Source organism: Gobio gobio (assembly GCF_949357685.1).
Source record: "Gobio gobio genome assembly, chromosome: 19".
NCBI lineage: Eukaryota > Metazoa > Chordata > Actinopteri > Cypriniformes > Gobionidae > Gobio > Gobio gobio.
Genome location: NC_137112.1, coordinates 32,858,738 through 32,979,667, shown reverse-complemented (window position 1 = coordinate 32,979,667; position 120,930 = coordinate 32,858,738). Strand labels below are relative to the sequence as shown.

General features: G+C 39.0%; 2 protein-coding genes across 3 annotated transcripts; both read left to right on the top strand.

Annotated features, from left to right (window-relative positions):
* The first annotated feature begins 45,153 nt into the window (after positions 1-45,153).
* On the top strand, positions 45,154-100,896 carry pik3c2b (phosphatidylinositol-4-phosphate 3-kinase, catalytic subunit type 2 beta). Of its 2 annotated transcripts, XR_013818609.1 has the most exons (34): positions 45,154-45,416; positions 50,355-51,206; positions 51,369-51,469; positions 51,583-51,743; positions 56,912-57,032; positions 64,583-64,694; positions 65,249-65,328; positions 65,414-65,477; positions 66,691-66,837; positions 67,165-67,198; positions 69,385-69,580; positions 74,335-74,457; positions 74,921-75,088; positions 76,843-76,954; positions 81,807-81,949; positions 88,189-88,377; positions 88,873-88,966; positions 89,158-89,252; positions 90,381-90,561; positions 91,631-91,738; positions 91,854-91,946; positions 92,048-92,177; positions 92,785-92,921; positions 93,151-93,320; positions 93,695-93,851; positions 94,027-94,136; positions 94,884-95,085; positions 95,173-95,300; positions 95,689-95,806; positions 96,499-96,595; positions 97,593-97,699; positions 97,785-97,913; positions 98,675-99,929; positions 99,987-100,891. XR_013818609.1 is itself a non-coding variant. In XM_079845049.1 (33 exons), the coding sequence occupies exons 2-33, from the start codon at positions 50,442-50,444 to the stop codon at positions 98,864-98,866; spliced, it is 4,764 nt and encodes a 1,587-aa protein (XP_079701175.1). In that variant the 5' UTR covers positions 45,154-45,416; positions 50,355-50,441; the 3' UTR covers positions 98,867-100,896. The 2 variants fall into 2 exon arrangements, 1 of the variants encoding a protein (XP_079701175.1); XM_079845049.1 differs by having other exon boundaries at positions 98,675-100,896.
* A 956-nt stretch (positions 100,897-101,852) lies between these two features.
* ppp1r15b (protein phosphatase 1, regulatory subunit 15B) lies at positions 101,853-108,094 on the top strand. The gene is made up of 2 exons (XM_079844737.1): positions 101,853-104,508; positions 106,717-108,094. The coding sequence occupies exons 1-2, from the start codon at positions 102,745-102,747 to the stop codon at positions 106,906-106,908; spliced, it is 1,956 nt and encodes a 651-aa protein (XP_079700863.1). The 5' UTR covers positions 101,853-102,744; the 3' UTR covers positions 106,909-108,094.
* The last annotated feature ends 12,836 nt before the right edge of the window (positions 108,095-120,930 follow it).

Here is a 120,930-nt window from a genome sequence, read left to right as displayed (position 1 = left end):
AAGTTTACTTTATAAAGTTTTAAATATGCATATTTTTCTTACACAAACGCATCGATTAGCTTCAGAAGGCCTTTATTAACACCACAGAGCCGCGTGGAGCATGTTATTTGATGGGCAGATGCACTTTTTATGGACTTCAAAAACAGAGCAACTATAAATCCAATTCTAATGCTTGGATTAGCCTGGACTTTTGTAATATAACTCCGATTTTATTCGTCTGAAAGAAGAATGTCATATACACCTAGGATGACTTGAGGGTGAGTAAATTATGGGCTAATTTTCATTTTTGGGTGAACTATCCCTTTAACGTTACTGTAGTATGAAGCAGAGCAGGGTAGAGTGTTGTGGGAGCTGAGCAAGGCCGCTGGAGCGATTGTTAATAAGAAGAGCGGAACACACGCCTCGCGAGCAGCGGGACTTTTATTATGCCACAGTCGTCGGCACCACTTCCGCTTTTCTGGTCATGAGTATGAGGTAACGCAGCTCTGTTTATCATATTAGATACATTTGAGTGTGTTGAAAATTATGTTATGACGTTACTCTGTGCGTTCGCTTGCCGGCTGCTATGACACTTGTTGCACACATAGGTTGCACACTGCAGTGAGAGTAAAGCGTTTCTGCAAAATAACACCGGAAACAAGGTAACGCAACGAGGGTAATGCAGATATGACGCAATTGACAGGCGACTTCCACACAAGTTACGGTTCCTTGGTTAAAATAGCAATTTTCTCACGATTTACAAATAGTTGGAAACATTTGGGATATTGTAAGTACTCAACTGAACAAAATATACTGTATAACACTGGCCTAGTGGTTTTTGGATATTTTACTGAAAAAATATGTTACATAGTGCACCTTTAATATGACCAGTTTATCACCTGGGAACATGACAGTATGAACAGCATAAATAGTTTAGTTACTTTATTTAAGGTTTCGTTTTTCAGCTTAATGAAGAAAAAAAATTCACTAAATCACTAAATTTGATCTATATTCTATTCTATCACAAATCAATCACAGATTAAACGGTGTGCTAAACAACATGTACAGCAAATGTACATTCTAATAATAGATCTGCAGTCACTTCCAGAGATTTTAATTCAATGACTAGTTCTGAGGTTAAGAACCCTGTATTCATTTGACGCTGACATTAAAGGCTATGAGCAAAGAAATTCCTGCTGTGTTGCCGTGCCAAAGCATGCGGTCACAGAGGACCCGTCTTTCAATTGCATCAGGTGTAACGCTAATTGCATTGTTTAAATATTTAAACCAGCTTGAGGGACACAAAAGGAGAGGGAAAGGGAGGGACATGGTTAAAAAGAGCAAAAGCGAGAGAGGGGGTGGAAGAAGAGAAAGAGATGACAGGAGAAGAAAGGGCAGAGGAATATGGATGTATTTGCGAAAGATAGAAAGGCTCTTGTTGTTTGTGGAACTCCAGGACAGGACATGAGCAAAACAAAGGAAAGCAACAGTGGAGCATTATGGCTGTTTGAGCAAAGTAAGGCCTCCTTTGTCTGTGTCGGGGGGAAATGAAAGATGGATTGAGACAAACTGGATGTTCCTCTGCTTTTTTTGTTTTTCTCCTTTCCCTGCAATCAACGGGGCGGCTCATTAGAGACTAACGAGAGGTCTGGAGAGCACACTTGGGAAGGGAGAGAGCTGCCAAGTTTATGAGAGAGGCCATGTACAAAAGCTGTCAGTAATGAGCTGAATCGGGTCCATGTGAGTCCCACTGGAGTGAATCCCACTCTGACATGTTCGGTCGTGTAAACCAGCGGCTTTTGAGCACTTGTTTGTGCGTCAAAACACCATACAACAATTTGCATAGCCAGATCAACATAATGGCAATTTTACTGGTATTCTCATTTCTTCTCAGTTCATGATAACATACGCTACCGTTTAAGGTAGGTCAGCTTTCTCTAATGATCACCAAGGCTACATTTTCAGTAACTACAGTAAAAAATAACTGTAATTTGTTCCTGTGATACAAGGATCCTTCAAAAAGCATTCTAATATGCTGATTTGATGCTCAATAAACACCCCCCCCCCCTCCCCCCGTATTCCTAAATGGATGGAAAGTTCAGAAAAAGAAAAGTTTTTTAACTGAAATACAAATCATTTGTAACATTATTCACTTCTTATTTTACTGACCCCACTTTTGAGTAGTGTACAAAGACAGTTCTAGGAATAAATAATAACCAAATATTCATTTTTGGATGAACAATCCTTTAAGAACATCTTTTGTCTTGTTCAAAGACAGCACGCCTAAGTAAGATGCATGCTGCACATTAGCTAATGGCACTTGGCAATGATCCTGTTCTCAGTGGTTGGTCAGGTCAACAAAGTGTTAAAGTCATCTTGATGAAGTAGTATCCAGGTGTATACTGTATGTAGATTCCCACGCCTCCCATCTGCTTATGTGATATATCACTTCCTCAGCCAGTGAGAGGCATTATACATCACAAATGAGCCAGTTTTCCTTACATCAATACCATACAAAACTAATTTGGTACCTTTTATATCTACTAACCCCATTATCTAGAGCGAGATGACTATAGATGTCGCCATTCCGATTTGTACATTTAAAGGGTTAGTTCACCCAAAAATGAAAATTCTGTCATTAATTACTCACCCTCACGTCGTTCGAGACCCGTAAGACCTCCGTTCATATTCGGAACACAAATGAAGATATTTTTGTTGAAAGCTGATGGCTGAGAAAGGCTTCAGATAGGCCTCCATTGGCATTCAGTACACTTATACTCCCAAGACCGATAAAAGGCACTCAAAACATCGTTACAAAGTCCATCTCACCACAGTGACTCTACAATAATCTTACGATGCGACGACAATAGTTTTTGTGCGCAAAAAAAATCAAAATAACACCTTTTTCCAACTTGTTACTGCCTTCCGTGTGTGCCTCCACGACGCATGAGCGAGAATATGACGCAGATCCGGCGTTCGGACAGATGACCCAGAAGTGATTTGTTTACAATCAGAGGAAGACGCGCGTATCTCAGCTGTTGGATTCTACATTGATCGTGCTTTAGGTCTCGGCGTAGTGCTCAAAATGGGGCATTTCATGGATTCCCGAACCCCGGCGCTACGTCATATTCTCGCGCATGCGTCGTGGAGGCACACGCGGAAGGCAATAACAAGCTGGATAAAGGTGTTATTTTGATTTTTTTTTGCGCACAAAAACTATTGTCGTCGCATCGTAAGATTATTGTAGAGTCACTGTGGTGAGATGGACTTTGTAACGACATTTTAAGTGCCTTTTATCGGTCTTGGGAGTATAAGTGTACTGAATGCCAATGGAGGCCTATCTGAAGCCTTTCTCAGCCATCAGCTTTCAACAAAAATATCTTCATTTGTGTTCCGAATATGAACGGAGGTCTTATAGGTCTCGAACGACATAAGGGTGAGTAATTAATGACAGAATTTTCATTTTTGGGTGAACTAACCCTTTAAGGCCTGCTAAACTTATGTATTTAAAGGGACAGTTCAGCCAAAATGAAATATGTCATTATTTACTCACCCTCATGTTGTGCTGAACCAGTACGAATTTATTTAATTTGTGAAATGTTTGATTTATTTATTTGTTTTAATATAAATCAGTGGAGTCCAATGTTGTTTTAGACAGTTGTTTAAAATGTCTGTTGAGTTCCACAGAAGAAAAAGTCATATAGATTTAGAATGACATGAGAGTGAGTAAACACAACAGTATTATTATTTTGGGGTGAACGATCCCTTTAATATTGATACCTAATGCAAACCTAAAAGACCTGTAAGAAGTACAAATATGATGAAATGTGTATCTTAAGTTCTCTCTGATCCTGTTAATGAGGTCTGGGAGCTCTTGGGGGACAGCTGGTCTTTCGTTTATCAGGTCCATACCTCTTCACACACATTCTGTCCTTCTCTGTCCCACCCTCCATTGATCTGAAGACCGCTCTCCACTCAACCTGCTGTGTGCAGAGCCGGTCAGAGGGTCAGATTAATAGCGGTCCTTCAGAACAGCTGCTGCCAAAGGCGAAGCAGATTCGTCTTGCGACTCTTGAGACAGTCCTTCCTTTCTTCCATAATTCAATTCTCTCTCTTCTTACATTTATTTAACAGCCACATAAAGAGCAAAAAAAAATCAAAGAAAGAAAAAAGACTTTTTATGACCCGAGACAACATAAATTTGATTCGGATCAATTATATTGATGTGCTTCCATATATCCTGAAGCTCTTCCTTTAGGCAATTTAAGTGAAAATCTCTCCTTCAGTTCCTGTGTCCTCACCAAAAATCTTTAACACAACAATACATTAGTGATATTTCAGCAAAATTTGGCAAACAATAGTGTAGCAATGTAGGCCTATGAAGCACAGTTCACACAGAAGTCACTTTCAAACCAAGCTGCTTTTGTTGGTCAGTAAATACACATGACCAACCTAACCATTAGCGAAATCTGCATGGGGAACTCTTTCACCCTTGATCGAAATTCGTGAATGTGCAGATTCCTATTAAAATTAATTTAATCCACCAAATGTCACTAAGTAACGGTAATTGTGACCACATTTGAGATCTCATGAACAGGGTTGTGGCATCATCAGTTATGTAACCATTAAATAGTTGAAGGGTCATAGGTTAATCTTATGTCCCTTGTCCAGCCACAGAGCAGATGTCAGGTAGGCCACAGCCCTACACAAACACAATATCTCTAACAGCAGGGTACCTGGCTGTCTGAATTTCCCCAAATAAGCCGCTGGCACAGGGGTTAGATGAAGCAGGAACATGGGCAGACTCTGTAACTCAATAAAGACCCTGAACAGCAGGGCTATTAGAGGTGTAAAATGTCAGAGTGTTTGGATCAGAATGTTCTATGTGATGTAGATGGGTTCTCTGAAGAGCAACTCAACAGATCACAAAGATAGAGAGAGGAAAGAACTAAGGAAGCAGCTGGTCAAGAAAGGATATCTCCTCAATATAAATTATGCTACATCTATATCCACATTTATGAAACAGGTCCTGGATGCTGATTGGCCAATGCAGTATTCCTGTCAGGGTCAAAACTAACAAAGACCCCACCCAAAATATTCTGAATAGTTGATTAATATGAGTTGCCGATGACAGATTCTGAAACTTTTGCATTTAGTCCCCTTCAATATTGAATATGTGGTTACATCACTGGTTCTACATTATTACACTGGTACATTATTTTGTACAAAATAATAGGAAAAGCTGACAATGTGAAACATCTGCTTACCTACAGTAATCACTGTTTATATGCTGTCAGGACCCAAATCAGGCCCGTATGTAAGGGTCTGCTAGCCTGGTCCTACATTTCATTTGTACAGAGAGTCTGGCCACTCTCCATTGACAAGTGTTAACTTCCTTGAAGGCGGGTACTCTGTTGGAAGTTTAAAACTATTGGATCTGCCTTAACCAATGCTAATGTTTGGTCGTGACGTAGCCTATGTCATCTCAAACTAGCGCACAACATCAACGTCATCGTTCTGAGCCACTCCCTCTGTTCGCTGATTGGACCGGTTAAAATTTGACCGGAGAAAACCAGAGAATATACCGCAATCCCAGACGGAGTACTGAAGGAAAATGAAAATTGAGCGGAAGTACGTATGGAGCGGAGCCAGGCTAAGGGTCTGCATGTATAAAAACACAAATATATAGACTGGAATCTGAATCATATCTATTCAAATAAATGACCCATATTTTCACACTTTTAATTTGTCCATCTACATACACAAATTCAAGTCAATTTTTCTCAACTGTATGAGCATCAACCTTTTCTATATGTTTAACTAAGGGTTCACATGACAATGATGTACTAAAAATGGAAAGGTTTTTACTTTTTTCGCGTACAGACGACAGCACTGTCAAAACGATCCCTGTTCACAAGAATCCATAAAAAAGACAAAAAATGCTGTATTATGCATGCTAGGCCATGAAAGTTGGCGATGTCACTTCGTAAAGAAACACAGTGCCTATAGACTGAACATGTAATACGCATGCGCATGACGTCACAGTTTTAACAAATTTGTGCTTTTGTTGTTTACACGGAGATGATAACGGTAACATTAATAAAAAAAATAGCACTTTAAAACCTGATTTCAAAAGCTTGTATTTTTCGGAAGCCAAAACTCCATTGTCGTGTAAATGAACGCATAAAAAGCTTGCGGTTTTTAGTTGAAAACAGTGTCGTGCAAAGGGCCCCCAAAATAAATTCTCATACAATGCGAGCCAACCATTGACTACCATAGTATTTTTCCCCTACTATAGTAGTCAATGGTTGCTCTTCTTCTTTTGTGTTCAGCAGAACAAAAAAAAAAACTCATACAGGTTTGGAACAAAGTGAGGGTGAGTAAATGATGACTGAATTTTCATTTTTGGGTGAACTATCCCTTTAAAGGAACACTCCACTTTTTTTGAAAATAGGCTCATTTTACAAGTCCCCTAGAGTTAAATAGTTGAGTTTTACAGTTTTTGAATCCATTCAGCCAATCTTTGTATCTGGCGGTAGCACTTTTAGTATAGCTTAGCATACATCATTGATTCTAAACAGTCCATTAGCATCTCATTCAAAAAATGACCAAAGACACTTTCAATATTTTTCCTATTTAAAACTTGACTCTTCTACAGTTCTACATCGTGTGCTAAGACAAACTGAAAATGAAAAGTTGCGATTTTCTACACCTATATGGCTAGGAACTACTTTCTCATTCCTGCGTAATAGTCGCGGATCTTCGCGGCCGTACCATGGCTGCAGCGGCGCAATGATTAGTTGGTATTCTGTGAAACATGGTGGTAGTTTACACCTTCGACTTACTATCACAGCCCTTTACAACACACAGAACCATGACTAATCACACAGGTAAATCCACAACACAATTTGTCGGCTGCAAGCCTGAAACTTTCTCTGCAACTACACGAACTTAGTGCCGGTCACATTGAAAGTTACCTAGCTGGGGGCTACTTTCAGGCACTGTAATATCATTGCGCTGCTGCAGCCATGGTACTGCCGCTAAGACTATTACCCAGGAATGAGAAAGTAGTTCCAAGCCATTTAGGTGTAGAAAATCGCAACTTTTAATTTTCAGTTGGTCTTCGCACACGATGTAACTGTAGAAGAGTCATGGTACTGCCGCGAAGATCTGCGACTATTACACAGGAATGAGAAAGTAGTTCCTAGCCATATAGGTGTAGAAAATCGCAACTTTTAATTTTAAGTTGGTCTTTGCACACGATGTAACTGTAGAAGAGTCAAGTTTTAAATAGGAAAAATATTGAAAGTGTCTTTGGTCATTTTTTGAATGAGATGCTAATGGCCTGATCAGAATCAATGATGTATGCTAAGCTATGCTAAAAGTGCTACCGCGGCTGAATGGATTCAAAAACGGTAAAACTCAACTATTTAACTCTAGGGGACTTGTAAAATGAGCCTATTTTCAAAAAAAGTGGAGTGTTCCTTTAAGATGCGTTTTCGTTGAACCGATCACAAGTGGTCAACCAAGATGCATTACCTTTACACCACATCACGAGTTTCAAATGCATCTTCTGTGACCACTTGTGTTCGGATTTTGTGGAGAGCCTCTTCTCTTTTTTCGTCACCCTCAACTACAACGCTTTCACTTTCAGTGCACAAATAAGCTACTATTAAATGACTAACTCGTTTTGTTAGGCGTCTTACGTGAATGAATATGATAGTAGGCCTATAGTAAAAAAAATTGGGGTGTTGTGCCATCTCCCAGAAATTAGTTTTTGCACGTGGGATGTCTGCATATGAACATCAACGACTTCCACACAATTTCTCCTGTCAGGAAAAAAAACACATGCTAAATTTGCAGCATGCAAGTGTGAGATTCCAGATCTGTGTCATCAAGTAAAGCAGTTTGAGAAAAGCACATGCGCATATGCACATGTGACCTATAAAGTAAACTTTTGTGGGCTAGATGCATTGAGAACATATGGCTCAGGATGAAACGCGCCACCGTTCAGGGCTTGAGCGTTTAACTGTGTCAGTTGAAGAGTCAACCCCGGGTTTGACATCCAGTGTGTTAAGCCCTGGGGTCGCGGTTCAGTTTAGTCTCCAGACGTACTTTACATCCAAACTGACAGAAGGCTGAATCAGAGTAAGTGTTAACAAAAAGCCCTTCCTTCCTTGTCGGTCAAACGGCGGCAGCCGCGCACAGGCACGTTGACCCTTCCCCCTTGGTTCTTCAGGAGCCTCTATCAACAGGAGGTGTTGTCATTTCTTCAGTTAATTGCTGGCGGAGTCCTGATCTGCCCTCAAAAAGTCTGGATAAGGGAGGGAAAGCTTTGGTCTCCTGCCAGCGCGCGTGCGTATCCCCCAAACGCACACGCACCCATGTCTAAGAATACAATGGGGCAAAGCAGCTGGACGGCAGAACCACAAGACAGTCCTGCATACGTAATTACAAAGACAAGCCATCTGTGCCATAGAGATCATAACATCTGCTTTAGATCAATAACTTGAACAGATAAGGGAAGTGTTTTTTTAATCCAAAAGATATCCTATATCAATTCAAAGCTTCCTTTCTACAGTATGACACTATGAATTAATACAATAGGCCTTGAAAATGATGTAACCTCCCAGTGGGACCCAATGGACACCTGTTCTGTATGAAAACACTGATCATGACTTGTAACCCTATACAGGTCTCAGAAGGTCTGCTGAGGGTCCTTCAAAAAGACTAAATACATGTGCATGGTTTTATTCAGACTTGAAGCCCCTTGCGAAACAAAATCAGCATCTATAAAGGATCAAGGAAGGACAATACAATTGCAAGGAGGTGTGTCTATAGATACTCTACGGACTCATGGCACTAATTACAGGAAGAAATTAACTTATTGCATTATCCTTCAGACTGAGAACAGAGCAAGAAAGAACAGGTCGATTTATCTAATTTAATCAAAATAAATAAGATAAAGGCTGCATTTATTTGATCATTACTATAATTTCAACTGTTTTCTATTTTCTATTTTATTATTTAAACTGTAAAACTGTGTTGGCAAAGATGAATTTTCAGCATCATTACTCGTCACATGATCCTTCAGAAATCATTCTAATATGCTGATTTTATGCTAAAGAAGTATTTCTTATTATTATCAATGTTGAAAACAGTTGTGCAGCGTAATATTTTTGCGGAAACCTTGATAGATTTTTTTCAGGATTATATGAGGGCTATATATAAAGCTCAAAATAACAGCATTTAATTTGAATAAAAAACATTATTATTGTCTTTACTGTCAAAATTCTTACTGACCCCAGTGGTAGTACACTTTGTATAAGTTTGCACCTTTTTGGAGCATAAACAATAATAATAATAAAAAAAACATTAATATCCATCTATCCATACCGTTTTGAATGGCAACAAAATTATATGGTAACACTTTACATTAAGGTTCCCTTTGTAAAGGGTTTATAAAGGTGATTGTTAATGACTAATAACTCATTTACAAATGCATTATAAATCGTTGATAAGCCATTTTTAACTCATGTTATAAATGCTTAATAAATGTATTTATTCACACTTATTTAACTCAATCCCAGATTCCTGATTCCTGAAGTGAACAGGTTCTCAGGTTTCCACTTTACATTAAGGTTCACTTTCACAGGTTATAAATGTTTGTAACTCATTAATAAATGGTTTGCAAGGGTCCACCCTACATTAAGGCTCACAACTAACTAAAATTGGAATACAAATATTAATTATTAATATCTCATCAAGTTATCCTTGTGCTCTTATGTTGTTGTTAACAAGATGGCGCCGCCGTGCTCGGTCGCCGTTCAGGTCGCTCCGCTAAGACTTTGCTTTTATTTATTATTCTACTCTCTTTTACTCTCTATTTTTTCCAACGGATCATCTGCTTTGATCTGTTACGACAGCAAAACACTTCTGGAAATTGGTTACCGCTACACTGACCTGTTTCAGGACACTTTCTCCAATCTTCCATCTGAGATTCGCCGGGACGCCGAGTTGAACAATGGCCACTCGAGTCGACGGCGAAGATTCAAAAAACACCGCGGGAAACGCGCTGGGATCCGCAACAGACTGAGAAAAAGAGCATTCAGTCCTCCTCTCCCGAGCATTTTGCTCGCAAATGTCCAATCCTTGGAGAATAAGATGGACGATCTTAGAGCCAGGATAAGTTTTCAACGGGACATGAGAGACTGCAACATCTATTGTCTGTCCGAAACATGGCTCACGCCAGCGGTCCCGGATACAGCCGTGACGCCGTCCGAGAACTTCTCTGTTTTTCGGATGGACAGAACAGCCGAGGCCGGGAAATCTAAAGGCGGTGGAGTGTGTTTCATGATAAACAAGAAATGGTGCGATCCTAGGAACATCTCCATTCTTTCGCGATCCTGCTCGCCTCACTTGGAACATTTAACTCTCATGTGCCGGCCTTTCTACCTGCCGAGGGAGTTTTCCTCGGTCATCGCCACTGCCGTTTATATTCCACCACAAGCAGACACGGGGCTGGCTTTATCTGCCCTCCATGATGTGACCAGCGGCTTCATAAACAAACACCCCGACGCTGCTTTCATCGTCGCGGGTGATTTTAACAAAGCAAACCTAAAGAAAGTATTGCCAAACTTTCACCAGCATGTCTCCTGTCCCACACGAGGAGCAAACACACTGGATCATTGCTACTCTCCGTTTAAGAACGCCTACAAAGCTCGTTCACAGCCAGCTTTTGGCAAATCGGACCATGCCGCCATTTTCCTCACACCGGAATATAAACAAAGGCTCGTTCAAGAGCCCCCGGTGAGGAGGGAAGTCAAACGCTGGTCATCCCATTCAGAGATCACGCTACAGGCAGCTCTTGATGACGTCGACTGGGACATGTTCCGCGCGAGTTCTGAAGACGTCAGCGAGTTCACAGAAGTGGCGCTCTGCTTTATTAACACACTGACAGAGCAAGCCACACAAACAATAACTATAACGTCCTTCCCTAATCAGAAACCGTGGGTGGACAGTTCAATTCGCACTGCAGTAAACTCGCGCACCACCGCTTACAATGCCGGTCTCCTAACGGGGGATATGAGGGAGTACAAAGCTTCATGTTACGCCCTCCGGCGCGCCGTTAAAGCCGCAAAACTCCGATATAAAGACCGAGTGGAATCTCATTTCCAACTCAACGACTCCCGGCGGATGTGGCAGGGACTGAGAACCATCTGTGCTTTTGGAACTAAATCCTCTGCAGAGGTGAGAGCTGATCCGTTACTGGTGAACGAGTTAAACTCTTTCTACGCTCGCTTTGATGGTAATCGCGGCAGCGCGACTCCGGCGAGTGACGCGTCAGAGAGAGTCCCTCAGAGCAGCAACGGTCACGTGATCTCTGTCTCGGAGGACGAGGTTCGGAGGGCACTCAAACGTGTGGATGTCAGGAAAGCTGCTGGGCCGGATGGTATTTCAGGTCGTGTTCTGCGGTCCTGTGCTGATCAGCTCGCAGGGCTCTTTACATCCATATTCAACGAGTCCCTTGCTACATCTGTTGTCCCCACCTCCTTCAAACGATCCTCCATCATCCCTGTACCTAAGATCAGTAAACCCTCTTGCCTAAATGACTATCGTCCAGTGGCTCTCACATCTTTAGTCATGAAGGTCTTTGAGAGACTCATTAAAAACAACATTTGCTCCTCCATTCCTGACACTTTGGACCCTCTTCAGTTTGCCTATCGTCCCAATAGATCGACTGAAGATGCCATTTCTCACGTCCTTCACTCCTGCCTCACTCACATCGACAGCAAAAGTGGGAACTATGTCAGGCTGCTATTTATTGACTATAGCTCAGCCTTTAACACCATAGTTCCCATTAAGCTAACACACAAACTCCTGGATCTAGGCCTGAATTCTTCTCTCTGCCTCTGGATTGAAGATTTCCTCACTGGCAGACCCCAGGCGGTGAGAGTAGGCCAGTTCACCTCCACCTCCATCACCCTGAGTGTTGGAGCTCCACAGGGCTGTGTGCTGAGTCCCCTGCTCTACTCTCTCTACACCCATGACTGTTTGTCCACACACAGCTCCACCTCGATCATCAAGTTTGCTGATGATACTGTTGTCCTGGGTCTCATCTCCAACAACAATGAGACGGCATACTTGGACGAAGTGGAGCAACTGACATCATGGTGCCAGGACAACTGTCTCTCTCTGAATGTTAACAAGACCAAAGAACTGATTGTGGACTTCAGGAAGAGACAGCATCGGTCATACTCCCCTCTCATGATCAGCGGGACACCGGTAGAGAGAGTGAGCAGCTTCAAATACCTGGGTGTGAACATCTCCGAGGATCTGACCTGGACTACACACATCCAGACACAGGTGAAAAAAGCCAGGCAAAGACTGTACCACCTGCGCCAGCTGAGGAAATTCAGGGTTTCACCAGCCATCCTGAAAACTTTCTATCGAGGGGCGATAGAAAGTGTCCTGACTCAGTGCATCACAGCGTGGTACGGGAACAGCACCAGTCACGACTGCAAAGCCCTGCAAAGAGTGGTGCGCTTATCCGAGCGCATCTCAGGCTCAGCTCTCCCGTCTCTGCAGGACATCTTCACCAAACGCTGCAGAGGTAGAGCTACTAAAATCATCAGAGACATTAATCACCCTGCAAACTCTCACTTCACCCTGCTGCCATCTGGTAAGCGCTTCCGTAGCCTGATGGCAAAGACTGAAAGACTCAGGAGGAGTTTCTTCCCCCAGGCCATCAGACTCCTGAACTCAGTCACGTGACTCACTTCACCCCCGCACACACATAAACATACAGTCTTTTAACATTAACATCCACATACTGCAATTGCACTGCACTTTACGTCCCTATTGTTACTGCGTAACAACCTGTAATAAACCTTGCACATTATACTTCTTTATATATACATATTATATATTTTATGTTAACCACTTATTTTTAAGTCTACAGTTTATCTCACTTATCATATCCACATATTTTTTTTAATATTTTTATTTTTATCTTATTTCCTATTTTTATCTTTTACTTGATTTATTTATAATTCTACTTATGTTAATACTTTTTATTCTAAATTTATTCTATTTCTATTTAATTTCTTGTAACTGTTATTTGCACTGTCCATGGAGCGGACCTGTTTACATTTCACTGCCAGTTGTATATTGTGTATATAACTGTGTATGTGACAAATAAAACTCTTGAATCTTGAATCTTGAATCTTGTTTTTTTTTCCAAAATAAAGTTTGATCATTTCATCTTTCATCACATTTTTTGTATACACTGCTATGGATAGGCATCATGAGTTTTTTTGTGGAATATCATGGGTAAGACAGTATTTTCTGGTAAAGAACATTTTAAGAAAAGTGGCAGTCATGAGATATTCAAGAGAAAACCACAAACAAAACACCCTTCAGTCTCACTATGATTTTTGCTGCATCATGAAATAAATCAGGAATCTGGTATTGAGTTAAATAAGTGTGAATAAATACATTATTAAGCATTTATAACATGGGAGTTAAAAATGGCTCACTGTTTGGCAGGCATTGCGTTAAAGTCACTCTTTTAATTCATGCTTATCAACGATTTATAATGCATTTGTAAATGTGTTATTAGTCATTAACAAACACCTTTATAAACCCTTTACAAAGGGAACCTTAATGTAAAATGTTACCAATATAAAAATAAAAAATAAACAGAAAAAGTGTGCCATCACGACTGCAGTCTCATCGTCCTCAAAGCCGTGGGAAAAGACAGGGATAACAGTGTCACTGCTTACCATAAGGTTATTTTAGATGCGTCAAATTACAGACACCCCCCTCTGAGAAGCACCTGCAGGCATGGTTATTATTTCTAGGGACAAAACGCTTGTGCCAAACCAAGGTTATCACATCTCAGCTAATTAGATGGAACGAATACGGGAAAAGATACCCATGAATCTTAAAATATTACCATAACAATTTTGAACACACATTTTAGGCTAATTTAGTAATGAATGAAATGAGTTGTGACTATTTGATACAACAAGAAGGTCACTGTGTTTCTGTGAGTATTAGGTGAACTTCTGAATGTGACCTACATGTAGCAGGCAGAGAGAATCCTTGTGTCGGTTTTATTTCATCAGTGCTAGGTGACCAAAAAAAGAAAATTGGACCATTATTCACTGACCCTTGTGTCAATTTAAAAATTATTTTCTTTAAAAAAAGGTGAGTTAATAATGTTTAATGTTGCAAATTGTTAGAATCATAAGCTAATAAATCTATATTGGAGTTAAAGATATTTTACTCTTGAGAATGTGTCATATTCTCATACAGAGACGCATTCAAATTCAGGTACAATGAGCTTGATGCAAAACTGAGATCCCTAAAGACACAATTAATGGAAAATTACTCTCTATTTGACACACATACATTTGAATGTCTTCTGTCAACATAAATCTTTAATGGCATCCCCCGCCCCCATGCTAGCTTGCCCTCGTCTACCACCTTCATCTTCGGTTATTACATCTCAGCAAGCAAGCAACTGAGTTATCGAAACTAATCTTAATTTAATGTTCTCCAATCTGAATTAAACCCTGACATTTGAAGCGGATCCGCAACAATGCATTAGGTTATAAACACAGTCACCTTCTGGGTGACTCACCCAGATGAACGCCAAAAGGCAAAACACTTCTGCGCGTCATGACCTTCAAAACAGCCGTGGTGACACTGACCTTTGGGTTACGGCCCTGGAGAAGGAAAAATAAACTGCATGTCGTAACCTCACCGAGATAAAGAGCAATCTGTGTCATCTGCGAGCAATCACAATGACAAACAGATCGATTCGCATGCCGTAAAAGGAGATGCTAGTCTAATTAACAGCGATGCAAGGAGATGAGGAAGAGTGATACAATGAAGAAGAAACTGAGACTGATGGTTGATGGACATCCCAACATTAATAAACCCTAATTTCCCGACCTTTGCTGAGATTAGCCATTTAGCAATGCTCAGGATAGGACTGTCTGAACACATTAGCCACTAGCCCATGGTGACCCAATTAAAACACCATAAATGAGGAGCTACAGCATGTAACTAGGAGTCTAAACAACTTAAATGACATGACTGAATAGCCCTTATTTGGCCTGAGGTCAATATGACCTGTATTTTGTGGGGCACAGCAGAGCTATCGTTTCCAATGTAGAATGAAAGCTGAAATATTTGAATAATTACCAAGACGTCAATTCTGGACAAATGAATTTGATTCCATTCCTTCAAACAACCATTATTATTGAGTTGCAAAAAAATACAGCTGTTTAAATTATGAATCATACACACACTACGTCTGGTTCGCTATCTTTGTGGGGATTCTCCATAGACGTAATGGTTTTTATATTGTACAAACTGTATATTCTATCCCCTTACACTAACTCTACCCCTAAACATACCCATCACACAAAACTTTCTGCATTTTCAAAAAAAATCATTCGGTATGATTTATAAGCTTGTTTCCTCATGGGGACCTCAATTTAGGTCCCCACACAGAAAAAAAGGGTGTCAAAATTGTACCTTTAGGGGTACAACAGCTTGTCCCTTGGGCAGTACCCTTAAAAGGAATTTTTTTTACCTTTTTTTTTTTTTACAAATAAAAGGTGCACATTAGTACCTTAGAGTACAAATGCATACCTTAAGGTACTACTATGAACCTTTTTGTGGTAAGGGAAAGGCTCCAGAGACAAGCTGTTGTACCCCTAAAGGTACAATTTTCTGTGTGCACGGTGACACGAGTCCCAATGAGTCAGTGTGCATTCAGGTTGAAGTCCACACCGGGATAGAAAAACATGAACACACATACACACAATTACATATTTTAAAATATATTATTCTTGTAATGTCTGGTACTATTTTGACAGCAAATACTGACAATAAGCTAATCATTGTAACCCTAACGGGTCTATGATTTCATTCAGCAAATGTACAAATGAATAATTAAAGACTTGCTGTTTTCATTTAGCTCAGTTCATTCATGTCAATGCACAGTTTATCAAATGTGTATGACAACAAATCCCTGGTTGATTAAAAATTTAAAGCAAAAATAAACTAAAACAGGTTAAAACATGGACATACTCATACTCTTTGTTGCTCCATTCTGGTTCTCAATATCTCATAAGACCCGTAGGCCTATGAATTCAAATTTCCTAAAGTGCTGATTCATTTGAAGATAAGATTTCTCATTCATCATAATCTCATAGCAAATACAGGCTCTGCAGATTTATTGGGCCTTTAGAGGCCAATTTAACAGGAGCTGTTGTCTCAGAGGCAAATATCGCATTTGATACTCCTTTGTGTGGCCTGTGTTCTCTCACTAATTTGTTAGCGGCAAGAGGTACAGATGGGAGCGTGTGCAATTTGGCTGGTCTTTCCCTAAAAACCCCACAGCATACATCTGGCACAGAAAATCGTTCTCTCTCCCATGCATCTGCGCTGTCTGTTCATGTCACGGTGCACTGAGGTGAGGTGAGACGCAAAATTATTTGTACAAACTGAGCATTTAGAACCTCAAACCGGTAAAAGCAAATCAGGAAAGTGTCAGGAAATGAATATGCATTTCTTCTTTTATAAAACAGGATAAGGTTGTATATTTATTTATTGTCTAGCCGCTCATCTAGACTTCATCTTGTTATTTCAGTACCTGACTTGCCGCACACACACTTTTTTCATCTTCCCTATTTGCTGACATCAAAAAAAATCATCTCGCAATGGGGGAACGCTCCCTTGCCGTGCTTTGTCTGTGCTCCTGTCCATCACGTCACATATTTGGTGCACTCCACAAAACACACTTCGGCACAAATCTGGTCGAACCAGAAAAAACTGTCAGTCATATATTGTTTTCTTCTGTTTTTTATCTTACCAATCATTCCCTCCCCTTTTATGTCAATCTGATCCCCCCTCTTTATTTCTCTCTTTCTTGGCCCACTTTTTACTGAACAATGGAGACAATCGGGCGTCCCCTGAGGGCAGAGGAGGGCGAGTTTAAATATCAAAAGCCCACAATGGACACCACGCCAGACTCCAAGGAGCTCCATTCCCTGGCCCCCACTGTCCATCTGCTTATAACGGGAGAAATGAGGGAAGAAGGATAGATAGTGAGAAAGGAGACATAGTGACAGACTTTCGTCTCTCGCGCCTTTCTCGCCTTTTTCTCATTGTTTCGAACAACTCAGTCGTGCTTCTCTCTGTCAGCTGTCAAATGATGCCATTTAGGTCCTTCATACTGTATGTGGAAAAAATGACTTGAATGATGTATAGATGATGCGACTTTTAAAATAGATTAATATGGACAAATTTCTATTTCAGATACAAATTTTAGTTTACATTTAGTTTACGTGTCCCAATTCAGGTCCCCCTATACATCACATGTTACCCTTTTAAAGTAATTAACTATTTAGTAAATCTGAGAAACATTATCATTATGGCATCATCAACTCTACATGTTAAAATACTATTATTTTTATTATTTCATTTTATGTTTTGTTACATTTGTCTTAAAATGGTCAAACATGTTACCATGATGTATAAAAAAAAAATATATGTATTCAAATGTAAAAAAAAATGTATATTAAAAACTGTTGTTAAAAATATATGTATTCAAATATAAAAAATAGATAAACCTTGTAGTTTCACAACCTTTAGAACAAGGCTTGTAAATTGACAACCTGTGCATTATTCATGTTTCCTTTCTGAAGGTACACTATAACCGTTCAATATTTTGAGGGAAGATTTTTTTTTGGGGGGGGGTTTATTTTGCACAGCAAGGGCACATTACATTTATCAAAAGTGACAGTAAATACATTTATTAATGTAACAAAAGATTTCTATTTTAAATAACGTTTTCCACAAAAATATTAAGCAGCATTTAGCATTGTTTTGACAGCATTGATAATATTACTAAAAAATATTCTTGAGCACCAAATCAGGATATTAAAATGACTTTTGAAGGATCATGTGACACTGAAGACTGTACTGGCTACTAAAAAATGTATAACATTTTAAATGCATTCAAATAGAAGAGATATTTTTTAAATTGTAATGATATTTCACAATATTACAGTTTTTACTTTATTGTTGATCAAATAAATGCAGCCTTGGTGAGACTTCCTTCAAAAACTTAGGGTAGTATACTGAAAATATCAATATAAAAATATATTAAAACACATAGGCCTGTCACGATAACTACTTTTTGTTTCGTGAAATATCGTCCCAGAAATAATTGCGATAAGCGATATTTTTGTAATTTTAAGACTATTTTATGCCACTGAATATATAATCCTAATATAACAGCATAATAATGCAAGTAGACCTACACACTTTCAAATGACAACCTTTAAATTCTTTAGATCATGGAAATTAAGGGTAAAAAATATATTATCCTAAATACATTTTTTTTTTTTTTAATTATAAATAGTAAATAAACATTTTCCCTTGTGAAACGGCTTTAACACTCGTCATTCTGCGTTGACAATTATATGTGCAACGGAACAGGGTATTGCGGCTTTGAAATCGAGTCCATTTGGGCTTATTCTTCCAAACTGTCAGTAGTTGTCAGGAAAACACCATAACGCCTCAAATGGCACCTTTTTTTCACCTGTCGATAACCGCTCTGTGTATGAAGGAACTGCCCGAGAACCACTTTCGCCTCAGTCACAGAAAACATACAAGATGAAAGCACAATCGAGTAAAATGTTGGTGACATTCATTATCATGTAAACATAATGGGCGATATATTGCATCACAAAAAATGATTGAGGTCATGTACATATATTGTGCAATATATCGATATATTGACTATTGCGACAGGCCTAAAAACACATGAATTTACTGTAGCTTCAGGTTGTGATGGCACAATGCATTGAACACAAACAAATAATTTGTCTTTTAGAAAGTTTAAAATCCAACAGAAATCCCCTTTTCAAACTGTAAAAGGCAATGGTTCCACTGTGCACCCCCCACCCCTACCCCAAACGATATATGAGGACACAAACAGTCGTCTCTTCTCTCTCTCGAAACCTCCCTCCCCTCAAGCCCCGAGGCTCAGGTTTCCTGACAGGAATGAGTCTTCATTTTTTCACATCATCCTATTCTGTGACTGACTGCATGACACAGATACAGAAAGCACAATCTCACGGTAATTGTAAGGTGGTAGTACAAGGCCGCTGACATAAATGAAGAATCATCTGGAATATCCCTGAGCTATATGTCCCAAGTGACTCAACGTCAGTCTTCTTAACCCATCTGAAACCACACTAATAAGAATACAGAGGCCAATTTGAAGCTCCCAGGCAGTTCTATAGTAGGCTAAATGTGGTTTTCCATTCCTAACAACATCAAGTGCACCTGGAAGTAATAACAAAACCTCACACCTTGACCTCCAATCCCATCGCAATCTATAAAGATGCTTGTTATTGTCCATACTTCTATTCACACTAGAGAACAAGACAAGGCATGTGTCATGTTTTCTTCATTGTTTACAGCGACAGGTGTTTCCACCTGGGTAGGGAAATTCCAGGGCTTTGCTGACTGTCTGTGATCCCAAGGGATTTTCAGATCTAATGAAGATCCCATCACCCACCCATCCTGAAACAAGCTGAAATGTGAAAATGTGTTATATCAGATGACTCCATTGCTAATTTGATCAGAGGGTTATTGATTTTCTAGGCTAATTTAACTGATTGTAATCTGGTAAAGAACGATTTGGCCATATGGCTTTGAATTTGGCATGCAAAGTTTTTTTTTATTTTTTATCAAATACACAATTCAATTCAAATATTGACTTATTTTTCACTCATAGCGGCAGCAATCCTGCTGAAATATTACGTTAAAAGTTATGTGATCTGAGGTTTTGTTGATGACAGCAAAATACTTTAATGCATTGGCTTCTTTAAACATATATTTAAAGTCCCCCTGTAGTCAATAATTGTATCCCTTAAAAACCCTCTGATCACCAAAATCACATATTTAAATTTGTTTTTCCTGTGAAAACATTTTATTCATGCCTTAAAATAGCTTGAATGTAACTCCACACCCTTGCTTCCTTTAGTATACGTGGATTAATGAATATTCAAATTAGCCCGTTTGCCATTTGCCATCTAAGTCTGCCTTCAAAAAATAATTTTCCTTAGAAATGCTTTGAACATCATGGAACATCATTGGAGAAAGGCATATAGTTCTAGCCTAGAAATCTAGACGCACCCTAGCGACAGCAAATATAATTTGCAGCCAGGGCGTCTAGCAACTCTCCGTTGGCTTGTGAGCTGGAAAAACCCAACTCTAGTCAGGCCAATCACATCATGTATAGAGTGGGTGGGCGGGCTTAACATAATGACGGCAGAGTTGTGGCGGTTCCGTGTGTTACTTGTAAACAAAGAAGCTGGAGAACAGCGGTCTTTCGAATCGACTCTGGAAGACTTGGAGTTAAGCTTTTCTTTGAGAAAAGAATAAAGAACGGCACTAAAGTCATTCTTAAAAAAGGAAGATGTGTTCAGAGTTTTGCCGACCGGATACGGCAAAAGTTTAATCTATCAACTAGCTCCGCTTCACCTACTTCGTTGCTCTGGTTGGTTGTAGCGCTATCCTATTGCGTGCAGAGGGAATCTGAAAGACAACCGTTTATCCCGCCCCTCGGATTGAGCCCTGCCAATGGTGTGTTCCCAGACCCAACATCATGATGTGGGTCTGACTTGACAGGCTAATACAGTTCATCATGACATCACAATATACATCATTTACCAGCTATATTGCTAAAAGTAGGGGAGAGCGGGGCACAACCCTAATGCTTTTTGACTTTCTCAGTTTGTGTAAATCCACTTGGGGTTCAGAGTATTTCTTTTTTCCCACATTAATTTCACAAGTCTAATACAATTATGTGGCTTTGTTTCTTTAATACAGTGTATACTTTTCCCTTGATTTACCCTCAAAGAATGGAAGTGAAATGTTACAACATGCCCCATAGGTGGGGTACATTGTAACATGTGAAGTGCAAAAAAAATCTAAAATATTTTGTCAATAAAATCCAATTATTAACTTTTTTAAATCATTAATATATACACATTTTTGAGTTTGACAACAAACACATCGCTAAATACAGCTATACAGCATAGTTAAAAGCATAATAATAATGAATAATTTCTGAACATTGACTCCCAGTCATTATTCACTCTTTTCTCATGGTTTCTCAAAATAATTCATAAAAGTATTGAATAGAATGGCATAGTTCTAATTGGGGCTCATTGTAACGCAATGTTACAACCCACCCCACCTGCGCAACTAGGATTTAAACCCGGCTAGTGTCTTCTGCTGGTTAGATCAGCATTAAAGAACTATCTCAGCTGTTAAATAACAGATATAAGATTCAAATAATATCAGATGTGTCTTATTTAAAATAAAAACAAAAAAACAGATAGAAAAATCTGTTTCTAATAAACTCAGAAAAACAGAACTTAAGTAAGAAATTTACTTTTGCAATGGTTAAACAAATGTTCAGTGATATCTTCTAATTTTTTTTAAATTTTGCCGCAATTTTTTCTCTAAATAATGTTAATATGGTACCTAGTAAATACACTAAGTTTCGTCATCCTGGCATGTGTGGAAAGTTTTACATGTGTGGAAAGTTTTATGTGCGTTACAACTAACCCTGCATTAGGTTGTGCCCCGCTCTCCCCTACCCAATTTTTCATTTCAACAGAAAAACATACCAGGATAACCTGGCTTCTTTTGAGACTCCCCTGCTTCCCAGCATAGCAATGATGATATGCTAAAGCCCGGCTGCACGTTGACGTGATTGGATACAAGGTAGTTTGTGACACCAGCGATTTCAAACTGCGTTTTTTTTTCACTGTAGTTTTTACTGTTGACTTATGAATTTGCACATGGTTTGTCTGAAAGCATATTAAAAAACACCAGACAACATTAAAAACTTTTAAGAACTGCTGGCTAGAAGAAAGAGACAAAACAGAAACACCTGACTACCATTAACATTTGTTTTAACTAACCCTATTGTATTCATTACCAGCCAATCAAGTACAGTACAGCTGTACTTCATTGTAAGTGCGTCTTTAACAAAGGTTCACAAATACCTACTACTGCTCTCACGGTCTAGTTAATGGTTAGCTTTTTTTTAGCTAATGTGCATTCTTTGACTTTGGGAGCTCAAACATCTGTCATTCAATGACTTTTAACAAAACAAATCCCCAAAGAGTTCAATGGTTCTGCTGAAGAGAAGTCGTCTTCTGTTAAAAGATTTCCTCCTTTCAGCCATAAACAATACTGTAAATCAAACTAGAAGCCACATAAAAGGTATATATCCCTTTTCAACATATTTATTGTATACAATGTAAAAACCTGTGTCAACACATGTGATTAAAAAGCCTCTCTGAAGTCTGTTTTGTTTGACAGCTAAAGACATCAGCATCCGACTCTATACTGAAAAGATTTATTTTAAATGATTCACATTGATAATCAATGGAAGGCTTCTTTCTCTTTGTATTCATTATACATCACAAATCTTCTGTTCAACAAATCTGAACTATACTTAACTCAGCTTCTATTTAGTGTTTAAGGGTTTGATTGCATTGTGTACTTTTGACTCTTTAAGGATTCAAGACGCTGGTTGTGGTTCAATGTCTGCTTCAATATGTGTAATGAATGGAGACTTTGCCGCTTTGATCCTACAACTTTATTTAAAATAAGTCCACACAACTAATGTTTTTTGGGGGGAAATTCTTATAAAAACACATGCAACTAATTAAAAACAAACCAGGACAACTGCATCAATCCTGATGTCAACATATGTTACACCTGAAGGGCTGCAATCCTAATAATAATAATAATCATAATAATAATAACAACTACACTTATTACTACTAGAACAAAAGATGCATCACGCAAAACAATACATAACGTTCTCTCATGCATAAGAATGTTCAATGCAATGTACCTGCAAGTCGCTTCAGATAAAAAATATGTGCCATAATAATAATAATTAATACTATAAACATTAAACCATTTTATAATGATATATTTACATCACATGGGCCATTCAGACACACACACACACACACACACGTGTTTTATGGGGACTTTCCATAGACATGTACAGACTCAGACTGTATCCCCTAGCTCGACCCCTAAACTCAACCCTCACAGAAGTTTTTCTGCATTTTTAAATTTTTCAAAAAACACAATTTAGTATGATTTATAAGCTGTTTTCCTCTTAAGGAAAAAATATCCCCTCAAGGTCAAAGATTTCTAGTTTTGCCACCCTTGTGTGGACATTTTGTCCCCACAACATAGGGTTTACCAGGACCACACACACACACACACACACACTCCATCATTAGTCTCATCACTGTCCTCACTAATTGACATGGACAATATTTTCGGTATTTCCCATGCTTAATTCATGTGCTTAATCTATTAGTAGCAGTTCCTTTGGGAAAACTCTGACCCTGATGCATACGAATGAACCATTGCTTCAGAACCCTGTGCAGGTGCAGGGCTGTTGGCTTCACAGAGCCAGTGGGCTCCCTGCGGGTGTAGGGCACCATGTGCGCCCTGCTAAAAGTCACAGTGAGAGATATAGCGCACACACAGAGAGAAGTAAAAAGGCAGTGGAGGACTGTTACAGATAGTTCCCAAAGTGCCTATAATGCTTTGAAATAAGAAGAATAAAGATGCAAATATACAATGCACTGCAAAGGCTTTGATGTTGTACATCAAAAACACAGTCATAAGTCACAGAGGTCATTGTTGGAAAGGCAAAGGTGAGCGCTACTATAGATCAAACAGAACATAAGAGGACGTATGAGACAGCACTTGTGTAGGCGTGGCATATACAATATGGACAATGTCTCACATACAATGCTTTTGTTGGATATTTACTTACTGAGCCATGATAAAATATTCGGAGTGCATCAGACAGGAAGGGCTTTAATATGGAAACAAGAGTGAGTCATGCAGTGAGATGCATGGGCTACGTCATGTTCTCTATAATGATATTAACTGAGAATCTCTGCTGTAGCATATATATTGGCTATATTAGACAGCAAGTGAACATTTTGTCCTCAAAGTTGTTAGAAGCAGGAAAAATTGGCAAGCGTAAGGATTTGAGCGAGTTTGACAAGGGCCAAATTGTGATGGCTAGACGACTGGGTCAGAGTCTCTTCAAAACTGCAGCTCTTGTGGGATGTTCCCAGTCTGCAGTGGTCAGTATCTATCAAAAGTGGTCCAAGGAAGGAACAATGGTTCTGATAGAAAGGCGTCAGAATACACAGTGCATCGCAGTTTGTTGCGTATGGAGCTGCATAGCCGCAGACCAGTCAGGGTGCCCATGCTGACCTCTGCCCACTGCCGAAAGCACCAATAGTGGGCACGTGAGCATCAGAACTGGACCACAGAGCAATGGAAGAAGGTGGCCTGGTCTGATGAATTATGTGCCTCTAAATTCCCCAGATCTCGATCCAATCGAGCATCTGTGGGATGTGCTGAACAAACAAGTCGGATTTATGGAGGCCCCACCACGCAACTTAAAGGACTTAAAGGATATGCTGCTAACATCTTGGTGCCAGATACCACACCACACCATCAGGGGTCTAGTGGAGTCCATGCCTCGACGAGTCAGGGCTTTTTATATATATATATTTTTTTATGGTGATATATTAATATCACCATAAAATATATATATAACCATAAAATCATAATTATGCAAAAATGTTTAATATATTAATAGTATATTGTGTCAATTATTTGATTATAATTAATCATTATATAATATCCAATATCAATGAATATAATCAACTAATATCCATAATTTTTGTAAATGAGTCCAGGCTTGAAGTTACTATGAAATCAAAATGTACAATTCTTATTTTTTGTACAAAATGTTGCAGTGCTTATTATAAATGATTTATCCATGCACATCATTAGTTAGCAATGCCCAACTTCCTATAATCCAATCAAATCCTGCCCTACACTTTCCAGAACCCATTTCACTCTGATATACATCACAATAGGGAAGAAAAGACTATTGAAACTTCCATTTCATGCCGACTTTAATGTACTCTAATGTGTCCAGCAAGGCCTCTTTACTCATTGCTGAGAGAAAGTTATTCTTGTACAGCTCTGCAAAAAAACCCTAAAAAATCAATTCAGATGCAGCTGGTAATCTGTCCTCCTTGTTTTAGGCCAGACTGAGATCCATAACTATCAACTGCCTTGACTCAGCTGAATCCAGATGAAGAGCACTTAGGGGCTAAAACAATCTTCCATTAGCGCTCCATCCAAGCACACAGGCGCAAGGCCCTGGAGCCGTCTCCTAAAACATACTGCTCTAAAATATAGCCAAATGTTTCAGCTGACCCCATTGTTTCGGTCTTTCCCATGTTCTTGTCCTCTCTGAAGATGAAACAGAGACGGACAGAGATTGAGATTCTTTTCAGCCTCTCCCTCCCATCCAGTGTACAACAGTTGAAATCGGCACCGGGCCAGACTCCACTTCCAGACGCACCTCTCTCACCCTGCCTCGCCCCCCTCTGGAGAAAGCTGCTGTTGCACGGCTAAAAATAGCACCCCTGGAAACAAAACCCTGAGAAGTAAAAGGTGAGCATCCCATTGCAGTGTGGGAAACCTGAGAGTAGGTGAATCTGAGCTGCAGAGGAGGGGAAAGACGGGAATGCTGGAGGAAGAAATGAAATGATGTACTGTACGTCATCTCTTGACCTTGTTTCAATGCAGTCATTAAAGATGCATTGCATACTATGCAGCAGCCAGCAAGTCAATCAATCTTTCCAAATAACCTAATTAATCTTCTGTTTATTCATCTTTAATTCATATTTGAAAGAAGAGTTATTTACATACATATGACAAAATAAAAAGTGAGCTTCCACCCATTTAAAGTTTCCTTTAAGTGGCAGAAGGTGCCGAGAGAGAATAGCAGGTTTCTCTAATGCTGTTTTAATTGCAGGCTCAGTGGGAGTATCCACAGGGTTTGAGCCACAACTAACGTGTTGCCAAGTAAAAGGATTTCTTCAAAATTTGCCATATGGCAGAAAATACCTCTATAGGTGAAGGGGGGATGGGGTGTGCAGGTAAAAACATGTGGTCATTTGTGGGTGATCCTCCAAGCTTTATACAAAAACAGCTTAATAAATCTCAAAATGTGTCATGTTAAACTATAAATATCAATACATTAATGTTTCCTCATGGCTAAACTGCATTAGAATCAAAGCCATAGAAAACGAGTAGAATATCAGCATCTAGTGGTGTGCTGAACTCACTGCAACTTACAGAGAATAAACATTGAACTAGAAGCAAATTTGTGTTTGATGCATTTGAGTTATATTACAAAAATGTCAATAAAGGATGCAAAAATAGCACACACATTCATTTTAATATCTACTCTAAAACGTTTATATTACACACTGTTATATTACATTTTGCATGTAACTTTGATTCAACCTCCATTCCTTTTTTTATATGTAGCCCTACTATATTATGTTACCATTTAAAATGGAGGCTGTACTGTTTGCTCAGACAAATATAAGATTTAATCTGACTCTGTTCTCATTAAATCACTCTTTAGACATTCCTAATCAGGATAGACTAACTTTGTCAGGTTGCGAATGGTTATCATGGTTCACTTCTAACATCTAAGCTCTTTGAAATACCTCCATGAATGATTGCAAAACAATATGGCAAAGACTGGGGAATGGGGGTGACATGCACATCTCTGGATCATTCAGTCCATGGTCCAACTCACTGGGAATATGGCCCAGGCCAGGTCACATGGCCACAGATCATCTGATGTGGGCAGCTTTGCATCTTTAATTCATGATGGGGGGTGAGTTTGGTTAGCGGGATACTTCAGCTGATCTGAGTTTCCCCAAGCTCCAATCAAAGATTAAAATGGAAACATTGTCACTGCAGACTTACACTGAGTTTTAGAGTCAAAGATCAAACAGAATTGTTTATAATCACAACTATGCAGGAGGAGTCCTATATACTAGAATACCTGGTACTTTAGATCACAGACAGATAGATAGATAGATAGATAGATAGATAGATAGATAGATAGATAGATAGATAGATAGATAGATAGATAGATAGATAGATAGATAGATAGATAGATAGATAGATAGATAGATAGATAGATAGATAGATAGATAGATGAAAAACGTATTTCATTAACTGATATAATGTTAATATACTCAACAAATTGAAGTACTAATATCTGTTTTGTACCATTGTAATACACTGACAACCAACAAAAACAGGTGGTGATGAGAAAGTCACATGATGAATCAAAGTTCATCACAAGCTGAGAAGGTAGACACCGTTGTGGTAACACACGACACACTAGTAATGCAATAAACATTAATTTAACAACCTAAGACATAATGTAACATAAACACCTAATGTACATAATGATAAGAAAAAAATAAGAAGAAACAGTTATTTTAATGAAAATACATAAAATGGGAATCAAGTGTCATGCAGGGAGTTCAGGGAATGCCAATATAGTAAGGAAACTACTGTTAACCAATTAACTGATTTTTACAGTAGCATTTTTACAGTCTTTTACTGTTAAAATCACACACAAAAAAGATGTATAAATAGACTGACCGACAGACAGATGTTCTGACGACATGTATTTAAGGCCTACAACTTTTCATCCTGCCTTCAAAGCCAATATAAAACACATTTATTAAAAATATATGTGTAAACCTATGATGTTTATCGATGGTATTTCGATCTGAGTGTTATATGTAGCCTACTCCAAAAGTTCTTTTAACCACACAGGCCAAGCTAGCCTCCTAAGAGAAAGTGAATTATATTACAATGCTATATTTACCAACAAAAGTGCCCTGAGCGTTCCCCATACAATGAAACAGAGCAGCAAATGTTTGTCCTCTTCGCACAATATCCTTGAGCTAAGAAGCGCCCTGGATGGGGCGACGACACTTTCACTTCCCAAAGCATCCTTGCCCAACACTCGGCCTCGAAACAACTAACTTGACAGCCTCCAAACGCCCGAGTTTATTCATCGAAATATGGCTGGTGGCTTTAAATTTGTATTTATCTGCCGTTCCGTAAAATATAGCCGGGAACTTCATAACACAGCGGCTGTGATCATTTGCGCAGAGCAGCAGAAAGAAGACCGCATCACTCAGAGATGCGCAGAGAGGCTGAAGCACGCGGGATGCGCGAGGATTACTGAAGCAGTAACGGCCGTATTAAAGCAACACAAATCCAGTCTGCTGTTATCCGCTGTGGAACAAGGCCAGTTGCTTGTAATTCATTAACCCTGACAGCGCGGTGATAACATCGCCCCTCTTACCTGTATCGCTGTCGGGTTGGCCACATACGATGCAGTGTAATTCTCCCATACGCACTGTAATGCGGTAAAGGCGGGTAATATCCTCCCTTGCTTCGCTCTGTCTGTGGCTGTGCGTCCCTTTCAGCAGAGCGCGCGCTCACTTCCCACGCTCGCTCCTGTGGGCGCGCCTCCGATTCCAGCCGGACAGGTGTTCCGATCATCTGCATTCGTGCTGCACTACAATAACTTCATTATAAATAGCGTCAGTTTAATATCACGCGATTAATGAATCTATTAATAATAACAATATTACATGTAGGCCTACTGGTAAAGCACACATGTAAGCTACACTAAAAACAAATTTAGCATTTATTTAATAAAACCTGCAAAGTCACGTGGTATACATAGCACGTGGGTTTAACCAAAAATAACTGGCCGTTTTACTTTTATAATATTTTGACAGGATTATTCAAACAGGACTGCATGTAAACACAAATTGGGTATTTTATTCAGATTATTTCTGAAAGGAAATCTAGTAGGCTACTTATTACAAATTAACTTGGTACTGAAACAAATGAAACATTGTGTGTAGTTAAATAAATCTATTAATTAATTAATATTGTTTTAAAGGAAATCTATTAAGCAGCACAACTGTTTTCAACATTGATAATAATAATAATAATAATAATTAGAAGTAGAAGAAGAAGAAGAAAGATAGAAAGAAATGTCAAATCACTGACACTGAAGTCTGGACCATGCTGCTGAAAATTCAGTTTTGCCACTGCAGCAATAAATGGCATTTTAAAATATTAACTTAGAAAACAGTTATTTTAAACTGTAATAATATTTCACAATATTACTGTTTTACTGTATGCTTTTGTATCAAATAAATGCAGCCTTGGTGAACATAGAGACTTCTTTCAAAGACATCTGACCAAACCCAAAACGTTTGAACTGTATAATGTAGTTTAGTGTTGTTTAATGAAAGAAATAGAGGACATTAGTGCACTGGATTATTAAAAAAAAAAACTTTATCATGATAGGCTGTGACACACCCATTAATCATCAATGGCCTTCTGTTTCAAACACACAGGGCTCTTTGACTGGGGACTTTACATCATCCATTACAATATATAGTGAAACGCTGGCCCAGATCAACAACACACGTGATTGCATCTTGAAGCACGTGTGAAATCAGCCGAATGGAATGGCGGGACGTCACAGGGAGGGTAGTCTCATTTAGCCAGACCTTCAGACTATCGGCAGAAGGTCTGGTCCCCATAGCAGCTTTTATTGGCCAAGGACCGCCCAAAGGCCGTCTGACTGAAATGTAAAGCAACAAATCACAGTTCATTTTGTTCCACGTAATGTTTAGGGTTGGGAAAATTTAACATTGATGTCCTCACAATAACAGACCTGTGTGCAAAACTCTTGGATGCATTTTAAAGAGTCCATGCTACGAACTTTACCTACTTCACATACTTTTGAAAATCCAGCGTTTAGTTGATCATGATAATAGCTTATTATCACAGTTGTAAACACAACAGCGTTCAACTTCCATGAGGGGGTTTGGCGTCACGGCATCTTTGTTTCCAGGCGGACTGTCAAAGAACGCTACACACAAGTCTCCTGGACATCCTGTAGAATTTAACCAATCAGATGATTAATTCGAAAATCCTGAAGAGATTCCAGTTAAGTGTGTCATATGCATAGACAGTAAAAGAAATGGACACAGCGACCCAATAGGCTTCGACGGGGAAAAGTGAAGTCAATTAGAAACACTCACTTCCTGCCCAGCAAACACAGCAACGTTGTAAAAACGTTTTTTTTCACGTTGTGAAAAGGTCGTGATAACGTTTTTATCCTACGTATTTAATACGACAGATGTCGGGTTTTTTTCACGTTATAAAAACGTTTTTTTTCACAACGTTGCAGAAACGTATTTAAAACGTTTTTATCACGTTACCACGTCTCCTTTCAACGTTGCAGAAACGTATTTATCACGTTACCACGTCTCCTTTCAACGTTGCAGAAACGTATTTATCACGTCCAAACTGTTCTTCACTTCACACATGAAATCAAAATGTTTTTACTGTTATCTTTGAAAAATGACTTTAATATAAAACAATATTATAACTACAGTAAGAGAAATAGATTAAGTGGTATTTATAGATCTCTTTATAATTCGTCATAGGCTAGTCACAGGTTACGACATTTCTGTACATCTGAATATTCAGCTCATTACTAACACTTTTTACATTTCACCTTACCTGTAGGGCTGACCTCTGGTTGTTGTCCATTTTTATAAAACTACATTAACATATGTAGTACTAATAATTTATACTATACACAAATGTAGTCACTCATTGTATTTATTCACACAATATAAGAAATATGATTAGGTCGTTCACAAAAAAGAAAAATCTGTCATTTACTCACCCCTGCGTAAATCCAATGTAAACCTGTATGACTTTCTTTCCTCTGTTAAACAAATGGAGGTGTTAATGTCAACCTTAGTCAGGAGATAAGCATAATGTTCCTTATTCACCATTCACTTTTTTTTGAACCAAAGAAAGTGAATGGTGAATAAGGTCAGAAACATTCACTTTAAGGTCTAACAAAGTCATACAAGTTTGGAACTACAACAAAAGTGTTAAATGATAACACCTTTGTCATTGTTTGTAGAGATAATGTATAATTAAATTCCAGTACTTTCAAGGACCTTGAGATTTTTTTCAAAGACTACAATTAGCGCCCTCATTAATAATAACAGAAAATTCTTAACAGATAAATAAAACTACGCCAATAAAACAAAATGGTACAAATAAAGTACAGCAAATTTAAATAAGAACATTAACAAATAGAAAAATCCAAGAAATGTCAGTGCACAGATGTTATAACAGAAAAAAACTCATCTGTAAAATGTAAATTTTCTCTAACTAGTTACAAATTATTTTATTGCAATTGTTATAATAATTAAAATACAATTTATAACTTATTAATTCATATACATTACATATGTAAAGTTTATAATGGCTATTATTGTTCAATAAATAATATTTTATAATATTGGCAAACTTGATTTTGAGAAACAGTCTGTGTTTTAGTTGTTTTTCAGCGCTTTCGTAGCAGGTTACATTGTTATGCCAGTAGGTGGCAGCAAGGGGCTGTCTTAATGAGTGAGTTAGTAAATAAAACCATTCATTCAATGCCGATTCATTCTGTTATAGTGCTGAATTCTGTGACCCTAGTTATAAGGTTAGGATTAGGGATGGGTTTAGTTGTAACAGACAACTAGGGTCACATAATTTGGTAGGTCAGATTTCGGCACAACTCGGACGCTTCATTTCATAGAGATCATTGCATTTACTAACGTTGACGCCCGTCATGGAAAATCCCCTTAACCACTGAAAGAATACTATGACAAAGATATAGATATACAGCAAATGTGGGGGGAAGTATGTTTCACACCGGTGCACTAAATAGATGTATTATAGCAAACAAAGTTTAGTCATGTTCTTGAGTAATATCTGCATGCACCTAATTCTGCAGAGAACATAAAATATGACAGCAGACAGCAATCCATATGAGAGAGAAATCTGGTGTGGAAAGTGGATCTGGAACCGACTTCTGTCCAGGTTGTCACATCTCTTGTTTATCTGTCTTCACAAACTGCCCTGAAATACAATTCAAATATCAACAAGGATTGTTATAAATATAACGTGAGGTTCCTACATTCAAAATGCTCATTTGGCCTCTATGGTAAAGTGTGCAGAGAATTCTGCCGGACTGAAATTTAGTCTTTTAGTCATTCATACCCTTCTTATACTAATGGAAACAAATTTATAACACAACAATAAATAACTCTCAAAACTAAATCTCTTTAATACTGCAAATACCACGTAGAGTCATATGATTTCCGTGATGCAAAACATGCATAAAACCACAGAATCCAGTCACAATTTACTGTATAAAGCGGAACGCCACAGAATTTGGCAATTTTTGAATTAATAAATTAAAAGTAAGGCGGTACAATGAATCAGATACCGATACAGACAAGTGTCTGTGAATATTAAAGCTAAAAAAACTGCTAATGAAATCTGAAGTCTTTATGTTCTGCAATGTCTGTGTGAATGAGCGCTGCAGTTTCGACTACTACGCAAACTAAAGCGTGTGTGACGCTTGCAATGACTTCAGTGTCTGCTGTCTCTCTATACATTAACTTTATCTGCAGAGCTGCTCTCAGAGTCACTTCATGAACATTTTACCATTTAATTTACAAGAACTATCAACATTTGTTGTATCATATAACGTTACACACAGGAATGTTTGAGGTTTTACTTACAAGTCAGATGGTTCATAGTACCTTAGAGATGTTCTCTGCACATCCATCAGAATCTAGAAACATTAACAATTTGTCACAGAGCCAACAATATGTGGTATACAATGTCAGGTTTATTAGAAATAAATAAACTAGAGCACGTGGTTAAAATGCTGAAAAAAGTAAGAATATACAGGATATACAATATATAATATCTTTAGATATCAGAATTTATGTTTTGGGGTTTTACAGATGCATGGAGATATATACGTGGTCAATAATTGATGGAAAACCATGTAAGATAAAAGAAAAAAGGTGTTTGAAATAGTTTCAGCTCATTGTCACGCTCCATGTGAGTGACGTCACCGATTAACTTTACAGTGCAAACTTGATTAAAACCCCAAACTTTCATAAACAAGAGCTCAAGGCTAGTTACGTTAGCCTAAGTTAACTCTCATAAAGTTAGCCTAACGGCTAACGGATTTTTTCCGAAGACACTAACGTTGAACCATTTCTATAAAGTAAATATTCAACATAACAACGGAACAGTTGTATGTATTATATGTGTAATTTAACATTATATGTGTAATTTTAGGGACTAAACTTACCTGAAATCAGTGAAAACAACAGTGACAGGACGCAGGCGGAGTCTTGCTGTTTCACTGTGTCCATGGTAACTCCCTCTGCTCCAGTTTAAAAGCGACTCGAATGTTCAACACGCACGCCCATTAAACACGTCATATGTCAATTACACAGCATTTCAAGAATTAAAACATCACATAGGCTTACTGATGGAGTAGAAAATGTCCCGAAAGTTGATAACGTTGTTTAATTGGATAGTGCAGCCTAGGCCTACATCATCACAGCCTAGGTTCGTGCGTATATAGTAATAGTTACATTATTTATACGCATTTTCGTGTGATCGGGCTCATTTTTACACTCTATGAGCTGTTTGATCCATGCGCCAGGCTCGTGATGAGCTATGAAACAACAATAATCGATTGGATTATTCTAATATAGCTTGCTATCAGTTAAATGAGCAGAGACCACTGAAAGTAAGCATTCACATATTCAGACATCCCAAGTCTCCCGGAAGCTCCGGGAGTCTCCCGCATATTGATAGCGGCTCCCTGATGTCCGCTAATTAGTTAAATTCTCCCGCAATCTAGAGCGAGCAAGAGCTCGCATGCGAGACAGGGTCTTCGGGATACCTCCCTGAAAGGACTTTTTTCAGGTTGGGATGTCTGCATATTAGGCTACCTTTAAGTCCTTTTGATATCGAATGCTCAGCTGCATAAATCACTCAGTCACTGAATCGCCTCAATGGTAAAATGTTACTGATATTTTTACACAAACAGAACGTAGCCTATCATTGGAGGTTTGACATATGGTTGTATTTTGGTAGGCTACTGTCATGACGTTTTTTAAACGTCCTATTCCAACGTGCAGATTACGTTATTTTAACACCAGAATAAAACGTCTAACAAAAGTTGTAGTTTGGTAGTAGACAAACGTAATATTTACGTTTTTTTGACTACTTAAAGAAAACGTACCAGGTTGGTATTTTTACAACGTTTTTGAAACGTTTTATTTTGGTTACATTATTTTTCTATTTAAAAAAAAAACATTTTTAAAACGTCTTTAAAACGTTGTACTGCAACATTACCTAATTGCAACCAAAATACAACGTTGTGAAACGTTGTAAAAACGTTTTGTGTTTGCTGGGTGATGGCTGAGTGTACTGCGCAGCCTCAGACTGAGCTTGACGACGTAGATGTGACGTGAGCAACCAGTCTGACAGTTGTAAGTCTTCTAGTAGTTGTGCAAAGTTAAATCTGAATCACGTTGTTGAAATATTTTGTCCCGTTTCTTTTGGCTCTCTATGGTCTTCTCCCCATGCTTCTCCCTTGACTTCATCAGACTTTAAGCCTCCACGTCCCCCCGATTGCCTCATAGACAGTAAAAGATTGCCTGTGAGCTTCTCCTCCTGTCTATACGGTAATTTGTCTACTATGCGACAGGGAGTCGCATGGTTATGACGCAATCGTTAGCCTATTTTTACAAAAACAGCTTCTACGGGGCGATAAGATAAGGTAATGGAGCCTTTTATACATTGTCGTGTTTCTTTAGAAATAAACAATGGACAAATTAAGTCTTTAAACGCCTCAGATGTAAAGTAATTCGCTGTCAAAGTGAGGCCAAAATGATTGGGAGTCAATGGGATGCTAACAGCAGGTGATGGCTTGGTTAGCAATGGCTGCACCTATGGAAGGTACGCTTTCCGGGTGCTGGATTACCCCCATGGTCATATGCATCAGACGTTCAGCTAATGGTCCGTGCACATGATGTCATGAACAGGAAGTTATAAAGAGTGCCCGGACCAAACAATGTCAGCTTCTGTGCCCTAAGCAGCCGCTTAGTTTGCTTATGCCTTGGGCCGGCTCTGCTGACGCTCATATCAAAATATCCTTGTAAACACATTTTGTTTGTCTTAAGTGAACGTAAACAGTTGAGAAAGAAGATGCACGTGTAACACTGTATTGGATCCTGCATGAGGTCTTAAAGTGACAGCAGCAGGTTTATTGCTGTCACTTTAAGACCTCTTACGGAGGATCCTCTGTCACTACTGTTTATCAAAGAGCAAAAGAAAATCACTCAAGAAAATGATCTTGATTGAATAACTTTTGTAACTTCATTACAAAGGATTAATCTATATTTTATTTGAACTGTTCAGTTGTATTTATTTGTGCCATTGCTACACTCTAAAAATGCTGGGTTAAAAATAACCCAAGTTGGTTTGAAAATGGACTAACCCAGCAATTGGGTTGTTTTAACCCAGCGGTTGGGTTAAATGTTTGCTTAAAACAACCCAATCGCTGGGTTAAAACAACCCAATTGCTGGGTTAGTCCATTTTCAACCCAACTTGGGTTATTTTTAACCCAGCATTTTTTAGAGTGTAATTTGTTTATTTTATTACTGTTCACTTGTCTTAAACACTTTCCCTGCCATTGACAGAAATTTCCATAATTTGTGAGAAAATGCTTCCCCACAATTGACAAAATTTTCAGGCTTTCCTGATCAAAACACTGGAGAAAAAGCAGCAGAAACATGTTATATCATATGTTATCAGATGCATATGTAAAATAACATGATCATCAACATTAAACAGCATATAAATCAAAAACTGCCTAACATTACCGAATGTAATGTCGACCCAGGACGACTGATAGGAAAGTGAAGCTGTAGAGGTGTTGATACACAGTTTCAGTCTCCTACGCAGTTTACGTTGGTCAGCTGGAAAAACCCAACTCTAGTCAGGCCAATCACATCGTGTATAGAGTCAGTGGGCGGGCTTAACATAATTATGGCAGAGTTGCGGCGGTTCCGCATGCTACTTGAAAACAAAGAAGCTGGAGAACAGCGGTCTTTCGAATCAGCTTTGGCCGTGACTCTGGAAGACTTGGAGTTAAGCTTTTCTTTGAGAAAAGAACAAAGAACGGCACTGAAGTCATTCTTAGAAAAATGAAGATGTGTTCAGAGTTTTGCGGACCGGATACAGCAAAAGTTTAATCTATCAATTAGCTCCGCTTCACCTACTTCGTTGCTCTGGTTGGTTGTAGCGCTATCCTATTGCGTGCAGAGGGAATCTGAAAGACAACCGTTTATCCCGCCCCTCGGATTGAGCCCTGCCAATGGTGTGTTGCCAGACCCAACATCATGATGTGGGTCTGACTTGTCAGGCTACCTTTAATGTCAATTTGACTTGAATATTTCCAGCTTTTAACTTTTTTTGCCGACAGCAAATAATGATCTATGATCTTAACAAGAGGATCTCAGCAAAGAACAAGAACCTTGTTCATCTGTTCTTCTGTGATGTCACCATGCCAGTGCCTCCCTTAAGCCTACGTCGCTGAAATGTGATCTGTGACCTGAACTTCAGCACCAATGAACTGAGTGTTGGGTCCACTTTTTCCCAGTTGTTCGGAAATTGTTCAGTTTTATAATCTATTATCAGTTATACTTTTTCTCGAATCATTCTGGTTTATTTTAATCTAGAGTTTATCCACTGTAACTTTTGCATTTCACTGGAAAACTGTTGAGAGTTTCATCAAGGTTGGAGCTTAAAAAAAAAAAAAAAAGTAAAAGACCTGAGAGCAAAACTGCCTGACCTGAGGACCATGTTTGTTAAAAAAGGATATTGTTCTGATGTCAAGGAGTGCATTCAAATTCTCGTTTTCTGATCTCATTTGATGTTTTTACCCAAGAAAAAGAAAAAAAACCTCTACACTAAAGCATAAATGAATGATACATTTTCCTCTTAAAATCATTGAGAACATCACCATGAAGTTTTATTTTAAAAGTTTAAAAACATTTTATAAAAAATATTAAATGTTTTGTTTACTGTGACAACTGGATCTTTAAGAACTAGAATATATGCATTTTGAAATGCACTTTTACCTGCTAAAAGGAATAATTAACCTTTGTTAGAAGTGTGCTTTTATAGTAATAGGCCTATCTTTTTTTTTTTTTTTCGTTTTCAAAACTTGGCTTGAGCATTTGGTCCACAATCTTAGAACAAATAGATAGCAGTCTGGCCAGTCGAGCTTTGAGTTGAACAGAGAGACAGCTATACCATGCTGTACAACACCCTGTATTAAAGATTGAAAAAACATGAGACCCTTGCAGTTGTGGCTCAAGACCAAGGGACTTTCCCAGAGGGGCGACCCGCTCCGCATGATCAAGGTTACGCACAAGTGTTTTCGTACCTTGGTGGTGTGGAAAGAACCTTGGTTCTTGTCCCAAGGCCCCATGCTAGGAGCTCCTAGTTTTCACGTGACGCTTAACACAGATGCATCTCTCACAGGCAGGGGATCGATCATGAGCGGTTGCTCAGCACAGGGCACATCCCTGGGCACCAAAACCTGGCGGCAGAGGCCCAGGGGATGGAAGCTCCACCCTGAGGTGGGCCTATTTGCGTCTCAAGAAACGACACTGTCCTCTATGGCTCTCCCTCACGCATCCAGCTCAATTGTTCATGGGGGTTCTTGAGAGAATCTGTTGGAACAGATTCCAGTCTGTTGTTAGAAGTCCCGTTCTGGCCGACTCGAATTTGGTTCTTGGACCTTATGTCTCTCTTTAACGGCTCCCCTTGGGAGATTCCAATCAGGAGGGACCTTCTGTCTCAGTCAGGGGGCTTAATCTTTCACCCCCGCCCACTGTTGTGGAAGCTGTGGGTTTGGCCTCTGAGGGGGACCAACTCATAGACTCTGGTCTCTCAACTGAGGTTGTAGAGGCCATACTTCACTCCAGAGGAACCCTACACGAGGAAACTTCATGCCCTGAAGTGGAGAGTATTCACTTTGTGGTGCGAGAATCACCATAGCGGCTTTCCACATACCTTTGGGTGGTGAGTTTTTGGAGAGGAATCCATTGGTGACACGTTTCCTCCGTGATGCTTTGAGGCTGAGGCCTGTAATCCACACAAGGGTACCGGGGCCTGGGATCTTGCCTTTGTATTGGAAGATCTCTCTTTGGCTGTCTTCGAACCTTTGGAAACTGTTCCAGTTAAGTTTCTGACTCTAAAATGGTGCTTCTTTTAGCCATTACTTCTCTGAGGAGAGTAGGAGACCTCTAGGCCCTTTCAGTTCGTGCTTAGAATTTGCATCAGGTATTGTGAAAGCATTTCTACACCCAAGAACGGGTTATGTGCCTAAGGTGCCAGCAGACGATGAGCAAGTGGACAGTCGAGGCTATATTCCACTTGCTTATGAGGCTTCTGGACAACCATCACCAATGGCTGTTAGAACTCATCAATCAAGCAGACACATTCCCAGAGTGTTGCTACTATGATGCAGCATCTTGTTTCCTTCAGGGAACAATACAGTCGTAACCTGACACGTTTCAAGCCGAGTTTAAATGTAAAGGTACAGCTACATCATGAGGAGTAATTATATTTCAAAGACCATACAACTGTGGACATTCAAAAAAAAAAAAAAACGACATGCAGAAAAATATAGTTAAAAAAAAGATTCACAAAACTGTCTCTGAGGTGTTTAAAGTCCAATGGACAAATATACTGGAAGCTGGGAAATCGAATCTCGTATGCAGCCAGTTTGTTCCAGGCTCTTCAGTTTGCAAAAGTCAATCCTGCATACTAAACCTTGAAGACAAAGGCCTGCACTGCTATTCCCACATTACATACAGATTTGCCAGGCACCGACAAACTTCACTGTGATGTTCGGAATACAAAGTAAAAGCGCTCAGTACCCTGCTGTGAATGTTTTAACATTTAACGGAGCTTATGCCAAGGTCACACAATGTACAGGTCAAACTTCCCTGCAGTTACTGATGTGTCTGCACTGCACACTTGTACTCTTGTGTGTGCACATATGCTGCCTCTAGTGGTCACAAAGAACATTACAGCATGACTAAAATTTACTACGTCATGGTTAGCCTGCTTAAACCACTAAAATAGTACAATGGAATCATGGTACTGGCCTAGTACAATGCCATGTTTTGTGGACACTTACCATGGTTTGGCATATTATAATTATTCAATATCAATGTACAGGTACGCATTTGTAGCCTACAACACCACCACAGCACTTTTGTGGGAAAAAATATTTTTGATTTTCTCTAGTAAACTGACTCTATAGTAAACTGTGTATATGTAGCAACATTTACTCACCATTGCAATTTATTTCCATTTTCTCTTCAGCTTTTTCAGCCATCTAAAAAAAAATCGAGAGGTTATACTCACTGCAGAGCAAATATGTGGAGCTTACGTCTAGTTCCCCCTAGCTAGACATCCAGAGAGGAGTGGATTTAATTTGGGCCTAATGGGTGGATATCTGTGAACTAGCAAACAGTGTTATCTTAGTATATTTATCACGGTATTAATAATATAATGAATTACCTTATATTTTCATTTTTCGTTTAATTTAGTTTTTATTATAATTTTAGTTTAAGTTTTTAGTAATTTTATGTGCTTATCATTGTATTATAATTTTTTTTTATATTTCAATTTGAATATTTTTATGTTAGTTTTAGTAGCCTACTTCAACTTATTTGACTTAAATCTCTTTGATTTCAATTTAGAAAAACAATTTTGAATAGTTTTATTAGCAATAACAACACTGCTAGACTGAGGCCCTGTCCTCGTGAACATGGGTATTTTCAAAACAGCAGCTTTTTCTATGCAGTTTGGCCATTCGTCCACACGCAAACACACTATCCGGACACTGTAAACCGGAGATTTTCGCTGCGTCCCAATTCGCATACTATCCGTACTAAATAGTATTCGAAAAAATAATTAGTATGTCCCAAATCGTAGTATGTTTAGAGTATTCCAAAGTTTCCTGAATGGTCTACTATTTCCGGTCAGAATTCGAAGTGCAGATCGATCATAAACTGTAAAAAAATATGTTAGTAGTGTCCGTGACGTCACCCATAGGATTCTGAAGAGCCAGGTAATCCAGCCCCCGGAAAGCGTACCTTCCATAGGGGCAGCCATTGCTAACCAAGCCCATCACCTGCTGTTAGCATCCCATTGACTCCCATTCATTTTGGCCTCACTTTGACAGCGAATATCTTTACATCTGAGGCGTTTAAAGACTCCATTTGTCCGTTGTTTATTTCTAAAGAAACACGTCAATGTATAAAATGCTTCATTACCTTGTATCTTACACTATGGCCCCGTAGAAGCCGTTTTTGTAAACAGTAGGCTAACGATTGCATCATAACCACGTGACTCTGTCGCGCTGTACCGTGTAGACCAGAGGAGAAGCTCGTAGGCAATCTTTTACTGTCTATGAGGCAATCGGGGGGACGTGGAGGCATAAACACAGATAGAGATGTCGCAAATCCTGCTTCATTCATCAAAAGTTGCTCCTGCTCACTCTCTCTGTCTCTACAAGATTCGGTGATTCAGATTTTACGTTACACAACTACTAGAAGACTTAGATTAGATTAGATTAGATTAGATTCAACTTTATTGTCATTACACAAGTACAAGTACAAGGCAACGAAATGCAGTTTAGGTCTAACCAGAAGTGCAATAGCAGCAAGTGCAGGATATACAATGGATGCGTAAGTGCAGGACATGGATATGTACTGAATATGTATAAATATGTATAAATAGAGAGACGTTATTACTATAAACAGAACTGAATTTACAGGTGAATATGTACAGTGAATAAATATACAGATGGCTATTACTATAAACAGAATTTACAGGTGAATATGTACTATGAATACAATATACAGATGGCTATTACTATAAACAGAATTTTACAGATAGAGGTATACAATAATATGCTAGGCTAATATGAGGAATAGCAGTGGATTAGGGTAGTGCAATAAATTATGGACAGAGCATGTAAAGTGCAGTGGAAAGTGGTTGCATATTACAGTTAGAAGTACAGTGCAAAATGCAAATGTAAACATTGTTACTGTAAATACAGTCGGCAGTGCAAATGAGCATAATCCAGTTAAGATATGGCAGTGCAAGATGCCTATGTAAACAGTTGTTACTGTGATAAACAGTCGGTAGTGCAAATAACAAAGTGAAGGAAGATGTGAGGTAGGAGAGTTATCAGTTTATGAGGGAAGTGGATCAACGGGGGTTTGAGTTCAATAAAGAGACAGCTCTGGGGAAAAAACTGTTCTTTAGTCTGCTGGTCCTGGTCCGGTGGATCCTGAAACGCCTGCCGGAGGGCAGGAGAGAAAACAGTCTGTGGGCTGGGTGAGAGGAGTCCTTGAGGATGCTGCGAGCTCGATGCAGGCAGCGTTTCCTCTGGATGTGCTCGATGGCAGGCAGTGGAGTCCCTGTGATGCGCTGGGCAGTTTTCACCACCCGCTGCAGTGCCTTGCGCTCCGCAACAGAGCAGCTCCCATACCACACTGCCACACAGTTGGTCAGGATGCTTTCTATTGCGCAGCGATAGAAGTTCACCAGGATAGCCGAGGAGAGCTGATTCTTCCTCAGTGTCCTCAGGAAGAAGAGGCGCTGGTGAGCCTTCTTGACCAGGCTGGAGGTGTTGGTCGTCCACGACATGTCCGCCGAGATGTGGATCCCCAGGAACGTTCAACAGCCATTCCATTGATGTGGATGGTGTCGTGTGTGCCTCTTGACTCCTTCCTGAAGTCCACGATGAGCTCCTTCGTTTTGGTGGTGTTGAGGAGCAGGTTATTATCAGCGCACCATGTGGCCAGGTGCTGGATCTCCTCCCTATAGGCAGTCTCATCGTTGTTGCTGATGAGCCCAATCACCGTAGTGTCATCCGCAAACTTGACGATGGAATTAGATCCATACACAGGCTTGCAGTCGGCGGTGAAGAGGGAGTAGAGAAACGGACTTAGCACACAGCCCTGTGGTACACCAGTGTTGAGTGTGATGGATGTGGAGCAGGTGAATCCTGAACGAACATGCCACTGTCAGACAGGTTGCTTACGTCACATCTACGTCGTCAAGCTCAGTCTGAGGCTGCGCAGTACGCTCACTCCCCTGTCATCTGTCATGAAGGGCAAAATTAGCTGTATAGACCAAAACCACAATTTGTACCAGGCTGTAAACGTGTTTTTCTGCTGTAAAGTTGGGCATTTTTACATGGGGCTCAATGAGATTCTGCTCCCTTCTGGAGCCTGTCCCTAGCGGCCAGTCGAGGAATTGCAGTTTAAGTCAATTCCGTATTGGCTTCAAGAGAAACTGCGGGAGGTTGCCACTTGAGATCGATGCGCACTGTAACGGCTGATATTGCCCACAACCCATTGCGAGATGGATGAGGATTCGATTTGAACTACAAACGTGGATAAAAAGTATTAAAAAACTACAAACATGATGGTTATGTGAGTCCGATGGTTAAGTAGAGAGGGTTAGATAAAGAGGTTTGAGTGAGCAATTATCAGTATCTAACCTGACGAAAAGATATTTATTCAATATTATCCGCATTAAAGGTCCCGTTTTTCGTGTTTTTTTTAAGCTTTGATTGTGTTTACAGTGTGCAATATAACGTGTTCATGTTTCGCGTGTAAAAAAACAGTATTTTTCACACAGTTTACTTATCTGTATACTGCTGTTTTCACTGTCCTCAAAACGGCTTGAAAGATTTCCCTGTTCTATGAAGTCCCTCCTTCAGAAATACGTAACGAGTTCTGATTGTGCCAGCGGTTCCCGTGTTGTGATTCGACAGCAGCTTAGCGCACGCAGAGCGCACGTTACCGGAAAGGTCACGCCTCTCACCATAACGGGGATGCATGCGCTCAATGATCTCTAAGTACAGCGTCCCTGGGAAAGCCAAACAAAGGTGACTTGACTCTGGGATGAAAATAACAGCGTCTCGACGACATGGCGACAAACAAACTACACAAACACAACCGAACGCAACCCTTCCTCTTATCCACGCGGGAGCAACAAGACCACGCCCCCTTTTTTGCGTACTCTTGTGGGCGGAGGTGAGTCGACAAACTGCTCTACTGACGTCATTAAAGCAGGATGTACAGAGATGTAGTCCCAACCGGCCGTTCACTGTAGGCTTTGAAAGGGAACTTCTGTTAAATAAAATATCTCGCTTGGCATTGAACTTTGAGCTTTATAATTTTACAGGTATTATATATGCTCTAACAGCAACATTACACACTAACTAAAGTTTGAAAAATGGGATCACGAAGAACAGGACCTTTACATTTCACCTGCAGCAGCATTGTGAACTTTTGTAATGATACGTTTGGCCATTAACTTTTAAATGCATCATCATATTTAAACTGCAAACACATGAGAGGAGTCTCTGCATTAAAGACCCACGAATGGCAGATCAACGTGCTGCTACATTTCTCTCCGATACGGTAGGAGGATTTGAACTGTGACGATGATTGACAGGGCAGTTTAAACGGTGATGGGATGCACACAACTAAGCAACAGAGTCCATTATAGATGACGAAGTAGTATGTCCCAAAGCTTGCATACTCTTCTGCTACACACTCAAAAGTATGTACTTTTTCTTCACAAAAAGAGTACACACTTTTAGGTCGTAGTATAAGTAGGCGAATTGGGATGCAGCATTTGGCTCGTATGTCAAACCGGAAGCGGCAATAACCTTTTTTCCAGGCTTCTGATTTGCCAACATGGCTTTACTGTTAGGGTTATATTGCCACCTGTTGGTTTGGTATGCTCTTGACATCGCTTCATAGCGTGTTTTGCGTTTTCATGTGGACGCAAATATTTATTTAATTTTAATGGAGGAGGAAAAACTGTTTTAAAAATACCTGTGTACGTGTGGACAATGCCTGACAAAACTGTTTAAATGAAACTGTTTCGGCATGAAACGGAAGTTGTGATAGACTTTTCTTCCCTATTTGGATGTGTTCTCTGGAGAAAAATGTAGGGCGGTGGGCGGGAATTGATTTTGTCCATTGGGAATTGATTGGATGGTTGTGGGTTGCTATTGCTGTGATCTCATGTGAGTGACAGGTTGCCGTGCCCTTAGGCCAGTAAACACATCATCAGTGAAGAGAAAAGATGTTGCTGCAAAAAGGCTATTTAGATTAAAGATTACGAGTGCATATACATTTTTTTTTTTAAATGACGTGCATGGATAAATAATTTATAATACTGCAATATTCCATAAAAAAATAAGAATTTTTCATTTTGATTTCATGGGGACTTTAAGGGTATCAGAAATCTCGAGTTGACAAAGGGCTCGTACCACAAGATGGCGCTACAGTTTCATTTGAGAAAACGTATAAACGTATTGTATAGTGTCGACAGAATGTCATTTTCTGGTAGTATTTTTTCTGTCTCCCAGAGTTTCGCTCCAACCCTAATCAAGCACACCAGATTTCTATAAAGTTAAAGGCAGGTGAATTTCATCATGGTTGGCCTTAAACTCTGCAGGAAAGTGGACCTCGATGGACAGAGTTGAGAAATCCTTGATTTTGGTATTAAAACCAATGCATAGGCTATACTCTTTTTAGGGTTAATGTCAAGTTTAGGTTGTAGTTAGCTAGCTAGGGGCACTTGTAGGTTTATTTCTTCTATTTGTACTTTTGTTTATCTCTGAGTTCTGTTTGTGCTTGTAGGTATTTCTTGGAACCAGATTATAAGTGAACATCTCTGTTATTTGGTTTTACTCTTAATATTTAGGATATACCTGTACAAAAAAATTATGTAGGGATTAGCTTTTCCCATTTTGTTTATTCTTGCTTGAGAAGTAGGCCTCAGTTTGCTTCCATATAGGTCTAGACTAAGGCTGTATTTAGGATTTCCTAGTCAAATAGTTTGCACCATATTGAAGTTATGTTTATAGGCTATTATAAAATCAATACATTTCAAGTATTGTTACAACCTGTTCGGTTTTACCAGAAAGAACAAGTTCTTACGTCCCGCTGCAGTGTTTGATGTCAGGCATTATGGAATGCAGTTACCCGTGTTGTCCACTAGAGTCCGCTACTGTTGCTCACAGGCTAAATCTCCTGTCTACACATTCTCCAATGAGAACTGGGCGATGTGAGCTTTGAAGCCGAATCCTCATTGCGAAGTCGCCAATCAAACAACCCGGTCAGACAAACAGAGAGAGCGAGTGAGGGAGGAAAGAGCGTGCGTCCCATATGGATTAACAGAAACGCACCCGTGATTTTGCCCTGATCAATACACGATCTTTTGCGACTGGACACCGGAAACGGCCGCCTGATCACGATCTATCAAAGAACAACGATTGAGCCTGATAATAAACGAGGACTATGGCACAGGCGTTCAAGAGGCCATGTAAACGGTATGTGATGTGCTCTTTCCTTCACTATCACGGAGAGCGCTGTTACAAACGCTTCTTATTTATATACGACCAGCTGTTTTTGCGCAGTGGCTGTAAATATTCCTAAAATCTTGGTGTTGGTATGAGCTTCTCCCGAACTGAGAACGAAACACTCTGGCGCAGCTGTGAATGTAACATTTATTGCAAGATTCTGAGGCGTTTGACCGCCGCGTTTTGACTCATATTATCGCCTGATTCTGTTTCAAAAACGACTCGCTATCAACTTGACAAGTTTGGGCTTCTGAGCTCAAATATTACTTAAAATACGTTTATTTAGTAGGACAGTCTGAGTCATTGATAGATGAAATTAAATCAGAGAACGTGGTGTAGCCTAGTTGGGTAATATTAATATTGTATTGTTGTTGGTTTTATTATATTTTAAGAACATATTTTAATATCGCCATTGAACTGGCTCTGTAAACAGAAAAGAGCATGATGGTGTCTGTTTTTAATTATTTAGGCCTACTTTATAAATGCATTTGGTATTGAATGGTTTCTTTTTAAATACATAAAATCTCCACATGACATTGTTATCGTTTAAGTGTCATTAGCAATTCAATATTAAGTCATAATGTAACTTTAAAATGTAAAACAAATATTTTGCAATAAAATAAATAGCATGTATTCAAATTCAGAAATTAAAGTCAATGCATTAGAAATGATTTAACATTTATATTTATCTATCATTCAATAACTAGCCTCGTTTATAAAGTTGTGTGTTTTGAAAATGCGTTATGATGTATCTGCTCAGGCTTCAATTTATTCAAGTCTTAACTGTAATTTACAGCAAAACATTTGCATTACTTAGTGATTCAAGTGTTTAGCTTCATAAAAGTACATGTAGGCCTATATGACATAGTAACCACGATTTGTTTAGTCTCCATGGCACGTTGGCTAAACAAGAATTGCATTGTTTTGTAGTGCTTTGTGACTAAGAGAGAAAAATGTTATTCATCTTTTATTAAGACCTTATGTTTTCTTCCAGGTTTATATGTCCTCTGCATGATCACAGCCTGCATTTTTCCTTTCGACATGACAATCTGGAATTAGTCTCAGACATTTACCTGTTTCAGGTCTATTAGTGTGCAAAATATCACGTGTTGTATCTCTGAAACCACCCGCACACGAGACCTGTTAGACGGGGGTAAAAAAAAAGCACCAAATAATATTTTATCAGCTCAAAAATCTGTCTAAACTACGTAGAACTGTGGTGTCTGAACTCTAAAGATGTTCTTGGCCAGGCGTCGTCTTCGCAACAGGTCAGATGTGCCATGCGTTTGGTTGAGTCACCTTCCTGTGGGATTCGCCGTTTGTGAGTTTGGCCTTTTCATCCTCTGTTTCCATTTTTCTAAATTGTGAGTCTGTTGTTAACGGTTAGTTTTACTTTATTTTGAAGTTTGTTTTGTAGCCTATTTGCCAAATGTCAATGCTTATTCTGACTTTCCCACCGGATGCCAAAGAGGTTGAACGTTACTTCATTGGCTGAATATGGGCAAGCTCGCCACCATCTGCCTGTCAGATCAGAGTAGAGTCGGCTAGCTTAGAGGTCTTTGAACCGATATTAGGGTGGGAACGCCACAGGAAGAGAGGCGTATTGATGATGGAAGGCCACAGCATACGGCGCACAAGCCTTGATCAGCTGGAACTGCCATAAGCGAACACCCTAGGCATGAAGGGAGCTGTGTGATATTTGTTGATGGGTGGGTGTGTTGGGGGAGGGGTGTATATGGGGGACAGGGATGACAGCGGCCTCTTTGTCTTTGGCTCTCCGAGCCGTGTGAACGTGTCTGAGTTGGCCCTGCCTCACGTGACGCGGCTGCCCTCACTCCTCCCTGTCCTTTGTTCGACCAATCTGGGAGCCACCCCTGATTGAATGGGATTATATCCCAGCAGGGGATTGATTCCGGGGGCCTGTATCTGGCTGGCCTGGGGTCCCTGTGGAACAATGCAGATCCACCCTCCTTGCCACCCCTCCTGTCTTGCTGCACCCCTCCGGCCAAAACTCCGTCATCATGAGACTGCATAGGAAGCCCACGGGAGGCCGGAGCTTCTGGGAATGAAGCAGAACCCCAAAAAGGCCGTCTAGAAAGGGATACATTTATATTTGTGCAGTCCATCTGTTGGTGCCTGAGAATGCTGTTTACAGCCAGATCTGGTTTTCGGAAGTGTTTTTGCACAAGTGTTTATGTGCTTATCTGACTCTAACACGACGTCCTAAGCAAGCGTGTTTTCCATGTTATTCTGAAGGTTTGTTCGCCTTAGTTTGTAGTCCAGCAAAATGTTCACTTTCAGTGTAGACGGGCAGACAGACTTGCTGTTAACTGATCATACTGAGTCCTCTCTGTTTACCCTGATCTCCATATGTACACGTTTAGTTCAGCAGAAATTAAACAAGTGACTGAACGATTTGCTGATGGAAGGCCTAAAGCACGTCACAGTCAGGCTGCTGCTTATTTATTCAGATGATCGTCCCCAGAGATGACCAGTGGCACACAGGGTTTTGCATTTTTGGAATGTAAAATGGGGTCAAAATGTGGTGTAATGGAAGGGTCCAGGAATTTCTGTCAGACAGATGCCTTTCTGCTTCCTCTTTAGTCTTTTTGTTCTGGTGCCACTCTTCTGGCGTAGGGTGTGAGAATTTCCTACAGTTGTGTTTGTAGGCGGAGAAACAGACCCCCTGCCACTGTCACATTATGAAGAAAACAACTGGTCACAAATGGTCACGCACTTAAAGGGATAGTTCACCCAAAAAATAAAAATCTCTTAATTCATGCTACATGCTATGCCAAACCCAGTGAAAGTTAATGAGGTCCAATGTAGGGGTGTAACTGTTCTCTGTAAAAAAAAAAATGCTATGTTTTTAAACTCATTTAAGCCTTGCCAATTTAAACATTTCAAGTACAAGAAGACCCGAAGGAACGAGTGTGCGCTGTGAGAAGATCTGTGTGTGCACTCATCCGAAATGCGCACATGGAAAGTGTCTTAGACAGCGTCTTAAAAAGCGTCTTAGACAGCGCGCAGATATTGAGTTCTCTTTCAAGTTTTGTGCTTGAGTGGACAAATTCAAACAAATTATGCCCGTCTTTGGGAGTATCCTAGCAAACAAAGTAGGTCATGTCTTAAGTGAGTGTAAACTCGAGAAAGACAATGCATGTGTACAGTATCAGTGTACTGGATCTGTGCATTGTGTCTTAAAGTGACAGCAGCCTAATATTATATAATTTTTTTCCCCTGAATATAGCGCATACCAGACTGTACCGAAAACCGGGACCCCATTGACTTGGCCTATAATAATATGCACAACAACAGTGAAAACAAACTTTCTTTTGTGTTCTGTCAAATAAAAAGTCATACAGGTTTTGATTGACATTTGGGTGAAAAAAACGGTGACAGAAGTTTCATTTTTATGGGAACTATAATTTTGATCCTCTTAGCCGCAACCAATAGAATTTTACACAAGTGGTATAATTTTAACCACTTTGGGGCCTAGGATCACTCTATGATTTATTCATGTTGTCACTATATCATGCTTTTGGGGGAAAAAAAATTGACCTTAGAGCTTCCCTGCTGAACCCATTTACCATTGTGCAGAACTAGATGACCATTAAACCCAATGCCTCTGCGTCTCTGTGCCGGCAGCTGTGTCACGCTACATGTGTTGTAAGGCTGATCGAACACTAAATCCATTTTCACGGCACTCAGCAGGTCTTCAGGTCAATTTAAATTCGAAGCTTAGCATCTGTCCAGCTGTGACTCCCACAGGAGCAGGCCTCTTAATATGGCACATCAGTCTCTGTGTGTGCAGGAGAGAGAACGGCTTCCCCCAGGTTCAGAGGAACTGTCGTGCTGCAGAAGAACCTGCGCTGCACTGATGACGGTGCCGAAAGCGAGATCTGCTTGGCTCTGTCTTTTGCTGAGCAAGCAGACAATCTGAGTCAGATGATCGGAGCCAAAGACAAAGATCAAAGATCTGATCAAAGTCAGAGTCACACATGTGCGCCTCTCTATATGTTTCGCATCTGTGACTGAACATGTGGCACTTTGATCCATATGTGGTTCAAGTGGGTCATTAGTTAAATTATTCTGTCTTTATGTAATTAATCACTTTAGATATTACAGGTGCCTTTTACATTGTATATGTACCATATTGGCTGATTTTAAAGATTAAAAAAAAAAATTGTTTCAGTCAATATTGGATAAACATTGGCCGATGTTATGTAATCTTTAGCAAATCTCGAAATGAATGTATATTTCATACTGTACTTGTTATGATTATTTAAATTCACATGTAGCATTTAAAGTTGATTTTTAGTTTTCTGTGTTTTCATTTTATTAATTGACAAAATGGTACAGAATTATATTTAGTTTTAATATTGGTGCATCCCTTAGTGATCTCAAATCATTGAGAAGTTTGCTTGTGGTTGACCTATATACCACCAAGCCCATTTAAGCCTTCATTAGTTTAACATCTATATTTAACAGTTCTGTCTAATAATTAAAAAGGCAAACACTAATACGTTTTCATATACAGTCTGCATTCATAAAATGTGCTTTTGTCATTTTAAAGTCTTTGAATATCTTTTGACGTGGGCTTGTAAGCAACCACCCAGAACACCTCAGCAACTGCACAGCAGCACACTAAAAATTACTTAACACTTTCACAACCTTATGGCAATGCTCCGGCAACCGTCCTAACATCGTAGTGGCGAGCCTTTCTTGAGTGATATTGCTGATTATATTCCACAGCCATTTGATTTTTGAGAGTCGACAGGATGCTTATGTAGTTGCTAGGCCTTATGATGAATGCCAACTAATTTTTCTCTAATTATATCTGCATTCTCAATGAGTGGCAAATTATCAAAGCATGCTTCTTATTCTTTCATTCTTATCTCTTAACAGAGCCTAATGAACCGGTTGTGCAACTCGTAGTGCCGTCAAGCTCCTTTCTGCGTTCCTTGTGTGCACTGCAGCACCCCTTACAGGAACATGTCTGCAGCGCAGACTCAGAATGACCGGGAACAGCGCTGGGGTTGTCTGGAGTCCCTCGGCCTCAGCCAAAAGGAGCTGGTCTTAGCAGAGGCCCTGCAGATGGAGTATGACGCCCTCGCCCGCCACAGACAGGACAAGGGCCCAGCAAATGTGCTACCCCCTGACACCAGCAAGTCATCTCCCTCGAGGAGCGAGCCCTCCCTGCCTAGACGTGTTCCCAGTCCCCCTTGGAATAATTTGCAGCAAGGTGTGTCCGGATCTGACCCCATGCTCAATCACGTTCAACCCGGAGTGTCGAACCTTTCACGTTCCAGCGGTGAATCTCACGGATTTAGTAAGGAGCCTCGTTACATCCTGGACGAATGGGAAAGTGACTTTGAAGGAACTTCGCAATTGCTGTCAAAAGGGCTGCCATCCCTAGATGAGCCTCCGCCACCGGTACCGCCTAGGAATCCTATCCCCCAGAATGATTCGTTTATTGTCCATCGAAGCTCAGCTCCACGGGATGTCAACTTGTTCACTCCTGAGGTGGACCAGCCCAAGCTTTCCTCCGGAGACACTCTGAACTATGACAACCTCAATGACTCCCTGAGCAAGTTAAATGGGGATTGGCTGTCACCTAATAGAAGCCAGAGAGTAAATGGGGACAAATCAGGGAAGGCAGTAGCTCGCAGTAACACCCTTCCGCCACAAGTTCCTCCCCGCACTTATCCCCCGGGGCAGAAGAGCACTAGAAGCCAGCGCAGAGTATCAGTTGATCCGGTGAGCATTCATAGATTCTCTTTCATGATCTCCTGGAAGGTTTTTATTATAAAATGTTTTAAGTTATGCTGAAAAATTCTATGAATTTATCATAAATATTAATTATTTTTTACTTTCAGATAAAGCAATATTTATTTTAATAAATCTTTTAAAACCTTTTAGGTATCTCTGGGTTCCAGAACAAATGGCTTTGGTTACGAGCTCTTTCAGGTGTCTGAAGAGAGGGATGAAGAAGTGGCAGCCTTCTGTCATGTGCTTGACTTGTGAGTTACTACGCTGTGTGTTTGTCTTTCGTACAATAATTTAAATATGGTTTATTATTTAGAATATTAATTCAAATTGATGTGCAAATCCTTTACTGTTTTGTTTTCATCAGGCTACGATTGGCATACCCATGCAACGACTACTCAAAAAATGCGGGCTTTGTTTGGAGCCCATGCGTGGCGCAAGATGAACTGCAGCAGGGCCTAGGGGTCAGCATAAAGGTCACCGTTTACAGTTACCACTTCAGAGAACCGCACACTTTCTCTTGTGATGGTAAGAACTTGTTTATTCACTCAGGCCACACACAAAATTCGGTTGTCAATTCACCTTTTAGTGCTTAATCCTGTTCTGTACACGCATAGTTCAGCAATTTACGGGAGTGACAACCTGCGGTCTACAAACGAGTTAATGCTGGAAAAATGCAGGTAGTGACTGCCACAAATATTCTATGCAGTGTGTACAGAATTGAACTGAACAACTAGTTGCTAATGAAATATTTTAATGTGCATCAAAAATGTTTCTCTTCTATGGGTGGTGCAATAAATCACAGGGTAGGTGGTAGAGGCCTTGACTAATATGTGCTGCTAGAAAAACAGCGAACAATGAAAGCCCACAATAAACCAAAATAATGTTTTATGCTGAAAATAAGATACGCATAGCAATCCCCACTGCCTCTTTAAAGAGCGAGTTAATTTACTCACCCTCAATTTGTTCCAAACTTGTATGAATTTTTCTTCTGCTGAGCACAAAAGATATTTTGAAGAATATGAGGAACTAAACAGTTGATGGACACCATTGACTTCCATAGTAGGGGAAAAAAATACTATGGAAGTCAATGGGGTCCATCAACCATTTGGTTGCCGACATTCTTCAAAATATAATTTGTGTTCAGCAGAAGAGAGAAATTTATACCGGTTGAGGGTGAGTAAATGATGAGTTTTTGTTGTTGGCTAAACTATCCCTTTAACTCTGTTCAAGCTCGGCTCACAAAGCAATCGAGTTAACAATGATATACAGCTTAAACTGTAATAATTCTTTGGTCAGAATAGCGGATACTAGGGGTGTAATAGTACATGGATTCGTACCGAACTGTTTCGGTACAGGGCTTTCGGTACCACGCGTGCACCGAACCGAAAGCCCTGTACCGAAACAGTTCGGTACGAACGGTTTCCAAATGCAATCTTTAACAGTTAACAATCGGCTTGTTTTAAGCGCGGAACACACTTCAATCCGAGTTCCCACACAAACATATTAAGTATTCAGTCCATTTTTATCACGAAATTCAAACGATAAATGGCGTTTTGACGCTCTTTAATGTGGCGTGACTGATCATCACTGATCACAGTTCAAGCGGCTGCGCGACTCGTGCGTGAGAACACGATCAATCATCTCTTCCTAAGGAATAAACATGAATGAACATCTGAAGGTATGTTGAGGATACATTACAACTTACTGTCATGTATCATATGTGGTGTAATCGCTCAATCAGTGTTTCAACGGCGGAAAGACCTCAATATAACTGCTTGTAAACTAAACAATGTCACGTAGCATCATATTTACCTCAGGCAGTCATTCAGTGTCCACAGCTGTTACTTCACTAGAGAGATGAACTCTTTCACTAAATATATGAACTATATTAGCCTATATATTCTTCTTAACATGTTAGTGATGCCTTGATTATTTAATGTATGTTCAAATAAACCTGTCATGAAAATGACAGACACTGTGTATAAATGATTATATTTCAACAACGAATTGGAGAGTTCATAATTAGATTTAGAAGTTATTGCAAAAACTGCCTTATGTGAAGTGTACATGTTTGTGTGCTATGTTATTTGAGTGTTTATTATTATACCTAAAAATAAATAGCAACTGAATTTAGGCTAATAGTTTGGGCTCTGTTTTTAACCTTTTAATATTATAGTAAAGTGCAAGTAAGGGGCTCCCTATATAGTTTACAGCAATATATTCAATAACATTTTAGTTATAATTTAATTCATTTAAGGACGGACACTTTTTTTTTTTTTTTTTTTTTTTTTTTTTTTTTCTCTTCTCAGTAAACCCCTGTTTAATAAAAATAAATAAAAAGCAATTTTGTAAAACTGCTGTACTGAACCATGACTTAAAAACCGAGGTACGTACCAAACCGTCAGTTTTGTGTACTGTTACACCCCTAGTGAATACCAAACACGCGAGATGCCAGAACACTGCTATGGTTACCACGGTGTCAATCAATGCAGTTTCGGGAGTGTGTCGTGCTCTGTACACACATGGAACAATAATTTAGGGGACTCACGCCGCATTTAAATGCGGTTGTCACTTCTGAAACCTATCGTCTGCCTGGTCCTGGCCTTATTTATATTCTAACAGTACAGATCATAATCATTTTAAATATTCTGCATCTACTCTGTTGAGCTTGGTTAAAATGGTAAAGCTGTATTTTCTGTTCCACATCCTGAAACTTTTGAACAGTACCACAGGATCTCATTGGAAAAACTGCTCTAAACTCTGAATTGTCTTAATGGCATTACACTGAAGGGGCGTTCTGCCAGCCATCTGTTTTGTGTACTCAATTAAGAGGCAGCTTTTCATTCACCCGCCTTGGAGGAACGAAACACACACATACACGCACAAACCGATATGGCCTCATGTGGGAAGATTAGAGAGGGGCCCGAGAAATATATCGTGAACACGATTTCACTCTCGCTTATTCACAGTACTTGTTTATCTTGTTCTTGCTGCCCTTTCATGATTTGCTTCACAAATTCCCTTTTTCATGGCTGCCTGCCAGTATATGATGAATTCTGTCTGTGGTGCCATTCTCACATGGGTCTCCATTTGTGTCATAAGCAGCTGTGAAATCTGCTAAATATAATCGAAAATGATGCAGGTCAACTCAAAACAGTTCGTAGGGCATTGAAATGTTTTCTCGGGCCTGTAAAGCATAGTTTGAGGGTTGGGTAGTGATATATTTACTCCACAGTTAGACAGTTAAAAGATATCTTTCAAATAAATATCCCTTTTTCATATTGTACATTTGAAATCAAAGTAGATTTAGGAACCCAACATCATTTTGTAAGTTGTTTAGAATGGAATAGGAATGCCTTTGACATTATACCAGGTACAACGAAATTAGGAAGTGCTTCCCTTGATGCATGAAAAAACAAAAGCATGTAGAACAATTTATTACATTTAATTAATAAATTAAAAGAATTAATAATTGAATATTAAAATAAAATGTAGTGAAATTGTAAAATATCATACCCTATTTTTATAATCAAGTGGTTAACACTTTTTCATTGGTCCACTATAGACATTCTACTACTAACTAAAAGTAACTTTGTAACTTCATGTCAACTAACTCTCAGTAGAGTATTACTAGACTGTCTGCTTAACTATCTGCCTACACTTTTTTAATTTATTTTTTATTTTATACAATCTACTGACTATAAGAAACTTTGCAAGTACATCTAAAAGTATTCTACTTACACAAACGCTAACCTAACATATCTAATGAGAGTTAGTTGACATGTAGTTGCTAAGTAACTTCTAGTTAGTGAATGTCTAAAGTGGATCATCGAAATAAAGTGTAACCAAAAATAGTCATTTGATTTGAATTATATGCCCTTTGATTTGACAAGATTCTCATATTCATAAACCTGGAAATAACCAGCAATTTAAAAGTTTCTAAGCCTGACTTTCAAAAGTCATGAAAATAAAATATTGAAAGTAAGAAATTTAATATGAAAAGGAATATAGTGAAACTGAACACAGTCCTGCACTCAAGCGCACACCATTGGCCAATTAATGAGTCCGCATTGCTATGTCAAGGTATGTCACAGTGTCACAGACAATGTGTTTTTTTAATTTTTTTAATTTATTTATTTAACTTTTCTTTTTTTTCATCAAAGTCAGTTTACAATATAGTTGAGTAGAAATCAACTGACAAGGGTTTACTTGTCTCATATTTTTTTTTACATAACAATAATTACATTAACAGTAGCAATAAGAGATGTTGAAATTGTGCCTTGCAGAACACGTGGGTTACAAGTATCTTGTCTTTCCATGCGCACTACTTGCAGTCTCTGTGGTCTCTAATTGGAATGAGTGGTCCATTCACATGAAAAAAATATTAAGAGCCTAGCCTTTAGACTCATGTTCCAACAGAACTGCCCAATTCATTATTGAGAAAGTCTGGAGGAAATGGAGGTGTGTGTGAGAGAGACAGGGGCGTTTCTCCAAAATGTGCTCTCTCTGTGACCGCAGTGCAGTACATCTGCCCAGTTAGGATGTAATTTGTGGGAAGGGGGAGGGGAAGGATGGATTAACCTTTTTCTGGTTCATCCCTACCTCTGCTCTTTCACATCCTCCTAGTGAAGTGACAAACATTACTATGAACCAAGGGAAAATTCCCATCATCGTTTGTTTATTCAGATCAGTAGATGCTAATTTACTGTATCAGGAGCATTTGGTAGCGTGTCCATTTCTAGAAAGGACTGCACACACTTGTCACTAATTGATGACCTCTTATTGATCTCACTACAAGATAAACCAATATCTTTTGAGGCATACTGGGCACTTATTCTGTTTCTTTGTGCACTCACTGCCTTGGTCAAGCTAACCATGTCAAAAATGGATACTGACACATTAAAAAAGGTTTAAATAAAGTTAGCTAATAACTTGTATAGCATCTTAATAGATGACTACCATATTTAATGCATTTTTACAATTAACAACATTTATCCTGCACAAAAACAATGAGAATCTGTGTGACAGACAATATTATATTTGAAAAGAATTTACAACCTAATAAAGCTATAAAACCATACAAAAAAGTAGAACGCACAATGAAACAAACGAATCAGTGACTCATTTGAACTGGCTCATTGAACTGAATCACTCAAACTAAAGGATTCGCGAAAATGAATCAGACTTCCCAATGCTAAATGCGCTACATACTGTCAGAAAGAATGCATTTTAGAATGACTTCTGAAGGATCATTTAAAGGACATTTAAAATTTAAGTTATTTTAGAAAAAAGTTATTTTAAATTGGAGTAAAATTTCACACAATATACCGGTTTTTACTGTATTTTTGATCAAATAAATGCAGCCTTGGTGAGCGTAAGAGACTTCTTTCAAAAACATTAAGAAAATCTTACCTGGCCCTATACTTTTGAAAAGTAGTGTACTAGTGTTTATGACGGAGGATTTTCTAGAAAGATGAGGTTCTGCCTCAGTTCACTTAGTTGTAATACAGATGATAATTTGAAGTGTATTGTTTTATTTACTCTACTTGTTGGAAAATGTGGCATGTTACTGGAAAAGCTACACTATACTACTGAAAAATGTTACTTATTTACTCCCCAACACCGTTAGATAGTTATTTCTCATCATGCAAGTAACGTAAAATAATGTCAGTATTGTTGTTCTCTTCTCAAAGGATCTTCAACCATAGACCTGCTGATCTATCAAACCCTCTGCTATTCCCATGATGACCTGGATATGATTGATGTGGACGACTACCTGCTGAAAATCTGTGGCCAGGCAGAGTTCCTCAAAAAGTAAGAACTAGGGGTTCACCGAAAGTGCCGTGACTGAATCTCACTTGATGCGTTGTTTGCTGGCTATCTAAATGCATAGAATGTCTATAGTTACAAAATTTAACCTTCTTATTTAGCCTGCCAAATGACCGTAAACGGCAATTGTAAGGTAAAACTATAGACAACCACTGCATTTTATGATCCAATGATCAGGATCCAAACATATTCTTCCATAATCTTTATTAGAGATTCACTGCTCGACTGGCCATAAATCAGAACTGTATGTTGTTTGCTCCAAACTAATTTTTTTGGGGGGTTTATTTCGGCCGAACTTTATTCCGGACTTGCATAAACTTCGTTGCGATTGATTCCCAAAATGTCATTTGTGTTGAAATATTACGAAGTTAGTAAATAGGGCGTTAACACAGGACTGAGACGGGAGCCGCTGAAGATGAAGGCAAATACTGTACCAGACACAGCAAGCTCACTATTTGCGATGTTCGAAATATAGGAATAAAAATGTAAATATTGTCTTGGGGGTAGGGGTTTATATGAATGTATCTCTGAAGGGAACTGACTGTCTTCAGAAATGTTTTGATGCCATTTTCTTTTCCTCTTACCTCCAAAGAAACCGCTGCTGTTCCATAAGCGCCACCTACTGTCATGTAGTGAATTTGCATTTTCATTCAGTCCATCTGCTTGGTTTTTGTTTTGTGCAGTTGTCTATGTTAGTGTTGTCAAAAATATCGATATTTCGGTATGTATCGATACTGAAATATCTGAAACGATACTAATTTTCTACAGTATGGATACCAGCTGCGCTCTCCTCTCCAACCGACAGTGAGTTGACACGCACCCGCCTCCTCTCATTCAGTCCGGTTAACCTGTTAAACTGCAACCCCACTTTGGGGCTCACAGCTGAAAACGACCTACCTGAATTAAAACAATTATAGCTCCTGAGAACAGTGTGCTACAGGCACAATTAAGGTATCTTTGGAAAGAAGACACTTGGGACTCTACTAAAAAGCAATCAGAGTTGATAATTCTCAAACAGATAAAAAATTATAATAGTTGAAATGCCTCAAAAATTATTTGCACTACACAGAATGTTGTATTATTTCATGTAAAAATATATGAAAATAGACCTGGAGGAATCCAGTTCAGTTATGGATTGAAAGCCACACGACTTATCAGTTTATATTTCAAGTTTGAGGAAGATATAATGAAAAATGTGGTTCCTGCAAGCTTTTTTCCAAGACTATGTCTGTTCCATTTCTCCCTCCGCCTGCTTGAGGCACATCCCCAGAAATGACATCTCCCAACTAAAACAATTGCAGTTGCTAAACAATTTGCACTACATGCACAATTTAGACATCTTTAAAAAGAAGACACTTTACAGTTTATTACCCAAACATTAAAGTAGAAAAAAACTTAGAAAGACAAACAGTTATAGAAGTTGAAGTGTCTTGAAGATGATTTGTGCTACAATGAACACTTTATTATTTGATGTAAAAATATATGAAAATAAGCCTGGAGGAATCCAGTTAGTTAATGAATTGAAAGGCAAAAGTCTCATCAGTTTATATTTAAAATTTGACGAAGATATCATGAAAAATGGGGTTCCTGCATGCTTTTTTCTAAGAATATGTCCAGGTGCCAAGAAACCTACAGGAGACTTGATAACCTAATGTTATGAAGTGTACTGCAAGCTGTTTTAGCCATCATATATGATGCTTGAATGCTTTTTCAACTATAAAATAATAGGCAGAACCATAAGACTTTGTATTAGTGATTTATTTGTACAACAGAACTTATAAAAATATAATAAAAATGAAATATTAATAAAAAAGAGCTAAACTTCTTTGCAACTGAAAATACAACAAGTAATATAAGTATAATAACTATAAATATAACTAGTAATATAAATAACAATATAATATAAATATATAGCTATAAAAACACACACAATTTGCAAATGTAAAAAAAAAAAACATTTACTGGCCTTTTACTGGCGGATTCAGGTCTACAACAGCAAGTGCAGATCTTGAAGAATCTGAAAGCGTTCTTCTCTTTTCTGCTGGTTGGCTGGTGCTTGGATGCCATAGCTCATCTGAAGACTCAACCTGATGCCTGTAGAATGGCAAGGAAAGGAATGAGAATTAGCACTGCATGTCCTATTTCTGTATAGTTTGCCCATTCAATCAACAATCACACTGTCATCATTCACTCTAATTACAGGCCATCCCATGAACAATGAAACTGATGGGCAGTCGGTTAGACAGCATTCATATTGACGGCGGCCCATACATTCTCACACAGCCCAAGCATCAATCTAACGGCCGGCTATACAGTGAGCATTCATATTGACGGCGACCCATACATTCTCACACAGTCCTACAATCAATATAATGGCCTGTGATACAGTGAGCATTCAACAATCACACAGATGGTCGGCCGTCCAGAACTTTTCTTTTTTCGTCAATTTGTTTTTGTAGCACAGGGGAAAAAAATGCATTTTATATATTATATATATATATATATTTTTTTTCTGTGTGTGCTAGAAAAAATGCTAAATATCAGTATATGTATAATCTATACTGGTATATTGTAATTTTTCTAGCACACAGGAAAAACATAAAATAAATACAGTCTCAATATATATATATATATATATATATATATATATATATATATATATATATATATATATATAAACAATTACATGTGTTATATATATATATATGTTTTATTTACACACACATGGGGAAAAATTATATATACTTTTTCCCCATGTGTGCTAGGAAAAATGCAAAATATCAGCATATGTATAATGCATACTGGTATATTGTAATTTTTCTAGCACACAGGAAAAACATAAAATAAATACAGTCTCAATATATATATATATATATATATATATATATATATATATATATATATATATATATATATATATATAAACAATTACATGTGTTATATATATATATATATATATATGTTTTATTTACACACACATGGGGAAAAATTATATACTTTTTCCCCATGTGTGCTAGGAAAAATGCAAAATATCAGCATATGTATAATGCATACTGGTATATTGCATTTTTTCTAGCACACAGAAACAATAAAATACATACATTCTCACACACATTCTCAATATACATAAACAACTACACATAGCAACTCACCGGTATATTATTGGATCAACTTCTCTGTCAACAAGCACCGTCACCGCTGTGTTCACTCTCCTTTTTCACATCGCTGCTTCGAGTGAGCTCAAATAAAGCATTTCAGCACAATAAAAACTTCTTTTGACGATCCATTGGATAATACATTCCGTCCAGTTAGTAAGATTAGCAAACAGTTACTACAAAGAGACCTCTGTTTGTTTACTAGCGCGTTAGCTTTTAGCTGTCAGATGGGGGGTGTCAGGCTCGCTGCATCTCGTCGGAGATAGCGCCACATTGGCACATTCAGATGAATAAATATTCACGCCCATGTGACAAACATACACATGCAAGGTCTCGTTGGAATCGTGTGCTCATTGGCTACATTTTCTGTCAGTCATGACGATTCAATGCTTTTATTGGCTCCAGATAAACAGACATTATCATTGGATGAGCACGTCATGACATCAGATAAAACGATCGCTATGGTTGGATATTTTTGACTATATCGCGGCTATCTTTGCATGTTTTTGAGTGGGGTTAGTTGGATTTTGTTCGTAACATTCTAAGCTTTAAACCCATGCCACTTTATTCTACCGGGAGACTGTTTTTGGTGCATTATTTTATTGCATAACAGTCTAGTATGATACTTCGCTCCGCAGAAATGCAATGTAAACAAAGGATTAACCATCAATATTACACCGTTATTGTTTCGTTGGATTAAAATGCTCTATGGGATGTTATTCAGTGGACCCTCACCTTTCCATTCGTTCTGGAATTGTTTGCAATGGATGCGTGTTTGGCTCGTAATTAGGACACTAAAGGTATGTACTCTGTTTTTATTTATAAAATCGTTGATGTGTATTGCTTACATTGATGCAAAAATACAGCCGTTATAAGCTTTTCAATGAAAAACAGTGGTCTGTCCTCGATGCTTGAGGTTTAGACCTTTAGAATGATATATAGTTTGTCAAGATTAATGATGTTTTTTTACGTTAAATCTATTAACAAACATTACACTCGTGCTAAAAATAGCGCTTCAACCCGTGCACGTGCTCATGAAGCTTATCAGGTTAACCCTCTGAACACGGCGAACGCGTGTTCTGCTGGATTTTTTTTGTTAGTATTGGTGTGACCGGTCTGAATTTCGTGCGGGATTGCACATAACGTTAATTCCACTAATTCCCGCAGATTTCACGCTCGCATCTAAAGCGCACGCACACAACGTAATAAAGCCGCCTCTGACATACAAGTGCAAAAATTAGCTCCTTTTTCCAGCTTATTAATGGTCAAATACACTCAAAAAATGTCTCAAAGCCCATCTTGATGGTGAGTTTAATGTAAACACAGTCGTAACCAGTTCAGGAAGAATGTGTAAATGGAACAGTGTTTGGGATCCATGCGTGCGTCAGGTCTTAAAGGGACAGCAGTTATTTATTATTCAGACTACAAAAAGACAAACCATCACTTACTGCTTTTGACTGATTAACTTGTGTAACTTTAATGGATTAATCTGTTTTTAATTTTTTTAAATGAAGGTTATCCAATGTTATTTTAAATTTGATTACTTAGTTGTTTATTTTAAATATATATTCAGTTTCTTACCTGAATACTGGTAGACCTACCTGAAAAAATAAAGCAGTCTATTTCATTTGTATCTTTATTTATTTGTGCTATTATTTGTTTATTTGTTCTTATTTTATTGCTGTTTATTGAATTTGAAATCAAGCTTCCTTGTGCTGTATGTAAGCTATTGCAACACAATTAGTTAGCAAATATTTGTGAGATAATTGTAATGGTAATTGATCAACGTTTATATATGAGAGAGCTTAAAAGTTTTATCATAAAAAGTGATCTCTTCAGAATAAATTTAATTGCCACTTTCAATAGACGGACAAAAAAATGTATTATATAAAAAATATCTATTTGACAGTATATGCAGTGTTTTTCCCTGTGGTATCGAAAATGGTATCGATACTTTTTTAGGTATCGTATCGAAGTTAGAAATTCCAGTATCGTGACAACACTAGTCTATGTAGCATTATTTTACATATCTAAAGTCAGACCATTATTTTTTTGCTTTAATTTTGAAATTATACAATTCAAATCAAAAACAACTGCCCATGCCACATGTTTAGCATCTTTGTTTGGATCGTGAGTAAAATGCTGTGGTTGCCTCTGATTTTAAATGGCTGCAGCTATTTAAGGCCAGTTTGCCGATCATGGAGCAAATAAACCACAAATTTGCTTAAAGAAAAAATATCCGTATCGTGACTACTGCATCACTAGTCTTCATGTAGGAACATGATTAACCTGATATTCTAGCCTGACGTCGTCATACTTAGATTCTAGTTGGAATATGAGTCTAATGCTCCATTAGGCTGTGATTTTATTAAGCCGTGTTTCAACTGAACCATGAAAGAAAATGCCTCTGCACTCAATTGAATGGACCTACAACCAATCAGAGCAACGGAGTTAATGACATATGTGGAGCGATGCATAGTTGTCAACAGAACTCAACTGCACGCACGCTGGAAGAAGAAGAGTGTAAACTATTTTTGCCGGTGTGGTAAAAAAAGAATTTAATGATACACGTACTTATGGTACTTACCAACACAATCATAATTTTTGAGAGAAATGCAATAGGTGAATGCATAAATGAACAAGTTCTTTGTTTAGGATTAGAACAAATTCAACCCAAGCACTTTTTGGTGACGTGGATGATTTAAGTTACTGTTAATCATCTGTCCATCATCGTATAAAGCCTGCCCTGACAATGTGATTCGTCCGAACAGCTCTGGTTCGAGCATGGTTCCTCGATAACGTATCAAGTCCAGACCGAACTTCCCGACCTCAAATGTTGTGTGCGGGGCTAAGTTCGGCTGGCATCCAGGCTACTGATATTCATGTCTGGCAATAACTCATAATCCAGACTTGTAAATACTGTTGACAATAGGATTTTGTGGACAGCTGCATTTTTTTCTTCCAGGGGATTCATCCACCTCACATTGGCTCAACATGTGAGCGAGCAGTTGGATTTTGTGTCCCCCCCCCCCTACTTATGTTGCATTGTGTTGCTAAAACATTCCCGGCAATAGCACAATGAACTACATGTTAGAAGCATTTTTATTGTAAGTCCATTTGAGTTGTGGGTGGAAATGGGGTGATTCCAAAAAAAAGAGCTGAACTGATGATCTGCGGTTTGTGGTCTGAAAAGTTCCTCATCATATAACTTGTGGCCCTTCAATTGTGGTTTCATAAAAACAGGCTGTGCTTATGTCTGTGGACTGCTGTTACCACATTTGGTTTTCCCATGACACGACCACCCTTTTGAGACATAACGACTAATCACTCATACATGTGCTTTTCTTTTTTTTTTAAAGGCCACTTGACATTTTTGATTGTACAGTTGGTTGCATTTCTTTTAAAAGGCAAAACAGACAGAGCTGAGACTGAGTGTTTCTGTTCAACAAGAACCGCAGGTGTGATTCTGTTGAATGTTGGTTGTTTTTGCTGTGGGTGCAGCTGTGTGATAGGAAGTGTGTCTTTTCCTGATAACTGTGCTTGTGCAGGGCCGTGAGGAGGCGGCACATTTGTGTGTGTGTGACTGTTATAAAATAAAATTCATAAGTTTCAGAACAATAACTGGCTTCACTCATAGAGGCCTTTTCTGGGTCCTCAGACGTGCTTTAGTTTTTCAGTTTCTGTACGATTGTTAGCGTTTCATTGACATTTAGAAGAACAGTTTGTGGGATTTTCATACTAAATTGTTAGACCAAGGCTATTTAAAAAAAAAAAGTACAAAAACGCCTAAAACTGCTATTAAAAATGGTTTGTGCGCTGTATTACGAGACAAAAGCGGTGCTAAATTCCTTTTATACATTACCTGTGAAATGTTGCTTGCTAGGGTTAAAAGATGATGATTGAAACCATTAAATATGCATTAATTTAAATGGTATAATAATGTATAAAATATTTCATTTTATATATACATGCATTACTGTTCAAATTGGGTCTGTCAATTTTTCTCGTGCTCATCAAGCATTTATTTGAAATGGTGAAACTTTATTACAATTTAAAATAACTTTTTTTATATTTTAAAATGTAATTTTATTCCTTTGGCAAAGCTGAATTTTCAGCAGCCATGACAGTCTTTAGTGTCACATGGTCCTTCAGAAATCATTATTTTTCTGAATAGAAAGTTCAAAAGAACAGCATTTATTTAAAAATAGATTTCTTACGCCTTTTACTCAACTATGATCAATTTAATACATCCTTGCTTAAGTATTATTTTCTTAAAAAAAAAAAAAAACTCATACTGACCCAAACTTTAGAACGGTATTGTATATGTTTACAATATCAATAGATCTCAAGTTTGCTTTTGCCTCTTTTCTTTCTGCTAAGCACCGAGACTCTGGCGAGCTTCGAGTACATCCAGCAATGTCTGAAGTTTGACTGGGACATTCGACTAATTCTTACGAAACGGAGTTCTGTCAGCATGGAGCTCGCCCGAATGGTAAGACCGAAGCTGACAGCAGATGGATTACTTGCCCAACAACATCTTGTTTAAACAGTTGAAACTGCAGGAAACACCTGTAGGAAACACTTTTTTTTAGACCTTTAAGCACCAAGTCTACAGTCCGTGTACTCAATTCTTGAAAGTCTAGATCAGTTACAGGTGTAAATGAGTGCAATCAATATTATCCCTATTGGATGTTAAACATATGAAACTTTGCGCCAGGCATGTTTGTCCATCATGCAATTCCTCAAGCTTATTTGGAAACCATTAGAAAACCATGTATTTGATATCTGACAGAATTCATGTTGCCTTTATTTATAGTACAATGCATATATGCCTGGTATGTGACACCTAGATGTTGCACTTAAACTTAAAAATAAGGTATACATTATCACAGCAATAACATTTGAAGAACCTTAGTGTGAAGAAGAATATTTACCTTTTCTAAAGTACCTTTTGTTTCATGGATCCATAGACCCCATTAGATGCTAATGGTGTTTGAATTCTTAAATGTTATTTGTATTATTTAATGAATGTTGTTGGTTTGACAGCTTGAGGATGATGATAGTCAATCCACCATGAACCACAATATTCTACTGCAAGAGAGGCCAATCAAACAGACTGTGACCAGGTAAGAGCGACGATTAGGAGGTTTAGGCTGTCGTTTGCATGACTGGTTTATCTTCAACACTGTTTGACTTTCATTTGTGTGACAGGGAGGCACTGACTCTTCTCCTGGATACCTTTCACAACGAGGCTGAGTCTTTTCTTTTATCAGAGGTAAGCTTGTTACAAACATTGCTTTTCTGAAGATGGTTTGATAATGTGTTAAAAGGTACACCATGCAAATTTTGTTGTTGTTGTTGTTCTCATTGAAACGAGTCAATACACCATCAGTCCTTTGTCCAAAACTTGTTTTTGTCGATGGTAAGCCTATGGTATTATTGGTTTTCGTGGGAAGTTGTGTACATGTCACACGCCCATGCGTCTCTCGTCATATCCGTAAATGGAGAAGTTGCTTCGGTTACTTGGAAGTGTGTATGCTGTGGGAGTGGCATAGGCTAGTTGTCACAACAATTGAGAAAGGTTGTCATGAGCACCGTTAATCACCCGTTAAAAAAAAAAAAGCAAGCCGAACTGAGGAGAGTCTGCTGGCAATGCAACAGAGCTTGTAATAAAACAAGAATCAACATTGGCTTTGCTGAACTGAGAGATTTGAGATGTTGCTAAAGGAATGTGGAGATGGATTATTTTTTTTTTTTTACTTAACAGGCAAGAAAGATATTTTATTGAACCATTAAATTACCATATGTAGCTCTCTAACGGAGTTCATTGTAAAGCATTATAGTGCTGGAATTTATTTTCAAGGAATTATCAAGTCTACTAATGGTTATAGCTACAGTAATGTCTTCAGTTAGTCAGCTTGAGATCCTTTCCATCCAAACTGGTTATATCTCTTAAGCCTAGTAGTGAATGTTTTATGAGCAGAAGGATAATCTCGTTTTCTCTCTTTTTAGTTATGAGAGAGGGCCATATTCATCCGCACAGTCACGCAGGGCCAAAGCCAAACATTGTTCTTCTGCAAAATCCATGCATTTTTTAGTTTTTTTTTTTTAAAGTTACCTTTCAAAGTGTAGAGGTGACTTTGTCCAATAGGAATTGATTGGCTTGATATGGTTTTCCTATTGAGATCTCATACAAGTGACCGGTTGTCCCTCCCTCTCGCTGAAAGTCAAGAGATGTCGTTACAAGAGGGAGATTAAGTTATTTTCATTAAAGTTTATGAGGGCACATGATTTAAAAATAAATAAATAATATTAATAATAATAATAAATGTGCCCGGAAAAATCATTCATAATAAATACTGCAATATGTCTAAAGTATTTGAATAAAAAAAAAATTACCTTTTAAACGCGCATGCTCAATATGGTTTTTGAAATGCCTTCATTCATGCTTCTATTTGTTTCAATGTTTTTTTTTCTCTCACTTGCAGGTGGAGTTACCATTGCATGTGGAGCGGTTAGTGCAGTCGGTAAAGGCCCTGTGTACTTCTCTAGCAGCTGTTGAAACACCTGACATCACCGCTGCCCTAAACCAGCTGCCAGCTTGCCCCTGCAGACTACAGCCTAAAGTGCAGAAGGTAGTACCTTTTGAACACTTAGTCACAAACACGGGAAATATTTTAAAACTCTCATAAGCATATAATATGCATTCTTCTGTTTTTTTGCTGGCTACTTTCATGTGAGCACAGACGCAGTGCTGCAAACCTGCAGATTTTGCTGCTTCTAGTTCCTCAAATGATTAGACCATTCTCTGTATTGCCTAAACCACTAACCTTTAAAACTGTTAGAAATGCTGTGCATGTTTTGTATTTTTGGTTTTACAAGTTTCATTTTCACTACAGAAATGGGTGTAGCTTCATCTGGTATACATGCTTATGTATGTCTCTTTCTGTTCGTCTTTATAGGATGTCAGTGTCTTGGCGAAGAGAGAAAACCGAGGTACGGTGCTTCTGGTTATGTTGCAGTCTTGGATCTTTGTCACACTGAAGCATTGCATTTATATTTATTCATTTAGCAGATGCTTTTATCCAAAGCGTCTTACAACTGAGGAATACAGGAAGCGATCCGTCATGAAGAGGCAAAAAAAAAGTGCTTTAAATATTAAGCTTTGACCATTGCTTGGAGTAGCATAAGCTAGAATAGGGAGGGAATAGAGGACATTTTTGTTTTTGTTTTTTTGGTATAATTTTTTTTTTTAAGTGCTCAAGGAAAAATGAGTCTTGAGCATTTAGTGAAGCGTTTAGTCTTTTAAACCCAACCTTTACTATTATTCTGAGATATCATATATACATATATATATATATATATCTCTATCTCATAACTATAAAATAAAACGCATGCACAAAGCATAAAAAGTATTCTTTATATGTGTGAAAGTATAATTATTTATCGATTGAGTGTTTTATTTGAACATGTTAAAAAAAAAATAAAAAAAAAATAAGAATAACAGGAAGAGAATATGTATGTACCTAAATCATAAATTCCTACATACTTACAATATAATTAAAAATACCAAATAAAAAAAGAACATGCACTTCTCTATACACACTTCCAAAATTATTATAAAGAATTAAGTACTTCAAATAGAAATAACAAAACAATTTCACATGTTCAAAAAGGAGTATCAGTTTTATAGTCTTTTTTTTTTTTAACTAGTGTGTATGTGAAGTTTCAGCTCAAAAACCACAGATCATGTTTTCAATTTCTTTTTTGGGGTGAGCAAAAACTGTTTATGTGTATGTCTATTTAAATGCAAATGAGCTGGTGCTCCCTGCCTGTTCTTTCATGAAGTGGGCGGAGCTTCGATAGCTTGTGCAAAAACAACAACAACAGAACATGTCAGAAACTAACGGTGTTCAGTTCGAACCGGACTCGGACAATAATGCATGCAGAGCCAAAAAATATATGCTGCATGAAGACAGAACAGGTATAGTTTAGTTTATAAATTTTATGTTGCCATCTTGCTTTTATCCACTATTAGTGCAAGAATGTTGTAGCGGACCCTGTTCGAATGATGGCCAAAACTTTACTGATGAATTTTATGAAGCTTATTGTACATCACAAAAGACGAGGCGTCCATTTTCACTCCAGAAAATCACTGCAAGGGCTGAATAAAACACAGTACAATAGATGCACATTAAAGTCTAATTCATAAACTCTCACTTGCATTATCATCAGCATACAAAGCAAATTACACAAACACTCCTTACAACTAACAGTAAACGTATATACAGAGCTTATGCCTTTTCTTAATAAACTGGTTAACTTTATTTCCATAAAACAACTCTGATAAAGCACAAAGTGCATGCTTTCCCTTTCATTACTGCCTTGACCAGTATTGCTCCGGAGACTATAAGCTGGATCACAAATAGTTGGGACTGATCCATCCTTGAGCTTTAACTTTGAATTGTCCCTGGTTCAGACAATGCACCTTCATTGCTTACAAGACATGGTTGTCGTTACAGCTGCTTGAGTGTGGAGAAAATGGCTGAAACTATGCTAATGCGAAACAGTCTGTCAGTGCCGTGGGTGGAAACCACAGACGGTAAAAAAAAAAAAAAGTGCTGATTAAGGGGTGGTAATATTATAATAAGATCTCCTTCCTACGTCAGAAGGGGAGAGATATCGGAGCGACTCGTTTTTTCGCATGCTTGTAGAAAAAGGCTTACCGAAACTAAGTTACTGGGTTGTCCCTTTTCACATTTTCTGGGTTGGTAGATGCACCGGGGACCCGATCAGATTTTCATGACATGTCCCCTTTAAGATGTAGGTTTGGTCACCTCAAGTGTGTCCATACTTGACAAGTAGTGTTTGCCTCTTCCTGGAGTAACATGGTTGAGGATGTATCCAAGTGTTTCATGTTTGTTGGGAGAGTGTGTTTTATGTAGCATCCTGCTACAATGACGTCTGTGGTCTCCGATAGGGATAAACAGGAAAGATGAGGCCTTGTGCCGGATGCGTTTAAGTTTTAACTTTTGGTGTGAATTCCTGCTGCTGCTTTATCCAACATTACATGCAAAATATCACGTTTTCCAGAGAATGGTGTAATAATTATGAATGATGGTGGGGTTCTGCTGTTTTTAAATACAGATTAAGATACCTTTTTTTTTTTTTTCCCTTTACAGTGACAATTGTAGAGAAGTTGACTGCAGCCATCTTGGATCTTGTGGAGCTGTACTGTAGCACTTTCAATGCTAATTTCCACACCATGCCACACAGCAGCAGATCCACAGCCCCCATACAGGAAGCTGGCATGGTCACCAACGTCCTTTCCTTCAGTGTTTATGCGGCTCATCGCGTTCCCATCACATGGGCTGCCAGGTAGTGCTATCCTTCTTGGTTTGGAGAAAAAAAAGGATTATACTAACACAAAAATATTAAGCAGCACAACTGTTTTCAACATGGATAATATAAAATACCAAAGGATCATATGACACTGAAGCCTGAAGTAATGGGTGCTGAAAATTCAGTTTTGCCATCACAATAATAATTTACATTTTAAAACTTATTCAGTTAGAACCCAGTTATTTAACAATAGTACAAATACATATTTTTAATCAAATAAATGCATTCTTGTTGAGCATTATTTTTTTTATCTTACCGACCCCAAACTTTTGAACCGTACTAGTGTACACCGTAACAAAATTGGAATGTGAAAAGAATATTTCTATGACTCTTTCCTACAACATCACACTTTTACAAAATGGGTAGATACTGAATAGTGGGTTGTATTGTCAGTTTGAGCAAGTTCAGATTTGCAGGAGTGAAGGTTCATGTTTGCTTGGCCAACATCAACAGATTAGCAATCCGGAATGACAGGTTTTAATAACAGACCTTCCATGGTATCATCTTGCATGCTGCGATTTGCCCCATTTCTATAAACTAAAAACTGAAAGTATACAAATATTCAAAACACTTAAGGCAAATAACATGGACCAAATAGAATAATCAGAAAAATACATAATTCTTACCTTGACTTAGTTTCACTTTTATTAAGCGTAATAGCATGTGTTTGTATTTTGTACAGGAAGTGCTTCTTTCCCAGCAAATAGCATTCCAGATTGCTTGCTGGCCATCTGTTGATCACATTCAGGGTCTCATTTGTGACTCAAATGACTTTAACATGCAATACATTTATTAGATTTTCTTATCTAGAGCAAATAAAAAAAACTGAATGTTGCAATTTTAGATTGAATTCTGAGGATTTTGGAAATTAGACCACAGGAAAAGTTGACTCTTGTGGAAAGAGGCATCAGAGATGCAGCTGTACACCAGCTGTCCACATTGCTGATCCCCTTCGGTAATTCAGCAGGATTATTTGGCGTTCCGGTGCACAGAGAGAACTTTTAGAATGGCTTTTCTCAGTCCTCTCCACCCTCTGTCCTAAGCTAGAACTGTGACAACTACTCCCACCAGCATGGAGACAGATGCTGGCCAACCCTAAATGTCACTACACCTCGCCCAGTCATTCAGTGATAAAGCAATACAGTTCCTTCCCCTTCCCCCGCACAGCACAGGAATGGTCTCTCCCGCCCATTGACCTGGACTAGTGCTCTTTGTCTCCCTCTGGAACTGATGCTGACTGTGGAGCGAGCCATCACAATGGAGCTGTATGGGAACTCGGCATAAACTTTGACCTTTGGAGGCCAGGCGGAGGGCAGGCTGGGCACCAGGCACCTGTGCAGTGGTGACGGAGGGCTGACGTTCCCCTGCATCCCATCTGCTTTAGGCAATTAGAGTCAATCAGATGGTTCTTTCAGGGCTGATATATAATCAGCTTCCTTTCTCATATTCAAACCTAAAGGGGCTCAAATCTGATCTCAAATAACGTTTGAAATGGCCATTTAACACTCGCCTATCTTGAAGATGGTTAAAGGTTTTTAGGAGACCCTAACCATTGTGGGTTTTTCTCTGGAGTGTTTTTCTGGATCCTCTGATCAGTATTAGGATTGGTAACATTAGCGTTTCACTCGCGTGTTTTTCTTCCCTCTCTGGTATTCCATTTAGCATGGGAATGTTTTTCCTTCTATTTAAATCGGCCTCAGGAGAGTTCATTTCCATTTAGGAGTTTCTAAGTGCTTAAATTGAAGTTGAATGATGTGGGAGAACAGTGGATAATGTTGGGATTAGGAGAGAGGAGTTGGAAAAGGTGGCAAGGTTTCCACAACCATTAAATGAGCTTGCGAACCAAAGTATAAAAGCATGTCTGTTAGGAAAGGCTTGTTCTAAACAACATTGTATGCAGTCTACTTAATGCTTTAGAAAACATTCAAGATTGACTGACTCAGGCATTTCTTCTGAAAGATGGAGATCCAACTTTGTGTATTCTCTCCCTTTAAAAAGCAAAGCGGTCCAACAAGATATGGTTAATTTCACCCAAAACCGGTATAAATTTATTTGTTCTGCTGAACACAAAAGATATTTTGAAGAATGTTGAAAACCAAGCAGTTGATGGACCCTATTGACCTCCATAGTATCTTTTTTTTTTCTTTCTCCCCATACCCTGGAAGTCAGTGGGGTTCATCAAATCTTTGGTTAACATCAAACATTAACCATATTCTTCGAAATATCATCTTTTGTGTTCAACGGAAATTCATACGGGTTTGGAACAACTTGAGGGCGAAAAACTGATGACAGTTCACCCAAAGAATTAAAAAATTATCTCTTTAATGTCAGTAGATGACGGTTTTCCTTGGAAATCTCTATTAAGGACTTGTTTCATTCAATCTTACCAGCAAAAGTTTAATCATATGTACATGTATAACACCTTGTTTTTTTTGTTTTACTCTTATGTAATTGATAGAAAATTAACTCTGTACAACACATCTCTTGTCATGAGACATGGCATTAATATCTTAACTACCTACCTGCATAAAGCAAGTCAAGCCAGTCACTTGGGACTTTGTGGCTTTCTCATGGTTAAAAGTCACAGTAATGGCAATATGTCATTAGTAAAACGAATGCAGACATGAACATGCTCTCCTGAATCATGTACAGGGAGTGCAGAATTATTAGGTACGTTGATTTTCTGATCATATTTTTTTTCCAGGCACATTTGACCAATTCCAAACCACAGTAATCCTAATAACTACTATTGATTTAGTATTTAATAATGTATAAGTGATATATAATTGTTCATGAAGGCTGGAAATGAAAATCACCTTATATTCAGGTGTGCAGAATTATTAGGCATGTTTTCTTTTACAGATAAATTGAGCCAAAAAAGAGATTTAACTCAGACTGAAAAATCAAAAAGTATTAAATGCCCATGAGAAGGATGCAATACTAATGCAGTACTAGACATTGCAGTTAAGGCGTGACCATTGGACAGTGAAATGCTCGTTGGGTCAGCAGGATCTGACAAAAACAGGTGGTGAAGAAAAGACACCTGTTAACTGCAAAAGAATTAAGAATTAAGGTGAAGAATTAAGGGTGAAACCATCAGGAACCCTTTAGTCTCCAGCGCCACCATTTTCCAGAGCTGCAACCTACCTGGAGTCTCCAGAAGTGCAAGGTGTCAGGATCTCAGAGACTTCAGTTAGGTAAAGAATCCTAAAAAATGACCCCCACTAGATAAGAATCACAAGCTGAAGTGTTGTAAAATACATGAAGGTTTTTTTATAGGCTTTATGGACAGATAGGTTGAGAGTGACTCTTGAAGGACCAGCACCACATAGTTGAAGATAGTTGAACCTCTAGTACCACTGTATTGAAGAATTCATCTTCCAGAATCTGGCAGTACGTTTTGGGAGTTCATTTTAGTCCATCCTGAAGTCCGTTTTGCAGAGATGGACTAAAAATGAACTCCCAAAACGTACTGCCAGATTCTGGAAGATGAATTCTTCAAACAGTGGTTCTAGAGGATGTGGTGCTGGTCCTTCAAGAGTCATTCTCAACCTATAAAACCTATAAAGCCTATAAAAAAACCTTCTTCATGTATTTTACAACACTTCAGCTTGTGATTCTTATCTAGTTGGGGTCATTTTTTAGGATTCTTTACCTAACTGAAGTCTCTGAGATCCTGACACCTTGCACTTCTGGAGACTCCAGGTAGGTTGCAGCTTTGGAAAATGGTGGCGCTGGAGACTAAAGGGTTCCTGATGGTTTCACCCTTAATTCTTCACCTTAATTCTTAATTCTTTTGCAGTTAACAGGTGTCTTTTCTTCACCACCTGTTTTTGTCAGATCCTGCTGACCCAACGAGCATTTCACTGTCCAATGGTCATGCCTTAACTGCAATGTCTAGTATTGCGTTAGTATTGCATCCTTCTCATGGGCATTTAATACTTTTTGACTTTTCAGTCGGAGTTAAATCTCTTTTTTGGCTCAATTTATCTGTAAAAGAAAACATGCCTAATAATTCTGCACACCTGAATATAAGGTGATTTTCATTTCCAGCCTTCATGAACAATTATATATCCCTTATACATTATTAAATACTAAATCAATAGTAGTTATTAGGATTACTGTGGTTTGGAATTGGTCAAATGTGCCTGGAAAAAAAATATGATCAGAAAATCAACGTGCCTAATAATTCTGCACTCCCTGTATAGTGTATTTTATTAAAAAGTCGGTGCTTTAAGATGATTAATTTGGAATTGAAAGGATATGTTCACCCGACAATAAAAATACTATCATAATTTATTCACTATCCAAATTACTTTCTCCTGTGAAAATACCAATTGAAAAATGTACTCTTTTCCATGCAATTGCAAAGAAAGGAGACTGGAGTTTGTTTCAAATTATCACCATTGTGTGGTAAAAATAGTTCATATGAATTCTGAGATGCATTACAAGTCTATTTTACAACAGAGTAAAATGTTAGTCTTTTTTCACAGAAAATCTTGACATGTCAGCTTTCAGAGTAGTAACAATGTCTGATTTGTGAATTTAAAAAGATTTGACTGAAAAGAATGATTGAGGAATTATTGATCCAACTCATAAAACCAGGCTGAATGAATCATTCACATATCTAACTTATCTGGTTTCCCTAAATCCCATTTGTTGTGTTGTTGTTTTTTTACTGCCATTTGCTGATCTCTCCCTCTTTCTCTCTTTCACAAACACATCCACAGCTATGAAAATTTCTTCCTGTCCTGTTCTCTCACCCATGGCGGGGTGGAACTATGTGCGCCCCAGCACACCAGTAAACAGTCTGTCAGCAAATATCTCTTCCACCTGGTGGTGTGGGACCAGAGGTGAGCCGGATGCAAATCCACACATGCTACACAGTCCTATGAATACAATCTCTTTGAGGTTGAAAACAAATGGCCTAATGTTTCAACACGTTAGATCTAAGTTTGTTTACTAAGTACTTTAGATGTAAAATGTGAAAATAGCTCCTCCATCTCCGCTTCCTGTGGCTGTTTTTGTACTCTGCCCCCTCACTGTGGAGTTTTATTGTTCTTCTGGTATATTTTAGTAGACAATTGTCATTTATTTTCTCCATCCCAGTGAATATATTTAGGTACATGCATGTAGGCGTGTATGTGCTATAATAACTCCAAGTGTAGGTGTTTAAATAAAATGTTTTATTTATATTCCTGTACATTTCTTGAGAATTTCTAATTGTATTCTTTACAAAAACATATTGCCATTTCAAAAACATGGTTCTGACTGGCATTATTTATATAATTTTAATTTATCTTTTTCAATGTATAGAGTTTGCTTCCCCGTCCAGATCAACCAGTTGCCAAGGGAGTCACAGCTGACTGTGATGCTATATGCCACCCCTCTACCGCCCCCTGGAGGTGCGGAGGAGAAGAGCAAGCAGAAACGCAGCATTGAAGCTCTGGGCTGGGTCACCATGCCCCTATTCAACTTTAGACAGTAAGCATGGATCGATATATTTTTTTATTATTGCTGGCCGACGGTCACATTTTGTGCACATAATGTCCATGTTATACTGGAGGGCATGAAAACGGGCTCTTTAAGCACTAGAGTTCTGTTGATACTCACCTCCTACAGCAAGCCAGTTGTGGTGTTTAGAACAGGCCGACTTTTGCAAGTGTAACACGGTCTACAAACACCACGCACACTCAAGCAAGTACATTTTTGTTGTTGTTTTTTTTTGTATTCCAATTCTTGAGAAATGGTGTATTGAGAAGTAGATAACAGTATACTGTGTATATACAGAAGTTAGGGGTGGGTGATGTGCCAAAATGGTTATTTCAATGTTCTTTTCCAGAAAATCATGATTTATCAGTTTTTTCATGTTGGTTTTGCTATTTTGTAAGTGACTGAGCAACACGGCCAAAGTAATGTCCCTAATTAAAAAAAAACTCATACATGCATACATGCATATATATATATATATATATATATATATATACACACATACACACACACTATATATATGTATATGTGTGTAATGTGTATGACAGATAAAATGACCCTACTTTGGCCTGAATGGTCTTTGTTCTTAAAAATAAGAACAAATGCACATTACAAATACTATAATATACAAATGGAATAATCTGTGCTTTTTTTTCACAGTAGGTGTATTTAATATTAGCATTTAAGTAAAAATTGAATGAATAAATGTAAAAATAAAACCCTACATTGACGTTACTGTATAAATTATTTATACACTGATTCTTATTAAAGCTAATAAAGTTATTCTCTCTCTTTTTGTTGTTTGATTTACATTAATTACAGGCGGCAGCAGGTTTATTAGGCTTCTGTCACTTTAAGACCTCCTGCATGGATCTAATATACAGACACGCATCCGGTTTTCCTCCAACTGTTTACGTTCACTTCAAACAAAACCCAACTGTGTTTTTGTAAACAATGTGCTTAAACCGTCAAATACACAAGAAGGCGCGAAAGATAACTTGGTTTAGTACTCGCGCGCTGTTTAACAGACTTAGTGTACACGCTCAGAAAAGGGCACGTAAGAACAGCGTGCAAACAAAATGTGTAACCGTAAAGGCTTTTTTATTTTTTTAAAAAAAATTTTATCTGACAACCCTACTGTTGCATTAACATGTGAATGTTCGTCGCACGACATTGTACAGATGTTGGGACGGAGGTGCCTGAACTGCGACTGATAGAATGCACTGTAGCACAATACTACGATAAACCTACGATATTTCTTCAAAAGCAGATGGTGGAGACATTTAAATCGTTCGCTATCAAAAATCATGGTATCACACATCCCTACCTGAAGTATAATTAATTTGAAGACTCATTGGACACACATCTCATGGTCAAATGCACTTGAAAGTCCATCTTAAATAACTTTTAAATCTAGATGATATAATGAGAATTTTCATGCTCTTGTTTGACTCTTTGACTGTAAAAAAAAAAAAGCAATAAAGCAAGTTATTGATGTTGCCTAATTTTAAAAGGTTCACGTGTTTGCTTAAGGATTTGTTTGCAGCCAGGGTCCATAGAACGTTTCTAGCAAAAACATTTACCATTGCTTGTAATATAAACACAAGAATCTATGTACTTAGTAGGTCAAGTATGTATGTATTTATGTACTGCGTCTTTGTCCGTATCCTGTTATTGCTTGTTTTGTGCATCTACAAGCGGATGTTGGGTGTTTTCTGACCCTGCACCCTATTTTCTTTCTTCCTCAGTGTTCTGACGTGTGGGAGGAAGCTACTGGGTCTCTGGCCTTCAACCCCCGGCAGTGGAAATGCTCGTTCCAGTACGCCCAACTTCAGCCAGCCAGACAGTGTCATCCTTCAGGTTTGGCCTTTTGCTCAATTCAATGTGTAATCATATAGTAAACGGTTTCCTGCATCATTACAGAACTCTCTCACCCACGTTCTCATTAAACTCACATTTACTCCCTACACACTCCATACAAATAGTTTTTCTTCATCTCCCCCTATATTTTGGTTGATCTGTCCTTTATCCTGGAGTTTTACAGCGTGCCAAATAGGCCCTTATCAGACCTTAAGAATGAGGCTCCTGTTTAAAACAAACCCGCCATCTCATTTTCATCTTTTTCTCATTTATGCATACACACTCACTATTGAGGACACATGCAAAGTTTTTAAGATGTTTATAAATGACAAGCAGTACATTTTTGAAGGCATGTAAGATTAGATTTATATGTAAAGGAGTATAATGAAGGTTAAATTCTGTGCTTGGCTCATAACTTTGGCGGTAATGGGGTCAGGCCAGTGTGCTAGTGGAAATGTAGGAAGGAACTATCCCACTTCTTGCAAAATGTCCTAAAAGTAGGTCAGGTAGCTCTGCAATGAGAGAGAAAGGATAAAGACATTTTATATGCATCTAAATAGACAATTTCCTGAGCATTTAATTTTGCCTGGGGCTGACGACACACAACTAGACATTTTTATTATGAAATTTTATTATGATGTTGTTTCATAAGAACATCAAGATAGCACAGATAATAACCAGTTACATATTACATATTAGGTTATTTTGAATCAGACATGACTGAACTTGTGGTTCAGAGAGTGAGTCAGACATTAATTCAGTAACCGGTCAGTGGTTGAGTCATTCGATTCAAATAAATAACAACTCAATAGTGACTTCTTGGTCTTTTTGACCAATTCAAAGTAAGCGTCTGTTATTTATATTTGGTGCACTTTTGTCATTTAATGATAATGTCATGAGTGCATTTTATACTGGAGGGCATGAAAACAGGCTCTTTAAGCACTAGAGTTTTGTTGATACTCACCTCCTATAGTAAACCATTTGTGGTGATCAGAACAGGCCGACTTCTGCAAGTCTAATGCGGCCTACAAACACCACATACACTCAAACATGTGCATTTTTAAGTGTATTGTGGTTCCTGAGCAGAAATGCAGCACTGCAAAGTAGATTACTGTATCTTAATTCATTCTACTTCTGGATTTACTCTGCTTTAGATTCATTGAACACCCATTTCATGGTCGAATTACTTAATGGAGATAGATTCATACTTGTAAATGTTCATACGTTTGACTTTCATCTTCAGGAAGTTTAAACGATAATAAAAAAAAAAAATCCAAAGCTGGCTTACATAAGTTATTGACATATCCTAAAGCAAACATGTGAACCTTCCAAAGAATTAGGCTGTTTGCAGGATCTTGAACTTTGGCAGTAATAGGGATGTGTTAGTGGAAATGTAGAAAGGAAGCAAGTATTACAAACGGTAACCTAGGCTGCATCCAAAATCACATACTAGTCACATTTTTTCACCAACTTTATAGGGAAGTATGTCAGAATTCACAGTACTCCTTAAACAGAAGGCAAAAAGTACCCATTTCTATTTCTGGTGAGATTCTGAAGTGCATACAATGGACACTTTACTATCCCATGAGGCCACAGGAGAGGGTTTTTGAATGGCAGGGAAGTGACGCAACTGACGCTGGTAGCATGATGACGACATGGCGAATGTAGTACGTCCGCATTACATTCATATTAATACACGCATTCCTACTATATAGAACATACTTTTTAATAAGTAGCTACTTTGAGTACATGCTTTTTTATTTCTGCTGTTTCAGAGTATGTGATTTCAGATGCAGCCATAGTACTTGGTTTATTTTGAATGGGACATGACTGAAGTTGTGGTTAAGAGCATGTGGATGTTAATTCAGTAACTGATCTGAAAGATTCAGTGGTTGGGTGAGTCATTACAACGATTCAAATAAATAACTGAATTCTTGATTTGTAAGTCTTTTTGACCCACCTTTTGAACGATGAATGGACAGTACATCTATCTACACTACTGTCATTATATTAAACATGGCACTGTAGCTTAAGCAGCAGTGCAGAAAACAGTCTATTAAGCACACACACATACTCAGACAATCATCACAAACACCTGAGACGCGTCACCCACAGACAACCCTCTGCACTTTGAGTCACCGCTTCCTCCACATGCGTTAATATCCTCTTAACACATTCAGACATGACATTTCACCGGCGTAAACAGCACTTCCCGCTGGTATTGTTCTGAATCTGTGTGGTAAATTGCATGCGCGCATATTTTTCTCTTCACTCGAACCGGGCCTCTGTGAAATTCCCACCCTACGCACAGGCCTCCTCCTATACAATCCCCGTTCTTCTTTCTGCAATCTCAGGGTGCCAAGCCAGCCCATAGTAGTGCCAATAGGACTCTTTTGTGCCCAAATGGCATGGCTTTGTCTAAGGGCAGTGGGCTGTGCAGTTTAAACTGGGAGCGAAGCCTGGTCCGGTGCCTATTCAGTAGGTTCTGCCCCTCATTAAGGTGCTGGGGTTATTCAGTGCATGCGAGGTGGCAGATTTCCCTCAGTCAGGCCCTGCAATCTGCCCGTTAAGCCCGCCCCACAGCTAAGATGCATCTGGTGCTAATGACACATCTGGGGCTCGTTAAAACTGCCTAATGTGTGCTCGCTCCTCTTAGATTCTCTCCTTGTCCTATCCTCTGACGCTTTCTCTCGCTCATTTCTCTGACCCCATTTTTCACATTCTTTCTATTGAAATCTTTGTTCAATTCACACTGTTCTTTGAAATTCTTAGTGGGTGTTCTAGATAATCCTGGCGAACCACTTTTTACAGGTAATTCATTATTGTAAGATACTGCTGGAGTTTATAAATAAGCATAAACCAAACTGCTATGCATGTATTACACAGTATAAGGGGGAAAATACAGATCACTTGTTTCAATAATAGCGGGTGAAAGTGCTGATATTATTTGTTTGACTCCAAGGTCCCTTTTGGGGGACAATCCAAGACAATAATCGAAAGCCTGATATTTTGAAGCTGATGTGTACCTCTGGTACTTCTATTCTAATAAACATTTTTCTTTTATTTATTTTTATTGTTTTTTTTTGGGGGGTGTTTTAAGTTATCTAAATTATTGACATTTTTTGTATAATTTAAAGACATCCGAGTGCCCCTCTAAATAGTGTAGAATTGCAATATCGCCTTTACAAAATGATCTACTTGACAGTGTTTGCCAGAATAAAAAAATAAAAAATAAAATAGTTTATCTGATTCAAGGTAAATGCGCAACTTTTTAAAATTATTTAAAAAAAAAATGTATTTCTGATTTGAAATGTATTATTGAAGCAAAATCTTGACAATAGTCTTTTCCCCCGTTCAAGTAGATATGAGTTTAACTTGAATGCCTATAGACTTAGTCAGGTTACAAGGCTGATTTAATTTTTCCACAAATGAAACTCACTTCTATCCCACACAACCTCACTTTTATTCGTGAACCATTAAATGCGTTGTCTGCCTGAGTAGAAAATAGCTTCCCAGGGGTGCTACCAAGATGGCTGCTGAGTGTACTGACTTGCCTTACGGGGGAACATTTGGTGCGAAGGTCATGAAATGGATGAAGGGCTTTGGTATTCATTATTGTGGTGTGTTCTGCTAATGGATGAAGGGTGGCGCTGAGAGGCATATAGCAATGATTGGACTGATTTCAACCCGGACTGACAGAAGTGTGAAAACTGACCCACATATCCCTATCATTTAAAGCTTTTTGTCATTGTTCTAATATGGTTTTCTTGATTTCAAAACTGTTTTTGTCACTGAGCTAAAGACATAAGGAAATTACAACCACATGGACCCAGTGTATGTTGAATCTCTGCGGTTAACATTTAGTGTTGGTGGTATTTAACTTGGCAAGTTTAAGGTGAAGGCCTCAGCTGTTCATGGTGCTGTCATCATGGCTTTCAGCACTCCTGTTAAACTGATGCCAGCCGTGACTAAATTTTAACGTTTGCTTTGGATCATAAACCGTTCACTCTTGTCCCACCTTTACAACCTCATTAGCTGAAAAAAACTTTACCTGTGCTAGCGGTTTGTTTTCTTTATATCTCTAACCCTTCCATGAACAACATAGCAATCAGCCTTAATAGCTATCTATTATATCAAATATTGAAATACTTGCATTTATTTTCTGATGACCTTATATGTAACATTTGTGATTTAATATCAATGGGCCTTTCTAGAATCGTGATATTAGAATAGACCATTTTGACATTTTGTCTTGCAAGTTTGAAGTTGTTTTTATTGATCCAGAAGAAAAAAGTTCAGTGAAATCTGTTCATACTGACCATTTCCATGATACATTTCAATACATTTGTGCCATCACTTAATGTTCACGGTCCACATACGTCATATACTAATTTTTTTATATATGAAAAATATCAAGCATTTTTACAAACTTATTTTACTAATTTGTTATATTAGTGTGTTTATTTAAATAGTTAAAAACAGTGTTTTACCTTTAGTAAAGTTTAATGATCTGATCTCTAACTTTATTTTATATACAGTATTTTATTTCATGCTGTTAAACTTTAAAACATATTTTTTTGATGGTTCCTCTAGTTTTTAAAAATCCCTTTTAATATGCTGAATATTACCAAATGGCTGAAAAATAGATATTTTAGCTTTTTTGCCCAGTCTTAATATCTATACACCAATTGTCTGAGAAATACCATAAAGAGTCATATGAAGAACAGTTTTGCCATAACCGTTTTCATTTCAGGCTAATAACTGTTACTTTTAACTGTTCTCCTGGGTGTTTTTACACCCTCTATTGTTAAACAGGGTCTCATTTTCAACACAACTCTCCTTGTCTATTCAGGTGGACTTTCCCACTTCTTCTTTCGAAGTACGCTTCAGCACCCCCGCTCCTGCAGAGTTCAGTCCCCAGTACGAGTTCTCCCGTCTGGACCAGGTCAGCCAAAAGCAGCTACAGGATGTCTTGCACAAAAAGTCCCTTTTCTGGTGAGTTGGCTGTATTCCGTGTAATACTTACCTTAACCAACACTGCATATCTCTTGACAATATTGCCCCTTTTCCACCAACACGGTTCTGGTGTCAGAGCCAATCCGTAAACGTTCCTTGAATTTCCACCAAATTCTGGGGCAGAAACGTAAACTCTGCACCAGCGTAAACCACTCCCACAAACCAAAATGAAACCGCTAATGTCCTCATTTCAGAACAAGACGTTTATTTGACGGACGTTAGTTAATCTTTCTGCTTATTATATTTAAATGGTTTGTTCACCCAAAAATTAAACTTGTCATTTACTCACCCTCATGTTGTTCCAAACCTGTAAGACTTTAGCTCGTCTTCGGAAACACAAGTTAAGATTTTTAATAATCTGAGCGATTTCTGTCATTCCATTGACAGTTTATGCAACTACCACTTCCACACTTCAAAAAGTCCATAGAGAGATTGTAAAACTAATCCATATGATTTCAGCGGTTTAGTCCAAATTTTCAGAAGGGACATGATCGCTTTATATGTCGAACAGATTTAATTTAGGTGGACTGGTTCTGATGGGCTGTTTTGAAGAGGAAGTATGAAAGCTCAATGGTTCTTAGGTTTTTGCTAGTTTTGTGAGCCTGTGAGTTAAAAATCATTTACATCTCATTTGATCATTCTAGCTCAGTTATGTAATGTTACTGCAAATAGTGGGTGTTTACACATGTAAGCTGCTTTGGTTGGTAACCACAAAAGAGAATGCAGTGGTTTGATGTACATATATAAAGGTTATAAAAACTGCATCTTCTACTGGACAAGGAGGGTTTCAGTGCAGCTGCAACCCCAAATAACCAACTCATGCAAATTCAGATTCAGCTGTCATTACTCCTCATTCATATTTCAGCGACCTGCAGCATGAAATCACTTTTCCGCTCCCAAATGAGCATGTCTGTGTTGGAACAGAGGTTGAACAAGCTCTGAGGGATGTTAAGGAGTTCAGACACATAAGAGAAAGGATGAAGCAGACTGCTGTAGCAGTTGGTGTCAGATCTTTCCTTGTTTCCGGGAAGGATAACGCATAGCATTTCCTACTTCCTCTTGTCCTCTGTGTCTAGGGTTTGGTATCGAACTCGGTACCGAATTACGTTGGTACTACCGAGTACCAATTTCGCATTAAATCAGTCTGTCAAATTTCGGTTCCTGAGAATGCATCTGGTGATTTTTATAGACTAGTGTCTGTGAATATTAAACCGCAAAAAGGCAATTTAAATACGAATCCTGCTTGTCCTGCATGTTTCTGTTTGAATTAATGGTGCAGATGTGGGGTTTAATTTAACGCACACACTCACTGAATCGCGCGTTACGGTCGCATGTTTCCATCTCTGACTTTTACATTTATGCATTTAGCAGACTCTTTTATCCAAAGCGACTTACAACTTGGGAGTACAGGAAGTGATTGGTCATGAAGAGTCGAGTAAGCGCAACAAGTGCCTGAAATACTGAGTCCGTGTACATTGCTCAGTGTAGCACAGGCTAGAGTAGGGAGGGAAAAAGGGAAGAAAGAGGAAAAGAAAGGGTTTTTTTATTTTATTTATTTGTTTTTTTTATGAGGTTAAGTCCTCACGGAAGAGATGAGTTTTTAGTTGACTTTTGAATGATTCTGCGTTTCGGATGGCGGTGGGAAGATCGTTCCACCAGCTGGGAACGTTGAAAGAAAATGTTCTGGAAAGGGTTTTTTTGCCTCTCTGTGATGGTACCACAAGCCGTCGCTCCTTAGCTGAGCGAAGGCTTCTGGTGGGGGTGTGGACTCGTAGAATCGAGTCAAAGTATGCTGGAGTTGAGCTCGTGGTGGCTCTGTAGGCATAAAAATGCAGACATAAAAGCTGAACGTCATCTACCGTCATATCCTAAACACACAGAAACTCAAAGGTCTTCACGGCAACCCGTCAAAATAAAAGTTTGGTTTAACTTGACAAATAGATTACTGTTGTACAGTAGAATTTAGATGGGTCTCAATGTAGTAGTAGTAATAATACTAACACTACTTAAATTACTTAAAGTTGGTAACTTATTACATTACTGTTCTAATTTTAACAGTATAAAGCCTCCAGATGTGCAGCATTTTGTTTGACAATAAAAAGTTTAATTTAAATTAAAAGATAAATTAAATTACTGTTTATGTCTTCGTTTGATTACCAGAAAATACACAACACAGAATTTGTGGGAAATCTTTTCTTAGAAATGAAGAGAGAAATGTATTCAATTAAGGAGCTAGTAGCCTACTATTTACTGGTAAATATTACAGTATACAGTGTCACACAGGAAATGGCAGACAGTGACCAAGGCAGCTCTGGCATAATGTCAATAACACTTCTATAAAGGACTTAGCTTCTTTACAGTTATTGAGGTAAACCTCCTTAAAGTACTGAAAAAAAAAGTACCGGTACCGAATTTCAGGTACCCAACCCTATCTGTGTCCCTATTTGCTTTCCCCATCTCATCCCTCCTTTCAAATGACTGTGGGAGGAATCGTGGAGTTGGAAAGATTGGGATGTGAGAACAGTAGTCTGGTGGCGGGGGAGCGTGAGGAGAACAGGAAATGAGAACCAGCACACACTATTAAGACTGGGGAATTAAATGTTAAATATAATAAAATATAATTTTTACTATACATTTTAAACATTTTATTTGTGTAAATGATAGATGATTCATAATGAGTTTATAATATACCGTAATATACAGTTCAAATGTTTGTGGCAAATTATTTATTTTTAAAGTAATTTATACTGTTTCTCATAGTGTTATGCATTTTAAATTGATCAAAAGTGACAGACATTTATAATGTTACAAAAGATTTTAAATAAATGCTGTTCTTTTGCATTCTATTCATTTAAAGCATCCTGAAAATAGAGGGGGAAAAAAACAGCAGAACTATTTTCGACATTGATAATAAGAAATTTTACTAAATCAACCAAATCAACATATTAGAATGATTTCTGAATGATACTGTGACACTGAAGACTGGAGTACAGTAATTATGTTAACTCAGCTTTGCCATAGCAGGAATAAATGACACTTTTAAAATATCAAAATGGAAACTGTTATTTTCAATTGTAATCTTTCGCAACTTTACAGTTTATTTATTTATTTTTTTATTTAAAAAAAGCAGTCCTAATGCTGCATAAGAGATTGAAAAATCGTAACGCTCCAAACCTTTGAACGGTAATGTATTTAAAGGCCCAAAAAATTTTATTCTGTCATTTACTCAACCCTCAAGTTGTTCCAAATCTGTATGAATTTATTTCTGATGAATATTTCCATAGTATGGAAAAACATGCTATGGAAGTCAATGAGGTCCCTCAACTGTTTGGTTACCAAATTTTGTGTTCAATGTAAGCGAGGAATTCCTACAGGTTTGGAACAACTTAATGAAAACTATCCCTTTAAATCATATTATATGGTTTCATATAATGCATACTAAACCAACATTAAAAAAATAACTATTATATTAAATCGATTAAAGGTGAACTATGTAGGATTTTTGCAGTAAAATATCCAGAAACCACTAGGCCAGTGTTATATATTTTGTTCAGTTGAGTACTTAGAATATCCCAAATGTTTCCAACTATTTGTAAATCGTGAGAAATTGCTATTTTAACCAAGGAACCGGGACGTGTGAGCTATGCGTGTGAGGGAGTCACCTGTCGATTGCGTCATATCTGCGTCACCCTCAGTTTCCAGTTTTATTCAGTGAAACACTTTACTCTCACTGCAGTGTGAACAAGTGTCATAGCAGCCGCCGAGAGAACGTCATAACTTCCTTTTCAACACACTCAGATATATCTAATACGATAAACAGAGTTGGGTTACCTCATACTCATGACTGGAAAAGCGGAAGTGGCGCCGGCAACCGTGTCATAATAATAGTCCCGCCGGCACCTATGCCATAATAACAGTCCCGCTCTTCAATCGCTCCTGCGGCCTTGCTCAGCTCCACAACACTCGGTCCTGCTCTGCTTCACTACAGTAATGTTAATAATCGCATCCATGAACATGATTTCTGCCCGAGTCCTATCCTGACCGGATTTTCCACCGGCTGTGACGTGAAGACCACATGTCCCAAGATTCTGCGCTCAAACGTGGCGTCATCAAACTATGCCTTTGTTTTGAACAGGCGACCTCTAGTGGACAGAAAAGTTACATAGTGTAGCTTTGACCTTGTGTTTTCAATGATCAGGCCTTTATTGAATATGACGACATATCTGGTGCTCAGCAGGGCTTGGTACTGTACAGTACTCACTTTGTTACCATCAGCTTTAGACAGCAGATGTGGAGATCCTCCCCAACTGGCCCTGTTCCTCCTCTCCTCCTCTCTCAGCTGTTTTTCCTCTTGGTCTCTGCAGCAAATGTTTCAGAGCTCCACAGACTCTGAGCAACCGTGTAAAACGTGGAGCCACACCAGCCTGGAAATATTCAGTCATAAATTGTCTCCAGCTCTCGGATCAAAGGTTGAGCATTAGAGTTGGGTGTAAACTCTCTGATCTGGCTTGACAGCGGAGAGTTAATGTTTAAACTCTTTTCTCTTTTTCATGCAGTTTATCGATTCTAGAAGCTGATTTAAAAGTGTATCGGGACCAGAATATTATAGAATCTTTTTGATGGGCTCTCAGTAAGCAACCACCCAGAGCAACCTAGCAACTGCTTGGTAACATGCTAGAAAACATTCAGAACACCCTGGCAACCACTCACAACAACAATAGTAGAATGTCTGAAATTGGCAAGGACAACCCACAATTTCTTCAGAAACGGTGCAAATCTGTGTGTCTGGTTGCCCAATGTGTTTTTTGTTCCAGCAGGAACCATGTTTATTAAATTTAGCATTAGCTCATGTCCATTTGGTTGTCCTTTTCTTTACCGATTGATTTGCAGAAGGGCCTCAGGGTTGCTTTGGGCAGCTGCAGCCAGGAATCAATACTCCTCAAGCCTCTTGTGAATTGTGGGATATGTAGTCATCTAACGACAGCCATGCTTGCATGTTGAAAAGCGTGGGTGTGACCGTATGAAGCATTCACAACCCTTCCCCCAGTATATTGAGCTTTCTGATGACTCTTTATGGTTATGGCCCAGCAGGCGCAGAGGTAATTTGATCTGGGGGTCCTGCCCTACGGCTGTCATCCCTAGAGGAACAAGCCACTCCCCAACATGAATTCATAGGCCCGCAGAAAAACATGGTAGCTAAACATTGCCGATTACATGGGTATGTTTAACAAATGATATCCAACAAGGGTTAAGATAAGCAGCATGAAAGACCTCAACACATCATTATAAAAATATTTTTAAGCGTTGATGGTGTGTTGATCATTATTTGTACAGGCTATAGCTAGTTGTCAGTCCCCTCTGTGCATTTAAATATTATTCATGAAATTAGTCCAAGGTAAACAGTACTGTTTTTGAATAGAGCCAAGGGCAAGTGTTTACGTCCATACTTATACCTCAGGGTTTGGTATATCAGTGTAGAAGACATGCAGCATAAATGACCTAGAGATTCAGTGTGGTTATTTTCTATCCTTCACTGCAGTGAGAGCCCACACACACACCTTCTTTGAGATGCTTTACGGTCTTAATTGTTGTATTAGCAGCATCTTAATTTTGTCAAGATGGGATGTTTGCACACATTTAAGCTTTATTTATTTAATTTAAGCTTTATCAGAATTTCAGATTATCAGATACCTTTTTGAGGTGCTTTTTGTAAGTTTTTTTTTTTTTCTTCTCTCCCCTCATTAACGATGAAAATGGCAAAATTAAACCTACCGTTCAGACGCTTGGGGTCAGTAAGATTGTTTTAATGTTTTTGAAAGTCTCTTATGCTCACCAAGGCTGCATTTATTTGCTTCCTTTTTAAACTGTCCAAAAACAAGATAACCCAATCTGATAATGATAGCATTTGTGATGAAAGGCTGCAAACCTTTTTGAGGTGAGGTGTAGATGATGGGTTGCTATGTCTTCCAGCATAGCATAGTTTTTTTTTGCAGTATGCTTGAGCTCACGTGTCTATCACCAAGTCTGCATTTCCAGTATGATTTGAGAGGGAAAAAGATGGATGGATGGATGGAAATATGTATTGTTAATATAAGTTTGTAAGTGCTGTGCAAGTTTGTGAACTGTTTGTGCTAACATGGAAAAAAACAACAACAAAAATCCTCTTTTCATAAAAAAGAATTATTAGCTAAATAATAATTGCTGTTCCCTTTATCTAGGTTGACTCCGGAGGACCGGCGTCTGTTGTGGGAGAAGCGTTATTTCTGCCATGCGGAAGCCAGTCGTCTGCCGCTGGTCCTGGCTAGCGCACCCAGCTGGGAGTGGGCATGTCTGCCTGACATCTATGCCCTGCTCCACCAGTGGGAATGCATGAACCACCTGGATGCCCTAGGCCTGCTGAATGCCACGTGAGTGTTATGGTAACCATGGCAACAGCTTGCTCAGTTGTTTAGCTGGAGGCTAAGCAGAGCTTGACTGTCCTTCAGCGGCTGGCAGTCGGGCTGATTTGAGTGGACCATGAAGAATTGACCTTTTAGATTTGTCCAGCAGAGCACATGTGGAGCGCAGATATCTCTCGACATTTACTGACATGATTTGATTTAGATTTGTAACACTAATAAAGCTTTTAAATCAAATCAAATCTGCTCAACAAAGAGAGCCACAAGGTTTGATCTATCAGCTCCAACTAGGGTGACCAAGATGGTCCAGCAGGTTAACTTTGACTGATCCAGTCCATCAAGCTTTGACATATAATGGATGTAAAGAAATACACATTAATAGTGACTATCCAGTCCGTCATTTATAGTCATTGTCCAGTTTATTGTATCCATATTATTAAATGCAGGTTATAGAGCTTTTATAGTAGTTTATTGCACCATAAAAGTAGATTTTTAATTTTTCAGGTTTCCAGATCAGGAGTGCAGGCGGACGGCGGTACAGTGGATGGACTCCATCTCTGATCCTGAGCTTTTGGACTTCCTTCCTCAGTTAGTGCAGGTAACAAAGGCCTCGCATCCTCCTTTCATGCTGGGACTCTATTCCCTCCTTTCCCATTGACCTTGATCTGTTTATATCCCACCTGGCTTTCTTTTTACCTTCCGTCCTTTTTGTTCCCTCACCCTCTGATTTCTCCCACGTCATCCAACACTTCACCATCCAACAATCACTAACACTTTCTCTTTGTGCAGGCGCTGAAGTACGAGTGTTATCTGGACAGTCACCTTGTGCGTTTTCTGCTGAGGAGGGCCATCGGGGATGTGCGCATAGCTCACTACTTATTCTGGTGTGTCCTCTACTCAGATTATACTTGAACCAGTGTGAAATCGTGTCAAGCTGCCTCATACTCTCACATTCAGTGTTAAACTGATGCACTCGTGTGATTTTATATTTGAACCTTTGACCTGTCAGCACCTTTATCAAGCATTCAAATCATGTATTGCACATGTAGATTGTGTATGAAATCAGTTAACGGCTCCACCTGCTGTACAGATGCAGCAATGTTCTTACTTGGAGCAGTCAAATCCTTTATGAATATGGTTACATTTTCCCCCTAAAATTAAAATATTTAATTTCATATTTTTAATGAAGATAATAAAGATTTTTGCACTGACATTCTTTTCAGAACAGTTACGCTAAGCTTACCCTACAAGTTCTTATTGCTCTAAAGCAACATACACATTCTTATTCTCATTATTGCAATATTTAAAAAATGATTCATAATATTAATCGTATAAAATATGTAAACATCATTGTAGCATTTATTGCACTGCATTTTAATTAATAAACATTTTTTATTAATTTTGATATTTTAAGAATTTTAAACACATTTTACTAATAAAGGGGAAAATTACTGTATTAAAGTTCTATAATGTATCTGGTATTGTCTCATTTTTAAATGATTTTCATTAACAAATTATTTTTGTAACTGTAAATGTATTAATATTTTTTTTAAGTATTCATACATAATTTTTAACATGTTGCTTTGCCTCTTAATTAAAAATCATTACTTTTGTTACATTTTTAATCTTTTTTTTGTTTAACTAATCAACTGAAAACGTACTGTATTAAAGTAATAAGAATCATCATTTTAAAAATGAGAAGGACAATACCAAATGCATTATAGTAATGAAAATTCGGGTGCTTAAGTGCTCCTAAAAATATTGTCACAATGTAATCGATTTTTAAATGTTTATGCAAAAGAAAATCATAATTGTTTTCTCTTTTTTTTGGGGAGAAATGTCACCTGTAAATTTCTTGACAGGTTTCAAGAGATTCCTCAAGTTCGTTTCATGACTTAATGAAAACAAACTTGAAAATGAACTTGAAAAAGACTTTATAAAATGATTTCAAAAGAAAATTAATTGCTAATTTTAAAGGTTGTTGGATCATTCCTTTGTCTCTTTCTTTGTAGGTTGCTGAAAGATACTCTTCAGGACTCTCAGTTTAGCGTGAGGTATCAGTATCTGCTGGCGGCTCTTCTCTGCTGCTCTGGTCGAGGTTTGAGGGAAGAGTTTGATCGGCAAGGCTGGCTGGTCAACATTCTGGCTAAAGTAGCCCAGCGGGTCCGAGATGCCTCGCCTTCATCCAGACAGGTTAGACTCACTGTTCCTTATTTACATCTGGTTTTAGGGTGCTTTCACATCTCTAGTTCGGTTCATTTGGTCCGAACCAAGGGCAAACAATTATACATTGTAGCGTTTTTCAGCTTTTTTGGTTCCTTTTCACACCATACTGATTGCTTTGCTCCGAACCAGTTGAAACGAACCAAAATGCAGTCACAAGACCATATCCACATCACTCATTGGCCATGGTGTATTTCCTAAACTGCGGCTGTGCGGGCTGGTTTTGTCCCTGGCCATAATCTATTACATTGTTTGTATATACACCACAATATGCAAACAATACATTTCTATAATGAAGCGCGGATGCGTCTTGAAAGCAACGTTCTAATGCACTGCATCGCTCGTCACTTCAAGCGAAGATTGCGCTGTTCTTGTGAGTTTTTGAAAGTTGGGACCTAATATGGTCATCAGACCAAATTTCTATGGGGCTCCGCACCTCCTCACTACTCCAACTTTGTCCGTGAGATGCCATGCTAATGTGCAAACTGTCAACAAACACTTCCTCATCACATAATGCACAGCGCAGCTGGTTTAGTCCAAAAATGATCAGTACTTTTTGCAGTTGGGTCTGTTCGAGGTCGGATCACGTTCTCACCACAAACAAACCGCTCCAGAGTTCGTTTGAAAGCTTACCGAGAACACCTCTTCAAGGAGGTCTCGGTACGCTTGTTTGGTCCGCTTTTGGTGCGCACCCGAGTGCGATTGCTGCTTTCACACCTGACCAAACGAACCGCACCAAAGGGGAAAACGAACTCTAGTACGATTCAACCGAACTAAATGAGGCAGGTGTGAAAGCACCCTTAACCTCTATTTCACAAGGTCCAATCAGTGCCCAGTTTTCTAATGAGAACAATTGTGACTTAAAAATTCTTTTTTTTTTTTTAACTGGGCTGGCTTCTAAGTTTCTCATTTAGTTGATGGCTGCAATGCTCTTACTATTTTTAAAGAACAGGTCTGTGCCAAAGACTGATTGTAGGGGTATTTTAACGTTCTCCGGACTTCTGGTCAGCACATTAATCATGGTTCGTCTGGTTTTCAGGCTATTCTCCGTGAGGGGTTAGAGGAGGTCAAACAGTTCTTCTGTGTGAACAGCAGTTGTCGACTTCCTCTGAACCCAGGCCTGCTTGTCAAGGGTATCAACATACAGGTAATTACAGAATGTAATTCTAATGTAATCTATATCAAACATTTGTAAGTCATTGTATTTTTCTTGTCAAGATGTTAGAAACAAAACGCATATCTTTCATTCTCTCTTCGTGTAGTCTTGCTCCTACTTCAACTCTAATGCAGTGCCCCTCAAGCTCTCATTCCAGAACCAGGATCCTCTGGGAGACAACATCAACGTCATATTTAAGGTACCACCTTCCCGACCCCCGTGTGTGTGCATTATGGATCAGCGGTTCTACACTTTTTCAGACGTTGTCTTGGTCGTTTATGGTTGTGTGTTCTCACTCAGGCTGGAGATGACCTGCGGCAAGACATGCTGACACTACAGATCATTCGGATCATGAATAAGATCTGGATCCAGGAGGGACTTGACATGAGGATGGTCATCTTCCGCTGCTTCTCTACGGGACGGGGCAGAGGTAAACATCCATCCTCCAACGTCGAGCTTTCTGTTTATGACCTCATCAGTGTCTGAAATTTTCTACAATATTTTCCCACCTAGAATTACCATTTCTTTCTTTTATGAGAGTTGTTTTTTTTTTTTTTACCATATCCAAACACTCTATACATTTTGTGAATAACCCTATGCCAAATACTAAATAAATTAATTGTTAGTAAAATAAAAGTAAAAATAAGCTTTTAAATAATTGGCCCTTATGTTAGATTAAAGAGCTCTCTACTGTGTAATGTCACAGTAGTTTTTATTGATTAAAAAATAAATGAATCAAAAATATTATTAAAATATATTATAAATATTTATTAAATGTTATATACATTTTTATTTAATTTCTTTTTTTAAAGAAAACATTTTCGATTTTATATACATTTAAACATTTCAAAAATATACATTACCCTGAAGGTGATAAAAATTAAAATTTAATAAAATTTAATATAATTTATTTATTTATTTTTTTTAATTTTGTGACACTTTTTGCCCCAAACCTTGATTAAACCGTAATATGATTGTATAAAATGTGAATTTCTAAGTATGTAAATGCAAGTAAACTCCTAATTGCCCTTGTGTAGGCATGGTAGAGATGATTCCAAGTGCAGAAACCCTGAGGAAGATCCAGGTTGAGCATGGAGTAACTGGTTCCTTTAAGGACCGGACATTGGGAGACTGGCTGCAGAAACACAACCCGACTGAGGATGAGTATGAAAAGGTACTGTACAGTATCGTTACACTACATTTAAGACCAATTTGCTCAACCAGATGGTATGTGCAAACTGTTATGCTGTAAAATGTCAGTCCATAGCTGCTTTAGTTGCATTGGGTTGCATCATGTTTCTTATTTTGCCTGTCCTAATAATAATGTGAAAAGAGATTTGGTGATTCAAGCCCTTCTGTCCCAAAGTGGTTGGTTAAAATCTATTTCTGTTGCTTTTTCGCAGGCGGTGGAAAACTTCATCTATTCGTGTGCTGGTTGTTGTGTGGCCACGTACATTCTAGGCATCTGCGACCGACACAATGACAATATTATGCTGAAGACAAGCGGACACATGTTCCACATTGACTTCGGCAAATTCCTGGGGCATGCACAGATGTTTGGCAACATCAAACGGTAGGAACATTGAAAAAAAGAATTCCTCTGCCCCACATTTTGATCAACTGTTATCTTGCAGAAAAATGTAGAAATATGAGAGTTGCAGCAATCTTTCACATTGCTTCCTCCCAAAGGAATTGAATAAAGTAATAAGCCCCAAGAAGCCATGGTTTACAGTGAATTTAGAACAGCTAAGGGGTGTTGTTAGGCACGACACAAAGCGGAGGTCACTGGTGCATGTTTGTAGAGTAATTTACAACGGCTTCGAACATGGCTCAGCCAGAATCATTGAACGGAACTACACGTTTTATAAGAATGATTTTGAGCTAAACCAGATCTGGGTTGTTGATAGTAAATGTTATCACAGATTATAATGATCCTGTTTTTTACAGTGACCGGGCTCCTTTCGTGTTTACATCTGACATGGCGTATGTCATCAATGGAGGTGACAAGCCATCCAGCCGTTTTCATGATTTTGTGGACTTGTGCTGCGAGGCCTACAATCTCATTAGGAAACACGCACATCTGTTTCTTAACCTGCTTGGCCTGGTGAGTTCCCAGATAACACCACATACTGGTCTTTCCTTTGTGAATACATTCAACTAAAACAAAATGCACAAACTGAGTTGAGGTTAAGTAATGTTCTCTGGCTTGCTTTATCATTTGCCTGTGATTTGAATGCATTGTATTCTTCTGCACTAACCCCCTGTGTGTTTGTGTGCAGATGCTGTCCAGTGGGATACCAGAGTTGTCTGATGTGGATGATCTGAAGTATGTCTATGATGCTCTGAGACCACATGAATCCGAAGCAGATGCCACCATGCACTTCACCAGGTGAAAACGTTCTTCCTTTTGCACTTGAAGTCCACAATTAGAATGAAAAAAGAGCGGTCCCCTTGGTGCCAGTAAGCAATCTTATAGGAACCACTCAGAACACCCTAGCAATTCTGGAATGTTGTCAGGCCAATTGTGTGTGTTTTCAATGAATTCCTATGGAATTGAGTTTCCATTGGAATGAAAGGAAAATGCTCGCCAGTCGAGATGCGTTGTAAATTAATGACAGTTCGGCCATGCGCATTTTACTTTCAGGTTAGAATTGGTGCCAAATCGAGGGTTTGAATGGTGGGTTTTGCTGTTGTGTTTTTCATTAAGAATAACAGGCTAATGATAAACTCACTTGAATAGACGCTTTTACATTTATTTGCATACATACATACATACATACATACATACATTTATTACATTTAGCTTTGAAACCAAATCTTCCGCCATCTTGTCAGCTTTCTGATGAATGAAATTGGACTCTTGCTGCTGGTCTGTGCTGCAACTCTCACTATTAAGCAGACACGCTCAGTTTTTATTAATAGTTTCTGTTCTATAACTGAATATTTTATTACTAGCCTATTAAAAAAAATCTAAATGACCATGGGGGGCGGTGCTGCAGTGGGCAAGTGGTGTAACCGGCAATACCGACTATCAGAGCAAGCCTACTCTCTCTACAGAAAACGTACAAGTTATTGCCATTGTCCATTGAATCCATTTGTCTTCTAGCCTTCATCTTAATCTTGTCCCTTCCTCTAGGCTGATCGAGTCAAGTCTTGGCAGTGTGGCTACCAAACTCAATTTCTTCATCCATAACCTGGCCCAAATGAAGTTTGCATCCTCTGAGGAGCGCCCCGTTCTATCATTTGCTCCACGCGTCTTTACTCTAAAGACTGACGGTGTCATTCGCAGCCTATTTGTTTGCAGACACATCAAAACCTATACTCCAAGCAAAGGCTATGTAAGTCTTCTGCTTTTAAATGCATTTAAAGTACATTATAATCATTTATACAGATCTTCATGTGCATGTATTTATGCCTTCATGCAGTCTTATGTTGTAAAAGTGGAGCGGGAAGGTCAACCGGGGTCAACGACTTTAGTCCAGAGGACCTTCGAGGAGTTCCATGAACTTCACTGTAAACTGCAGCTCATCTTCCCTTCCTCAAAACTACCCAGGTACAATTTTAAAACCTGACAGAAATGTGAATAGCTATATGGAATCAAAAGCTCACTGAGTACACATCATACACCTGGTCAAGGTCATTTAGTGATTTGAAAAACTACTGACTGTAGTGGAAACGAATGCCGGTTTCTGTTATCAGTGGATATATTTAGTCTGAAATCATGAGTTATGAAACCAAATGAAAGCTGGTCATTGTACTTTTCTTCTCAGTACTGCTAGTATCAATGTGTTAAGCAACGTAATGTTCAACCGTCCAATCATTATTGCAAAATTAAGCCCCTCAGGGTGGTGTAGAGGACCCTGATCACCCCTTCGGGATGTGTTTTGTGGTAACATGCTTTCATGTAATTTCACACCCCTCACAATGTAATGTTCCCACAGCTTCCCCAGCCGCTTTGTGATGGGTCGCTCTCGAGGGGAGGCCCTGGCAGACAGAAGGAAAGAGGAGCTAAATGGATATGTTTGGCATTTGATCCATGCTGCTCAAGAGGTGACACAGGTAACCTTTGACCCACTTTCATCATTGTCTTTATACTTTATAATTCTTCCTCTCATTATCTGTGTACACTCAACTTTGGAGGCGGTACATTTTATAAAAATGTGTTTGAAAGAAGTCTCTTATGCTCACCTAGGCTGCATTTATTTGATCAAAAAATACAGTAACATTGTGAAATATATTGTTGTATTATTTTTATATATTGTGTGTATAAACTTTTCCAGGATTTCTTTTTTAACATTTTAAAAATGCCTTCATTCACTTTTAATTGAATTCATCCTTGCTCGACTTGACTGATTCCAAACTTTAAAACAGTAGTGTGATATAAAATGAAAGTGAACTTTTATAATGTTAAATGCATGTTTACATTCACTAACCACACCACTATTATATTATTTCCTGAATAATATTAATAATAATCGTAAATGGAAATGTGGGCAGCTTACAGTAATTAATGTAAGTGGTTTCAGTTTAGCTGGCATGTTTCTTGGAAATCAGCCATGTTCTGTGAAACTGTCCACCCACAGGCCTATTGAGGGGCACTGCCAGACCGTGCAAGCTTTCACTTTTGCTTTGCTGTGCTTTAGGTTGAATCTCAAGAATGCTACCAGATCGCATGGCATCCATACTATTGCTGTGACTACCGACTGCAGTTAACTCATAAACGGGTCTAATGTTACCCTCTCTTCTTTCAGTGTGATCTGATCTACACATTCTTTCACCCTCTACCAAGAGATGAGCGGGCAGGAAGTGTAGGAACTGTTGTTAATGCACTCCATAATAAACCAGCAGGTATATTTCTTTGCCTTGTTTGTCTTATACACACCCACATACACTTCTTATGAATCCCTCTACTTGCATGTTTTTGTATATGATCGAGTCAAAGTTCATGCAGTTCAGCCTGTCATCACAGCAAATCATCATGAGTTAGTGTAAAGGAAATGTCTATTTGGGCCAATCAGCTGCTGTCCATGTGATTGTGACTAAGTGACACACCCAGTGCTTATCCAGAGTCTTATCTTTAACTACTAGTGTAATGTGCCTGCAATCACACAACTTTAGGTCAATGAACGATGACCCGTGGTTTTTTAAAACTGAGATCCAAGAAAAATAGTGTTAATTAAATTTTCTACAGACTGGTCAGAAATGATGAGATTATTTTATGCAGTTGACAGTTTGTTTATTTGCTTTATACATCTTACAGTACTCTTTAAATCTGCAATAAGTACATAGAAAATAAAAATAACAGTGAATATTTTCAAGATATTATTTTAATCAATATTCTTTTGGGTACAATGACAAAATTAAAATACAATTATTTAATTTTCTCACAGTATAAATGGGTGAAATGAAATTATACTGTACATCTGACTTTATATTTATGAAAGTAGTCCCTCGCAAGGGAATCATCCCATTTCAGGTCTGTGACATCAAACTAGGCATTTGTATTTCTCTCTGGGAAAGGCGACCAAAATGAAATCTGACGCCATCCTTATGGCACCGGGCTTGCATCAGACATTTTGTAAACACTTCCATAGATCAAACCCTGAGAGTTTCACATTCACAACTAGTTAAATATTGAAAGAGTCATCATGAGTAAAAGCTGCTATGTGGCAGACATAACATCTGTCGGGTCACCTTATCTGATTTGTGATAAAGGTCTCCGCTCAACAGGTTCCAGTCCTGTCAGTCTGAGCTCTAGAAATCCGATTAGTTTATTTACTTAATCCACCTGAAGTGTACGTTGCAAGCCAAATCCACGCTAAATCTAGTTCCTCTTCTTCTCCAGATGTGTCCTGGGCTCCTGTGCCCGGTACAGTGGCAGGTGAAGTAAAGCTCTCGATTCTGTACAAGAGCGACAAGCTTTTCATTATGGTGATGCACATCAGAGGCTTGGTGAGTGTCTGCCGTAAATCATATACACATAATGCACCGTAAAAATGTTGAGTTGGCATTCAATGTGTTTTGGAACTTTCTTTAGCAACCCTTGCAGGAGGGAACAGATCCTGATCCATACGTCAAATTGTACCTCCTCCCAGACCCTCAGAAAACTAGCAAAAGGAAGACCAAGGCAGCCCGGCGAACATGCAACCCCACTTACAATGAGATGGTGAGAGCATCACTATTAGATGAGACTATAGGGAGTAACAGTTTAAAAATCAATCTCCATAGGGGAAATCATTTTTAGCGATAACCTACAAACCTTTAAAGATAGACCTACTGTGAGTTTTGAGGTTAATCGATGGTATATGTTTTTGTTGAATATGTGAAAAATATTGCTTTTAATATACATAACATCTAACATTCATCTGTGATTTTGACCTTAAAATAGCTCGTTGACGTTAACGTAGCTCGTTGGTTTGGTTCATGGCTTATAGGCAGTGTCTCTCACAAAAAGCGTTTTTTCCTGCGACTAGCATATTTTTCATTATTATTATTTTTCAATAGGAGTGCAACGGTCTGCGTGGCAAATACCACACCAACCAAGCGTCACATACTACTTGCACAAAATCATTTAAGACAAGAGCATTGTCACTCACTTTGTCAACATTTTTATATAGAAACAATACAAGAAACAAACTATCTTTGAAATGAGATGCTAGTAACAATTCCGCTGATATTCCTTATCATAGCAAGCAAAGCTTCTCAAATGAGAAAGAAATTGGCTGCGCTGCCAAAACGCACTCAAACACCCACATCTAGGCGTTTTCAGCTGGATAAAAACGCTTTGGTGGACATGCGGCCATAACTCTATAACAAAGACTTTTTGAAAATACTTACGGAATCAAGGCCGTGGAAAAAGTGGGTGGGTACTGTTGCACTTTATTTTTATGAATCTTCCTGCGTGACATCCCTTTGTCTCCGTTTCAGCTGGTGTATGATAAGATCCCACGTGGCGATTTGCAGCAGAGAACCATTCACCTGCGGGTACTGAATGAGGGAGCATTCTGGGACAACACCCTGCTGGGTGAAACCATCATCCAATTGAAAGACCTCACCCCTGGCCATCGCAGGGTCGACTGGCACCAGCTTGGCACTAGATGCTCCGACATAAACCGCTAGCGCTTGTATAGATGCCCAGAAATGAAGGATTTCACTTGTCTTTCAGTGTGCATGTGTTTGTCTGTCTTTGCTTATGGGTCGGGAGTTGGAGATGCCCAGCTGCTCAGAAGGCTGTTTCCCCCAGTGGGGGTGTGTGTTTGTTGATTCTCCAACCCAGGAGATGTGTAGATTCGGTGATGGAGTGTCATCACTTGATACTGTTCTGGTGGGGTACCATGCACCATGTGAACCAGAAGCGGTTCTTGGTAACACTATGGGACAAAAACCATTTGGTGACACAAGGATTGGCAAAAAGAATATTTAACGATGAAATGACTTCCATGCGCCATATTTTTGGGGGATTTCTGGAAAATTGCTGTCCATGAAACTTTAAAGCCCCATTTTTGTCTTCTTGAGGATGCTATTGGAAATTTAAGTTATTTTCTTTTTGAGATGTTTCTCTATTGTGGCTCAATTTTGAGCTGTTGTGTGTCTTGTGACATTAGTTCTGTCTCTTTGTATCAGATTTTGCAGATTTACCTAAAATTAATAGCGAGGGCCGCTTTTGTACTGTAAAGTTGGGTCATTTCACATTGCCTGTGGCATTTACCTGATCATGAAAAAGGGATGAACACTTGATAAGTCTTTGGCTTGAAACCGTGGTGGAATTAACTTGCTTCATATAACCACTGCAGTGAAAGACACACAGAACAGAGTGAATGTAGATTTTTGATCACGTAAAATAGGTGGGGGCGTAAAAACATGAATTGCATGTACAGTATATTGAACAACTGAGACACCCTGAGGAATATGGATTATTTCTTTACATAAAACACTATCATTTGTTTCTTTCTGAAATGGCATTCAACTTTTTATGCGGAAAAGGCTTTCAAAGGGACTTGACTTTCAGGGTCAAGGAACAATGACACCTACACAAGGACATTTCTATTTGAAAAGTTGATTTGCATACTGTAAAATTTGCTACTGGATAAATATTGCATTTTTGCATTTGTTTGTCAAGTACATTGACCTCATATTTTTCCAAGTTTTATTGGTTAATTTTCTTTCTTTTATCAAAGGGGGAGTGAAATTAAAGCTTTAGACTGTAGTTCTTTCAGTGTTTCCATTCCTCCTTTTTAAGTAAAACTGCATGTAAATGAAATGCTAAATATACCACAGTAGCTTTTTCCCCCTGGGAAACTTATGCTTAAAGATTTTGCATTCCGATTTGCTTTACTTTGCACTCTTGATTTTGAGAAGAAATATCTTCTAGCTCACAGTAAGGTTGGAAGGGAAAACTAAGTGATTGGACATTTCCTTAAATTGTGTTTAATCAGAGTCTTTTATAAAATTGTCAAGTTTAACCAATTGGAATTGATGTTTAGTGTGTAAAATAATAAAATGGGGAAACTATGAATTTTTTGAGCAAAATGCATAATAACATGAATTGTTTTCAGTCTTTTATTGAATTCATAACTTTAAATCGATAACCTACAAGTTGAAAGTGCAACCCCTGTATGTTGAGGTGCTCTAACAATCCAGTAGCCTTAAGCAAACTTCGGTATGATTATCCAGGTCAAAGTAGTCCCTGTTGTTCCGTAGCTTTTTCTAACCACCCAAACCAGCTCAGTTTCAGATATGAAGTATTGAACTTTCTTTCAAATGATGAATGATTATGTGTGTTTGTTTGTTTTTGGCCAAAGGGCACTACTGTGTGAAGTTTAAATAATGGGAAATGATTGCATGCCAACTCTATAATGGAAAACTGAGCGTTTTGGAAAATCGTTTTGTTGTGAATGTGCTGAAAAGATTGGGATTTAAAGGTATAGAACTTTTATAACATCTGTGACCCTTATTTTAATAACTAAAGAGAATGTGAGTAAAATCAATAGGGTTGTCATATGTAAATGCTGAGAATCTAATTTTGATGTGATTTATGGATTATAAATGGGCTTTATTCCATTTCTAGAAAAGAGTTGTTTCTCTTCTAATTTCAAACCATGTTTTTCAACTTTATTTGCACTTAATAAATGCACAAGGAAACCGACTTGAATACTGTGTCTTCCTTTCCTTGGCTACAGCAGTTTGCCTTTGTTGTATTGCTGTTGCAATGATCAATGTCAAATGATGAAACTTGTGCAAGTCTTGTTTAGATGCACATTCACACTGATTCCATGTTGTATCTCAGTTGGGCACGACTGACCACAATCCGCTTTACTGAGACACCGGTGACTTTATCCCATATGCTGTTTTGTCTGTCATCACACTGAGGTAAGAATTACATCAGACGGGTTTATCATAAAGGCTTTAATTGCCTGTCTGAACAGTCTACGTTCTTCCACATTACTCATTATTCTGATACTCCAGAGAATTCTGATGACATTTCTCATTCATCCATGTTAATGTAACAAATTAAAACATTCATTTGAGAGTAAGTTAAATTAGGACAACCTGGGAATAAAATGCAATTCTCTTTCACATCAAATAGGTGGACAAAATAGAGTAGAGAACTATAAATTAGACCAGAGTGAGGTGTTTCTTCTGTTTTATGTTCCCCCCATATATTTCAAAGGATTGATTTTACCAGAGAGCGGGTAATAGAAAACAATTGTGATATTTCTTTAACATTGACTGGCCTATGTGTCAACATATTGATATTTAGAGAAAATGTGCTTTTTTTCATGTAGCATTTGCAGTCAATTCCTCATGAAGCATGAGTTATGTGCCTGAGGGCTTCTGGGCAGGCAAAAAAAAATTGATCTCTGAAATTCGTGCTTAAAGTCTCACTGGACTTAGTCTAGATTAGTCAAAACTACTAGAAGCATGAACTGAGCGTCACATTAAAGATTTAGAAGATCCTGCGGGATTTATGTATGAATTGCCCGTGCATTGCGTGGCCTGCACTGATCATCTTATATAACGCACGTATCAATTTACCACGTGATATCGGAATTTTACGACGGTCCCTAAACGCGCTGGTGCTACTGGAATTTAGAGACGCTCCCTTACAGCTTTTTCTGATGAAATCTCTCTCCGCTTGCCTTTAGCTCCGCGGCTAGTAGCGAGCAAAACGGCGACGTCAACGAGTCTGAAAACCAAGTATTTCTATTTAATACGAATTAAAAGTGAAACTACTTTTTTGTAACTTCAAGCAGACCGCTTTGACTCGATTTTGATGGTACTGCCGTTTTTTCTCCAACAACTTACAGTATTTTCTTCCGAATACGCGGTAGCTGGGCTCGATTGAGGTGACAGAAGACTGACAGTTGAAGAACCGACGCTCGCTTCCACTCAACCACCAAAATGGCTTTTGTTTCAAGCTTTCCTTTGGAGTCTACCAGCCTATCTTACTCTTACACCACCTCGAAATGTCTTTCCTTCCCCTCTGCTGTTTCTACAGTCCCTTCAAACCGAAATAATTGGTGTTCTTTTCCTCAGGACAGCACAGTTGGCGTTAACACTGCGGTCAATATGGACGCTGAAGCTATTCGCACGAGCCGGCCCGGACTCAACACAGCCTAAACGACATGGACTCTTTCATTTACCCCGGAAAATATTTATCAGTACTCATGGATGGTGTTAAGGGCTGAAAGGAATGAGAAAACGGAGCGTTTTAGTTTTTTGTAGCTAACATTTAGCCATACATTAAGCTTGGTACTAGCTGCGTTAGCCAGCTAAGTTAAGCCTTATAAGGCCATATTTAGGTTGTATTAGAAACTGTTCTGTATATTATTATCACCCAGAGACATTTAAACGCAGCATTCTAAACCGGAGCACTTTATGCAAATGAAGTTTAAATAGTGTGTTTAACGAGCCACTTCTAAAAGAAGTAACTTAATTAGTTTGTTCTATTTCTGTTAAGTTTATGTAGTTCAGCGCATTTCATATTTTTCAGAACTATGAGCACACATGGACACTTTTCTCAAGGGGACACGCGGTCCGCGCGTGACAGTGACGGGCGCACTGACAGCTCGTGGATAAGCGTGTTCTCTCTGGTCTCCAGGCCTGCGTGGTCTCTCCTGCAGAGATATCTCCCGGGAAGAAGCCAGACTGCATTTGAAATGAAGTCAAGTCTAGATATTGGAAACTCTCTGACCCCTTTGAAAGTTGCATACCTCCACTGCCAGCATGAAAACGCGGCGCATGCGTCCTCCGAAGATCCGGAGACACTTGCCTGGTTCACGCACGATTCGTTGAGCGAACTGGGAATTCAGAGCCCTTCTCAGAAAGATTTCGATCTTCAAAAGCAGGCATCGGCCGGATACCTCGGGACGGCGAGAAACTTGCTCAGCCAGGTGTTAACGAACACGCCGGAAAAAAGGCGCGCGGCTGGCGAGCGCGCAAAACTAGAACGCGGATGCGACCCGAGCCCGGATACGGTGTCCTTGCGATCCACTAGCAACTGGTGGTGGGGTGGATTTTGGGAGGCCGACGACAGACCTCAAAACTGGCTGCTAAATGTAGCACAAAGCAGAAAAGAGACTGATACGAGCTGTCAGCATTGTGGAGAACATCACAGTGTCGGCTATTGTCAAAGCCGCTCGGCTGTGGCCGTTGCCATGACGACCGAACTGTGTGTATGTAGCCATGATGGGCGATCAATGCACAACGAAAGCACTGGACCCTTGTGCTCCAAAGAGCTGGCCCACAATGCAAACCTGCACATGCCCGAACCAGAATCCCTCCCCAACTCATACCAGCTTCCACTAGATGTTAAGCAGCAACTACTAGTTTGTAGTAGAGCCTATGATGAAGTGGCAGTTCTGACCCCTGACCAAGATAATGGCTACTACAGCTTGGAGGAAGAACACTCAAATAGTAAACTTCACATGAAGCTGCTTTCCAATGAACGGGAGGTGTCGGAAACAGCCGAAGACAACCCATCTCAGAGTAACACTACGGAGAGTCATAGTGAACCTGTTATTTGTGAGGAAGAAATTAAGGAAAGTGAAAAAGAGGACCCAGAGAAGACCGCAAAAACTGCTGCTGAAAACACGCCTCAATGTCAAAACAAGGTCATTGCTTACATCATGGGCAGTCCTTGCAGCGGAGAATCTGAATCGGAGGAGGACGACGACGATTGGGACAGTAATGACGATGATGGCTTTGACAGTGAAGGCTCATCCCAGTTTTCAGAGTCTGAGGATCTGGAAGACAGCGACGATGAATCTGATGAAGACACTGATGGAGAGGAGGCCGACGCAGAGGCCGAGAGGCTGTGGAATTCTCTGTGCCAAAGCGGGGATCCATATAACCCGAGGAACTTCACAGCTCCAATAAGGACAGCCTCCAAGCCAAGCCCTGCGACTACAGACTCCTCTGTCTCTGAGTCTCCACCAGCGCATATGTCCTCCCAGCTTTCTGTGCCTCCATCGTCGCCCTCGCTCTCAGAGAACGAGTCCAGCGAAGACTCCTGTGAGATGGACGAGGAAGAGAATCGGAGACTGTGGAACTCTTTTAGCTGCTCAGCAGACCCCTACAGCCTTCTCAACTTCCAGGCCCCCATAGAGACTCAGAAAACGGCCAAAGGGTGCCGCAAGGAGAAAGCGCCTGGAACGCCACGCTACAAGAGAGAGGAGGCTGAGGAGAGGCTGGACAGTGGATTCTCTGAGATCTCCCCCTTGCCATGCTCAAGCAGTGCCACGGCTGTTCAGCTGAGGAAGGTTTGTATGACATTGACCCCTAATTATTGCATTATCACATTCCAGTCTAAAAGTACTTATATAATTATCTTTCTGAATATTCTGTTTGCTTACAAAGTGTGAGGTGGTGTGGCTGGTTTAAGAACACCTCCCTATTATGTCTGGGATGGAAGAATGAATCAGAGATGGAGACAGTAGCTCATTTTTTGACTCAATCAGTTGTTAGTAGACTGTTCATCCACTTTAAGTTGACCAATATGTTAAAAAACATTACACATGCTTCATCAAATCTTGGCAAGTTGATTTTAGGTGATTGAGAACGCAATTTCCTTAGTAAAGTTAATTTAAAACAGCCAACATGCCCTTTTTTAATATTTAACATTAGTTTTAGATAAGATAAGACTTTATTGACCCCCTGGAGGAAATTGAGGTGGTACAAGGGACTTCAATACTGGTTGGTAAAAGAAAGTGATAACACTTTATAATAAGGTTCAATTAGTTAACATTAGTCAATGCATTAGGTATCATACATTTTATTTAGAACATTTAGGCCTTAATCTATGTTAATATTGATTTCTTTGTTTTTGTTTGGTCTCTTATGCTCACCACTGGTGTTTATTTGATCAACAATATGGTACAAACAATAATATTATGACATTACAATTTAACTTTTTATTTTAATATATTTAGAAATGTATTTTATTCCTGTAATGGCAAAGTTATATTTTCAGCAATCTTCAGTGTCACATGATCCTTCAGAAATCATTCTATGCATGCTGATTTGCGGGTGGCTGAAGAAACATTTATTATTATTTATGTTGAAAACAGTTGTGCTGCTTAATATGTTTGTGGAAACCGGTTTTAACTGTGTAAATCATATTTCACTATATTACTGTTTTTACTGTATTTTTCTGATTTGATAAAGGCAGCCGAGACTTCCTTCAAAAACAAAAACATCTTACCCCAAACTTTTGAAAGGGTAGTGTATATATTAATATTATTATGTAGCAAGGACACATTAAACTAATTAAAAGTTGTGACTCTAAAAGTAAAGACTTTTACGTTGTTAGAAAAGATTCATATTTAATAAGAAATGTTTCATGAGCAGCAAATCAGCATTTTAGACACTTGACACTGAAGACTGGAGTAATGTCTAATAGAAAAGTTATTTTTAATTGTAATAATATTTAACTATTACTGTTTATACAAATAAATTCAGCCTTAGTGAGCACAGGCCAAACATCTTTCAGACTCCAAGCTTTTGAATGGTAAAATCATGATTGATTTTTTTTTTTAAATTGTTAAAATGTCAACATGAATTTACAATGAACAATAATATTTTATACATTAACCTGGAATAATAGATGTTTTGTTATTTATTGACACCTGATGCATTAACCAATATTTAAAAATTGAACCTTGTTATAGTTTTTTCAAGATAGATGAATAATTCTAAGATTAGAATATAGTAAGAGAATACAGGATGAATTGTGCAGAATAAAGTCCTCATTAGACCAACAAAAGGGTATTTATTATACGCATGATGATAATCTTTTATTGTATACGATGAATGGTAGCAACACTTAATCTTCTTTCACGCTGTCTGCCTTATTTCCATTCTTTGACAATATGGCAACATAGGCCAGCTTGAGAAAATGATGTAAAGCCATGCAATATCATTTTTTACTTTTCTTTTTTTTCCTCCCCTGCCTGTGATGATCTGATGCAATGGTTCCATTTTGCTGTCTCCAAGGAGACTGAGTTCGTGCTCTGCCCATTACTCATTATCACTTTATAGAGTGCTGCATTTCATGACTCTGTCATCACACTAGTCAGAGTCATTAGCTTTGGTCTGAGGGTGATGGCACTCCCAACTGCTCCGACGCATTAGGAGCAATCATAAACTGTTATGATATTCATAAACTGAATTAAGATATAACGCGAGTGAGTATAAGCGGAATCTCACGTTACTTGGCAACAGTGAAAGGGCGAGTCTGAAAAGGGAGCAGAAATAAGAGCATTGGGTGTAAATTGTAAATACATTGTCAATTTTTTTCCTTTTAATTTATTAGTTTCTGTCGCTCATTCGATTGCTTTCAAGAATGTAGAGAATGCTCATGGATGGCAGGTTTTAATGACACAGAATGCACTGTATATAGTATGTAACAACTTGTTGAATAAAAGATGAAACTTTATTAAACTCAATTTTTTTGTTTATTCCTTTCACAGGTGACATTTATGGAAGAGGTCGAGGAGTTCTATGCCAGCAGCGACGAGGACCGCCATGGGCCCTGGGAGGAAATCGCCCGGGACCGCTGTCGTTTTCAGCGCCGTGTACAGGAAGTTGAAGAGACTATCAGCTACTGCCTTTCTCCAACTTTCCGCCTGGACATTTTTCAAAGACGCTACAGTACTAGCTAATCAAAAGCCTTTTTTTGTTGTTTGACAGTAATTGTAAACAATAAATAAGAAAAATCTATATCAATAGTTAAATTCAGGGCATCAGGAGGCCCTTAAATGTTCAAAGGGCTCACAAGTCACAAATCCAAGGAACTCCATGGTTCCTGCCAGGGAAAGTCACCTCACTCGAGTCGTGCTGAAATGTTTAGTGCTGAGTGACGTGTGGATTTTGGAAAATAATTTTTGTTTTGGGTTTTCTTTACTACAAGTCACACTGTCCTTTCTAGCCCTTATTACAATAGTTTAATTCTAAGGGAAAAAAACAGAGGAACTACACATCTGTTTAATCGCAGGATTCCCATTAAAAGTTTCAAAATAACTATTTTATGTACTTGGAAAGTTGATTTATTCGTTTATTTGATTTGGTTTAGTGATGCACGAACAATACACACAAGCGCACTAACTGCAGCTCATTAAGCGACACTAAATTGGCGTTCGTCTTTCTCTTAGAACTGTATTAGTGCGAAAGTATTCTGGAGGGAAAGTGTCGGCTTTCCAATCCCTGTTGTTTTCGTCTCGCAGGCCTCCTTACAAACCCCTCGTGTTGTAACCTCAAAGCCAAAGATAACGTTCTTCTGCTCTGCAAAGGATCATTAAGCCAGGCCTCAGTGTTTGATGCTACAGGGGCGCAGCGGCTGAACGATCCCCCGGAGTAATCACACTCATTACCCACATTAAACCCAGTGGTATTTTGCCGGAGCTGAGCAATGCTTATATCAGTGTCTGTTCCTGTGTTTGAGTGAAGATTTATGGACGTGGGCCTTAGTGCAATGTATTTGCATGATCCTAAATGGAAAGATGTTCCTTTCCCTATCACTATTTATTGGACACAACCATTTGACTTAATCTGTGGAAATCACTGTTGTGTAGCGGGGTTTTTCTCTGTGCTTTGAACTGTGGCAGCTGTGACTAACAGTAAAATATTGACTATAAAGGTGAAATGCAGGGACAAAATGCATGGTTTTGATCTGAACTATACTATGCTTGATGTTGAAGCATAAAGGTTGTTTGTTAATCAGTATAATTAACAAAAGCATTTTATTTTTGTAATACATTTTAGCATTTAAGCATCTGTTATGGGATTTGTGACAAAAGACTATAGTCATAATTTAATTAACAATCAATAAAAAATAATGCAGAAAAATGTACTTTTGTGTACTCTTGACGTTTTTTCCCCCCTTTCTTTTCATATCACACTCAAACTTTGGTATACCTTGGCATGACCTGTCTATTGTCAAAGAGATAACATACATTTTGAAAGAAAAAGTTATCAAATTAAGACAAGGTTTAAGATAGTCCCAGACTAAAACTCACGTTTGAGCTGTTTTAACGGAAAGCAACTTGCACTGAGATATGTCAAAGAATATGTCAGTGCCATTGTTTTGTCTCAAGATGTACACCAGTAATGTTTTTTTCTAAGGCAAGTTTATAAAAAGCTACTTAAATGCACTAATTGAACTAAGGCATAATCCTGATTGAATCTAAGCTCTGTCTGTGAAACCGGGCACAAATATGTGTTGGTTTAGACTGATAGCAAATGGAACTTTCTAGCTATGTCTCCTACTTATGAAAGCTGGCTATGACATTATGAAAAAGCATCATACTGTAACTGTTGTTGCAGTATATTGTAAGTATAGCTTACTTTAATATGTTTCCTCAGTTTCACAGACAAGGGTGATGTATTGAGAAATCACTTTCCCTTGAGCCTTTGATATATAAAAGTTAATCGTGATATAAGAATATTCTGTACGTTTCGGAACTGAAAACTTCCTTGAAGTTGTTAGTCAAAGAAAGCTTTTATTGACACCAGGCCCAGAAAACGCTCGACCATTGACGTCATTGTATGCTGAAATGCCGCCTCAACAGAAATCTGTACGCTTGATTCTTTAGCCCCGCCCACCGATTCGTGGAGCTAAACTGATCGCGGCATTGCACTACCGAGCAAAACATGCTGAAGATAGCAAGATATTGCGCTCTGCCTGGTTGTGGAAGAACACATTCGCATTCTAATATTGGAAATGTGTGGTTGAACTTTATTTTTAATGAATATCCAGCTCACGTGGGGAAGACATTGTACATATGTTCATTTAACCTTGTTTGTAAACAAGAGACTGGATTTGCGGACAAGGATGAGATTACATGAACGAAGGAAGCAACACACTAATGTGAGTAAAACATGTTTTTATATGTGATAGTATTGTATTGTTACAGATCAAATACAATGTTACATTGTGTACATGTTTAACTAAACATAACTTAGCACTGTCACAAGGCTCGCAAAGCCCAACGTCCTGGGGCTAACTTATGTGTTTTCCAGACGGGTTTCCAATACATATAATCTTAAACAGTGAAATAACATTCCTTTCTTGATGTGCACTATTCACTCTCTTGACTGGAAAAATAGAATCGCGGAAGTTTTGGTCATGCTGTCTGCAACGTAGGCCTTGGCCTACTTGGCGTCTATATCCACCGATCGGGCGGGCCAAGGAGCCTAATATAAAATAACATTCATATTAGTTGCGGGTGGATGAGAGATAAATCATTGTGTTTGTTTGATAAAGACATTTTGCGAGCCCCGAGGGACGAATCATTCCGGTTGCCGTTTTCCCCACACTTTCAAGCATGCATGAACTGGAAGTAATGTATCTGAACTGAAGCCATTATGTATGCCCTATTATTTTATTGCCACACACAGATATTTTTATACAAAACTGGATTTAAAATGACCATTTTTATTTTTGTGCATCCATGTGACAAAGTGTGGCACACTGTTTAAAACTTGGATTGTGAATAATGCAGACGGTTTCACATTCTGCTTTCATGTACTAAAGTAGTTGGCAGTATAAGCCTAGCTATAGTGCACAGTATTCAGAAGTGCTGTGGTATTGTAGTATTCCAATCTCGACATAATCAGGTTGTGGATTGTACTCAACAGAACAGTGGCTTTTCATAGTTGGGGTGCATGCGGGGGCTGCGGGGGCATAACAGGGGCTGTGTCCGAAAACCTAGGCAGTGACTCGTTGCCTCGCTGCCTTCTCAGACAGTGGCTTGTAAGGCAGCATTTGTGCATGAAGGCACCTCACGAAACTAATTTCGGACAGACTTCTTAGGCAGTGTAACCATTTAATTATTTACAGCAAAATAGAGAGAGCTTTGGTGAGAAATAAACAAATATTGAATTACTACATTAGTAATTTCTCGCAAGAAATGACATCAGAAGTAGAAAATATTGGTAAAAAAAAATTCCGTTTACACTCAAACTGACCAGCAAATTCAATCCAATTCAATTCAAATGTTTTTGTATAGCGCTTTTCACAATACACATTGTTTCAAAGCAGCTTTACAGAAAGTGCATTTCATAAATGTACATAGAAAAATGTTAGAAAAAGTTAATCAATCATGTATTAATTTAGGCCATAACAACGCTGGCGTTGAGTCGTCTCTTCACCGGTGTTGGGGCATCTGAAGTCTCCATGAGAGGCTGGATACAAACTGGAGCTGACGAACTATTTACCTCGGGACTAGTGTCCCGAGATAACAACAGAAAAGCAGATGGGAAAAAATTAGCATAGCTGCTGTTCAGAAAATTTATGCTTTTGATCCGATTTAACTGTAGTATAAAAGGTAATTATAATGTGAATGCTTGGCTAAAGAGATGCGTCTTTAATCTAGTTTTAAACTGGGACAGCGAGTCTGAACCTCGAACAATATCAGGAAGACTATTCCAGAGTTTAGGAGCTAAATGTGAAAATGCCCTCCCTCCTTTAGTGGACTTCGATATCCTAGGAATGCCCAGAAGCCTTGAGTTTAGTGATCTTAAAGAGCGTGATGGATTGTAGGGCGATAGAAGATCCGTTAAATACATTTAGGGCTTTATAGGTCAGTAGCAATACTTTGTAATTGATATGGAACTTAATAGGTAACCAGTGTAGAGATGATAAAATTGGTGTTATATGATCATATTTTCTTGACCTAGTAAGAACTCTAGCAGCTGCGTTTTGAACTAACTGTAGTTTGTTTATTGAGGATGCAGGACAACCAGCTAATAAAGCATTACAGTAATCTAGTCTCGAGGTCATGAATGCATGAACTAACTTTTCTGCATCAGAAATAGATAGCATGTTACGTAGCTTAGCAATGTTTCTAAGGTGGAAAAATGCCGTTCTTGTAACATGAAATATGATTTTCGAAAGACAAGTTGCGGTCTAATATAACACCCAGGTCTTTTACTGTAGTGGATAAAGTGACAGGACATCCTTCCAAGTTAAAGTTGTACTGTGAGAGGTTTTGTGGGCAGTTTTTTGGACCAATAAATAATACCTCCGTTTTATCTGAATTTAATAGCAGAAAATTACACGTCATCCAGTATTTAATATCTTCAACATACGCTGTCAGTTTAGATAATTTAGCGTTTTCATCTGGTCGTGATGAAATATATAATTGAGTGTCAACAGCATAACAGTGGAAATTAATTCCATGTTTTCTTATAATATTACCAAGTGGCAGCAGATATATTGAGAATAGCAGAGGGCCTAGCACGGATCCTTGCGACACCCCATAGTCTACTGACGTTATCTTTGATTTTTTCCCCATTTAGACAGACAAAATGGTAGCGGTCTGATACGTATGATCTAAACCAGTTTAATGCCTGTCCCTGAACACCAGTGTAATTTTGAAGTTGATCTAAGAGTACTTTATGATCTATAGTATCGAACGCAGCACTAAGATCGAGTAGAACTAGTATTGAGATACAGCCTTGGTCAGAAGCTAGAAGTAAATCATTTGTGATTTTAACGAGCGCAGTTTCTGTGCTATGATGCGGCCTGAATGAAATTTTTCATAGATATCATTTTCTTGCAAGAAAGAGCACAAATGAGCGGACACAACTTTTTCTAGTATTTTAGACATAAATGGAAGATTTGAAATGGGTCTGTAATTTGCTAGGTTATTATGATCTAATTGTGGCTTCTTAATGAGAGGTTTTATGACTGCCAACTTGAATATTCTTGGAACATGACCTAAAGATAAAGACGAGTTAATAATATTGAGAAGAGGCTCTTCCACTACAGGTAACAACTCTTTCAGTAGTTTAGTGGGTATTGGATCTAATAAACATGTTGTTGGTTTAGATGCAATGATAAGTTTATTTAGCTCTTCCTGTCCTATAGTTGTAAAGCGGTGTAGTAGTTCTTGAGGGGCGATAATTGAGGTTGAATCATAAGACATCATTAAAGATTGTACATTTACAATGTATTTGTACATTTACGAAAATGCAACTGTCGGACGCCATCTTTTTTTCCAGCTTAACTGTCACAGAATGGAAAGCACAGGATTGTGGGATATCAAAGGCAGCAAAGGATACATATATGCTGCCTTCAAAAATCGATCAGATGAAGGTATCTCAGGAGACAGGAAGTGAAGCTAACATTTGGACATGCCTTGGTGCCTTCCTGCCTTGAAATGTGTCCTCCGAAGGCAGCATTTTCCAGGTTTCGGACGCAGCCAGTCAGTCTACTCAGAGTTGATTGAACTACCTCAATCCAGCTGTTCTGAAACCCAAAACTCTGAGATCCCATCTCAGGGTAAGTCAACTTGGTTGAACCTCCTTATTGAAACAAGCCCCTGGTGTGTGACTTGTATATAACGTTAGGCCTATATTTGATACAATGAGGAAAACAGTATAGCATAAAATTGAGTCTTCATTAGCTATGTTGGTGTATTGACAATGAGAAGTAAGAGTAAAGAGTTTGCAAGGAGAGTGCAGTAGAACTGCGGATTATGTGAAAGCAACAGGAATGTATGAACCGTTTTGCAGAACCAGGCTTGTATGAGCAATTGGTCACTCTGGTATATTCATTCAGTCATGGTGTTTACTTTAGTTGAAAAATATTGTAAATGACCGACCAATATACCTCCAATGATAAACCAAACTAAAATGATTTCCCCCCCCTCATTGACAAGACGTTTTAATCTATTCAGGAACATAACTTGAATTTGACAATAATCCAAATGTTTGATAGCAACATCTAAGGTTAAATTGATGTGTTCTGTTCATCTCTTTTAGATGATTAGATTTTAGACCAAACAGGTTCTTTGTTCAAACAGGAGTCTTTTTGTTCCATTTACATTTAGAATAGGGATGCTAAAAGTCAATATTTACATTTTCTACCAGTTTGTATATATTTGTCCGGGCTATTCGTTTTTCTCTGACTGTTTTAGTGACTGAATGTTTAGAGAAGACTTGCTCGACAGTACCCTATGCAAAAAAATATGAGATTTTTTTGATGCTTCTTTTGATTATTTCTTTACCGTCAGTAGAGGACGCTGTGTATGAAATGTAATTAGAGAGCACAGTATACAGTTCGTCACTAGAGGGCGCTGTGTAGAATTTGTTCCTATTTGTCCACAGAGAACACTGTTTGCAGTGTATCGCTAGAGGCCGCTGTATACCAATTGTTTTAGGTCTACAATGAGTGATGAAAGTTTTTTCAAAAAGAACAATATGTGACAAAGGACCACTTTTATAGTATTTTTGTTGAAGCATTTGTTGTGATAAAATGTTATCTAAGCTATCAATCACGATACTTGAGTTCCAGCACTGAATTAATACTGGAATAAGACAAAAATTTGCCATAGACTCTTTCAGAATGGCAGTTGCTTTAAGTGTTTAGGCCTGTCTGGCCTAAGAAGCAACATACAATATAATTGCAGTAATCTTCTGTATTCGTTGATGCGTGTGGATTGACGTTTGTTTATGGGGCTACTCTCTGAGGTGTGTCTGCTACAGTTGTGAGTTTGTGGAATGTTAGGCATTAGATTAAATCCAGCTGTAGATTAGATTCAACAGATGAAATTTGAGAACCATCACCTGCAACTGACATAACTTACTGTGTTCGAGAAACAAGATAGATAGATTTTGTTTTGGTAAAAAAAAATGTTCTATTATAATATATGTGAACATTTTCAGCAGCCATTACTTCAGGCTTCAGTGTCACGTGATCCTTCAGAAATCATTCTAATGAATATTTAATGCTCAAGATTTTTTTGGTCAATGTTTATTATTGTCAATTTAATTATTGTTAACAGTTTTGCTGCCTAATTATTTTGTAACCTTATGTAGTAAATGTATTTATTGTCACTTTTGAATCAGTAAAATTAATGTAACATGTACAACATGGAAAACAAGTTATTTTTATATAACCAAAGTAATCAGATGTACAATCATACATTCATAAATATCGGGTGTATCCTCCGAGGCATGGAAGGCAGCTAATATGTAAATACATGGCATTATTTATAGAAATAAATATTTATTATTAATAGATATTTAGAGATTCACAGTTTTTTCTGTACATTGTACGGGAGACCAGGGCCAATTGTAACACACTCAATTCCTCCAATCAGAAACAAGCTAGATGCTGCCTTTACGTGTTATCGGAAATTTCATAATTCCCACCCACTTCAGAAGTTGTGATTACGAGCTTATTGCAATCAAATCATGGACACCAAATTTATTAGTGCCTGTTTATTGGGAAAATCATATTAAAACCAAAATTATACAGTGTCCCATGCACAGCCATATAAACATTCACGATGCTATCCAGATGCTATCCAGTAATTTTGGTCAAATGCAGGCTATCTTTGCTGTGTATAAAACATACAATACTTCAAATTATTATTCATATACATGCACTACATTAACGAGATGATCAAGCTGTTGTGGTGAAAAGCCTAATGAATCATGCCTGACACAGTCATGTTTAAATTTTAAAACAAGATAATAAAAAAAGGAAGAAAAGAAAATAGGCTAATCCATATATTATTACAAATATGACCAGTATAAATCACTCGTTTTATAAATCACACTAATTTAACATTGTCCAACAGTGACATAGGCAGGTAAAGTTACAGCGGGAATCCGTGTTTCTTACTTTTAACAAACCCCGAAGTGTGCGGTTGATTTGATGATAATGAGGGAAAGTCACGTGAGAGGAGGCAACGCCTCCATCGTGCTATGATTGGATATGATTGCATACGATATAATAAATCCCACCTCTTGTTTTCATGCACGTTCGCGAATAAGTCTGATTGAACAAAATGGTGGCGTTGATGGCAAAACAAATTAAAAAGTAAGTAAACCTCTCATCCACTTAAATATCACCGGCAAAATCAAACTTGAAATGGCCTGAAAACACGATGACTGTGGAGTGTTTTTAGTGAGCAATCAGCTTTAGTAAATTAGTAAGTTAATATGGGGGAAGATGCCCCCTTAAGAACAATCTGCATATCATTTTAAACTGTAACCTATTTAGATATAAGTTTAGCATGTGCACGATGATGATGATGCTTCAGCCGATGTGTTATTATAGGAAATAAATAGAAACATTTGCTAATTAAGTTGTTATAGAACAAAATGTATAATTATTCAAAGATACCCTGGGGGTCACAAGCATGCCAGGCTCCACCTCTCCCAGTCCCAGCGCACACCTTCACCAGAGTACTGATCACACGCACCTGCACGTCATCCACCACGATCACACTCTATCACTGTCCGGTCTCGTTCGCAACAAGCTCATGCTACTGCTTACTCCAAGGACTCATCTGCTATACTTACCTGCTCCCAACGTATCTCCTTGTCTCCAGTGTGTCTCCTCGTCTCGTCTCCTGTCTCCAACGTCCCCATTGCTCCATCGTCTTGTTCTCCTTCTCCATCTGCAATCAAGAGTACAGTATTACCCAACTATCATCTACCATCATCTGAACTCTCACATCTGACACTCACCTGATCCGCTCACCGCCTGGTTTTATCAATAAACGCTGTTTACTTCCATCACCTGTTCTCCGTGTTCCTCTGTTTGTTAGAAGACCGGACCAACACCGCACAGCTGCAGGATGAGCACCCTGGATCCCTTCCAAGAGCTTGTTTACGCTTGTTTACGAGCACTTCCGGGAACAACACCACCGCTTCTTCGCCTCCAGAGTATGCCAGTCCCATGGCCAAACTGGCGCCCTTCTCTGGTTCGGCGGAGGATTGCAACGGGTTCTTCCTGCAATGTTTGCTGGTCCTGGAGATGCAGCCGCACCTGTACCCACATGATCGTGCTAAAATAACGTTCATCATCTCTCAGCTATCTGGTAAAGCGCTTCGCTGGGCAGAAACTCTCTGGTCCCAAAATAATCCTATAACCCAATCTCTCGCCAGTTTCACCTCCCATTTCAAGGACGTGTTTGGGAAACCCTCCTGGGCCTCAGCGATAGTTGAGCAGCTTTACCATTTCAAACAAGGATCAATGTCTGTAAATGAGTATGCCCTCCAATTTAGAACTCTCGCTGCTGCTAGTGGCTGGAACGAGCAATCCCTGGTCACAACCTACTGGCAGGGTCTGGATTCTCGGGTGCGGCTGCATGCGAGGACACCATCGGGCTCGAACGCTTCATCCAACTCTCCACCCGCTTCGCCACTCGTATGCAGACGTGTATCGAAGAACACCAGGGCCAGCCGTTGTTTCCTCCAACCCTCTGCCGATCAGAGTTTGTCAGCCCTCCAGAACCAGCCAATGACCCCATGCAACTGGAGAATGCACAACTGTCAGCGGCGAAACGGCAGAGGCGGCTGACCCAGAGTCTGTGTCTATCCTGTGGTTCTCCTGGGCATTTCATCACCGAATGCCCCGTTCGTCCTCCACGTCCCATGGTGAGTGCCATTATCCCTTCACTAAGGAAGATGCAACCACTTACAACTACTGTAAACCTTACTGCTGCCAGTGTGTCTCTTCCAGTTACTGCACTCCTCGACTCTGGGTCAGCCGGCAACTTCATCTCGGGCACCCTCTGCCGCCAGCTCAAGCTCCGGACGTCTTCCACCCCGACAGTCTACCAAATCCACTCGATAACTGGAAAACCACTCAGTTGAAGACGGGTATGCTCCTCCGTGGGTCCCATCAGCATTCAAGTGGGTGTCCTCCATATAGAAGATCTGCATCTGCTGGTTCTGGAAGAATCCACCGCTGACATCATCTTAGGCACCCGTGGTTGGAGCAGCACAATCCTGTCATCTCTTGGAAGATGGGAGAAGTCCTGAAGTGGGGCGACGGTTGCTTCCTGAACTGTTTCTCTGCACTTCCAGCTCGTCGTTCTCCTAGTTCCCAAGATCTCCCAGTCTGTGCTACGTCCATCGAGAGCCCCGTAGAGAAACTTTCGATGGACGTCCCTTCCTGCTACTCCCCCTTCAGCGACGTCTTCTGCCCCAGACGTGCTTCCAAGCTGCTCCCACACCGGCCATGGGACTGTGCAACTATGCAATTCATCTCTGGAACATCTCCGTGGTGCCACTGTGTTCACGAAGTTGGACCTCCGCAGCGCCTACAACCTCATCCGAATACTTGAGGGGGACGAGTGGAAGACCGCTTCGTCATGCCCACCGGCCACTACGAATACCTTGTGATGCCATATGGACTAGCTAATGCCCCCTCTGTATTCCAGGATTTCATCCATGAGGTGCTCCCGGAGTTTTTCCATAAGTTTGTGCTGGTCTACATCGTTGACATCCTGATCTACTCCCGGAGCATGGCCGAACATCGCCACCACGTTGCAAAGGTCCTTCAGCGCCTGAGGAGTTTCCAACTATTCCTGAAAGCCGAGAAATGTTCATTCCACCAGCCCTCAGTGCAGTTTCTGGGATATAGCATCGACCGCAGTGGCATCCGGATGGACGAGGGGAAGGTGGAAGCCATCCAGTCCTCGCCCATTCCCTCCACAGTAAAAGAGCTCCAACGGTTCCTCAGCTTCATCTAATTTCTACCGTTGCTTCATCCAGGGTTACAGTTCCATCTCCAGTCCACGCACCAGCCTCCTCCGTCATAAGCCCAAGTCTCTTATCCTGGACTCCATCTGCCACCGAAGCCTTCAAGACTCTCAAGACCGCTCCCCTCCTCCCGATCCGGAACTCCCTTTCTTCGTGGAGGTGGACGCCTCAACTACGGGAGTGGAAGCGGTCTTGTCTCAGCAGCAGGGGAATCCCAGTCGTCTCCATCCATGCACCTTCTTCTCCCGCAAACTCAACCCGGCAGAAGTCGACTATGACATCGGCAACCGGGAACTCCTCGCCATCAAGCTGGCTTTAGAAGAGTGGAGGCACTGGTTGGAGGACGCTAACCTGGGTTATCTCCGTGAAGCCTAAACGTCTGAATCCACACCAGGCTAGATGGGCGCTATTCTTCACCAGGTTCCACTTTACCATATCCTACCGGCCTGGCTCCAAGAACATTAAAGTGGATACTCTCTCCCACATCCACAACCCAGAGGATAGACCTGAGGATACCGAGCCCATCCTGCCTACCCAGTTGTTCGTCAATCCTATCATCTGGTCAGACGAAAAGTTGTCCACCAGGCTTGCAGTTCGTCACCCGTGCACGGTGCACTCAACTCATTCACTCCTCCCACACGTCACTGGGCACTGGCCACCCTGGGGACAAAGAAACCCTCTCGCTGCTAAGACAGCGCTTCTGGTGGCCACGCATGAGATCCGATGTCAGAAGGTACGTGCAGGGATGCGAGGAATGCGCCATGTCAAAGAGTCCTCATCACCTACCTGCTGGGAAACCTCATCCTCTGCCCGTTCCTAACCGCCCCTGGTCACACCTAGGAGTGGATTTTATCATCGACCTCCCTGTCTCAAACAACTGTACCTGCATCCTTGTGGTAGTGGACGGATTCTCCAAATCCTGCCGCCTTCCCTTACGAGGTTTACCCACCGCCATGGAGACTGCCGAACTAATGTGTAATCACATCTTCCGTTATTATGGCAGAAGACAGAAGACATCGGGTCAGACTGAGGATCTCAGTTCATCTTTAGGGTATGGAAGGCCTTCTTCTCCCTCCTAGGTGTGACCGTCAGCCTCTCATCGGGATACCATCCACAGTCGAACACGCAGATGGAACGCAAGATCCAGGAGATTGACCGCTTCCTCTGTACCTTCTGTCACGGCCACCAGGACTCCTGAAACCAGTTCCTCGGATGGGCCGAGCACGCACAGAATTCCCTACGGCAGATCAACCCCGTCACCTACAAGCTCCAACTTCAACCACAGTATCAGATTCACCCCACTTTCCATGTGTCTCTCCTCAAGCCTCACCACCCTTCTGTTTCTGTTTCCCCGGAGTCTGGCGATACCCCGGAACCCCCCCTTCCTCTCATCCTTGAAGACGGCGCAGCCTACCAGGTCCAGGAGATCTTGTAATGTCACAAGCATGATGAGATGGTGGTCCAGTGGGTTAAACCATGGAACTGATACACAAGGTTGCTGATTCGATCCCAGCGGTCACCACCAGTGTGTCCTTGAGCAAGGCACTTTACTCCATGTTGCTCCAGGGGGATTGTCCCTGTAATAAGGGCACTGTAAGTCGCTTTGGATAAAAGCGTCTGCCAAAATGCATAAATATATATATATAAATATACACAAGCATGCCAGGCTCCACCCTCTCCCAGTCACAGCGCACATTTTCACCAGAGTACTGATCACACGCACCTGCACCTTATCATCACCACAATCACTGCCTGCATTTAAGCACCACGATCACACTCTATCACTGTCTGGTCTCGTTCGCAACAAGCTCACGCTACTGCTTACCTCAATGACTCCTCTGCTATACTTACCTGCTCCCAACGTATCTCCTCGTCTCCAGTGTCCTCATCACTCCATCGTCTTGTTCTCCTTCTCCATCTGCAATCAAGAGTACAGTATTACCCAACTATCATCTACCATCATCTGAGCTCACATCTGACACTCACCTGATCCGCTCACCACCTGGTTTTATCAATAGACGCTGTTTACTTCTATCACCTGTTCCCCGTGTTCCTCTGTTTGTAACACTGGAGTAAGTTGGCCCCCTACCTGGGGTAAGAAGCTCCTCCTCCCTGGCTAAATTACCGTTGATATATTTCTTATTAATATTTATATTTTTTCTTAAAGTGTCATTAATGTAAAAATACTAAATCAACGATTCTATTTAAAATTGAATTTTGACAATTTAGTTGAATAATTGAATAACCAATGTCAGACAAATCAGAATCCCAGTAAAAGAGATTCATCTGAAAGGTAAAATTATTCTGTGACTTATATAGGTGTATGAATATTTACATATTTAATTGCCCATGTTTTAATTAAAGATATGTCATAATAGCAACACAATGAATTCAAATTTAATGATTTCATCTTTTAATGAAATTGAAGATGTCTCGATATACACTATATTGCCGAAAGTACTGTGACACCCCTCCAAATCATTGAATTCAGGTGTTCCAATCACTTCCATGGCCAAAGGTATAACATCAAGCACCTAGGCATGCAGACTGCTTCTGGGTCAATGACGTATAAGGATTTTCAACAGGCCAATTTTAAAATACAAAATTGTATTAATTTCACAGATTTTTTTTAATGAGCATAAACATTTTATATGTATATTTTAATAAAAATCAAATTGCAAACAAGTGCAACATTTCTTTTAACCTGACGATGGAAAAAATAATTTTGATTTAATTTGATTTCACTTCTCGTCCAACATCAGTACCTGACCTCACAAATGCGCTTCTAGAAGAATGGTCAAAAATTCCCATAAACACACTCCTAAACCTTGTGGAAAGCCTTTGCAGATGAGTTTAAGCTGTTATAGGTGCAAAGGGTGGGCCAACTCCATATTAAACCCTACGGATTAAGAATGGAATATCTTTGAAAATCATGTGCATGTAAAGGCAGTCCCAACTTTTGGCAATATAGTGTATATATGGGTAGTTGGCATAATGTGGTCCCATTTCAATTTTTTTAAGAGAATTATTATTCATGTTTTTTTAGTTCATATTAATAGAGATGCTACATGACATTTTTTTGTTTTAAAAAGTAGAAAACCATTCAAAATGCACTAGTGAAGGCAAAAAATCACAAACAATTATATACTCCTTTCTTTACATATAAAATGTTTATACCA

Bases quoted from the DNA above. Each gene is read 5' to 3' on its own strand.
- pik3c2b (XM_079845049.1), top strand. From the start codon at position 50,442: ATGTCTGCAGCGCAGACTCAGAATGACCGGGAACAGCGCTGGGGTTGT. The intron at 65,329-65,413 runs GTAAGAGCGACG...TTTGTGTGACAG, and splicing joins ATCAAACAGACTGTGACCAG to GGAGGCACTGACTCTTCTCC. The intron at 76,955-81,806 runs GTTTGGCCTTTT...TTGTCTATTCAG, and splicing joins CAGACAGTGTCATCCTTCAG to GTGGACTTTCCCACTTCTTC.
- ppp1r15b (XM_079844737.1), top strand. From the start codon at position 102,745: ATGAGCACACATGGACACTTTTCTCAAGGGGACACGCGGTCCGCGCGT. The intron at 104,509-106,716 runs GTTTGTATGACA...TTCCTTTCACAG, and splicing joins CGGCTGTTCAGCTGAGGAAG to GTGACATTTATGGAAGAGGT.